Source organism: Engystomops pustulosus, chromosome 4 (assembly GCF_040894005.1).
Source record: "Engystomops pustulosus chromosome 4, aEngPut4.maternal, whole genome shotgun sequence".
Classification (NCBI taxonomy): Eukaryota; Metazoa; Chordata; class Amphibia; order Anura; family Leptodactylidae; genus Engystomops; species Engystomops pustulosus.
Window position 1 is genome coordinate 64,183,170 of NC_092414.1, and position 144,179 is coordinate 64,327,348.

Below are 144,179 nucleotides of genomic sequence, written 5' to 3' on the forward strand. Positions count from 1 at the left end.
CCCAGGAAGGAGGTATCTTCCGTTTCCCAGAAATAAACATGATTTGATCCGAAATGTGCATACCAACCCGAAAGCAATAGCAAAAGACTTAGTTCATCCTGGCTGAAGGTGGTAAGAGTGTCCTTATCCACAGCAAAAAAAGTACTGCCTCAACGTGGGCCAAAAAGCAACTCTGCCAGGAAGAAGCCATTACTCAAAAGGAAACATAGAAAAGGCAGATTAATGTTTGCAATTGCACACAGGAAGACATGTTCTGTGGTCTGACAAAAATAAAATTAAACTGTTGAAAGTTGCAAGCCTGACAACACCATCCCTTCCCAACTGTGAAAAACAGGGCCTCAGCATTATATTATGGGCTTCTTTGCTGCTGGAGAGACTGATGCACTTCATAAAATAGATGGCACCATGATGACAGAACATTATGTGGCAATACTGAATCAACTTCTCAAGACATCAGCCAGGAAGTAAAAGTGTGGGTGCAAATGGGTCTTCCAAATGGACGATGAAGAGATGCTCCTGCCAAACTATTTCAAAAGTGGCTTAAGCCGATGGGAAAGATTCACTATGCCATCTCCACCAGTTTTCTGGTGGAGAAAGCACTTGTATCTTCCCCTCTCCAACAGTCTTTGGATTTCTCCAACCCAAATGATGCTGTGTCATGTGGAAAAGCAGGCTGGGAGCAGGGTGGGCGAAGAGTGGGGTGTAAGCGTCCAAACCACAGATTTAGTATTGGTCTTGGTAGAGACTAAAGCAAAAAACTCAGTTCATACCTGGTCTAATGGTTTCAATGAGTCAGTACAATTACATAGATACCTCACTTTTCTAATTTGATGTAACTCTAAGTCAAGGTGTGGGACCTGCCGCCATCCTATGACGTACAGTTACGTCAGAGTGCAGGAAGGGGTTAAAACCCTCTGTTAGCATTTGAGAGCACTGAAAATGTTTTTTATATTTTATATTGTGATGCTTTGTAGCCAAAAACTTGACAGTCTGGTCCCATGGCTACTGAACTTTCAGTTTACTCCAAGAATAAGCTTTCTCATGTTTGATATTTTATGATAATTCAGTTCTCAAGAGTTACAGTTTTTAAAAATAAGACATAAGGAAGTGAAATATTAAATGCTATTAAGAAAAACGAAAGATTATACATTTTTATTTTAGGAACCATTTTCTCCTGAGACCCAGCTGAGATATTTTGTTATTCTTAAAATACTTGAAATATAAATTTGTAATGATTACTTAATTTCTTCTTAAATAGATTACCGTATATACTCGAGTATAAGTCAAGTATTTCAGCAAAAAAAATGTGCTGAAAAGCCCTTACTCGGCTTGTATTCTAGTCAAGAAAAAAAACAAAGTGCACTCACCTTCCGACGCCCCCCTGGCAGGTCCATCACTGGCATCGTCACATCAGCCGCATGCTGACACACACTATGATGGCAGTGAATGGCTGATGTCATGGTGCCTGTAATGGACTGTGCAGGGACACAAAGCGGATGCCGGAGCCACGATGGATAGAAGAGGAACTGCCGGGGGGCGTCAAAAAGTGGGTACACCTTTTGTTTTTTTCTTACAGGCATTATATATTATATTGGGGGCAGGCTATATACTACAGGGGGTAGGCAGGCTATACACTAGAGGAGGCTGGCAGGCTATATACTACAGGGGGCAGGCAGGCTATATACTAGAGGGGCAGGCAGGCTATATACTAGAGGGGCAGGCAGGCTATATACTAGAGCGGGCTGGCAGGCTATATACTACAGGGGGCTGGCAGGTTATATACTACAGGGGGCTGTCAGGATATATACTACAGGGGGCTGGCAGGCTATATACTAAAGGGGACTTGCAGGCTATATACTACAGAAGCTGGCAGGCTATATACTACAGGGGCCTGCTGGCTATATACTACAGGGGCTGGCAGGCGATTTACTACAGGGGGCTAGCAAGCTATATAATGGGGGCTTGTGGGCTATATACTGGGACTGTGACAAATGCATTTCCCACCCTCGGCTTATACTTGAGTCAATAGGTTTTTCCAGTTTGTGTTAAAATTAGGGGTCTCGGCTTATACTCGGGTTGGCTTATACTCAAGTATATACGGTAGCTTTTATATTGAAATTAGGAGCTATTGAACACTTATTGCCTTAAACCATTTTGTTTATCCCTAAAGGCCTACACTACATGTTAAATCCACACAAACAGAATACGGGATTAAACAAAGGGTATGTAACGTGAATCTCCATGTTATTAACATTGGCTAATTAGTCAGCAATCCTACAGTCTAGCACAGTGATGGCGAACCTTTTAGAGACCGAGTGCCCAAACTGCAACCCAGATCCGCCTATTTATTGGAAAGTGCCAACACAGCAATTCTAGCAGTATCTTATTGCAATCTTCTTGTTCTGTGGTATGCCACAGCTTTTGGTACCACACGGTCCTGAGGAAACCAATATCATTGACAGAAAGAGGGAAAATTCAGATTTCCATTGGAGCTTCCCTTGAACAACCCCCTGAAAAGGAAGAATTTTGGGGCCAAGAACAGGAGCATCAATGGCTCCAATGATAATCTGACCCTGTCCACACCTTCTCCACTTGCAGTCTTTGGTAGACCCAGATGCTTCACTTTAAAATAATGCTGAGTTATGTAGGAGGATCCCTCCTGTCTGGGGAATTTTGTGCTGGGGCAACAGCCTGAGTGCCCACTGAGAGGGCTCAGAGTGCCACCTCTGGCACCCGTGCCATAGGTTTGCCACTACTGGTCTAGCATCTTTATAATATAACATCACACCAGTCTAACCCCTTTAAACCTGACAAGATAATACTAAACCAACTACAGGCCCTGGTGGAGCTGCAGTTTAAGCCTATTCCCCACGAGTGGAGTCAATGAAAATTTCTTTGTGTGCTGAAGGCATCTTCCGACCTGAACCTCTGATCATTGGAATTAAATCAGTTCATTTAATCAGTTCATTCCAGTGATCAAAGGTTTGAGCCGGGTGATCCCTTTAGCCTACGGAACAATTTTTGCTGACTGCACTCGTTTGTGGGCAAAAGGTATTAATGTCCCTAATCATCCTATACCATCTCAATCCCTGGTTGCTATTAAGAAAACAATCATACTTACCTAGAAATTAGTCATCTAATACACATAGGAGTGTGATCTCTGGTGTTCCCGATACATGTGCAGTAAAGCTGTCTTCACTAAATGACAGCACTGCTTGATTTTTTTTTATTGCTAGCCCAGACACAGACACTGTAGGGCAATTTGGAACATTAGACCATTTCTCCTCCTGAAATAGGGGCCCCCCAGGATTGACTAATCTGGGGGACACATGGCCCCACAGCCCTCCCGGTTTATGTTAAAATTTATTAATTATTTATTTAGGTTGAACTTACATTAGTTGTGTTTTTGGGGTTTTTGGTTTAATCTGACCCACCTCTGTTTGCTCGTGAGTTGGTTTATCCGTTCTGGAACGTTCGGGGTCTCCGGGCAGATAAATGTCGGCATCTTCATGATTGGCTGCTGCGCTGGGGAGGAAAGTACTTAAACGGCTGTTGCCGGGCGGCGATTGCCAGAAGACGTCGTTTGTGAAGAAGAGAAGAGATGGAGAAGCTTATCCAGGAGCTGATGCGGAAGGCAGGAGCTAGCGGCGGCGAAGAAATCCTCCGGAGCTGTCTGAAGACATTGGAGCAGAGGCGCCGGGATGAAGAAACGCCTTCAGGAAGTCGAGTGGCGCCGCGCGAATGGAGTGAAGAAGCACCGGAAGAGGAAAGGCTCAGTTGTACCATCATCGAGGAGGCGTGCCTTTCAGCTGACGAAGACCTTGTCGCGACAGAAGAGGAACTGCCGCTGCCCGCCGGGGAAAGTGTCGCTGCGCCGCCATGCAAAAGAGCTTCTATTCCCCGCTCTGCGGGGAAGGCGGTCGCGGCTGCGCTTGTTCCCGGTGGTGAGCGGTTCTGTCGCAGCCAGACGCGGAACCCGGTAGAGGAGCAAGCTGGAAGAGGTCGTGTTGCCGGCGTTGAAGAGGGTGAGCTGCCACTGAAGAGGACAAGGAAGTCTCGGGTCCCATATTCCCCGCCAGTGCTGCCGAACCCAGGTGGGAATAAAAAGAATTCTGCCCGTGGTGAGCGGGCGGGGGAGCGTAGGGAGTCCGTGGTTCCTGTGTCAGCCAGTGAAGCTAGAAGTGAGTCGGTTCAAGGAATTCCCAGTGGAGGAAGTTCAGCATCTCAGCGGACCGGTGAGAAAACTACAAATGTGATTGATAATTTTAATCCTAGGCTATTTAATGATTTTATGAAGCAATGGTTCAATTACATGAGTAAATCAGGGGTAGTTTCTTCACCTGCTGATGCATGGTTACCCGTTAATTCTGAGGTCAATTCTGCAAATATGGATAATGTTATTAATGTTGATAATGATATTGTCCTTCCTGAAATTGATAAAGGTATTGGTGTTATGCAAGTCTATGCAAAAGAAGCTTTGCCATGTGAATTGTCACCATTAGGCTTTCATTTGCCTATGGTAGTTAAAGATAAGATTTGGCGTGAAGAATATGTTGATGTTTTTACTTTGCTGCCTTCTTTTAAGGAGCCGTTAGTGAAAGTTGAGTCAAAAAATGAAAAAGCTGATGATGACAAAAAACGCTCTCCTTCAAAATCTATATTTAATTGGTTACAAGCATTTTTTATTTATGCTTCCGTTCTAAATGAACGTCACCCGAATGTAGGAGGTTTGATACGCCATATGGACATTATATTGGATGCCTATCGTAATTTTGGTGGCATGTCCTGGTGTTCTTATGATGAGTCTTTTCGTCAGAAATTGGCGGTTTATCCTAAGTCTTTGAAATGGGGAGTGAAGGATGTAGGTTTATGGTTGAATTTAATAACTCAGAAATCATTTCTTAGTAGACAGACACCCAATACACAGAATTCAGTTTTTAGAAAAGGTGTATGTTTCGCATTCAATGACGCCCAGTGTAAGTGGGGATCGAACTGTAGATATCGCCATGAGTGTTCCTTCTGTAGTGGGACACACGCAATGTCACGATGTTTTAAAAAGGCAAACCAAGCTCAACTCCCGAACGCCAGGGAGCAGCTTTCAAAAAGCATGGACGCCAGTGATTCTGGAAAGAATGCTCCCATGGCTAAGGGTATATCCAGACAAACAGAAAGCTAATTTATTGATTAACGGATTTACAGATGGTTTTGAAGTGCCTCCATTTACAGGTTCAGGCTGTGTTTGGGTTGAGAATGCTAGTTCTGTTAATGCGAATTTTGATGTTGTATTTGGTAAGTTAGAAAAGGAGTTAAAAGATGGTCGTATCGCTGGGCCATTTTCCTCACCTCCATTTATTAATTTCCGGTTGTCACCTTTAGGTCTGGTTCCTAAAAAGGAACCTAATTCATTTAGGTTGATTCACAACTTGTCATTCCCTTTGAAACAATCTTTGAATGATTTTACGGATAAGACACATGCTAGTGTTAGTTATTCTACTTTTGATCAGGCGGTTGTGCTATTGAGACAGTTCGGGCGGGATGCGCTAATTGCAAAAGCTGATATTAAATCTGCTTTTAGACTTTTGCCAGTTAATCCAGTAGGTTTCAACTCACTAGGTTTTCAATTCAATAACCATTATTATTTTGATAAAATGCTACCTATGGGTTTTACTTTGTCATGTTATTATTTTGAGTCTTTCTCATCATTTCTGGAATGGGTCCTATATCAATTGGCTAAGGAGGGGGGAATTCTGCATTATTTAGATGATTTTCTCTTTGTTGGCCCGGCTAGGTCTAATGTTTGCTTAGACTTATTGAATTTATTTGGTGTTCTTACAGAGGTATTCGGTATTCCATTAGCAAGGGAAAAAACAGTGGTCCCTTGTAATAGGCTTGATTTCCTGGGGATTACCATCGATACTAATAGGATGGAGTTCTCTTTACCTGAAGATAAGATTGACAAAATAAAGTGCTTACTGGCTAGATTGTTGACTAAGCGTAAGTGTATTCTTAGGGATATGCAATCAGTTCTGGGTTCTTTGAATTTCGCGACTAGGATTATACCTATGGGTAGAGTTTTTTGTAAAGCACTTTATATGTCTACACGTGGGTTGCGGTCCCCATCTTCACATATTCGGTTGACTAGGGAAATTAAGGATGATATGTCCCTATGGCTGCAATTTTTGGACAAGTTTAATGGTCATACTTGTTGGCAATCGGAATTTGTTGATTCTGATGCATTATCGTTATTTACCGATGCAGCAGGCAGTTTAGGGTATGGGGCGTACTTTGATAGGAGGTGGTCTGCTGAACCTTGGCCTGAATCTTGGCATACTAGCAAGGTTACAAAAAACATAGTTGTATTGGAATTATTCCCGGTGGTAGTTTCTGTAGTTATTTGGGGTAAGTATTTTGTTAATAAGAGAATTTTATTATTTTCTGATAACAAAGGGGTGGTCTTTGCTATTAATTCTTTATCATCTAAGTGTGACATGGTGGTTCGATTACTCAGGCATTTATTGCTTATTTGTTTGGAACGTAATATTTGGTTAAAAGCTAAGTATGTAGAAGGTAGATCTAATATTATCGCTGATGCTTTATCTCGTTGCCAGATGGAGAAGTTCAAGAGCCTAGTTCCAGAGGCGGAAGAATTTGGGATACCTTGCCCTGGTCATCTGTGGAATCTGATATGGGTGTAATCTTTGAGTGCTTAAGGAAGTCTTTATCAGATAATACATGGGCCTGTTATGAGGCTGCATGGCAACGTTGGTTTTATTTTTGCCAAGAAAATAAGGTGGATTGTTTTTCGGATGATTTAAATGTATGTTTGAGTTTTGTTTGTTCTTTAATGACCTTGAAGTTGTCTTCTTCATATATATCTAAGACTTTAGCTGGTATTTCATTTTTCTTTAAGGTAAGGGGTTTATCTCCTTTGTCTTCTCATTTCTTGGTAAAACAATTAGTTAAGGGATATAAAAAATCCGAGCCTATGAGGGTTAGGAGACGGCCTATTTCTTTTGCGTTATTGAATAAAATTTGGAAAGTTTTGCCAGTTGTTTGTTCTGATACCTTTGAGGTAATTCTTTTTCGTGCTGCTTTTATTTTCGCTTTTTTTGGGGCTTTTAGAATTAGTGAATTGGTTTCTATCAGTAAGTATAAGCCTTCTGGGTTACTGTTACAGGATGTTTTTTGTTGCCCCCTATTTGTGCGGATTTTGCTTCGTCGCTCTAAAACGGACCAGAGCGGTCGTGGAGCGGTCATTAAGCTAGCTAGATTAGTTGATTCACCTTTGTGTCCTGTGGCTAATATAAAATCCTGGTTGAATATTAGGCCTGCGGTAGGTAGTTACCTCTTTATTCATTTTGATGGATCCTTGTTAACTGGTTTTCAGTTTAATGCAGTACTAAAAAAGTGTATTTTACAGTTGGGTATTGTCGAAGAGAATTTTTCCGCACATTCGTTTCGTATTGGAGCTGCAACTGAAGCGGCATCTTTGGGGCTCGGGGAGGGCATTATTAAAAATATTGGTAGATGGTCATCCAATAGATTTAGACTTTATGTTAGACCTGAGTTAATCATAGGTTCTCGTTAATTTTGTCTTTACAGATCGTCGTATTATTATTTGGATAGTGGGACACTCTTTTGTATATTGGGCCCAGAAGCGGGCTGAAGCTAGGCCGTATTCTACTAACTTATCTTTAAATGAGAAGCAATTTTTTGTTTCCTGGATAGGAAAAAGGGGTTTAAAGTGGAAGGATTTGCTGGGGGTATTGCGCGAATCTGCAGTGTCATTGCCTTCCCCAGATCTTTTAATTCTACACCTTGGAGGTAACGATTTAGGTAAACTAAAGACTATGGATCTGCTGTGGGCCATGAAGAGAGATTTCGTGTTGATCAAAGGTATGTTTCCTGACACTTTTATTGTCTTTTCGGAAATAGTACCTAGGCTCATTTATGCTTTCGGGCAATGCACGTTTATTGAGAAAATTCGGAAAAGGATAAATAGGGCAGTGGCTAAATACCTTCCCAATTTAGGTGGTTTCAGTTATAGGCATGTGGAGTTAGAGGGTTTCGAGTACGGTTTGTACATATCGGACTTTGTTCATTTGTCCGATATTGGGAATGATATTTTAAATTCTAGTTTTGAAAACATATTAGATCTATGGCTGCGGTGTTTTGGGGGGGCCTCGCGCTTATAGCGCGTGGCTTGTGGGCATTGTCACCCAGCAATGCTGGGTGGACTGGGTTTTTATTAATAAAATTGAAGTTATTTTGCTTTAGTAATATTTAATGATTTATTAGTAATGAATTTATTTATTTATTAAATTATTTAATGGATTCATTTTAAGTCACCCTTTAATAAACACCACGGCCATTATTTATCCAAAAAGAGCTTGGTTGTCTTTTCTTTATTTATTTATTGGGTAGGGCTTGTGCTGCCATGAAATAGGGGCCCCCCAGGATTGACTAATCTGGGGGACACATGGCCCCACAGCCCTCCCGGTTTATGTTAAAATTTATTAATTATTTATTTAGGTTGAACTTACATTAGTTGTGTTTTTGGGGTTTTTGGTTTAATCTGACCCACCTCTGTTTGCTCGTGAGTTGGTTTATCCGTTCTGGAACGTTCGGGGTCTCCGGGCAGATAAATGTCGGCATCTTCATGATTGGCTGCTGCGCTGGGGAGGAAAGTACTTAAACGGCTGTTGCCGGGCGGCGATTGCCAGAAGACGTCGTTTGTGAAGAAGAGAAGAGACCCACCCTCCCTCCCTATTTCTTGGCTTATGAACTGTCGTGGTGTTCGTTAGTAGGGCATTGTCACCCAGCAATGCTGGGTGGACTGGGTTTTTATTAATAAAATTGAAGTTATTTTGCTTTAGTAATATTTAATGATTTATTAGTAATGAATTTATTTATTTATTAAATTATTTAATGGATTCATTTTAAGTCACCCTTTAATAAACACCACGGCCATTATTTATCCAAAAAGAGCTTGGTTGTCTTTTCTTTATTTATTTATTGGGTAGGGCTTGTGCTGCCATGCTCCTTCCTTTTTAAAATAAACTTTTAAGATTAAGCTTATCAGCCTGGTCGGCTACACTAGCCATGTCACGGAGGGGCTAGGTTAAGCTTCATCATTTCCAAATACATGTTTGTAGCGCACCAGAGAGCAATTTATGTGGCTGGGCCTGGGGTGGCCCCCTGTACACAAGTGGTATTTTATATGTTTCATGAGGTAACATGTTCTTATGTAAACTGTCTTATTTATTCCTTGTACCATCGTAATTGGTAGGCAGAGAATGGGTTGCATCGAAGCTACACTATACTCACACACAGGTAGTGTTAGTACTTTCCTGTTTCCTGGAAGGTAGGTGGGGCATGCTAATATGGGTCAAATCCACAAACCCCACCTGTAACAGGATGGGAGGAGTGGTTGTTCAGTTGGTAGGTGGAAACTGGTTTTGGCCAGATAAGTCTGTCAGTTACATATAATGGGAAAGAAGAACAATAGGTAGAGGTGAAAGTGAGAGTGTGCTTTGCACAGAAACAAAAGGTACCTCTGCTGTAAGTGGGAAATCCTGAACGCAAGTGGACTTGAGTATATTGGGGCAGATTTACTTACCCGATCCATTCGTGATCCAGCAGCGCGTTCTCTGCGGTGGATTCGGGTCTTCCGGCGATTCCTCCGACGTCCACCAGGTGTCGCTGCTGCGCTGAAGTCCGCCGAGGTCCGCCGGAGTTCACGATCCTATTCCTGGTGAAGGTAAGTGCGTGTCCAGCGACACTTTCTTTTTTTTAAATGCGGCGGTTTCTCCGAATCCGTCTGGTTTTAGTTCGCCCACGCCCCCCGATTTCTGTCACGTGCACGCCGGTGCCGATGCACCACAATTCAATCGCGTGCGCCAAAAACCTGGGGCAATTCAGGGAAAATCGGCGCAAATCGGAAATATTCGGGTAACACGTCGGGAAAACGCGAATCGGGCCCTTAATAAATGACCCCCATTGTGTGGCAAAGTATACATATTTCTCTTTGCTGTATCTTTCTTGGATTCAAAGGGGAAGGTGAACATGGATATTTGGATTACTTTAGGAACAGCAAGTAGTAGCTTTTGGCTCAACCTAGAAAGTTCCCTAACATACAGGGAGGAAAAGGACTCAAGCACTATTGGGAAAGTCAGGATTATGTTATTACAGGGCCCAACTACCTCCCACTCATAGTGATAGATGGCTTTCAGAAACCACAGTTTATCTCTCCACCCACAAGCACAGTTATTCATTTAAGGCCGCCAGTATTATGATCTATATGTAACTGGACTGTACAAGTGCCTGTAAGTTATCAGTAAAAGAGTTATTGTTACATAGCCTCCTCCTCAGCAACTTTTTGTCTGGTTGGAAAGCAGTTTCATGGGTTGCATCTGTGGGAATTACTGGTCCACACCGCTGACCACCACAAACATTGGCATAGCCCTCCTAAAAACCTGTACAGCAGCGCCCAGAAGAAAGAAAGGTTACAGGCTAGAGCCAGAGAGTAGTCGGTTCCTGTGGAAGCCCTTGTGTCAACCTGAGACCATGACAAGTCAGTGAGTAAGGCTGCAGTGCACCACAAGGCCCAGCCATCCCACATTGTACAAAACCGCTCTAACACTGCAGCTCATTGTAATTCAGAGCGTAGCACATTAATAAACCTAAATACCTACAGACTTTGCTAATACTACCAGCATCATCCTCCCCTCTATCCTTCTCACACTCTTCCACACCCTGTCACGCAAATGTGGACGTTGATCTCCTCAAGGTGGACTTTTCATGGTGTCCACTTGTCTTTTCCATTCTACTGTTGAATGAAGAAGTTGGATCATAAAATAGTGAGGCTAATGCACCACAGATTAGAGTTCACTCCCATATCCAAGCAAACTCCACCACACTCACAAGTATAGGTAAAATTTTTAGGTAAAAATTACATATTTTTCTACTCCTATGAGAGCATCATTTTATTAAGAACACACTATCTATTTTAAAGGTCAGAATTTGATACAACATACTGTACTATGAATTAATAAATGTCCTTTATATTTTTACTTAAAGAAAAATATATTTCTCAAAGAAAGACCGATTATACTACATTTTTTTTGTTTCTTTTAGGGCTTTTTCACAGCAGGCGTAACATACTCTGAATTCATAGGATCTCCAGGATTTATTGGCAAACCTTCAAACACTGATCAGCATTGCGGTCATGACATGAACAGAAGTTAGGCTTTGTAAACAGAGCCTAAAAGAGAAAAAAAAAACCTTTGTAGGTTCCATGTTAATTTAACCTAACCAAGACAAAGATCTTTTGACATTTTTTCTTTAAAACTTCTAATAATATACGTCAACCAAAGTGACCAACATAATTAGGAAAAATTGTATTGCCTTTTCTTATTTAGAAAATTACATTGGAAATGTATAAAGTTGATGTAATTGTCTGTGGTTTATGCCTACTATTACTTAACCATGTCTTGTAATTATACAGCTTCTCATTTATTTATTTGTTTTAGAAGGTTATAACAATGTATTCATTTATTGGGTCTATAGAACTAAAAATTGTCAGTGTTAGGCTGCATTCACACACATGTATGGGGGACGTATATATGGACGACGTATGTACGGCCGATATACGTCCCCCATACACTTCTATGGGCTCACGGCCCTGCACGTGCGGCACCGTACCACTCCGTAGCCCGGGAAAAAATAGGACATGTCCTTTCTTTTCCCTGTGATACGGCGCCGTGTACTAAGGTACGGCGGGCATACATCGTGTGAATGTAGTCTTAGTTAGTTTTATATCAGTTAGTTTTATGAACAGAAGGATGAATCAGGGCTGTTATTTTAACTGCTCACGTGACTGACCCATTGAAGAGTGGAGCATGTCCTAATCAGAACCAATCTGCATAATGGTGCGAATTTGATGCAGATTTTTTCATCATTATTGTATTTTCTGCACAGAGCGGAAAATAAATGCATCGTCTACATTACTTCTTCCAAATCACATTCACTTTAATGCCACTGTATTATCCTGCAACAAAATCTGTGTGTAATCTGTAACGTGTGCTATTACATGAGTGTTCATAGCCACCTCTACTGCTTGTGGTTTCCTGTTAATTGCCAGTCTGCACCTGGACATGCAACCTGAAACAATAGCATAATCCAAGTGTAGATCAGCAAATAACTGTAATTGGCACTTGCACTGGTGAATGCGCATCTTTATATTTCTAGTTGCTACAAGGGACATGTTCTGAATATGCATTTCGCTAAATTTTCAAACAAAAGCTGGATAAGTTTTCATTGTATGATCTAGTGTCCATGTGTAAAACGTGACTGAAGTAGATGTAAGATCATTTTCATAAGAGAGCAATATAAAAATGTTGAGCTTATGCTATAAAACTGGAGAAACAAACATTAAAACAAGATCATACCACTGGTCAATGGCGGATCTTCATATAGGCGGTATGGGCGGGTGAACGCCTTTGTCTTGGGAGGGGCCCAAGCCCGCACATACCTGGGCCCTATATGAAGGTCTGCCATCAGTCTAAAAAAATTAAAAAATAACTGTGCTCACCTTCCGGCTCCACCTTGGCCCGCAGGTCCATCTTCTGCTCTTCCGGCCCGGCCGCATCACTATGACTATGATTAAAGGGGGCATCTGGAGTTGACATTTCATTAAAGGGGGTCATCTGGAGTGGAAAGGGGGGATCTGCTGGTGGACATTTCAGTAAAGGGGGACCCTGCTGGTGGACATTTCAGTAAAAAGGGACTCATTGGAAAGCCCGGGGCACATGGGAAACTTAATACGACACTGCCACTGGTAATAGCTGATAGATGCAGCTCTGCTTTTAACTCCCCCCCCTCCATTTACCTCCTGCTCCTTCCTCTATTGCTGAAGGAATTTGTTCCTTTTGGAATAGATATACTGGTTTTGTTTAAATCCTGCATCATGTCATTAGGCTTCCTGAAGGTCATGCTTGATATGTCAAGGAAATTGCATTACCAGGTAGCTAAAAGAAGTGTGGTTTCCCTTATGTCATCCTGGAAAACTTATTTACATATTTTACCAGAAACCCGTAGTGGAGCATAAATGGTTATAATTCTCCACATGCCTACAAGGCGTCCTTAATTAGCGGTCTACTCATGGAGAACTCTGGCTACTTGTCTTGAAGGTGAAGGTGGTAGGAGACATCAGGAGGCATTTACGAAGAACAGTGCAAACTGCACTGTTTGCAGTTTGTCTTTGTATAGTACAGAGGGTTCCAAATTTTTTTGTGCAGCTTTAGCATAGGGCGTGCAGCACATTACTGTCGGACCTTGTAGGTTAAATCTGGTGAACGGTCCAACTGAGCACTGGAATTTCCCTTCAGTGCAGAAATTTGTGTCATGTGCAGCTGCCACAGAATAGATTCGCTTGTAACACAAATGTGGTGCAAACCCTTTTTGAATACATGGGCAAGCAGTTTGCACAAGAAAGAATGTGCAAACTCTGACAGAAAACGAGCAAACAGCCCTTAGTAAATGTGCCCCATCATGTTTAGGATGGGTGGCTGTGGGGGGGGGGGGGGTTGTTTTGTATAGGTTCGCCAGGACAATGTATTCATAATTAGATTAGTATGGTTAAGAAGGGGACTAAATTGAGCATTCAGGATGAAATATAGATTTTGTGCTATCATGGAAAATTATTGTTTGGATGTGGCGTGGGGAAGGGGGGGTGTTGCATGGGGATTAATTGACCATGGGTACTAAGGGCTCTTTCACACTGATGTTGTTTTCCACATCATGAATTTCACTAATGCCTTACTGAACCATTGGGGCAGATGTATCTTTATTTTGCATTTTTTTTTACTTTTTAATTCTCTGAAGCCCGCGGTGCACTGGTTTTTGCCTAGGGCACCAAAATGTCTCATCCTGGCCCTTTACACATCAGAGCATCATAATGATAGAAGAAGGCACTCCTTGTATCATATATCACTATAATGCTTGGGGTTACTTCCATGGCAATGGGGTCAGTTTGTGAAATCTTATGACTGCACAATCCAGGATTTGTGTACCAACTATGTTTGTCTCAAACAGTTCAAACTAATAAAATTTTATAAAAGATTATCATATATCAGAGCACATTTGAATCATATTATATTTTAGGAAGTCCTATAGTAGGTAGAAAATACATTTTTTTGAAATTTTATTATCTAGTCAGACAGGTTACAAAAAGAAATTTGTGGGAAGGGCAGATCCTGTTCTCTGGAGAATAGTTTTATAACCGCTCTATAAAATGAACACAGGGGTTATGATTTATAACCTTAGCAAAGTTAGAGGGGTAATTGACATGCTGGATTTGATGCCCTCAGCAAATTGGGACACGTTTTACCATTGTGTGTAACTCTAGTGAGTTGAAAAGAAACAAGTATTAGATGCAGTTGATGAACTCAGAAAATAGCTCAGTCTTTCTTTTGTGTTGAACTAAAGGTTGCACCAATTCTGTCATAATGTAAAAGGTAATGTACAGCAAAACTACTGCAAGGAAAGTGATTTATGACTGTGCCAGTGCCAGGAAGGTTCAGATTTATGGCCTGTACTGGATTAATATAAACACATTCTGTGTAAGGGTCTTCAAGCATTTCACTAAAGCAGCATGAAGCCAAAAATGAATGGTCATGTCATGGCAGTGACCTGAGATGAACCAACAGCTATACAGTCATCAGTAGTCTGCGAGCAAGGGCAATGGAAAAGATTAATTATTTAACGCTACCAGGCAGATCACATACGTATATAAAAGAGCATCTGAAAGCAACTTGAATCTGTTACATTTTCATTTATGTTGCACATGAGAAAAATGTGTAAAAGCCGGAGGAAGCATTGAATATTTCCATTTGTGGAGTGTAATATATTCATTTTTACTTCACAGGTTTTACTCATCACTTCACATCATGTAGCCACTGGGTTATATATATATATATATATATTGCTGCTGTATTCATTTAAAAGATGTAATCGTACAATAAGGCATGATCACAGAGGCAGTGCCCCATAGCAGACTTCTGAATGGGGCCCGCTTCCCACTTAAAATATACATATTACACTCATATATACACAAGCATTTCTATACAGTTCTTCACTCATACACACACATGTGTACACTCTTACACAAACACGCACACACATGGAACATATACACATATACATACAGTGCCATATACAGTATATGCACACCGTACACTATATACATATACAGCATATACACATCACAGATAAACACACATATACAGCATATATACATAACATACATGTTATATGCATATTATGATGTGCAATGTGCAGTATTTTATATATATATATATATATATATCTATTTCATGCCGAACCGCGGGCATAGGCTTCCGCCGCTTGCCCGCACGCACGCAATGTCTCCCGCAGGTCTGTTCACCCGCACAGCGGCCAGTCCGCCAACAGAGCCACCCACAGAAAAATAAATGTGTGCATATGAGTGTATACATGTATGTGTGTAAGAGTATATAAAAGTGTGTGTTTAAGTGTAGAACTGTGTGGGGCACATTTACTACGAACAGTTTGCCTATGTATAATGCAGGGGGGCCCAGATTCCTGATTTCTGGAGAACGTTCTTCATGAAAATAGCGCTCCCTGCACTGAGTGCACCAGAGTGCACCACTAATTTTTTGGTGCACCTTTAACATGGGGAGGGCAACACAATTCTATCTGACTTTGCATGTTAAATTTGGTGCACAGTCTGACTGAGCACCGGAACGTCCCCATTTTGTGTCAAATGAAGAGCCGCTTTTAGGTGCAAGCCGTCTGCACCTAAAAGAACGCGCAAAGTCTGACAGAAAACTGCCGCACGGCCCTTAGTAAATGTGCCCCGCATGTGTGTATATAAGTATATAAATGTGTGTATAAACGTCGTATATGTATTAAAAAGGTATTGTGGCACATTCATCATTATGCAGGCATCCATCTACGGTTTTTAAGAATAAATTATGATCTCTTAGGATGTCTTGGCACATCAGATTTATTTTAGTGGCTTAGCCAGCTTGATGAACGTGGATACGATTGGATATGCAACTTTTTAGTTGAAAAGTTGTACAAAAGTCACACATTTGTCACAACTAGTACTTATGTTTTTTCACACCACTGAGGGGCCTGTAGTGCATACGCCCCTAAATTTGCAACTTTTGAAAAGTCACATTTCATAAATCTGCATACCACATCAGAATCCCCCAAGTGGAACATCCACAGGCCTATATGGTGGCCTTATTTGGCAGTCTCCGTAAAGATAACTCTTGCTTCCTGACCCTATTCACAAGCCTCTCACCCAGCCAAACCAGTTCCCTACACTGTACTGAGGAGACCCAATCAGGTTGAAACAGTGCTGTCTACAGTTGGGAGTCTGCTCCTTCTGGAATAGATATGACATGATGCGGGATTAAAACCAAACCAGTATAAGGCCTCTTTTAGGTCATGCTTGATGTCAAGTGAGCTGCCTTACAATGTATCTAAAAGAGCTTTCCTTATCCTATTCTGGAAAACTTTGCATATTGATTCACATGAGAAATCTGAAGCAAGTTGCATGACATGAAAAGTGGAATGGCCTAGAAAAAATGCAAATATAGTGCAATTAGACAAATTTGATATTGAGACATTTTGAAGACAGAAGACAAATACATAGTAGATTTGTAGTATGCTAGTAGGTTTTCTAGTATGATATTCATAACCAGAGTACATTATTATCTAAGGCTTTACATGTTAGTCAGTGTAGTGGGCTGTAGAAAGGAAGCAACATGACACTATGATGATACTATGCAACCAATGGTACTATTTTCTACAACGTAATTACTTACAGTGCTCTTCATGGAACAAATTAGGGATATAAAGTGCTAATATGATTTCCTCCATGTAACAGCCTTTGAATCTGCAGCACAGATAAACATGCTTGATTTTTATGGTAAATTTCCTTTAACCCCCCCGCAGGTACCATGACATGTTTGCAGAGACCCTGAGGTACCAGAAACCCATTCCCCCCGGGGAACGCTACCATTTTGTAAACTTTTTATCATAAGTATAGGGGGCATTTTAACTCTTTGCTGCCAAAGGACTTTTGACATTTTAGGTTTCTATTTTTCGGTCGCCATCTTCAAATAATCCATAACTTTTCTATTTTTCCATTTACTGTGCTGAAGGTTTCTGCATAACAAATTATACTTTCTAGTGGCAGTATATTTCATGCCGTGTACTGGTTAGTGGAAGGAAATTCCAAATTCAGTGAAATTGACAAGTAAAACATTTTTGTCTCATTCTTGTGGGCTTTTGTTTTTTCAGCTTTCATTGGTTTTGTATGATCACTGGGATTTATATATGTTTTAATATGTTTTGATAGATTTTAAAAAAATTAAAACCTTTTGAACTAAATTCTTCATTTCATCATATTCTGACAGAGCTGTAAGGTGACATTCTTTTGAATGCTACAATTTTGGGGTCTGTGCGTCCTTTTGATTGCTTTTTATTAAAATTTTTATGTGGTGCAAAATGGCACTTGAGTTAATTTTGACTTATAGGGTTAAGTCAAAATTAATAACCATACAGGCGGTCACCTACTTAAGAACACCCGACTTACAGATGACCCCTAGTTACAAACAGACCTCTGGATTTTGGTAATTTACTGTACTTTAGCCATAGGCTACAATAAACAGCTATAACAGTTATCACAGGTGTCTGTAATTAAGATTTATTGTTCATCCTGGTTCTTATGACAACCCAACAGTTTTAAAATCCAATTGTCACAGAGACCAAAAAAATTTGGGCTGGGGTTACAATAATAAAGTATGCAGTTCCGACTTACATACAAATTCAACTTAAGAACAAACCTGCAGAACCTATCTTGTACGTAACCCAGGGACTGCCTGTATTTATATTTTTATGAAATGTGTATTTTGGGACACCGGAATACCTGACTTGTTACTTTTTTCCATTTTTCATTTTGGGGAATGTGAATTTTATTTTACTATTTATTTTTCACTTTTGTAAACTTGTACAGTAATGGGACATGAAGAAGTGATCATGTGATGACTTGTTCATACTAATGCACTGCAATAACCATGTATTGCAGTGCATTAGTAATGTCAGTCTACTCACTTGCCTAGGCTGGCAGGCATACTGTTCAGTCCTGACAGGGGCTGGATCAAGCAGGCACATGCCACGAACAGACCCAGGGACCTTCATTAGGTCTCTGGCTGTCCAGCAGATTGCAGGGTGCCGATAGGACAAGGGAGGGAGCCACCTCCCTCACAGGTATGTAAATCCAGAGGTCATCTAACGGGTTAAACAGTCAGGATTGGATGTAGCAGTCATAAGACAGCTGAGCAACTGCTCTCCCATGCTTGGGGAACCTGTGCAGAACTTAGGCTGAGCCGATGGAGAAGCTTATATGGGTGGTCACTATGGGGTTAATACACTTTGGTGTTTGCAGCCTTTGTTTTGCTGTGATATTTGTCAAGTTGAATTTATTTATATTTCTTAGTTAGGAAATAAGATTTACTGCAAGGCTCCTGCATGTTGCTGGAATGGTTAAAGAGTAAAACCTGCCATAAACGAACACTACGATGTCAGGTTGTAGGCTGTGTCACAGCGTAAAATCAGCGTAAATGTGATAATTATGAGCAATAATTAATTTTGTGCTCGGTTTATTCCTTGGAAACAACCATGGCTTTTTACGATTTGTAACATGCAAGAAAAATCTCAGCCATTAGCCTTGTCATATCCATAGTAACTGTAAGGCTTCTGTTTTCTCTGTACACAATACACAGATCCCTACGTAATGGCTAGAAATACGCTGATGACAAGGTTGTAGCTTTTGGAAGAGATTAATACAATAAATTAGATAGTAACATATTAAACATGCTTATATGTCATGCAATAAGATTGTGCTCACATACTATGCTGGAGATATATATAACCCAACTTTCATATACTGTACTCCCAGTATAACAAGGAGGGTTTTTTTTTGCCACACTTGGTTCTTGGACTTGTAATGGAACTCCATATGTAGCACGGACAATATAGAGCAGTGGTGGCGAACCCATGGCACGGGTGCCGGAGGTGGCACTTAGAGCCCTTTCTACAAATCTTCCTGCAGACCCAGGCAATTTAAGAGATGCTGCAATCAGCGCTATTTTAAAACGACACTTCATTGGCCGTTTGGAACTGCGGGAAAAGTGAGAAGGTGTTGATAGAACTGCATTATCTTTGAACGTCATCCTACTGACCCTACATTCTTACTGTACAAAGAGATCCTGGTGAGAAGCTACAATGATAGTCTGAATTTGCTTTCCTTCTTTCAACTGTATTAGTGGCCTCAAGGGGCCAATAGAATTGATAGATGTTGAAGAGCAGGTAGCAATAAGTTACTGCTTAAAATGCAATGTTGGCACTTTGTGGTAAATAATTGGCTTTTGGTTATAGTTTGGGCACTCGGTCTCTAAAAGGTTCACCATCACTGATATAGAGGGTTGTGGATCCACCGTGCCATTTAATCAGATTGTCTTTTGGCTAATGCCAAAAGCATTATCCAAGTGTCACCATTATCCAAGTGTCACCCTTTAACCCCTGTACAAGGATCTCAACCTCTAGGAGTAGTCTCAGTGTAGGAGACAGATGGCCAGTGCTGGATTAAGTTAGGTGGAGGCCCCGGACGCAAGTTCTGGTGGGGGCCCCATTTAATGCAGCTAAGAAAGTGCTAGACATTACTATTCTAAATTAATATGTGTCAGGGTTCAGGGGTAGTGGACCCACTGGACCACCATGGACAATGACATAAGCAGACACCTGGGACCGGAATCTAAGTGACACCCGGTTTTTACCAGAGCCCGCCGCAAAGTAGGTTGGACTTGCTGCTTGTGATACCACTAGGTCGTTCCACAGGTGCGACTTTGTCCGCGGTGGCAGCCAGGGTGAGATATACAGATGTTGAGCAGAGTCAGGACGGGGAGCATGGGATCAGAGTCGGGGACATATCAAAAGGTCAAGGCAGGCAGCAGAGGAGCACAGTCAGGAATTGAACTGGGGTCACAACGGGAAATCACAATAACAGCACAGGGCATGAGACAAGCTTTCTCTAAGGCACAAGGCCCAAGGCCCAAAGATCCGGTGGGGTGAGCAGGGAGATGTTGGGTAATAAAGGATTCTGGGAAGGGCGCGCAACTGAGATATGTGACAATATGCTGAACTGTGTCCTACTTACATGTTAGCCTAGCTGCTGTCCTAGCTGCCACAGTAGCAGTAGTACTGACTGCTAGTCCCAATCGCCACGCCAGTTCTACTGTTAGGGTAGGATTCAAGACATCCTCTTTTAGTGTGCGTTGGCTGCGTGTTTCTAATCAATAAGCATGCGTGCACATCATAAGAAATTAATTCAGACACATTTGCTGATTTAAATCTCACTCATGCGATCATGGCCATGGCACATCTGCACTGCTAGAACTTTATTTGGTTTCACAAAACTATATAGAAATTATGGAAGAAGCAGAAGGGGCGGAGAATTCCCAGCTCGTGTCGTCTCTTGATTGGAGAACTTCCTTGCTGTTGCTTATTGACGTCAGGATTGAAGTCTTGTTGACATTCTTTAGCTTTAATTGTTTTCGTTATGATCACGATGCTGGCGCCATCTTATAATGAAGTCTCTGTTACAATGATTTTAGGAATATAGAACAAGTAGAAATGACAGGATTTGATCTATCAGCAGGTTTACCTTAACACTACATGCCACTGCTTCCTTGAAAGTTCTTACCCCTATTCTTAGAGATCGGGCCGGGTGACCGGTGAGGAAGTAAACACTGACTGCCTAGGACTTGGCTGGCAACCAGTGGTAAGTACTAAAGGGGGGATCAGGTGTAATTCTGCATGTAACATGGCTCATGAAAAACATGCTGCATGCAGAATGTGATTGAGTACTGCTCTGTGTGCATTCTCTTAGTGACAGAGCCAGAGTCTCTGTCACAGCTTTGTGCATCACTGTCAGAGACATTCAGCTCATAGATGGTGGGAGCCGCATTTTGAGTAAAGTGGCAGGGGCCTTAGGGCACCCACCCTGTAATCCAGGCCTCCAGCTGACCCACGAAAGTACACAGGTGCAGGCAGAGAATGGTCTAAATTTTGATCAGGCGACTAGGTGTAATAGATCTGTGTAAAGACTGTATTAAAGGTGCAAATTTAGTTCTCTCACCGTCATCATCTATTATGCTGTAAGTTCAGTTCATTTGACCAGCTACGAGACTGGATTTGAACCAGTCTGTATGATGCAGATATATCATGACCATGTGAATCTGAATCCTAAGTATTAAACTACATCTGTAGACTAGAAGAATACTTTAAATTGCATACGAGTCAGTACACCTATATGGTTGCACCAATGAAACTGTCACACAGCAGTAAAATTGGAATGTCTTTATGTAGCCCTCAGCTAAAAACGTGAGTTGCCACACAGGTATATGCATATTTAGCAGAAACAGGTTGTTCAAGAAACTCTAGGATAGAATCACATATTGCATAAGGATATATCTGATGTCCCATTGTTCACTGTTCCACACAAATATGGCCAAGGTAAGACAGAACAGACCCGGATATGGCAGGCAGCTTGTAAAAAGGAGAATATACAATTGTTCATACTTTAATCAGGTAACCCAATTATGTTCATCCTATACAATCACACAAAGGAAGTTTTTGGAGGTTAAAGTCCCTATAACAAATAAGACATACAATAAAAATAAATCTATTGTTTAAAGATGGAGAGGAACTAAAATAAAACAAATGCTAATCTTGGCCTAATTTGAATAGTTCAGTCTTAAAGTAAGAATAAAAGTCTTTGGAATGAAAATATAACTCCCTAGTGGAATCTGTTTCATTAAAGGAATTGCCAACTGCAGAATGTACTAAGATAATTGCACGTTGTAGATCCTGCTTTTCTGTTTCGTAAATATCATTTTTTTTGGTCAATCACAGCAAAGTGCCTTATCTGGTCAATGTTTTCTGAAGACTTTCCATTAATGGCTATAGTAAATGTTGCTAGTATCTAAAGGTGTATTCCTACCAACAAGCATGCGTGATCAGCTATCAGTCTCAGGCTCCTGCACCCGCTGCTCGCCCAGGAGCGTAAGTTCATAAGGCCATACAGTGGGTTGAAAAAGTATTCAGACACTCATTTTCCTAATTTTTCAATGTATAGCCACAAACTTAAATGTTTTTTATTAATATTTTATGTGCTTGCACAACATAAAGTATGTTGTATGTTGACAGATACAAATATATTGAGGCATGTAATAAAAATAATAATAATAATAATTCCTTTATATGCAGCGCACACAGATTACGCAGCGCTGCACATGGCTTGGCAGATCAGTCTCTGTCCCCAGGGGGCTCACAATCTAATCAATTTACCAGAATGCTTTGGAGTGTGGGAGGACACTGGACGACCTGGAGGAAACCCATACAAACACGGAGAGAACATACAAACTCTTTGCAGATGTTGACCTGGATGGGACTTGAACCCAGAGCTCCAGCGTCTCTACCAGCTGCAAATTGCACATCTAGAGGCTGGGTTCCCCCCCTCCCCATTCTTCTTTGCAACATAACATTAGCCTCAGTCTGTTTGGATGGAGAGTGTTTATGTTCAACAATTTTCCTGTCAAGCCACAAATTGGCAATAGAATTTCAGTCTGGACTTTGACTGGGCCTTTATAAAACTTGAATACAGGCGGTCCCCTACTTAAGAACACTCAACTTACATACGACCCCTAGTTACAAACGGACCACTTGATATTGGTAATTTATTGTACTTTAGTCCTAGGCTACAATGATCAGCTGTAACAGTTATCACAGGTGTCTGTAATGAAGCTTCAGGGGACAACAATGATAAAATATACAGTTCCGACTTACATACAAATTCAACTTAAGAACAAACCTACAGACCCTATCTTGTATGTAACCCGGGGACTGCCTGTATGCTGTGTTTTAATCATTCAGTTACAGCCTTGGCTGTGGGGCAAAGCATATGCAATAAGGTGCCTAGTGTAAAGCAAAGCCAATACTTTGCCTCAAGCTTTAACAGGGATTAAGAAGCTGATCAGAGCTGATGGGAATAAGGATGGAGCTAAATACACTGCTATTATGTAGGAAAACCTATTAGAAGTACATGAGACTTGAGACTGGGGCATAGGTTCACTTTTCATCAGGACAACACCCTTAAACATACATCCAAAGCTACAATGGAATGGTTTAACAAAAGCATATTCATCTGTCAAAATGGCCCAGACACTGTTTAAAACCTGTTTAAGTCCCATTGAGAATCTGTGGCTTGACCGGAAAATTTTTGCTCATAAATGTTCTTCAACCAATCTAACAGAGGTAGGGATATTTTGCAAAGAAAAAATAACAATAATTCCAGCTTCTAGATGTTCAATGCTGGTAGATACATCTAGAACCTTAACAGATCAGCAGCTGTTACTGCACCCAGACGTGTTCTCACTTGGTAGTGATGGGTAGGATGAGTACATGGGCATGCCACACTTTTCAGTTTCTTGATTTGTACTGTTACTAATAATTGATACCTTTTGTTGCTCTATCACATAAAATATCAATACAATACATTTACATGTGTGACTGTTACAATGAACTCATAGGGGAAGATTTATTTACCTGTCTGAATGTTTGCAGGTTAACTGAAGTGCGCATGCACGGGCATGAATTTCCAGCCCACACCAGCAATGTCCGCGCCGGTTCATCTTCCATGCCAACATGGTGTGGAGATGGTGTCGTTGCAGTATTAATCACAATTTCTTGCGGTGTGCAGAGAATTGTGATTATTTTGTGATTTATTTGTGATAAATCTCGCCCATAGAATAATTAATCACCTTGATGGGATACAGTTAAGATGATCCATTGGATCTTAATGGATCCAAGCTAATGGCATGTTGCTATAATTGCAAATGTTTGGTTGGGGACAAAACTCATATTTACAGCTCAGCTCCATTGATATGAAGTGAACTGATTTATGTAAAGTCTCATTGAAATATTTATGGTATATGTAGCCCATAAGACAGGAGAGGAAGCTCAACCTGCTCTCATGTAAATATTTCATTTGTCAGTCCGGTATAACTGTTTCTATTATGCAGACTATAGTCAAGCTTCTGAGAAAAGATATAATCCCTGACCTCAGGTGCCCCTAGGCATAATGATGCACACAATGTTGTGTATTTGTAGTATACAGTACATGTATGCTTATTATACTTTAAAGGAAATCTACCACCACAATCCATCATGATAATCCCTGGACACTTACTCATAGATCCAGGCATGTGACTCTGGTAATCTTCTTATGTTTGTTATCCATGGCCTCCTTCCTTCTAAAATCAACTTTTAGAATTTTACTAGTATTTTGCTAGAATTTTGCTAGAACTTCTGGGGCATTACCTGAGCCCTTTCATGCTGCAGCGTTACAGGCTGTTACACTGTGCAGGAGCACTTCCCTCTTAAAATGTGTGAGATTACAGGAGGCAGACAGTGTACCTGTCTATGAAACTACAGCATGGAGGGTCTCTGTTTACGCCCCCAGAACCATTCAGGCTTATTAGCATAATGTGAAAAGTTGATTTTAGAAGTAAGGAGACCATGGATAACAAATATAAGAATATTATCACAGTCACTGTGCCTGAATCTATGAGTAAGTGTCCATGGTTTATCATGATGGATTTTGATGGTAGATTTCCTGTAAGGTAAGGTGAATCTCAAGCAACCATTAGACAGATATAAACCATTAGACATAAATCTTCAAATGTACAGTTCTTCTAAATATATACTAACATGAATAACTATACTTATTGTACTTCTAAATGAACAGAATTAGATTAATAAGAATAATAGGAAATATGTCTTAGTTAAGCATATTGACCCGCATTGTTTGCGCCAGTGTTTTTAAAAAAGTGTATTTAAAAAGTGTTTGCGCCAGTTTTGTGTCACACACATTGCAGACGCGTCACAAAATTGGCACTTTGGTGGCACTTTGGAGCCCATGCCGATATTGCGACTCGACAGAATTGTGTTCCACACTGTATCTTAAAGGTGCACCCAAAAAAAAGTTGCTGCACACTTCCCGAGCACTGTAGAGTGCGCCAGATTATGTCCACCAGTATTATATAATAATCTGGCCCACTATGCACATTACTGAGGCACACAGTGCAGTTTGTACTAAATTTAATAAATCTGTGCAATTGTCCCTTTATAATCTTTTTATGTTAAGATACACAGAACATCAGGGCTTGTGCTGACTGTGCTCCCCATTCAATAATTAAGTGCATTGTCCCATGTAACTTTTGTTATCTCTTATGCTCATGGTCTTATGCTTGTGGCTTCCCAGCTGTTATAAAACTACAACTTCCCAAATGTCGTCTATGCTTATGTCTTTATGAGATTTAAGAGCTGCCTTAGGCTATGGACAAATGTAAGGGTACACAGTGGCGTAACTAGGAGAGGCAGGGCCCCATAGCAGGCTTCTGCATGGGCCCCCCTTCCCAAAAATATACACTCACACATGTAAGTTACAATCACACATTTATACACTCATGCGCACACATATAGAGCATACATTCATATAGTGCCATACACAAACATACAGTATATATACACACGCACAGATACATACATACAGTATATACAGACACCATACACATACAGCATGTAAACACACACATACAGTACCATCCACAAACATACAGCCTATATACACACACACATACAGTATATACAGACACCATACACATACAGAATATACACATCACATATACACACACACATACAGTACCATTCACAAACATACAGCATATATAAACACACATATACAGTATCATACACAAACATACAGCATATATACACACATAGAGTATATACAGACACCATACATCGTATTCACATACAGCATATACACATAACAGATATGTTATATACATATTATGCTGTACAATATGCATCATAATATGTATATAATGGTGCACATCCTGCACTCTGTAGTGTGACACGTTGGATGACACCTTAGAGGCCCCCTGACACCTTAGTGGCTGTAGTTAAGCCTCTGAGGCTATAGTCACACAGCCGTTATTGTGGCCGTGATCTGGTCGCACCAAATGACAGCCACAATAGATGTCTATGGCACTTGGTTATGGTGCAGAGAGCACACTTTGTCTCACTGCACCAGGACCTGGCCAGACAGCCATGCTGAAAAAGATAGGACATGTCCTATCTTCTGCCAGATTGCAGCCGCTTGGCTTTCTATGCAGAGGGGAGGGGTTAGGCTCGCTCCCTCCTGCCCTCTTCTGCAACCAACCCGGGCGAGCACACTGTAGTGTGCAAGTAGCCTAATAGTAAAAGTCTTAAAAAAAACTGTGCATAGTATCTGCCAAACACTGACAGGATCTTCTTGAATTTTCTTCACATAAAGATGGAGATAAATAAATAAAATAACAAGTTACATTGAACTTCATTTTCTATATGACCACTGTCAGGATTTGAACCGGTGTCCTGTGGCTGTTCTTGTGGGTTCTCTACCCCTGTGCTATATAGCCTGATTGATTTTTTCAGTTTTGTTGTTGCTGGTGTTTCTACATTACCTGCTGGTGTTTTTTTCTAGTGTCTGCGTTGGTAATTTGTATTATTATATCAGGATTGACCGGACTACATTTAATGCTGGTTTTGTCATTCAGTATTTGTTCTGTTCAGGAGGAATATCTACGTTTAATAAGTAGCTTGTTTCTTTGACTGTGGTGAGAGATTCTGTAAAGTTTGTTTGTTCTCTTCTATTCTCTCACCACTTTCCTGTTGGTTCCCCTATGTCTGTGTTTATTTTGTAGTGAGTGTTTTGTGGACCTGCTCTGGTTGTTACCTGCTATTCCTGTTGTTCCCGCATTCAGTCTCAGTTGTGTGTTTGTGTTTAGGCAGGGATTGCTTGTTCGCCAAGTTTTTCTTGCAGCACTTGTTTTGTTAGGGGTGCCCAAATTTAGTACACCAGAACCTACTATCATTTAGTTCTTATCCCAACTATCTGGAAAGGTCTTCATATTCAGAGAGAGAAAAGTTGTCGGGTCCAGAACCACCCAGGTTATGGTGACCATCACCTACAGGCCTAACTTAGCCTTAGATTAAGGGAAAGTTTTCCCTTCCCTGTTTCCCTAGTTCTTACTGCTCCCTTTTTCCTTGAAAACCTTGACAATCGGGTCTTTATCTTTAAATGTAGAAAATTGCTTTCCTCTAACACATAGCTATGTAAACTGTATATTATGCTATATAAGTGATGATTCATAATATAAAATAAAACCTTGTAGCATGCAAATATTTTATCTTTTATTCATGCTAGAATAAAGAGACATGGCAATCCTGCTATTCATGTTCTGAAGGTTATGTTTATACTGTAAACTATTAAAATGGAAAAAAGACAATGTTTTAATATACAGTCAGAAAGCATAAGAATTGTTATAAACAAATAGAAACTTTTTGGAACTTATCAAAAGCTCTATACTATATATTTGTGATGGGGAATTTAACAATGAAGGCTATTGCTGGTCTATCAATGTCTATAGTGACTACAAGTTTGGTACAGAGGTAAACTCATTGAAGTCAACAGAGTGATCCTATTGTATTTGCCACAGCTACAGAACAGTGATGGGCGTCACCCTCCACTAAATATAACATTAATGTGACATTGTTTAGACAGACTATAAAAAGCATAAAAGATAAACTTTTAGTAAACTAAATGCAATAGTAAATTAACTAAACTTGTAAAGATGTATTTTGGTGATAAGCTATAAGATTGCTTTGTATACTTATTGGTCCAATGATAATTAAAGCAACCTTAGTGTAAATGGAACTGTTGGACTATGGAAGCCGAGGCAATGTGACATGGCTGGGGTCAGGGATAGTTGTTTACCTCTGTAATTAAGCTAAAACTTAGGGGAATATTCAGTTAATGCCATTTAAAGGTTACCTAAGACTTTTTTGATTTATCGCTTAGGTCAACCAAACTAATGTACAAATCTATGAAGAGCTCTGCGTCTCAGAGTGGAAACTGGTGAGTACATCTTTTTCCATTCCCTTCGTTGTTCTTATCCTACAGAAACCTATTAGCTTTTATATAATTAGACATTCTTGTCTCTGTGGACCTAGCACAATAAACATGTAGCAGGCTATTGTTACCATTGTTATTAATAAGAGCTTCACTAAATATTTCTAAAATGTGTTGTAGAGTGATGAATGCTTGGATATCAATGATTTTTCTATTCAAAAAGTACAAACATCCAACTGCAATTTTCTTCTACAATATCCACAGCACTAAGCTATATACAAACATTAGTTATCCAATAACAACTGTGTTTAATTTATTTACAAAAATTAAAGGACATCTACCGCCTGGGTGAAAGACTGTATGCAAACAAGCCTGAGGAGCTCCAGGCTCCATTAATGCCTTACTGCCAAGGCCCTTTTTCGTTTTTGTTTTTTAATTTTTCAATCCCCACCGTCAAAAACTTTTTTATTTTTTCATGTACAGAGCTGTGTGACGGCTTGTTTTCTGCATAAGAAATTGCACTTCATAGTGAAGATATTTGAAATTCTATGCCATGTACTGGCAAGTGGGAAAAAAAAATTCCAAATGCACTGAAAATGGTGAAGAAAATAGTTTGCTTCATATTCTTGTGGGCTTGGATTTTACGGCTATCACAATGCGCCCCAAATTACATGCCTACTTCATTCTTTGGGCCAGTGCGATCATGGGGATACCAAATTTGTATAATGAAGAAAAAATTCTTCATTTTGCCATGTTCTGGCACTAATAACATTTTTATACTTTGGTGTATGCAGCTGTGGGTGGTGTCATTTTTTGCAACCTTTGATGATGTTTTCAATGCTATGATTTGTGGGACTTTATGGCCTTTTGATCACTTTTTATTGAGTTTTTTATATTTTTCAAAATGGCAGAAAAGTGGTATGTTCAACTTTAGATGCTATTTTCCGCTATGGCGGTAAACGCCGGGAATAACCGTTATAATATTTTGATCTGACATTTTGGGATGCGACGATACCTAACATGTTTATGATTCTTACTGTTTATTTATATTTATATCAGGAAAGAGGAGTGATTTGAATTTTTAGGTTTTTTAATATCATTTTTTTGTTTTTACTTTTTTTTTTTTTTAAAAAACCCTAAACCCTAGATGGTCTGATTGTTCCTACCATATACTGAAATGCTACTGTATTGCAATGTAGGGCAGTTTTGCAAAGTATTCATTACAATGAGCCACTGGCTTATTGTAACAAATCTGCAGTATCCAGGCAGCCTTGGGTCTGCCAAAGACCCGAGGCTGTCATGGCAATCAATCCCCCTCCTCCGATGACGTCAAGGGGGGGCATGATCAGATCCAAGATGGCAGTGCCCTTGCGCCGCCAGGATTTAAATGCCTCCGGCAGCTTTGCTGGAGGCATTTACAGGGTAAAGATCCGCAACCAGTGCCAGTACTGACCGTGGATGTTACCAGTGTTACAACGCTCACCTTGTATGGAGAGGGCTCAGCCCGTAAGCCGTCTTCTACCCCCGCAGCTAGCATGTGACGTTATACTACGTCACATGTCGGTAAGGGGCCTGGAGCCCCTCAGGCTCGTTTGTATACAAACCTTCATCCTGGTGGTAGATGCCCTTTAAAGGCTGATAAGATATAAACTATGGATTGAATAAGATCCAACATATGACATTTAAAGTATAACTGCCATTTGAGATAATTTTTAATATTGTGTGGAGTGGGAGGTGCTCTGAACATTTTTCTAATATATTTTAGGAAATTCCGCTTAGTTTGAAAAAAATCATGCTCCAGAGCTCCCTTTAGTAGAGATCTGTATAGTGCATGTCTTTGTACACAGAAAATGATCTTACATCTAATCTCCCTGTGTTTGTTTACACAGATCTGGGCAGTAAGGATTAACCCTTCACTTTCAGGTTGATGTTTGAAAATAATTCTCATGGCATACTATAGCAAGGTACAGAGCAAAAAGGTTTACTCACTGCTCAGAGTTGTGTAAACAAACAGAAAGCAGAGGAGAGAGAGTCCTGTCTTCAGCCTTGTAGACTGATCTGCCATGACAACAGAAGTTATACTGTTACTAAGGGGCATGTTCAGCCTTTTTCTTTACAAAGTAAGCAAAACTTTTTATGGAACTATATTTGAAAAACGTTTACAACGCATCCCTCAAAACAATATTTGAAATGATCTGAAATGACAGTTAATATGGAAAACTATCCAATAAAGCTCTGCTGTTACCAGGGTTAATAAACAGCTCTCTATCCCCCATACTGTCTATTACCACCACCAAAAACAGCAAGTCTCATACCATAGTTAAGAATTGGCCAGAAACAGCCCTTGCCTCCTAGTATAAAGCCAGCCCCTGCCCCCTATCATATAGCCAGCTCTGCCCCCTATTATATAGCCATCCTCTGTCCCCAAGTATATAGCCAGCCCATGCCCCCTAGTATATAAGCAACCCCTGCCCCCTTTTATATAGCCAGCACCTGCCTCCTAGTATTTAGCTAGCACCAGCATCCTACAACTTCCGCCTCCTAGTATATAGCCAGCACAAGTACCCTAGTATATAGCCAGCCCCTGTGCCCTAGTATGTAGCAAGCACCTACCCCCTTGTATATAGCCAGTGCCAGCTCCCTAGTATATAGCCAGTGCCAGCCCCCTAGTATATAGCCAGCCCCTGCCCCCTTGCATATAGCTAGCGTCTGCCCCCTTGTATATAACCGGTGCCAGCCCCCTTGTATATAGCCAGAGCCTGCCCCCTTGTATTTAGCCAGTGCCAAGCCCTTTGTATATAGCCAGTGCCAACCCCTTTATATATAGCCAGTGCCAACCCCTTTGTTTTTATTTTACCACTATCCAAATAGGCCTCATGCAGGTCAGCAAAGCTGGGTATAGCCCTGGTAACAGGCTCTTAGGCTTTACCTTTATTTATTATCTATGTCCCTTAGGCACTATTCTCACCCTCAAATTAAAAAACTGTGTTTCCTACACATTTCCTGTGCCAGTCTTGCACATTCATCAGGAGAACCTAGCTGATCAATAGATTACTAGTGCTTACCTCGGGATCTGGCTACCATCTGGTTAAATGTGTGCTCCACAGCACTGATTATCAAGTTTAACACATGTTCTGGGACCTGCAGATTTTCTGAATGGCATTTCCTAAAAGTAAATCTACAGCGTAATACAGTAGCCTTGTACAATTGCTTTTAATCTATAGTAAATAAGTGGCACATCATTTAATGCTTCAGATCACAAAGCAGACATCAACTTTTGCAAAGCACTGAACACTGAAAAACACTGGTTTATCAAAAACCAGATGAGCCCAACAGCCATTCTGCAACATGTGCAGAGAAGTCAGCCTTGTTGTACTTTCATAACTAGTATAAAAGTACTTAAGGGAATATAGCTTAATAGTATTAACAAAAAAGTACAATTACTGTACAAGTACTTGCAGATTTAAATGCAGTGGATAGTCAGAGGCAACAGCTAGATGTATGTTTGGACAAATTTTTAGAATAGTTTTCTTAATTTTACAGTGTTTCCTACTTTAAGCCCTTAAGGACCTGGCCCTTTTTTGTTTTTTTCATTTTCATTTTTCACTCCAAACAATCACTCCCCTCTTTTTACACGTAAAGAGCTGTATATGGACTTGTTTTCCGCATAACAAATTATACTTCATAGTGCTGGTATTGAAAATTCCATGCCGTGTACTGGGAAGTGGAAAAAACATTCCAAATGCAGTGAAATTGGTGAAGAAACGCATATACAGCGTTTTCTTGTGGGCTCGGAATTTACAGCTTTCACTTTGTGCCCAAAATGTTTTCATACATTTACAAAAATTAAAAACTTGCGTAGAATTCTTTTTTTTAATTTTGTCATCTTCTGGCTCTTATAACTTTTTTATACTTTGGTGTACGGAGCTGAGGGTGGTATCTTTTTTTGCGACTTTTGATTAAGTTTTCTGCTATCATTTTTAGGATTGTATGACCTTTTGATCACTTTTTATTGATTTTTAAAATATTTTTCAAACTGGCTAAAAAGTGCCATTTTCGACTTTCGCTTTTTTTCCATTACGGGGTTAAATGCAGTGAAAAAAAGTTATATCAGTTTTAGGGAAAGGGGGTGATTTGAATTTTTAGTTTTTTTTTATTTATTCAACTATACAATATTACAATTTACTTTATCAATTTTTTTAACAGTTTCTACATCTCTGCTTTCTGTCATTCAACAGGAAGCTTTATTATCTCTGTAATTATTGACAGCCTTCGACAGTAGCAGTATAATATTCTTTTAAGCAAAAGTATAGCACATACGAGGGGATATAGAAATCCTGTACTAAGTGAATTTGCAGACAGTCTGGTATAGAATTGTTAGTGGAACCTCTCTGACTATTCGGGGTATGGATTACTGGGATCAATGCAGCTGCAGAAAATGTGAATTGAATTGTTTTTGTAGCTGTGTGTGATACTTTCTGTTAGCTCCTGTAAAGCCGCTTGCCTTAATTGTGCTTTCTAGAGGTTTTATAAAGATCCTTAAAAAGGATTAACTCCTTGTAGGCTAAAGCTGAACCAGCTTCCTTCAAACTGATATTTGTAATAGTGATGGGCCGTTCACAAATGAGCTGGCACAAAGAGCTGGCTCATTCGCGTCAACGATGTGAGCCGGCTAACCTCAAAGAGCTGGTGGCACTAAAACCTGGCCCCTAAATGGCTCGCCACGCCCCCATTAACACGATAAAATCAGGTTAAAAAAGGTGTGGAGTGGGGGACTGACTGGCCTGCGGCTCTCTATTATATGTTTAATAGGTAGCCATTCAGGAGCCAGAAGAGCCGGCTCCTCTTTGTGAGCGAGCCTTATGAGCCAGATCACTAAGAAGAGCCGGAATTCCCATCACTAATTTGTAAGCACTACAGTTAATTCTGGGAAATGTAGTTTTTTGTTTTACAGAACTCTGCAATGTGTGAGAAATAATCATCTTTTTTGTTAATTGAATCTTATTACAGTATATACTCGTGTATAAGCCGAGATTTTCAGCACAAAAAATGTGCTGAAAAACGTCCCCTCAGCTTATACACGAGTCAATAATTACTGGGGGAGTATAAAAAATACTTAAAAAATAATAAATTTACATACTCACCCTCCGGTGGCCCCGATGTGCAGCGCTGCTCCCCCGATGTTCAGCACTGCTCCCCCGTCTTCTGGCTTCCGCGCCCATCTTCTTTCTTCTCTTCTTCTCGTGCTGGGCGCCGCCATGCTTTTCTCCTGGGCGGCGCCTAGTATGACGTCATGCTAGGCGCCGGCCAGGAGAGAGCGATGGTGGCGCCCAGCACAATGTTAAAGAAGACAGAAGTGTATTTCTTTTTTTAATGCTGGGATGTATACTACTGGGGGCAGGCTGAGGTGGCTGTATACTACTGGGGGCAGGCTGAGGTGGCTGTATACTACTGGGGGCAGGCTGAGGTGGATGTACACTACTGGGGGCAGGCTGCATGCTACTAGGGGCAGGTTGTATACTACTGGGGGCAGGCTGTATACTACTGGGGGAAGGCTGTATATTACTGGGGACAGGCTGTATATTATAGGGGGCTGGCTGGCTATATACTGGAGAGGGGTCTGTGACCAATGCATTTCCCACCCTCGGCCCTCGAGTCAATAGGTTTTCCCAGTTTTTGGTGGTAAAATTAGGTGTCTCGGCTTATACTCGGGTCGGCTTATACTCGAGTATATACGGTAAGTCTCAGAATGGTACATCAGTGAATCTACCCATGGGCCCCTGAGCTGGTGGGCCCCCTATAGAGTTGTTAAAATGGTACATACTCACTGCTTAGTAATGTAAGCAATGGGGTACAACAAAGGTTAGTTTTGGGATCAGTCCTCTCTAATCACTCTATAAATGGTAGGACCAGGTGGGAGAGAGAAGAAAGAGTACAGACGGTCCCTGACTTAAAGACAATCAACTGACAACCCCTAGCCACAGATGGACCACTCTGCCTCTGGATGCTTTACTTTAGTTCCAGACTGTAATAATCAGCTGTAAGGTGTCTGTAATAAAGCTTTATTGATGATACTTGCTTCCATGACAGCAAAAAATGTTTAAAATCCAATTGTTACTGGAACAAATAAATCTTTATCTAGAGCTACATTTATAAAATATACTTGTTCCGACTAAAAATCACTCCTCAGCCTGCTTGACGAATTATTGAAACTGTCGGACAACCCCTTTAAAGACATTTGCTTTGGGTTTACCATGGGTCATATGGCCTGAACTGAGCAACTGAGAACTTTTACATGTAAAAACGAAAAAGTTATAGATTCTTGAAGGTAGGGAGTGAAAAATGGAAATGAAAAAACAAAAAAAAGGGCCAGGTTGTTAAGGGGTTAAAATAAAGAATCAGTTTTTTTCCGAGGACTACAGGGGGTTATATATGGTAAAATAGTAAAAGGATAAAGCCTGTAATGGGTCGCTGTCACTGGGGGATCTTTTCTTCTGTCCCTTGGTGACAGGGATTCATTGGCTATTAGTAAGCAGGTCACATGTCTGGGGTTTTATTTATATATTGACAATTTAGTGCTAAGGCTCACTTTTCAGTATTGAACCATGGACATCTGACCTTGTTGCCCGCCGTCCTGTATGATTGTATTGTAATATTTCTTGCCTTTGTTTTACGTACCAGGGAAAATTCCCTGTTAAAGGGCACCTACCACCCCGATTCTACCTATAAAGGTAGATCGGGTGGTAGGTGGATGAATGGGACGTGAGGATAGCCCTTTTTGGGCATATGCAAATTTATTTATGTGGCTACTGGGGTGTGGAGTTGCCGGACATGAGGCTACTAGTCGCGGCTACTCCACGCCCCAGTAGCCACGTTACTCCGCCTACCATTTAATCTTTGGCGCACAGCTCCTCGTAGCTCCTTGGGCTAATCCTCACGTCCCGGCTATCTTTTAGATAGCCCACCTACCACCCCTTCCACCTTTATAGGTAGAATCGGGGTGGTAGGTTCCCTTTAAGTTGAATTCAGTTTGGCTTATGGCAAATCTGATGTTTGTAAATAAGGTTGATACAAGTTATGGTGAATAAGTTTTAACTACCGTAAGTTGGTTTAGCAAATTTATGTAAGGTAGTAAATAAAGGCCATGGCCAAAATATTTTCCACTTAGCAAGTGTCAGTGTCATTTATTGTAAATGGGTTGTCGTTTCAATCTGTGTGCCCTTATAGATCCCATAATCTTGCAACTATAATTACTTATTTTGCAACATAATAGATTGATTTTAATGAGGGTTAGAATCAAGCAATTATTGTAAACACATTTATTGTTTCAATGGAATTTTCACTATATAAAAAGTACCTGATCTTTTCCTTCTTGCACCTGTTTTATCTAGGCCACAGAATACTCCAATAAACAGGGTCCACAAAGTGATGAGCATGTTTCACCCTGATGCTGTAGAATCCTGTAACATCCCATGCAATGTCCTAATATCCAGAGAAAAGCTAAAAATACTTGAAAATACTTGAATTCAAGGCTTCATAAAGCAACAGCTCTGGAGAAATTCTTGGAGGTAGGGCAGCCATCAGGAATTTCAGGGCCCCTTTAGAAAACTCTAAACCCTAAACTCTAAAATGTAACAATTACAAACAAATAAAAAAGCATTCAATACCAATTACTGGCAACATGAATAACTGACATCCTCCAACCTGGCATTATTCATAAATTCACAGGACAGGCTTTACTTATCAACACTCTATGAATACACTGTACATGCAGACAGGGCGAATTATGGGGTGGGCTCATGGAGCCATAACCACTTTTCCCTTAAAATGCCCACCACCAAGTGTGGGTGATCCGGGCGGTGGCATGGCAGAGCAAGGATACAATATGTTCCCTGCTTTGCCATAGACAGTGTAGTGCACTGGACATCAGGTATTGTAGTTGCATCACACACTGCGCCGCCTGTGCCAAGATGCTGCTGAGCTAAAAGAACATGAGGTTGCCAAGCACTTGTAGAACAGGAGAAGGGGAGTACAATTTTATTACTTTACTTTGTACTTTACTGGATATATATATATATATATATATATATATATATATATATATATATATGTGTTAAAGGGGTTTTCCCTGAAGGCAAGTTAGGCTCTATCCACGGTATATTGCCTAACTTGCTGATCAGTGGGAGTCTCAGTGCTTTCCTTAGGACCCCTCGTCGCTCCGTCAGAATAATGGAGCAGATGGCCGTGCATGACCATTCTGCTCCATTAATCTCTATGGAGTTGACGGAAATTCACCGATCTCTGTCAGCTCCATAGAGATTAATGGAGCAGAACAGTCATGCACGACCATTTGCTCCATTAGTCTGAAAGTGTCAAAAGATTTTCACAGATTTAATAAAGGTAAATCAAATGTTGCTAAAACTGTTGGAATAGTGAAAAAAAATAAACACAAAATCATTTCTGATTGTAGAATTTCACTCTGGTTGCTTGTTTACAGAATATTCTTTATGAAACAATTTAGCTAACAGGTCCTACTGGCTGAACGTGAATTGGCCTGAAGGGTTGTCAAAGTAAGTTACTCTACTCCTGTTGCTTAGATGTGTCAAGATCAGGCATGTACATTCCATAAGGTCTATAGTTTTCTGGCCCTAACTGGTTGGATGTGATAAAATCAAACCACAATAAAGAGCAAAGTCAAGTTATATCATGTGACTTAGTGCGTCTTCATACTGGTAAGTGACTGGCTATGTCCTATTGTCTTTAATAAGATACTGTACTGTGAATGTGTGCTATGGAAAAAAATGTGATCATATAATATTACATGAGAATATGAGAGGATGCAAATTATTTTAATTGAGTTAATTGTTTTTAATATAGACTCACCTCACACGAAAGAATACATATGATATGAATCACCCTAATATGAGATGCAAAGATATTTTATATAATAAACACATACACAATTCTGGGAAAACTTTGGTTTAATTATGCAAGATGAAGAATGACTCATATTCTTGATTCTCTTTAGCATTTTTTCTTCTTGTAAAGTTCAATGCTCATTGAATAGCAGAGCAATGTACATTAGATAACACATGTAAAGTACATTAGTCTGATCTCCTCCAATGTGTTATAAATTTCAAAAACTTAAGCTCTAATAATTAGTATGCTAAACCACAAAGGGCATTTTCTCACAAAACTATATATCAATCAGGCCAGCCCCTATTTCTCTTAAAGGGAACATGTCATCAGGAGCCCTTTTTCTGGCTCCCCTATGTCCCTATAGTGTACACATTGCCAAGAGTTTTTATAGTAAATCTGACCTTTTCTGAAAAAAGAAAGTTAGAAAAAAAAAAATCTAAGTTTACCTGTCTGTATGCAGAGCTGTGTCCCCAGTCCCATGGGAGTGGCCAGTGAGGAGCGTTTCCCCACCACCATTGAGAAACCATCATCCATCAATTTCAAACATATCCCCCCCCCCGCAGGACCTCATGCATGTGTGCCCCACACCTTACTGGCCGCTCCCATAGAAATAGGGACACTGCATAAAAAAGGTTTCAAACTTTGATCTAACATTTGTTTTTTTATTTCAGAAAAAGCATGTTTTGCTATAAAAACTGTTTTGCAAGATGTACACTATTCTCTATGGGGACTTGGGGGAGCCAGAAAAAGGGCTTCTGATGACAGGTTCCCTTTAACAAGCTGTCTTTACATCCATTGGCGTTACCAATGCGGATCATTGTTTGGAAGTAGAAAGTACTGTATATACAGGAGATACAGGAGATGTGTTAGCACATGAAATACAGTAAAGGAAACAAGAGCGGCGCTTAGTAATAATGTTATTTTTACCACCCAGATTACATCTCATGCCAAGCGGCATTATTCATACACAGTAATTACTGCCCTACCTCTCTAATTGCATTATTGTTTTGTATTTGGGCAATTCAACCTTTAAAAAATACAAATGTTGGGCTCATCCATGTAGTGTTCTACATGTACAAACATTTGCTTAAGACATGCATCAGATTCCATGAATAACAATACCACAAGACAAAATAGACACCGTATTTGTTATCTACAGTATACATAGATTACAGTGGCACTAAATCTTAAGCATGTAATTAACCAGGAGGTTCACTGAGTTTTTGGCTTGGGCTAGACCAGGGTGTGGCATCTCATGGATTTCAGCTTCTCATAAAGTTATGGATTTTCCCAGAGGGATTCCATAAAGAGGACCTGTCACCCTCAAAAATGGAACTAGGAGCTGCTTACTAAAGTAGGCAGCTCCTAGTGCCAAAACAAACGCAGCAGTGTTACACTGCTAGCATTATTCGAAACCTACGATAACACTAACAAACACTGCTGTGCTGTACACTACACCAAATGTAGCACAGTGTAAATATATTTGTATATATCATACACTTATAAAAGTTTATTAATTAACTTATTTATTTGATTATAAAAGAATTCTGTCATAATTTTTTACTAAAAAAACTGTCTATGACATATTTGTAAAGGGTTTGATATAGTTTTCAGGCACTTCTTTGACTAGTAAGACAAAAGAAGCATGGCCTATGAAAAGAGAAGTGGCCTATAAAAAGGGGCATGGCCTATGAAAAGAGACGTGGCCTATAAAAAGGGGCATGGCCTATGAAAAGAGATGTGGCCTATAAAAAGGGGCATGGCCTATGAAAAGGGTCATGGCTTTGCAGCAAAAATACTGTGCACCAAAAATAATGATGACCTGACAGAATTTTCTCAAAATTGTTTTGCCGAACATAAGTCAACGAATAGGAGGTGCAAAGTATGTGTCACGTCTGCGCCTGTTGTCTAGTGCTGGTAGGATTAGGAGACTCTGAGTTTTTCGTCATCCTTTAGTCTGAACTAGGTTCTAATGGCTGTCTGACCTGATATCTGCCACTCCTCTCACTGATTCTGTCTTGCAAGAGTTAACACTGTGGATCTGTAATTGCTTGCTCCTTCCACTGGTGGCAGGACAGAGTTTCCCTATAAGTATCCAGTTAAGCCTTGACTCATTGCTGGTCAAACTGCTATCTTGCTGTGATACTAGCTTCTCTTGTGTTCTCTAGTTTCTGGTTTCTGATCTCTTGCCTGTGTCTTGACTTCTCTATTTTGATTGTGATTTGGTTATTATTATTCCCCGCTGTTGCTGTATCGGATTATTGTGTTTGTCTATATTGTGACGTGTTTACACCTTTACCAGGGAGGGAATGTCGCCCAGTTATTGGCCTCCGTTTAGGAGGTACCCAATAAGTAGGTAGGGACAGATTGGAGTTCTTAGTGTCAGGGCTCATTGTCCTTGTTTGTGTCCTGCCATTACAGAATGACTGGACCATCTACTATGACAAATTTATTATCCAGCATCAGACTCTTAAATGAATCTTATGTAACAAGACTCACTAGTCTAACTCTAGAATATCTTACCTTAAGACACTTTAGATAAATCTGCCCCTATCTCTCTATGTCTGTGGTAACGAATATTTACACAGTGTGAAACATTTCCCAGTAGAAATAACTTTAATATTAAATCTTATCATCTCTAATGTGTGGATTACTACAAGCCTATCTTTTCAATTTCTTGTCACTTGAAGCATGACTATCAGATAGTGTAGATTGATCCTACTTTCTCGGCAAACCATACATCAGTAATAACTGTAGAAAATGCCTGAAATTGCTCTAGCTATACAATTGAAACCATTGAAGAAAATTGTAAATAGACTTAAAAAAAATGAATGCTGTTGAAGAACGCAACCAAGTCCGGAGGCAGCAGCTTCATGTAGAAGGTATAAATATTTCATAGCTAAGACTTGGTTGTAGAAAGGACAATAGGGCAATGAAACATACAGTTTGTACATTGAAGTCTGTGCTTTATAAACTAAAACTTGAAGAAAGGTTTTTTTATTTTCCTTGAATTTTCCATTACTTGATCAAACACTTAAGCTCAGAAAATGGCCCCAGGGTACCCCGTGTCTACATATGTTAACTACTGTATGTAAAAAAGCCATCTATCTTCTCTTACCTTTGTATTAGTGGAATATATACTAGTGTCAAGGTGCTTGTTGTAATGAGTGAGTCTCAAAAATAAATCTTACAAAAAAAATGAAGTGCCATGAAGACAGAAAAGATTTGAAAGCAACATAAACATTGCTACAGGTTTCAGCCATTAAAGGCGGTCCCCTACTTAAGGACACCCGACTTACAGACAACCCATAGTTACAGACGGACCCCTCTGCCCACTGTGACCTCTGGTGAAGCTCTCTGGATGTTTTAATATAGTCCCAGACTGCAATGATCAGCTGTAAGATGTCTGCAATGAAGCTTTATTGATAATTCTTGGTCCAATTACACCAAAAATTTTGAAACTCCAATTGTCACTGGGGCAAAAGAAAAAAAATTGTCTAGAACTTCCATTATAAAATATACAGTTTCGACTTACATACAAATTCAACTTAAGAACAAACCTCCAGACCCTATCTTGTATGTAACCCGGGGACTGCCTGTATATATTTATACAAACTAACAATTAAATAATATTTAAGGAAGACAGTTATTGTTACATGTGCTACTATTGCTCTATCTGGGTATCCAAAAGAGTGTAACAGGGTGGTAAGGGCAAGAAATAAATAAGTTTACCCCCAGTTAAACTAATAATGATAACCAAAAGTTTGTAAGTCAGAAAAAAAATTTACACCAAAAGGCATAATTCAACTTTAAATATTTATTTAGTTCACAAAACATGATTAAAATGTAGCCATTGGCAAAGAAAGCCAACAAAATTAAAAAGGTGTGTGTTATAATCCATATCACTAATTAACCCAAAGTATAAATATGGTACAAAGCATATTCCAACAGAACAGACCTAATCACTCTAAATTTAATTGTATTATACTAATAACAACAGAATTCATACATAGAAAACAATGGGATAAATCATACCAGTAAATAGGACACCACACCAGCCAGCCCCGACAGGTGTTTCGCAATAAGCTTCCTCTGGGGGGAGCCAAATTTTGTTGGCTTTCTTTGCCAATGGCTACATTTTAATCATGTTTTGTGAACTAAATAAAGATTTAAAGTTGAATTATGCCTTTTGGTGTAAATATTTTTTCTGACTTACAAACTTTTGGTTATCATTATTGCTCTATCTGGGTCCAGGCCATGTCAAAACTTTGATCTTTTTTATGTCTGGCAGTAGTGTAGACTTGATGTCTTGATGTCTGGCAGCCTATATAATTCATCATAATGGGCTGTGTGTAGTCAAGGGAGCATGTGGGGAAAAATGGAGCTGCAATGGTTACAGTATTCTGTATGTCTGTTTAAAAGTGACTGCCATATTGTACTGGATATTACTCTTAATTTACAACCCACTACTATGAATAAAGACAAAGTCAAGTGATGTAACTACACTGAAATCACTGCTTTCTGTGTGCAACATGCATCTAAACACAAGAGACAAGATGTATCCAATGCATAGGACTGAGCCACTGTACTCTGTACTTTAGGAGCGCCCCAAAAAAAATGGAGCCACAGAATTTAACCTCTTCCCATTGCAGCCTTTTTCAGATGTTTTGTTTTCTCTTCCTAAAAGCAAAAGTTTTTTTTGATTTTTTTTTCTTCACAAGATTGGCTTGTTTTCTGCCTGGCAATTAGTACTTTCTAGTAACAGAATTTAATATTTAATGAAATGTACTGGGAAGCTGGAAAAAAATTTCAAATGCAGTGAAATTAGTGAAGAAATGCATTAGCGCTATTTTCTTATGGGCTCCGTTTTTAAGGCTTTTACTGTAAGGTACAAATTACCTATTTATTAGCCTGTTTATTCTTTGGTCCAGTATGAGACCACATTTAAATAGATATTATTGTTTTTAATACAAATTTTAAACAAAATGTATATTCCCTCTACAAAAAAAAATTGGTACATCATCATATGCTGAAGCCGTAACTTTTTCATACTTTGTTGTAAATATATGTGTAAGATGCAATTTTGTGTGTGACAAGTCGATGTTTTTAATAATTACATTTTATCAGCTTTTGATTAACATATATACTCGTGTATAAGCCGAGTTTTTCAGCACAAAATATGTGCTGAAAAATCTTACCTCGGTTTATACACAAGTCAATAAAAAAATAAACTTACATACTCACCCTCCAGCATCCCCGATGCTCGTTGGGGCTTCCAAATGCTTGTCACGGGTCCTCTTCTGTATTCTTTTTGTTGTACTAGCCGGCAGAACTGCGGCCATGCGATCTACTGGACACTGCACAGTATGTTGCGGCCACTGGTGACCTCATTTTATGAGCCGACTGGCAGATCGCACGGCTGCGTCTCTGCTGGCAGTTACAGGGAAGAGAAGACAGAAGAGGTGCTGTGATGAGCATTGGGAAACCGCGCCGAGCATCGGGGACGCTGGAAGGTAAGTATGTAAGTTTATTTTTTATGTGGGCTGCCTATATACTAAAGGGAGCTGGCTGGCTGGCTATATACTTAAGGGGACTGGCTGGCTGTATACTTAAGGGGGATGGCTGGCAGGCTATATACTACAGGGTACTTGCTGGCTATATACTGGGAGGCTGTGACCAATGGATTTCCCACCCTCAGCTTATACACGAGTCAATAGGTTTTCCCAGTTTTTGGTGGTAAACTTAGGGGCCTCGGCTTATACTCGGGTCGGCTTATACTCAGGTATGCACAGTAGTTTTATTCCAATTTTAGAATGCTTGGATTACTCAAAATAGCCAAATCCCTCTGGCACTATGCACTAAATCTGTCTGGACCACAGTGACATATATATACAAGCATCGGACTTGGTCATTTGAAACTTAACTTTTACTTAGTCACTTTAAAAGAAAAAAAACACTAAATGCAATAAATAAACATTAAAAATGGAGCAATCTTACCAGGTGGAGTATCGGGCTGCAGGATGGGTATCCTTGAGAGACCTAAGGGGGGAATGGTTTCTCTCCCTATATGCTTAGTTGTCCCTATTGCCCTAATTGCTCCCGTCCTGACAAGGACAGTACCCAAGTCGTCCCTAGACCGGTGTACTGTTATGCCCTAAAGGTATAGCCAAAAAAGTGTGCTCCCCGTCCCTCCCTACCCTACGCGTTTCATCACCGTTCACGGTGAATCATCAGGGGATTAGTGAGGACTGACCAAAAGTCCAGGAGGGGGAGAAAATAACAGTCAAATCTGGGATTCCAGGAATCCTGGATACAGGTCACACGCAGGCCTTCCTGGAAACTTCCCCAGAAGAGGGGTCGGGTCCACCTTTGTTAAGTGGTATACCTTGGCTAGTGAGCATTAGCCTAGTAAAATCACTTCATTTATATGTATTAAGTCCCACCCATCCGTCAATGTCTGGGTAGTGGTAGTAGTAGCCTCTTGCCTCGTTGGGGTTACTCACCGCCATGTTTCCGGGTGTGTCTAGGAAGTATGACAGTTTGGTCCACGGGGTATGTTTCGGAGACGCGCGCTATTTTCCATGTGTTGCGCGTCATCCACTGAACCGGAAGTTCACCCCGTGCGCCAAAAGTCAAACTGAGTGGCGCATGCGTTCTGAGGTGCCTTGTGGTTCAAAACATGGAACGCACCATGCTCGTCTATTATGCGCATGCGCGCCACTAACGTATTTTATAGTGCTTACTCAAGGTATGTTGTATATCACCTTAGTGAGAAGACCACAGTGATGGGAATTGATGGTTATTTACAAAGGAAGGAATCATTCTCGTTTGAATAACTAACATACTATAGGCCAATTTGTAATTAAAGTGATTAACAAACCGATGTATCCCTTATTCTTCCATGAGTTAAATGGTATATCAATTAATACCACTGGAAGATAGTATATCTTTTGAGGAATACATCTATACAGAACCTATCTACTTAGGGTATATGTATATAATGTCAACTTTAATGAAAGATGGCATTTTGTTGTACTTCGTATGTCCAAGTTTTTAGCCCTTAATGACAACAAAGATTATTATTGATTGATCCAATTGTTGTTATATTTTTGGGCATGAAAGAGAGAGATCCTATGGATTACTTCGGCTGGTCCATCTGAATGGAGTCCCAAAAAGGGAGCCTTCTAATGTGTTTTACAGAAAGCATTTAAAATTCAGTTGTTCATTAAGCCCAGTAGGGCTCATTGTTTTTAGTTCAAATATCCAGAATGTCTCTTTTTGCAGAGTCATTTGTTCCCAATTTCCCCCTCTCAGTGGTTGCTTCACTATGTCGATGCCTGTAAACAAGACCATCGAGAGGTCGCCCGCATGTTCTTGGTTTATATGTCTTGCTATGGAAGTGTCATTGTTCTTCTCAATGTCCAATAGGTGTTCCCCTATACGTCTCCTCAATTCCCTGTTTGTTTTTCCAATATATTCCGAACCGCATCCACATTTTGTAAATAACCCCTTTGGTTCTACAATTAATGAAATGTTTGATGTGGTAGTTGCGTCCTGTGTTGCTAGAGGTGAAATCTTTACTGGTTTGCATATATGGACACGCAATACACCCACTACATCTAAAGTTGCCAGTGGGTGTGTTTTTGTTCAACCATGTTGTCCTTTGGGGGTGTGGAAATGACTTTGGACTAAACGGTCCTTTAATGATCTACCTTTTCTAAAAGTGATTTGTGGGGTCTCACTCAATACGTCTTGTATATCTGGGTCCATAAGTAGGATGTTCCAGTGTTTTTGGATGATTTGAGAAAGATGAATGATGAAAGATGAATATAGACAGGACAATACGGTCAGATTGATCACAACCTTTGACAATGGGGCAAAAGAAGCCTCTCAAATCATCCAAAAACATTCTGGATATTTGAACTAAAAACAATGAGCCCTACTGGGCTTAATGAACAACTGAATTTTAAATGCTTTCTGTAAAACACAGTAGAAGGCTCCCTTTTTGGGACTCCATTCAGATGGACCAGCCGAAGTAATCCATAGGATCTCTCTCTTTCATGCCCAAAGATATAACAACAATTGGATCAATCAATAATAATCTTTGTTGTCATTAAGGGCTAAAAACTTGGACATACGAAGTCCAACAAAATGCCATCTTTCATTAAAGTTGACATTATATAAATATATACCCTAAATAGATAGGTTCTGTATAGATGTATTCCTCAAAAGATATACTATCTTTCAGTGGTATTATAACTCATGGAAGAATAAGGGTTACATCGGTTTGTTAATCACTTTAATTACAAATTGGCCTATAGTATGTTTGTTATTCAAACGAGAATGATTCCTTCCTTTGTAAATAACCATCAATTCCCATCACTTTGGTCTTCTCACTAAGGTGACATACAACATACCTTGAGTAAGCGCTATAAATTACGTTAGTGGCGCGCATGCGCATAATAGACGAGCATGGTGCGTTCCATGTTTTGAACCGCAAGGCACCTCAGAACGCATGCGCCACTCAGTTTGACTTTTGGCGCACGGGGTGAACTTCCGGTTCAGTGGATGACGCGCGACACATGGAAAATAGCGCGCGTCTCCGAAACATACCCCGTGGACCAAACTGTCATACTTCCTAGACACACCCGGAAACATGGCGGTGAGTAACCCCAACAAGGCAGGAGACTACCACCCCAGACATTGACGGATGGGTGGGACTTAATACATATAAAGGAAGTGATTTTACTAGGCCAATGCTCACTAGCCAAGGTATACCACTTAACAAAGGTGGACCTGACCCCTCTTCTGGGGAAGTTTCCAGGAAGGCCTGCGTGTGACCTGTATCCAGGATTCCTGGAATCCCAGATTTGACTGTTATTTTCTCCCCCTCCTGGACTTTTGGTCAGTCCTCACTAATCCCCTGATGATTCACCGTGAACGGTGATGAAACGCGTAGGGTAGGGAGGGACGGGGAGCACACTTTTTTGGCTATATCTTTAGGGCATAACAGTACACCGGTCTAGGGACGACTTGGGTACTGTCCTTGTCAGGACGGGAGCAATTGGGGCAATAGGGACAACTAAGCATATAGGGAGAGAAACCATTCCCCCCTTAGGTCTCTCAAGGATACCCATCCTGCAGCCCGATACTCCACCTGGTAAGATTGCTCCATTTTTAATGTTTATTTATTGCATTTAGTGTTTTTTCTTCTTTTAAAGTGACTAAGTAAAAGTTAAGTTTCAAATGACCAAGTCCGATGCTTGGATATAAATGCTTGGATTACTAACATGTCTATGATTCTGTTTGCTCATTTGTATTTCCATTCTAGGCAATGGGGGTAATTTGAAGATATTATGTTTCATAAATCTGAGAAGCTAAGTTTTTACATTTGCTAATTTTTTAGGCCCCTAGTCTACTTGTACCTTAGTGGGTCCAATTCAGATTGTTTTCTAATAGATGCCATAGGATCCTCGGGCCAATGGGTGAGTGCATATCACCCTTAGACAAGTGATAACAAAATCTTTCACTACAAATGCTACTCCATTGTCTGGAATGTATTAGACAAGGGTCTGGCACCAGAACAAAGCTTTATGCAGAAACTGCAGCAGAACTATGGTTTCTATATGAATACAACACCAGAACCAAAATTCGTACAGAAATACAGTACAAGAACCAAGCTTCATCCAAAGAATACACAACCAGAACCAAGTTCTATAGATAAATACAGCACCAGAACATATATATTTTATATATTCCAAATGGTCTTGCATACATATTTATAATGTCCTATAATATCTTTACAAATCTACTTTGCCCCTTAATTTTTTTTACCTATATATTGCCCCTATTAATTTTTGATACATACAGAGCCCCTGAATTTACATATACATTTCTAATTTATTCACATATAATTTGTACCACCTATAATAATTTTTCTTAAAGACACAGGTGCAATTGATTCTAGGGTATGATGAGAATGGAGGGCTTAGGAAGCCCCAGGCAGTGGCACTCCACATCCACTGGTAAAAAAGGGCACTGCTGCTGGCATATATCTGCCTGATCTACTCCTGGCGCTAGGAGTGAAGCCACCAAGGACTGGGTATCTGTAAGGCTATAATCACACGATGTATGCCCGCCGTAGGGTACCGTAGTATAGCGGGCATACATTGGCGCTGCGGAATGGAGCAGGGGATGAGCGAAGCTCACCCCGCCCCTCTCCATAGGAATATACACTCACCAGCCACTTTATTAGGTACACCTGTGCAACTGCTCGTTAACACTTAATTTCCAATCAGCCAATCACATGGCGGCAACTCAGTGCATTTAGGCATGTAGACATGGTCAAGACAATCTCCTACAGTTCAAACCGAGCATCAGTATGGGGAAGAAAGGTGATTTGAGTGCCTTTGAACGTGGCATGGTTGTTGGTGCCAGAAGGGCTGGTCTGAGTATTTCAGAAACTGCTGATCTACTGGGATTTTCACGCACAATCATCTCTAGGGTTTACAGAGAATGGTCCGAAAAAGAAAAAACATCCAGTGAGCGGCAGTTCTGTGGGCGGAAATGCCTTGTTGATGCCAGAGGTCAGAGGAGAATGGGCAGACTGGTTTGAGCTGATAGAAAGGCAACAGTGACTCAAATCGCCACCCGTTACAACCAAGGTAGGCAGAAGAGCATCTCTGAATGCACAGTACGTCGAACTTTGAGGCAGATGGGCTACAGCAGCAGAAGACCACACCGGGTGCCACTCCTTTCAGCTAAGAACAGGAAACTGAGGCTACAATTTGCACAAGCTCATCGAAATTGGACAGTAGAAGATTGGAAAAACGTTGCTTGGTCTGATGAGTCTCGATTTCTGCTGCGACATTCGGATGGTAGGGTCAGAATTTGGCGTCAACAACATAAAAGCATGGATCCATCCTGCCTTGTATCAACGGTTCAGGCTGGTGGTGGTGGTGTCATGGTTTGGGGAATATTTTCTTGGCACTCTTTGGGCCCCTTGGTACCAATTGAGCATTGTTGCAATGCCACAGCCTACCTGAGTATTGTTGCTGACCATGTCCATCCCTTTATGACCACAATGTACCCAACATCTGATGGCTACTTTCAGCAGGATAATGCGCCATGTCATAAAGCTGGAATCATCTCAGACTGGTTTCTTGAACATGACATTGAGTTCACTGTACTCAAATGGCCTCCACAGTCACCAGATCTCAATCCAATAGAGCATCTTTGGGATGTGGTGGAACGGGAGATTCGCATCATGGATGTGCAGCCGGCAACTGTGTGATGCCATCATGTCAATATGGACCAAAATCTCTGAGGAATGCTTCCAGCACCTTGTTGAATCTATGCCACGAAGAATTGAGGCAGTTCTGAAGGCAAAAGGGGCTCCAACCCGTTACTAGCATGGTGTACCTAATAAAGTGGCCGGTGAGTGTACAGCGCCATCAGGCTGCAATGCTTCATGACTTCATGAAATCTTTCCCTAGCCTTTCTAAAAGTGTTCAATGTATTTGTGTATCTAACTGTATTGCTGGACCAACATCATGGGGAACTACAAACTTAGCACTTAAAATACTTTACTTAACTTACCATACTATTTGAATTTTTTTAACCTACGCATCATATAATGCCTTAATGAATGCTTAGATTTGCAAATTATTCACCAATTAAAGCAAAGCTTTTGTTAACCTAATACTGTCCAAAAGTTCTTGACTCAGGTTCCGGAAGTAAGATGAACTAGAGATCAAACACATAGAGATCAAACATCATTTACTAAGGGCCCGATTCGCGTTTTCCCGACGTGTTACCCGAATATTTCCGATTTGCGCCGATTGTACCTGAATTGCCCCGGGATTTTGGCGCACGCGATCGGATTGTGGCGCATCGGCGCCGGCATGCGCGCGACGGAAATCGGGGGGCGTGGCCGAGCGAAAACCTGACGTATTCGGAAAAACCGCCGCATTTAAGAACCGAAAATGTGTCGCTCGGGACCCGCTTACCTTCACTCAGACGGCCTCGGTGAATTCCGGCGCGTTAAAATGCTTTTCAGCGCAGCAGCGCCACCTGGTGGACGGCGGAGGAACTACCTTATTAAATCCCGGCCGGACCCGAATCCAGTGCAGAGAACGCGCCGCTGGATCGCGACTGGACCGGGTAAGTAAATGTGCCCCATAGTTTACACTATCCATTTACATCTATAGGGTTTTCCTCCAAATATTTGTACACAGTATATTTAGTTTACTCCTGTATAATCTCATTTTCTAAAAAGAATATTCAGGTTGTAATAGAATGAAATTGGTTTGTCACAATGCCTTCATTCAAATATGTTAGATGTTAAACAATATTATTAAGCCAATACTCCAATAATTTATCAATACTATACTAATAAGACTAATAATACTATTATATAGTGAATTGGGAACTTCATGACATCTCACGACTTTTACCTTGATACAACTACAATAAAACCTCGTTGTGGTGTCAAATTAGAGGTTGAATATCTTAATATCTTACTTTCATGAGTTCCTCGAAAGATCAATTTAGTAATATTTCTACGTGGACAAAAGCAACAGCGCCTAGTTGTGACATTCAACAATTTTTGATTATCTGCTCTATACTTCAGATCATGAAATTCAACACCCATCTGCTTTGCAGATTTAGCTATTTTATAACATAAAATTAGATAAACATGTTCAGCATCTGTAATGTTTCTCCTCTGTAGTTGATCTGCAGTTAACTAGTTTAACTAATGTTTTATTGTAATTGAAGATCAGACTAAGGGCTCTTTCATATTAGCAATGTTTAGCTTCAGTTGCGCATCCGGCGCATTTTGTCTCCGTTGTGTCTCTGTTTTCCTTCCATTTTGCCTCTGTTTTGCATCAGTTTTCTCTCTGTGTCCACAAAGCAAAACTGAAGGTTTAACATTGCTTTTAATACAGCCTCATCAGTGTAAAAAAATGTATGTTTCATGTTTTTTTTGTGGACCCATAGACTTCTATTGCCTTCTATGATCCACATCAGTGAAAATACAAGCCAATGTGAAAACACCCACAGAAATCAATGGCTTTGTGAGGCAGCTGTGGAAATCACTGAACCATGGTCGTGAAAAAACAACCTCAATGTGAAAGAGCCCTAATGGGTGGTTTCACATTGGCGGTTTTTTCACATCAGTGTTTTTCACTTGATCCATTTTGGCCTACGGACACACACAGATTGTTTTTTCCCTTCCTTTTTCAGTGATTTCTTTTCAATGGGCTTTTTCACACTTCAGTTTTTTTCCATTGGAGGTAACAGTACCCCCACACAGAAGCCAATAAAGTAATAGCAGCCCCACAGTAGCCAATATTGTAACAGTACCCCCACACAGAAGCCAATATAGTAATAGCAGCCACACGGTAGCCAATATTGTGACAGTGCCCCCACACAGAAGCCATTATGGTAACAGAGCCCCCGCACAGTAGCCAATATAGTAACAGCAGCCACACAACAGCCAATATGGTAATAGTGCCCCCACACAGAAGCCAATGCTCAAAGGCATCCACAGTAGCCAATAGTCACACCAGCAGCCCCCAGCAGCCATTAGTCAAAGTGCCAATCCGATGTACCCACCATAATGCCACCAGCAGCCACGATAATGCCACTAGTAGTCACAGTAATGCCCCTAGTAGTTATTAGTCACAGTGATGCCCACTGAAGCCACAATAATGCTCCCAGTAGTTTCAGCGATGCCCCCAGTAGCCAGTAGTTGCAGGGATGCCACAAGTAGACAGTAGTTGTATTGATGCCCCCAGTAGTTGTAGTGATGCCCCCAGTAGTTAATGGTATATACAAATTTAAAAAAACCCTGTATACACCCTACACTGTGCAAGGAGCATTTCTAGATCCCACTGTGTGCTGAAACTTCCTGTGCTGCAGTGAGATTATATCAGTCAGAGGGAGGGGGAAGTACTGAGAGGGCAGCCTAACAGCCTGTGAAGCCGCAGCAAGGAGTGGCACTGGTAGTGCCCCCATATCCCTTCAGGCTCATAGCATAATTATAAAAGTTGATTTTAAAAGGAAGTAGGCCATGTTAAAAAAAAAAAATTATAACAAGATTACTGCAGTCATAGTGCCTGGAACTATGAGTAGGTTTCCTTGCTTTATCATGCTTGATTTTGATGTTGGATTTCCTTTTAATCACTAAATTTGGCTACTCAAACTTTACCTGAGGTTGCTGAGGTTTTTTAAGGGAAAGACTTCATTTTGGGGAATTGAAGCAGTTCTATACTCCCCTTCTGCAGTTAAGTTCTTAACACCAAAATGTGCTACCGTTTTCTACAGAGAGAGTTTTCTTTCTTGCATCTTCTGGTATCACATGTTTGTCTGTGGAATATAAAAACAAGACATAAAATAAGAGCACAGGAAATTCCAGAAAAGTTCGATTTGTAAACTTTATGGGAAACAGTCAGGCACGTAACACTGGGAAGTTCTTCAGTAATCTTCAAGTAAAGGAATTAAAAAAACATACTTAAAGGAGTTGTCCAGAATTGTTATATGTGGCTGTGGTGGGGGGCTGCTATAAAACAATAAACTGCTTATACTCGCCTATCTACACACTCCCGTTTAGCTGCGGTGCCACTTATCATTGCCAGGTCTCTGCTTGTTTAAGAAGGCAGGCAGTGTCCTCCCAACCACTACTGGCTATAGCCTGAAACTCATGCTGCAGCAGAAGCGTGGCTGTGATCGAGACTACAACCAGGCATCTGTATACAGAAACCCAGGAGTGACAAATGGCAGCGCAGGTGAATGGGAGCTCCAGAGGACGTTACGTAGTATAATTTGTTTATTGTTTTTTAAAGCTGGACAACCCATTTAAAGAAGATTACTATAGAGATAGACTATTTTAACTGCCACCAGTGTGGCCCAAAAAAATGAGATAAGCTCAGAGATAATGGAAAAAATTAATGAATTGATCATAAATGCAAAAGAACTCTGTCTCTGCTCACTGGCGCTGTCTCAATTTATCTTTTCTGATTGTTTCTGCAAATTACAAAGTACAGGCGGTCCCCTACTTAAGGACACCCGACTTACAGACAACCCATAGTTACAGACAGACCCCTCTGACTTCTGGTGAAGCTTTCTGAATGCTTTACTATAGTCCCAGATTGAAATAATCAGCTGTAAAGTGTCTGTAATGAAGCTATATTGATAATTATTGGTCCCATTGCAGCAAAAATTGTTTAAACTCCAATTGTCAATGGGGCCAAAATTTTTTTGTCTGGATCTACAATGATAAAATATACAGTTTCGACTTACATACAAATTCAACTTAAGAACAAACCTCCAGACCCTATCTTGTACGTAACTGCCTGTACCCCCTATCTGGGTAGTAAAAAATAAAAAATCATAAACAATAGAATATGTAATTGCTCTCTGTATCTATAGGTGGATGGAATTATAGGTAATTCTTGGTGTATTCTAGCTTTGAAAATGTCTTTCTTGTTGCTTAAGTTGCCCCGACATTAGTTCGGCTGATCTGTTGAATCCAAATGGGAGTTAATTTCACAGTATGCCTCCAAAATGGCTTTTGCAGGATCAAAAATGCAACAAAAAAAAAGCAACACAACTCAACAGGTCATGTGAACATGGCCTTATGGTCAGCAACCTAAAGTTGCCAGGCACCTTGGTAATTTGTATCTGCCCTCATACCTTGTGCCTTGTCACAATATGCATAAATTATAGCAACTATAGCACCCCCAATTTATTATATATACTGCAACCCCTGAACTGATTACATACAGCACCCCAATTTCAATTCATTTATTAAGGATGCCACCATATATCATAAAGAGCAAAATTCCAGTGTAAAATGAAAACCTCTTTAAGTATTCAATTATTTAATTAAATTTATTATTAAATGACTTTGTTAATTCTCAATTTTTTCAAGGTGTAAAAAATAGCCCCTCAAATGTATAAAACCAAGTTAAAAAAAGAATGTTCACCTACTAAGAGTCTTTATAGTCTAATGGTCCAGACAAAGCTGCAAGCCATCAAGTTGAAGTGTCAGGGGATCAATCACTGACCACAGTTTTCATTAATGCGGAGGTGCCTGCTAGTGCTAAAGTTTGGATCCTATGGTGAAATGAACATGAAATAATTGGCCAGGGCCAGAAGTGTCAGGAGCCGGCAGACATTAGGTAGTTGACTATTTGTCCTTTTATTTTTTTTACAGGGGTAAAAACCTGATTACTTGATATAGAGGTAAAAATGTGCTGAAAAACCTCGCCTCGGCTTATACACGAGTCAATGCTAAAAAAAAAAAAATTAATACTCACCCTTCGGTGTCCGCGATGTTCGCCGCAGCTCCCGGCGGCTCCCGATCCCTGTCGCAGCTCCCGGCGGCTCCCCGTGTCTCCTCTTCTGTCTTCTATCTTCTGTAGCCGGCAGAGTCGCGTCCATGTGATCTGCCTGCCGTCGCACACTGTGATGCAGCGCTGTCGCTGCTGATGACATCATCAGCGGCGACAGCGTCGCACCACAGTGTGCGACAGGCTTATACTCGAGTCAATATGTTTTCCCAGTTTTCTGTGGTAAAATTAGGGGTCTCGGCTTGTACTCGGGTAGGCTTATACTCGAGTATATGTGGTGCATACAATTTGATATACATTTCATTTAAGTAATTTTAATTTGTTGTTTTACACTTTAATCTGTGCCTCAGATAGACTGTCAGATAGATTTGATATTTGTATGCATGCTGGCACTAGCTGACTCCGAAATTTACACATAAATAATACTATTTAAATATAAATAAGAATAGCCAGCAGGTAGCTGGTCGATGAAATGTCGGTCATTTATTAGTAAGTTTGATGATATATATACATAGATTTTTACAATGGAATTCTTCATTTTATTAAACTTTAATATATTACAAACAAATACAATAACAATACCATTAAATAACAAATGTTCTACAGTATTGTGAAGAAATTACATAAAAATACATCAGTGCAAAAACCTTTTTTAAACCAACCCCTCCCTCCCCTTAAGCAGAGCTGACTGACAGATACCATTCTAAAAGAGGTAAAATGGAAAAAATAAATATTAATAAAAATATTACTAACATTTAAAAAAACATCCACCATTTTCATTCCCCTGGGCTATTCTAATTCACATTTTTTCCAAATTTTTTACTCAGTAATCCCACTTCCCTATATCTTGATATAGGGCTATACTCTATTAACCAGTTCTAACCAATTCTTAAAAGATAAAGGGTCTGCACTACCCCATTTCCTTATTATCAATAACCGTGCAAAAAAATAGTAGCCTATTAATTGGGATCCTTTCCTCCCGGGGGAATCCTGTAGAGTCAACTATACCAAGTAGCACATCTTTTGCTGTGATATTAACTTTAGGGATCCTCAAAACTTGAATAAAATTAAAAATTTTACCCCAATTCTTACTTATTTTGGACAATGCCAGATTATATACAGATAATCTGCATCAATCCTAAAACACCTAATACATTCTGTGTTATCCCTAAGTTTTCACTTGGGCAACTTTATTGGTGTATAATGCAATCTTTGCAAAATATTAAACTGAACCATCCTGTGATTCTCATGCAGTGAAATCATTTTTGTAAATTCTATTCCAAGATTCCTCAACTACAATTCCCAGATCCCCTTCCTACTCTTTTTTTGCAGGATAGAGATTATGTTCCTTTATTATGAGAAGTCTTATATATATATATTAGATGTTAGTTTTTTTTACCTTGCCCCAATCTAAAAAAATATGGATTTCCAAACCAAATCTTTCTTTACCCACCTTGTGTTTCGCATAATATAACTGATAAATCCTCAAACCCGCTGTACCCTGTAACTGTGGAATGTGTTTCAGGAACTCTAAAGAGGCATCTGATAAATATATCTAATCCCTAATTTTACCCAATAGTGTCTATCAGGTATAGTGTTAAAGTCTATATAATTTCTATTGTTCCAAATTGGAGTAAACCGCAGTATCCCTTTTATTTTAAACCATTGTTTTTAAGTGATCCAACTTCTATTCATCAATATACAACTGTGTAAACTTGTGTGATACTCCTTACTTAATAAACCACTTTCTAATAACTCCCATATTGATTTAAAGTTCCCGCCTGTGAGAAACAACAGTTTCTTATAAGATGAACACTCCCCTTAGTAGCAAAATAAGACAGTTGTGCAGATATAAAATATAAGAAAAACTCTGGAATCCCCAATCCACCTTTTTTTCCCACAGAGTTTGTTAAATAATATACTAATCTTTAAAATACTAATCATATAGATTAAGTGAAAAATCAGGACCATATATGGCCAGCACTCGAGTTGTATGTACATTCTTGATATATACTTAAAATTCAATGGAAGGAAACAACCTTCCCCCAACTACATCCATATGGCAAGTTAGCCTTTACCATATAAGGGTCCCTTTAGGTCCACTGGTCTTAGAGTAAGGGTCCTAGGAATGTTACCATATATGGTTGTAAACAAGGCCAATGGATGAATTTGACTTACAATGCAAGTCTATTGGAGTTTAGGGTTTAAAAAGGGGTCCTATTCAAGGGGTCTGGGGGAGCTTTACCTTGCACACACTGAGCTCTCTTCACACATCACACATACATTTTTGTATTTTGGGAACTTTATTTTATTTCGCTTTTGAATTTCTTATTGTCTCTTATTTTTTATCTCTTTAAATGCTTTGTAATATTTTTCTCTTTTGGTGGTAATTAAACCATTTTTATTCAACTAAAACCCTTACATTTTATCTGAGCTCACTCTCCACATTTCTTGTCAAATCAAGAAGTGCTAAGGACATTCTACAGAGTTATACATGTAAGACAGTTTTAATCTAGCACCCTCATCTCCCCAAATCAGATCTCTCAAAATCCCTCCTATGCTTTTAAATATTTTAAGAGAGAGCCACACTGGACACACACTAAATGGGCACAGTAAATGAGGCAAAATAATAATTTTAATTAAACTCACCCTATCTGCCCTAGGAAAGGGCATATTAGTCCAACTCCTCACTCTTTGTCTTATTTTACACAATAAAGGAATAATGTTCAGGTCCACAAACCTACCAACATCTACAGCCACTTGGATTCCAACATAAGTAAAATATTCACCCCTTTTAACAAGTTTAAGGGTGCCCCCTATCTGCGCCGTTTCCTCAGACAGAGGCAAACAGATTGATTTCTCAAAATTTATAGCTAATCCTGAATAAACCCTGAACTCCCTTACCATTTCCATAAATCTTGGCACCGTAACTGGAGAATTCCTTATGAGAGATAGGATGTCGTCCATCTACAGGGATATCTTATTCCCTTCCCTGCCGCTCCTACCGCCATTAATCCCCCTCAAGAGTGTTAGGATGAAGACTGCAAAGAGCATCAGGGAAAGGGGAAACACTTGAAGAGTTTCTCTTGAAAATGGAAATGCCATTCCCCATCTATACCCACCCGAGCAATATGTTCTTGACACAGTGCCTTAACTAAGCAAATAAACTTATGGCCAAAGCCAAATCTTAGCATTACTGACCATAAGAATCTCCATTCCACCCTGTCAAAAGCTTTAAAAACATCCAATCCAGATTACTTTCTTCAAATGATTTGATGAAATCTTGGCAAAGATCTTAACATCTGTATTAAGTAGAGATATTGGTCTGTAAGAACCAATATCCCAAAGATCTTTGTCTTTCTTTGGAATGACAATAATGATTCCTCTTCCATTGATTTGGGTATATAACCCACTTTCTCCATTTCGCTCATCACCCAAGACAGAATCGGCACCAGAACTTCAGTACACTCTTTATAAGTTTTATATGTAAGGCCGTCTGGGCCAGGTGCTGTATCCCTACAAGAATGTAGCACCTCCAAAATTTCTCTTTGTGATGGGGGAACCTCCAAAGTTTTTCCCTCCTCACTAGACAGGCTAGGGAATACTATTCTGTCCATATATAAATCTAGTTATTCTTGAGAACAGTTCATCTCAAATTGGTACAAGGCAGAATAAAAGTTCTTAAATTGTTCCAAAATTGCTCCTTGATTGGTATAGATTTCTCCTAATTACGTTCTGATTCCCTCTATCCTGATTTTGCGTTGAGAAGGATTGTTGATAGTAGACCACAATATACCAGGTTTGCCCTTCTCCAAAAAGATATTTCTGTCCAGAAAAAATGCTGAGCCTTTTCTTTCATATAATTCTGATATGAATCTTGTGCTGCAATCAACTTTTTCCCATTTACTTTCAAAGGGTCGCTAGAGAAATCCAGCTGTCTCCTCCACATTTGCTAAGAGACTTTTCTTCTGATGTCTAAACTCTGCCTTCTTAGTATTATATTCTTTAAATAGTATCCCGCTAATAAAAGACTTTACAGAGTCCCATGTTAAAGAAAATTGGAGTTCTTTCCACGTTACTTAAAGGGGTATTCTCGTCTGGGCATTCACATCCAGATTAATTAATCTGCCATATACAAACATTTCTTCAATTAGATGTCATTAAAAAATTGTTCCTGTGAGAAGATAATTTCTCATAAATGTAGTGATATGGTCCCTTAGAAACAAGACTGTGTCCCTAGATACGGCCACCTCTGCTGGAGGGATTGCACAAAGAAACAAAACATTTTTTGTATATGAAATGTCCAGGAGTTACTGCATATCCTACAGCCGTCCTGTGGTTATGACCGCTGAATCCAAGTGGTCAGGCAGGGGTCAATAGCGCATGTCTGGCCGCTGCTGCCAAAATGCAAGGTGGTCATATCCGGAGAAGCTATCCCGTTTCTAAGGGACAACATGGCGACATTTATGGGAAATTATCTTCACACAGGAATATATTTTTTAATAACATCCAATTGAAGAAATGTATATATATGGCAAATGAATTAAATTAAATGTAAATGCCCAGATGGGAATACCCCTTTAACCAGGATGCCAGAATCAAATCCTGAATATTACTTCCCCCCCCCCCAAAACATATAACCAACGGGAATTAAGTCTAAACACTCTAGCCCTGTTTCTTTGAGCTAACTGTTTCATACGCAATTTTACTATCATTGGGGGGGTGATCTGTTATTGAAATAGGTCCGTAGGACATTTTAGTCACATGCTTCCGGGCAGGATCATTTAGCAAGGAAAGATCTATTCTAGACAGAGTCTCATGAGTGTGACTTAAAAAAGAAAAGGCCTTCTTATCCCGATATAAACACCGCCACAGATCTTGGAAACACGTTTCTGGACAAAATGCAATCAAACCTGGAGTACCAATAGCTTGGGATATTATATCCCTCCTAAATTGAATTCTGTCCTTACTATTATCTAAGGTGGCATTAAAATCCCCAAATATCATAGTTGGACAAGGATTTACACCTTCCATAAAGCAATTGTCTCAAGACCCAAAATGAAAATGGTGCTAGGATATGAACAAACGCAAAAACATAGATAATACCGCTTAAATGTCCATATAAAAAAACATAACTACCTCCCCTGTCTACTTCATCTGTTCATGTACCAAAACTGAGACTCCCTTTGAATAAATAGTCCCAAACGAGTGAAAAGTTGCCACTGATAATTTTTTTTATCAAGCCAGCGGCAACTCTCCAATGTTAAATGTGTCTCAGTTAAACCAATAATGGCTGGAGGATGTCTTTTAACCAAATCATCCACCATACATCTTTTTAACATGGACCCCAAGTCCTCTTAAATTCCAGGAAAAAAATCGGATCCTCCATTACCTAGTCTTCACAGAATCAAAAAAGGGAAGAGAAGCATATCTAAGAACATGTTTATTGTAAATTGTGACTTTGACACATCAGGAGGTTATTATCCAGAGCTGTGTTAGCAGCTTGAATTATTACCATTCTCATGATTAACTCAAGATGAAGACATCAATTGGATTAGCAAAACATGTTCTTACAAAAATATTCCCATCTAGTCCTGCGAAAATATAATTTCTCAGTGTAATTCTATGAGAAAAAAAATGAAGCTCTGTTGCGGAATCTGTGGAGCTAGAGATTGTTGCCTGCTTCTGCCGTATAATCACTTTAGTTGCAAATAAATTATAAGCCATGAATGCTTGTGAGAAAGTCTGGAGTATAAATTTACAGAGAGAAGCAAATCTTGTCTTATTTGTATACAACTTCATACATCATGGTGTCAACTTATGTAGATTACCTGGTTAATAGGCATATACATACTAAAAAGAATGAACAATATAGAGTATATATTGTTATAGAGTATAACATTAGTGTATATAGAGTATAGAGAGTCTTCTTCCTACAGCACACATGCACTGGGTAATTGTTCTTTCTTAATTCCAAGGAAAATTATTTAGTGTTAAATAATGACCAGATTTTTAATGGAAAAAAATAAAACTGAAAAACAGTACTCTCACCCAATGGGGGTTATTTATAATTATGTAGCAAAGACTTACCAGCTATGGAGAGGGCTCAGCCCGTGAGCCCTCTCCATGCCCCCCCACCCACCCGGCATGTCGGTAAGGGTTAAACAGTTAAAAGTTAGAAGTCTCAAAACCCCTCAATGTGACTACTTTGAGACTTTTTAATGATAAATAACCCCCATTGACTCTATGGTCCTGTTCCAATGCTGCTCGGTTCCCCACTCTTCTCTGCTTTCTTACCACTGCTAACTGTCCTTTTCTGTGCACTCAAAGATGTAAAAAACAGAAATATGTGGGGCAGAGGAACCATTGAAACAGAACCAGCAGAGGATTATAGGGTGATTATAATTTTTTTCCCCTAAAAACTTTTAACCCCCTAAAACTTTTAACCCCCTAAAGGACCAGACCATTTCCATTTTTTTCATTAAGATTTTTCACTCTCTGTCTTTAAAAACCCATTTTTTTTTATTTTTCAGTGTACAGAGCTGTATGAGGGAAAATTGTCCTTCCTAGTGACTGTATTTCATTTTCCATGCTATGTACTGGCAAGTTGGGAGAAAATTCCAAATGCGATGAAATTGTAGAAAAAATGTTTATTTTTCCATTTTCTTGTCAACATTTTTTTTCTTACAGATTTCACTGTGCACTCCATATGACACCTCTCTTTTATTATTTAGGTTTTATTTGGTTTTAATAGATTATAAGAAGTAAAACCTTTTGTGCAAATTTTTCTTTCATTTTGCCCTATTCTGAGAACTTTTTTTATACTTTGGTGTACAGAGCTGTGTTACTTCTGACATTTTTGTAGGACTAGCTGACCTTTTCATTGCTACAATTTTGGGGACTGTACAACCTTTTGACTCTTTATTCTAAATTTTATTTATTGTAAAATAAGTTTTTTAATTCTTAATTTCACTTTTTTTTAGGTCACCTAGTGTGTTTGAACACGAGGGGTCTGATTGCTTATAAAATATACTGCAATACAACTGTGATGGAGTATATTATAAATATATAGCTCTTATATTACAGACTTCCTCTGCCTCTGTGAAGCTGTTGTTTACATGAAATGTTCAGCTTTGACCATGGCAACCATGGCAACAGGTTAACTGCCATAACTGTTGCCAGCAATAATTGTGGCAGTTAGTCAGTCACTGGTTCCTGCTGTATAATACAGCAGACACCTGTCCTGTATGGAGAGGGCTCAACCTGTGAATCTTCTTTGTACAGCCTTAACCTCTTGAGGACGTACATGGACTATGGGCAGTCCTTAAGAAGTTAAAGGGAAACTGTGTAAATATACATAGTTTGAAAAGTTTCCTTGTAGGAGAGGTCAATAGATCTATAGGAAAAGACGTCTGAATTACAGTGCAAATAATAATCTATTAGGTTATTCACATCTCCTGTTTTTTTTCTGAACATATCCAAAATATTCAATGGAAGATACAACCCCTTCCTGCACCTTGATATAACTGTACGTCATAAGGTACACATAAGGTTACATCATGGTAATCACTGTGGGATAACTTGTTCATGTCCCACACTGGGACAAAAAATTAAAAAAATAAAAGTTTAAACAAAGTGCAAATGAAAAAAAAATATTAAAAAGAATAAAAGTCCTCTAAAGCTCCATCCGATGTAAAAAATTACATGCAATTTAAAAAAGAGATAATCCGCACAAAACACTACATATGGAGTATCAATGCATCTGTGACAACCCATAGAATAAAATAAAATTGTTACTGAAACCATACAGTGAATTCTGTAATAAAAATGTTAAAAAAAGCACACAAGAATTACAATATTTTCACATCCAATCACATAAAAACAGGATGGAAAGTGATAGAAAGGAGACATTTACTGTATAATACAAATAAAAAGCTGGTTAATAAAAAATTAAAATGTTTTACCTCTTAGAACAGTGATGGCGAACCTTTTGGAGACCGAGTGCCCAAACTACAACCAAAATCCACTTATTTACCATGAAGTGCCAACATGGCATTTTAAGCAATAACACATTGCTACCTGTTCTTCCACATCTTTCAATCGTATTGACCCCCTGAGGCCACCAATACAGTTTAAATAAGGAGGGGCAAATTCAGACTCTCGTTGTAGCTTATCTCCATGGTTTCTCTGTAGGGGAAGAATGAGCGCCAAAGATAATACAGTTTTGTCAACACCTTCTCACTTTCCCAAACAGCCAATGAAGTGTCGCTTAAGTTGCCTGGGACTGCAGGAAGATTTGGTCTTATTTGGTGAACTCTGTCCTGGGGCGATGGTCTGAGTGCCCACAGAAATGGCTCTGAGTGCCACCTCTGGCACCCGTGGCATAGGTTCGCCACCACTGTCTTAGAACATGACGATGCAAAAGCAAGCATATTTTGCACCAAATAAGTTCTGTATTATGCAAAACAAGTAAAACATAAAAAGCTGTATAAATAGAGTACCACCATTTTCATGGAGACCCATTGATTAAAGATAACATATTATTTTTAGGAAACAGTGAGCACACAAAAAAAGCTAAAAGCTTAAAATTACAATTAATGATTTTCTTATCCACCACCAAGAAAGATTTAAATCTCATCAATTAGCTAATCAATCTTATCCCGTTAAATGATGTATCTGAAAAGTGGATCTCATCCTGCAAAAAAATAAGACCCCATATGTTCACATTACACAACAATTAAACATTTTATGAGGATATCTGCTCTAAATTAAACTAATCAAACTCTATGGAGCTTTTTGTCATTTAATCTATTGTGAATGTGTAATTTTTGGGCCAAAGTTAATGTAATGTCTAGAAAAATTCCAATTTGTAGATTGCACTTTAATTTTGGTTTGACCCCTGTGAGACACCTAAAGGGTTAAAAAACTTCTTAAAGTTGTTATTTCATATACTGAGGGGTGTAGTTTCTATAATGAGGTAATTTATGGGGTTTTACTATTATTTAGGCCTTTTAAAATCACCTGAAAGCTGAGCAGGTCCCTCTAAATACGGGTTTGGATGATTTTCATAAAAATGTGAAAAATTTCACCCAAATTCTAAAATTCCTAAAATCCTAGAAAATTTAGAAGATGCATAAAATACCATGACAATATAAAGCAGACATTTTTGCCAAATTTCCATAACAAAATGCAAAAAATATCATCCAAAGTACAAAGTGTCTCAAGAAAACAAATCTCTTAATCCCCTGGATATATTAAAGCATTCGAAGGTTATAACCACTAAATACTCAAGTATACCATCAATGGCTTATAAGTATTTTATCACTATGTACATTTATTGATATCGTTTTTATTGGTCCAAAAAGCTGATCCAAAAAGGTACTTTCAGAACTGATATCTGATGTCTCACCACTATAAGGACAAGTGGAAATAAATACGGTAATTGGGTCTTTGATTTAACAGGCGACATTTGCAGCAGCTATGGCATTAATGTGGCATCACCAATTGTCACTATGTACAACCTATAAAGAAAAGTAGTACAAACTCTTTCACTTGTACCATACTTCGACCCTGATGTCCTAGATATTTGCTGGTGATACGTGCTCTCTGGAGCTGCAGTATACAATATTTACTGGACAGTCTCTCAGATCCCATTGAGAGCTATTGAAATCAATAACTTCCCTACATAATCCTCTTCATCCCTTATTCTATCTGCTGAAAGTTCCCCCTAGGCCTCACTAGCTACTGAAGAAGGAGCAACTGAAGATCACTAGTTGTCTAAAGACTTTATTTTACATGAACGGTCCTATAATATTGGAAGCCGACTGTCACACTGCCGCACATAGAGCCTAGGAACCTTGTGAAAATCCAAGGTTCACAAAGTTATATATCACCAGTCATACTGTTATCTTACAATATCTTATGGTAATCTTACATATTTTATCATACCGTTAGAGCAGTGGACTAGCCATGCGAGATTCAGGACGGCAGCATGCATGTACATTGCTGACTTTGAGACACAAAGTGTTTAAGAAGACTCTATTACTGCAACACTACCTGACCAATTATACTGTAGATTGAAACCTGACCAACTCTGAACAGTGACTAACCAAAACTATTACTCTATCACATTCTTTCAATGTATTTCCAAAAACACCGTTGGGGCAGATTTATCAAGGTGTCTAAAAGTCAGAATATTCTTAGTTGCCCATTGGCAACCAATTACAGCTCAGCTTTCATTTTACCAGTGTTCATGAATATTTTAAAGGGGAGCTGTGATTGCTCGCAATGGGCAACTAAGAATATTCTGACTTGATGTGCATCTATCAATAAATTAGTCCCTTGCTGGATTTTGTAACTTTGGTCTGAGAGAGTGCCTCGAGCGCTGGTCCTATATGTACTTATTATTTGTTGGAATTTATGTTTGAAACCATCCGGCAGTTGCCCTGGAACACGGAAGAAAGCCCAGTACCTGAGCAGCTGCTAGGCTATATATGATATACTACACAAATTGGTTTACAACAAGACCAGGTAAGAGTCTTTTTTTATAAATGCATATAAGAGATAACCTGGTCATCATTTAATGCACAAGGAAAGCGCTTCCCTTTTTGTCTTTTTTCTATACCTATCTGTATCTATATACTCTTTGAGAATATGTACTGATGGTACATATCTATCCTCTTCCCAGGTTTAAGCTACTACATTCTTTGTACACACACATTGCAAGATTACAGTACTGTAACAATGTTTCTTAATACAAAACTTACCTTTAGATTGGGCCTTCACATTGTGAAAATGTGACACATGGCTCCTCCAGACAGAAGGACAGAATTGACCAAAGTATGTCCAATTTGGGTGACCCTTTTAGTGATTGTATGCACCTTGGTTATGAAAGGCCCTTTCACATTATCATTGACTTTCAAATTTGGTGTATTTTTGGACCCTCGAGCTATATGACAGGAAAGCCATACTGTAGAATTTCCACGTAGTATTAATATTTCTAGTGAAAAGTAGCAATACAAATTAAACCCATACGTTTTTTTTTAACATGATATCCAACTTCTAATACAAATGAATAATGGATGAAAGGTCATGGTGGAATTCTTCACATTTTTGTATAAAATGCGGACAATTACCATAAACAGCTATTCATATGTTAAACAACTCATCTCAAAAGATGTAATTTAATGACTCACCGACACAATTACTAATGCATTTACCTAGGCAGTATTGTTTTGTTTGATTGAACAAGGAGCAAAGTTTTCACCCCAGATGTTGTGTGAATGTTTTCATTTCGTATTTCCTTTTTTTTCTTTTGTGCTCTATGTATGGTTAGCAAAATGAAGCAAGTGTAAATGAACACTAGTGGTTAATAGGTTTACTAGACCACTGGATAGAACAGTCACTGGTGGGGAATATACTGTCAGTGACTTTTTAATTTTTTTTGAGAACTTCAGTAGGCTACTGGTATTTATCAAAAAGGTGTTTTGATAAAAGTGCAGAGAGGCTTGTTGGTTTCTATTATGTGACATATGTCATGATATCAAAAAGATGCATAGGGCTCTGCCCTTACATTTCACCCATACCTTTGTTCTTATTGTCCAGCTGCTTCTTCCATGCCAAAACTGCACTTTAGAAATAAGCAAATTAGCAGCGAATATGCAAAAACATTTAGCCAAAATGTTTCTGAGCCTGTGTGTGGCAGCCAAGGGTCTGATAGCAAGAGTCTGAAAACAGACAACTCCCCTTTCCGAATCAGACTTGGATAAAAGAAAAAAAGTTTGGGAGCCATTCTTTCCAATCTTGCTGTGGTTTCAGACCCAAAAACTGACTGTGTGTTCATCCTCAGCAACTGTGGTAGAAACCCATATGGCTTTCTTTTACATGTGCCTAAATACAACTTTATTGATAAATCTGTGCTATAAAACTCTGAAAAGGAGCTGTACTGAACTAAAAAGTTTTACATATTAGGGGAAAAAACTAGACTGGGACTTTGTGTTCATCCGCCTAGTCACAGTGATCAGGCCTGCAGTTAACTAGTGGCGTATTCTAGTGATATGCCATCTTTTTTAGATGGGGGAAGCCTTTTAACAATTTGTGTTGAAGTTTTATTTTGAGTAAAATAACGTAATTCCTTTAAAATAATAAAACATTTATAAAATGGTTACCCAGACAACTAAAGGGTAGTACAAGCTAAGTGAAACAAAGTATATTTGCTTCATTTACAGTAGATATTTAGGCACTTGAATATCCTAAATACTGGCTTTTCTTTAACTCATTAACTAAAAACAACAGCAGAAGGGATTGATTTATTACAAAGGAAATTGAAGGGCAATTAACAAATGGAAGTTGGCTAAATATTGGAGCTCATGGTCATAATTCTCTAGTAGAGGTTAAAAAAGCCAATAGTTTCCTCAGGTAACCTTGCTCTTTCATCACTTTCATCTTTTCCATGCACAGCTGGTCTCACATTCACGGTCGCATAAAACATAAAAGTTTTGGCCTGTGTACAAAGAATTCAAGTTAATGGTTATGCTGTCTCTAGACTGAACATCACTCTGAGTTTTTATATTAGTACAAGACGCGGTAAATAGACAGCCTTATATCAGAAAAGGGAAGCTGTAAGCAAGTAGTATTCAAATGTGCAATTTTGAGGTAATTTTAGATTATCGCCTGTCACAGCGGTTGGACAGCCTAAATGACCGTGAGGTCTCGATGGGGTCTGCTAGACTCACAGACCTGTCATTCAGCCTGATCTCTAAGGGTGAGATCACTAGTAATATTGCAGTACATGGCAGAAGAGATCAGACTACCAAGGGTTAAAGTACCCTTGGGGGGCTAAAAAAAATAGGATATAAAAACATAATTAAAATCTAAATGTTCAAATCACCCCCATTTCCGAAGAACAGATATAAAAATAAACAAGTAAAATTATAAACATGTTACAAAATGGTTATTCCCAGCAGTAAAAACGCCACTATTACACAACTCATAAAAGTTTGAATAAAAAGCGAACAAAAGGTAAGCAAAATGGCAGCAATGAAAATTTCATCTCATCCCGCAATAAATTAGGCTGTACACAGGTCTGTAGGCTGTGGTATAAAAAAGTTATTGGGTTAAAATGTTTAAAATTTATTAAATCATATCAATACCTATATAAATGTGGTATACCCATGATCACCCCAACCCAAGGAATTAATGGGAGGTGTTTTTTAGAATTAACAAAAAAATCATGCAAATTTCACCACAGTTGAATTTTTTTCGGACTTCTCAGTAAACGGCATTGAGTATTAAATGTATTAAAGGGAACCTGTCACCAAACAAGCTTTTTGAGCTCCCCCATGTCCCCACAGACAATAAATAGCATATCCCCAAACAGTTTTTATAGCTTGTGTGCGAGGTGGCGCATGCACAGATAGCAGTGCAGTCCTGCTGGCTGCCTCCATTGTGTCTGTGCATGTCCTCAAGTAGGTGCAGACCCTGCAAGTGCAAGAATCACTTGTAGCGGTCCTGAGAGGAAACATCAGAGGCGGGGGTAAGGAGTGAGTCAGAGAAGGGAGGGTTTTTTTTGTCAAACTCGTGGAGGACTGGGTTTTTCCGGAGACAGCATAGGGACTTAGCTCTGTACTGAACACACCCAGGAGACCCAGGACACGAGTTGGCATAGAGCCAGGTAAACTTTACTATAACGTATTGTTTTTACCACAAATGGCAGAAGTTTTATTAAAACTGGTTAGGGGTAAGCAATTTATTGTCTGTGGGAACATGGGGAAGGCTCACAAAATCTTGTCTGGTGACAGGTTCCCTTTAACAGGAAGAAGTGCAGAGTTTAGCACAAATGTATGCTCTGTGATAGCACACATACAGTTTATTTGACAGTAGATATCATCCCAATAAACTTTAGGAATGAAATGCAAATCTTAATAAATCTCCTTTATTAGCTTATCGGGTATAGAGAGAGGCTCACTTTATAATAGAAGTTATACATTCAATTTTACAAAATGTAAGAAAATCATCAATAAATGTATATTTCTGGTAGCAGTGCTGCATCGGCTTTTCTAGGTGTAACATGTAATTTCACATAGCTGGGACTGAATAGCCCTTTTCACCTTTTGCTTTATGTGTCCAAAAATAAATCTCTACTTATTAAAAGATTAGTTGTCTTGACAAAAGCAAGAAAACTTAATTTCTAAGTGGCAAGGTAGGAGTTCTAGCTGTGATGTACGCTGTCCCCGGCATGTTCAGCCTCGAGGTGGAGAGCTCACATTGAGCTCCCTCTCATTATATTCAGACATTTGTACAGTAGTCACTAGGTGTCTGCAGGGAACAATCAGGATCCAGTGTAATGCGCAGCAGCTGACAATTTGTGTATCGTTTTCTCCTTTTCTTCTGTGTTCAGTCTCTTTGCTAAGTGAAATAGTGTGTTACAAATTAATTTCATTTCCACATTCAGTCTGTCAGTTTCCTATCTGCTGAGTAATTCGACACACAATGCTAGGAATTAGACACCGTAGTGAGTCATAAGGATATCATTTAATGTCTCACCAAAGAGCCTAGGGATGTGCGGCTTGGCCCAGATCTATACCAGATCACCAGGGACAAACAATTGCTAGTACAATTGCCACTTTTTCATTATGAGTGGGTCCACATGTTCTAACAATGCCAGCAATTATGTATCCCTTCCTTTTACCTTCACCAATTACTGTCTTTTGCATATGTTATTGCAGCAATCATGACAGTCAACTGCGCCAACCTATCAGCTCTGGTCATGGGATCCTCCATCGTTAAATGCCCGTCTACGCATGACTTCGTTAGAAGGTTGCGATTGTTTGCCATAACAACTGTAATACAGAAGCATTATATTCACAATATACTTTAATGTTGTATTGCAGTATATTTTATGAGTTATCAGACCCACTAGGTTTAAAGTACCCTAGGGGGTCTTAAATAATTGTAAAAAAAATATAAAAATTCAAATACCCCCCTTTCACTTGAACACATATAAAAATAAATAAACAAGTAAAATCATAAACATGTTAGGTATCTCTGTGTCCCAAAATGTCTATCAAATGATAGAAAAAATTATTCTCGGCAGTGAACTCTAACTGTAAATAGCGTCCCAAATGTTGGAATCACCACTTTTTAGCCACTCAAACATTTTTCATAAAAAGTTATCAAAAGGTTGTGAAGTTCCCCAAATGGGTTTTTTGTCCCTTACTGCACACTGAAGTATGAAAAGGGTATTGGCATCAGAATATGGCAAAACTAAAAAATTTTTTAGCATTTAAGCATAATAAATTTCACAAAGTTGGTATCTGCATGATTGTACCAACCCTATGACTGAAGGGGAAGTGTCATTTAGTCCACACAGGAAAATGTATAAAAACAAAGCCCATAGGAAAATGGTAAGGAAAGGGTTAAGATTTGTGGTTGCCCTTGCATACCGGTGCTTCATGGGCCACTTGGAGGGCTGGACCCTCAGCAAGCAGACACATTCCCTTGTACATAGGATATAATGGTAATAACGGTGGATTGCAATAAGAAACAGCTTGGAGAAGACATGGAGGAGCTATTTCAGCAGAGTCTGTAAAATCCCCAGGACGCACCGCATGCAGCTATTGCGCCATGTAAACTTCAGCAAGTGCACCATGCACTACTTTTGTACTCCCCAAACTTGCATGTGCTATGCTACCTATCTTAAACCCAGCTTCAAGCCATAACCTGTGCCAGGCTTACATTGGCATTTCAATGCACAACAGATCAAATGGTGCCGTTAGGAACTACATTTTTCCCTAAAAAGAAGCCTCCAACCAACAATGTGAATGGAAAAATAAAAAGCCATATATAAAAAAATAATCTGCATAATATCAAAAGGGGTGCAGCTGCAAAGGGTCAATATTACTTTTCTAGATAGACATATGTGGTCTACAGCTTCATGATATACACACATAAGCACATTTATTTTATCATCTGGTAATATATAGTAGGGCTACCGGTGCAGTGTAATGGGCCCCAAACAACTGCATTTTCACTGACGGCTGAGTGCATCTCACATACTGATAACAATAATAAAAGAATGCCATGCGCATGACTCCATAGAAGTTAATGGGGACATTTGGAGAGATGGACTTGGTCCCTACTCCGCTCAGCCACTCCAGGTGATTGAGGTAAAAATCAGTCACATCCGATATATTTTAAGTATATGCAACTTTCTTTTTGAGACTTCTTTTTAACAAAAAGACAGCAGTGCAGAAATACACTACTGACAGATTGATTATTAGAGTGCAAAATAACTCTGACGGCCAATGGAGCTACAAAGACAGTCAGAAGTCTTTTGCACAGAGACTGCCAAATGATAAATGACCCCCTATTAGAGATGAGCGGACCCTAACTTTCTATATGAGTTCAAGTGTGTGTGTGAGCTTGTCCTGGAATGCAAGGGTGGGGGCTAGAGGAAGAGAGCAGCTCAGCTCAGCGCAGCCTCAGACAGAAGAACAAGGGTCGGGTCCAGGGGCAGCCAAAATCGCGTACAGCAGGACTGATAGAGACAGGTTGGAATTATATCTGTGAAATGCTGTATTTTTGTTAATAACAGTGAATGTGAGAATGTGTTATTTTGTTATCCTGAGTACATTTAAGAATCTTGTCTTTATGGGAATATCCCTTCAAACATAAAAAATAAATATTTATACACACATGTATATACAGGTATACATACATTTACATACATTTTAAAACACGTTCAGTATGTACACATCTTATATAGGAACATAGAATATAGTAGAATAGAGTATGTACACTCATATATAGTATAGATACCATATACATACATATTGTTGAGTAACATTAAATACAAATCCACAGAATATGCACATCATGCACACACACAAAGTATATAAACATCATGTACCTATACGTACAGCATATACACATTGGGGCAGATTTATCAAGTGTCTGAAAGTCAGAATATTTCTAGTTGCCCATGGTAACCAATCACAGTTCCCCTTTAAAATATTCATGAGCACAGGTAAAATGAAAGCTGAGCTGTGATTGGTTTCCATGGGCAACTAGAAATATTCTGACTTTCAGACACTTGATAAATCTGCCCCATTGTGTATACACACATACAGTAACCATATACACCTCATGTACATTCACATACAGTATATATATCATATACACATCATAAACAGTATACACACATCATACACACATCATTTACAGTATACACATGCACATACAGTACAGTAACCCAATAAACAGCATGTACATACACACACACAGTATATACACACCATTTACATGCATGTATATTATAGACATCATATGTACACATACATATAGTATATATACATCATACACGCATATAGCACATATAAATAGAATATAGTTCAATGTCATATTCTTTGCAGTGTGTGGCTTGGCCAGACCCCCTGACACTCCGGACCTCATAGGAACTGCTAGGGCTGCTACCCATGTTGGTACGCCACTGATGCAAACATCCAGTATATGTAGTAAAACAAAATAGATGGGTTTCACACTGAAGCAATATGTGATTTTTTTTTTTAGAAAATGCTGCAAAACTATGGTGTGTTGCCACAATTGCTTGTCTATTGCTTTGCATACTGTGAAAATGGATGTAACCCTACTTTTAGACTTAAACCATGATGCCAGGGACCTGACCATTGGTAATCCCAAACTAAAACCCAGGGAGTCCCTGCATGAGAGTTGATTGTAGAAGGACGGAGGCCATCAATAACAAATATAAGAATATTACCACAGTCATGGTGCCTGGATCTATGAGTAAGTGTCACTGGTTTATGTGGCTTGATTTACATGGTAGATTTCCTTTCTTTTTGAAGTGATTTATATATTGGGGTGCTTGGTTTTAGTGAGCTAAATATACTGGTAACATATCCATAAGCACCCAGCACCCCATAGATCAGCCGTTCTCTGGCGCTTATTCACAGATAATGGAACAGAGAGCAGACAGCAACGTTCTCTTTGTAGTGGTCAAACCTGTAGTTTACTATTTGAATTGAAATTTTGAGAACAGAATCGTCTGCTTTTTGGTCAATTCTCTGTTCAGTAGATGCAGAGAACAGATGAGATTGCAGGATCTTGCAGCCCCATTAATAGTTACCCAGAATTGGTCACCTGTAAAACCAATTTAAGATTGTGTCATTTTCAACTAAGTATACAGATTCTGTGACCAGAGTAGTCAGTTACAGGAAGTCTTACTTTATTTCCATTTCATATGTCATTGTACAAAGTTGTGCTCTAATCTAAATCTAAAGCCACATATAGATATTCTTCCTTGTTTGATGATCTGCAAAAATCTAGATGAATGTAAATGACTCCCCGCCTATCAATAAAAAGAACTGTTACAATGGACTTATTTTAATGACTTTGTAGATATATTAAGTACTAATTTCTATCTTACATTATTGCTAATTAGTTACTTTTTATATAGTGTGAATAGTTCACGTAAGAATGTTAATAGGAAACTTTGGTTGAGATATGTATTGATATCAAGGAGCAATGACTCAGTCTTGGGAATTTTCCTTAATAGACACTGTACACATGAACTGCATTCCATTGTCTGAGCTCAACCTCTGTAAAAGCAATTTAAGCTGTTGTCCTACAGCTCCTTCTATTGCTCCCTTCCAATATTGCTCTGCTTCTGCAGGCTTTACTGTACTTTAAGTCAGCATATTAGGCAATGCTCACACCCTGAGTGCATGATGTCCTGATAAGTAATATGAAAAATTACACCATTCCACAATAAATGTTCTAGCTATTTTCAAGAATGAATGAAAAGCTGAAGTAGTACGTCAGCAGCCTGACCTAAACGTGCACTTTATCTGACCACAGCCTGTTTATCAGATGCATTTCCTCCAGCAATACCGTAATGCTGCAAAATATATTGTTCTGGTGAGTCATACCCATCGCTGTCAATACCGGTAAATTAACCGTTCTTTATGCTTTTTGTTATTAACAATGCATTTATATACTTTTATAGCCAGGAGCAGATAGCTTTTATCTTTTTGTATCATATATATCTATAGCACTTTATACATCTACTCTGAGATCTTCTTAAACATTTAGAATGCACTCCCATTCAATGGTTTCGTATCACTACGGTGTATACTTATCCAATTTATATTGACTGATATAATACTGAATTATATTTGTTACCATTGTGTGCCCAACTAAAATGGGAAAAAATATGACATAGACATATACATTATAGAACTATGTCAATGCAAGTGTTTGAAACCTTTGTCTTTTTTGTTAATGTATGTTGTGGGTTTCTCCATTATGCTGCTTTCAATATCCCATAATGACAAAGAGAAATCGAAATGATAGAAAACTTTACTATTAACTATTCAGACTTTCTAGCCAGTTTTTAATTGGAGCAACATTGGCAGTAATTACAGGCTCTAGTCATCTTAGGTCAAAAGGTTTCACACCTGGATTTAGGGATTTCTTGGTTTTACTTTCTGCACCTACTGTCAAACTCAGTAAGACTGTTGGTCTGTTAGTGTACAGCCATTTTCAGCTCTCTTCAGAGTGGTTTCATAGGATTTAGGCTTGGGCCACTGAAAGACCTTCGCAGGGCTGACCTTAAATCACTTCTATGTTGTCTTTACTTCGTGTTTAACCCCTCAGTGACCAAGCTCATTTGCGCCTTGATGACCAAGGCCTATTTTTCAAAACCAGCATGTGTCACTTTATCCGGTTATAACTTTAGAAGGTTTTAACTTGCCCAAGTGTTTTTGAGTTTGTTTTTCCGTGACATTTTGTACTTCAAAACAGTGGGAAATTTTGGTTGATATACTTAACATTCATTAATGAAAAAGGGGAATTTGGTAAACGTTTTGAAAAAAATAGCTATTATCAAACTTCAAAATGTTCTAAATGTTTTGGTATTCAAACTTATAGTCTTACTACCCAAATTAGTTACTAACTAACATTTACCGTATCTCAGCTTTATGTTGGTGTCATTTTAGAAGTGTCCTTTTATTTAATTATGACACTAGAAAGATCACAAATTGAACAGCATTCTATCAAAGAAAATTTTATTTCTATTCAAAGAAAATTAAGGTTTGATTTGAAATTCACATACTAGTGAATTCCAAATCAAACCTTCGTTTTCTTAGAATTTCTGTAAAATACATAATTTAGCTGCAAAATTATCATTAATACATTCATTTAGCTGCAAAATTTACCCACATTAACTGAATAAAAGTAGAAATGCATCTAAGGGCTCATTCACACTAACGTTTGCCCATTGTGCCATAGTCCAGTAGGCACACATCGGCACGGGGGAGAGGAGGATGTGGTGGTATAGCCTTCTATGGGGGACATATATACGGCCTGACGGTCGTGTGCATTAGCCCTAAGAATATATTGTGCAGGTTTTTTTTCAAGTCAGAGGACTGCTCATATGTAGATGCAATCTACTGTCAGGGCACATGGTGGGGCACGGAAGGGAATGAGCCATTGAGCTTTTGTAGGGCAGGATAGTTTTCAGGTGCCATGATGTGTTTGTAGAGCCCCTGGAAACAACATTCAAAAGTGTCATTTTGGTTGCGTTTTGAAACACAATCCAAAGGCTCCACCTACGATCACATGTTGAGGTAAGATTGCATTTACTTTGCATTTAGTTAATGTGTTGGAGACACAATGTTACCAAAATATTTGATCACAAGTGGAGCCTTTGGATTGTGTTTCCAAATGCAAACAAAATGCCACGCATGAACGTGGCCTCAAGTACCACAAACCTTTATCCCAGAAAATTTGTAGACTTTATATCATGTGGTAGAGGGCATATTAACCCATTGTCGCTGATGGGCTTTTTCCATTTTACTTTCTGTTTATCGCTCCCTTTCAAAAATCAATAACTTTTTTATTTTTTCCATGCACAGAGCTATATGAGAGCTTATTTTCTGTGTAACAAATTGCTCTTCCTAGTGGCACTATTTAATATTCTATCCCTTGTCCCGGGAAGTGGAAATATAATTCAAAATGCCGTGAAATTGAAAGGAAACTGCATTTGCGCCATTTTCTTGTGGGCTCTGTTTTTACATCTTTCATTGTACATTCCAAATGGCATCTCTAATATATTCTTTGGTTTGGTACGATCACAGGGATACCAAATTTATATAGTTTTATTAGGTGTTAATAGATTTTCATAGATTTTAATAGAAATATTTCTGCATCATTTTGTGAACCACTACAGTTAATACACCCCAGAACCTTAGCTTCTATCAAGGACCTTTTTGGCCTATTATACAGCTTCTTTTTGTTTTTTTAAACATAATTTTTATTTGAGCCATACAAGCATGTACAGCAGTAAAAGTACACATTCCTAGGTACACACACATATATCAGAGACAGACTCCATTTTTACAATAATGTTAGAAATGTTGTCAATATCAGCAACATATTAACATACAAACAATCTACAACCATGTATCAGGAAATTAACATATGTAAATTAATCAGCACAATCAGTAATACGTAGTAGAAAGTGATAAGCTTGGTAAAATATACTGCAACAAATTATACATTCCGAAATCCCTCTAGATATGCTAGTGAGGCAGGGCTGGCACCAGCACTGTGCATACCTGGGCAAGTGCCAGGGCCCAGAACTGCTGGAGGAGGGGTCCACATAAAGCTGTATCTAATGAATTCATAGTGGGTGATCAGGGCTTTTTGGGAATGATAAACAAGGGAACAGGAGACAGTTTTAGTTTCTAAATTTTTAATGCTGCCAAAGGGGTTGACTGCAAAGGGGCCGACTGAGGCTCTGTCGCGCAGAGGCCTACTGAAACCTAGAGCCGACCCTGTGGTGAGGCCTTATAGGAAGTGTCCATCCATAATTCCCAGTTTTTATGTTATTTGTTTTGATATCTATCATTGTATGCAACAGATCTCTCCAAGATACAATTGTTATTCACTCTTCTAGTCAACTCAACAAAGGACAGAATTTTATCTGATTTTCATAAAGATGCAATAAGAGTAGCTGCCGTGACAGTAATATGAAATACCACTATCCTTTCATTAGGGAGAAGGTCTGCCAGTCCCACCCCCAACAAGCCCCTAGCAGTGGATAAAGTGATGGGGAAATGATTATACCCTTTATCAGTATTTCTAGTTTGCTCCATAAACCTGTTAGAATTGGGCACTCCCTGAATATATGCAGTAATGTGCCTCTAGCCCTTAAAGGAAACCTACCATCTCGGATCTACCTGTTAAGGTAGTTTGGGTAGCAGGTTCCTCTAATAAAGGCCACTGGAGCCCTTTTTAGGGCTAATCCTTAAGTGCCTGATAAGTTTGTAAATCATTTATTGCCATAATATTTGTGAAAGAGGCTACTGCGGTGTGGAGTAGCTGGAGCTTAAGCTACACGGCGCATCTACTCCACACCCCGGTATCCTCTTTCGATCCTCCTACCCTGAGATCTTCAGCACGCAGCTCCTGGAAGCTGCACACACTCATCCGCACCAGCTTGTCAAAGTAATTTAGAGGTCTCTCACTGAATTAACAGAAAATATAGAAAAAGTTTACACTTCAATCTAAGGTACTAAATGCATAAAAATATGGTAGATGGATTAATTTGGTAGGGTCAGTTTTTCAGCAATTAAATGGCAAAATATTTAGTAACAAATGAAAAAAAAAATTAAGTTTGCAAGACTTGCTTTTCAAACCATTGGGTTTTACAGCTTTCGGAAACTCCTCATGATAAAGATCCTAGCCTTCACTGACCTATTGGGGCACATGTATCATAAGTCTGGCTTTGTCATTCTGATTTTGTTCCTTGGTTTTTCTGCTGGTCAGATGCATCTTAGCAGTTTTTACTTATATTTTTCTTTGGTCTTCAGTGAATTTGCAACTTTTTAAAACAAAAGTCACAATGTCACCAAAAGGCACAATCAGCTATAAGGTAATTTCTATGTGTGGAATAATCTTTATTTATATAGTGCCATCAAATTCTGCAGGACTGTTAGTGTCCTTTTTACCGACCTATTAAAAAAGTTGCAACTTTCATATCTGGATTCAAGTGATAACTCATGGACACTGCAGAAACCTAGACAAAGGTGAACTTTAAAGTGAGATTCGCCAGAAAAAATTGCAAATGACCGCAAAAATTTATGAAAAAAGGAAAACCAAAAAGTTTGAAACATGTGCCCAATTGACTGTTAAAATAACGGCTGTGGGCATTGATCATTCATAGTATTGCATTTACTGCAGCTGGATGCTGTCTGGATGGAACCATCATCCATTTTTCACTGTTGTGGACATTATCAAATTACTGGTTTCAGCGATCATGTCTAAATGAATAGCACATGATCACCAAGGCTATTGATTAGCCCAACAGCTACATGAAGGAGTGATAACTTCAGCCAAACAGGACTGAAAATCCCAAAGAGCTGCTGATGAGGAGACCTTCCAGCGAGTTACATGCTCTATATAACTGCAATGTCCACACAACACAAATTATTAGTCATGTTCATTTACCATTCTCCTATTACAGAATCTACAATTAGCAAAATTACTAAAACCAACACTCATATAATTTTCTTGTTTGCATCTTCTCTTATACAACTGTGAACAATAAAATCATTGATGCTCTTCTCTTTACAAAATTCTTTTCTTTTGGTAATTTTTCTCCAATTATCAAATAATCTCTCAATCTTTTCTTATAATGTTTTTTTGCTGACCTATATTTTTTCAAATCTAGGGAAGAAAACAAAATCTAAATTGGTTTGTTTGGACGTTGTCTGGAAAGGATCATCTACCTGCTTAAAAGCTGTAATTTGTTCTCATTTGCTTTGTTAAAAGTTTTTTTTTTTGGCCCACTTTCAGATAGCTGTGAAATTTGTGCCATTTGCACCTGTTTTAAAACCATGCAACAAACAAACTTTCATCAGTTCATCAGAGTTAGGCCTTACCAGAGATTGGCTACCTGAACATGAAAGTTTGTTTCCTCTGCCCACAAATCAAAGATCCCAAAACCACCTTCTTTGGCAACAAGAGGGCAAGTCTAGTGTGTATGTTTCAAAGTAGGACATGGCAGGATTTTTGCTGCACACTATTATTGTGGGTAAAAAACTGACATGTGAATATACCTATTCAGTTTTATTGGTCAGTGTACAAACTGTACTTCCTAGTCACAGTTTTTAATATTCTGTGCCATGTACTGGGAAGCTGGAAAAAAAATTCAAATGGGAGGAAATTGATGAAAAAAGTAATTTTCATTGTGGGCTCTGTTTTTACGGCTTTCACTGTCTCCTTCATTGTTTGGATTAATGTAATCCCTGAGATATTTGTATTCTGACTATTATTACTATATTGCTGTATAGAGGGATTTTGCTAGAGATCTGTGGCTGGCAGATCCTTACAGATCTTACCAAAAGACAGGCCATGGAGTCTCACAGAAACTCCCAGTTTTCATGGTGATGCATTGTCAACGGATCTTATCCAAGATTTTATCCAACATCATTCAGATACCCAGTTACTCTGGGTCCATTAGCCCTTTATATACATTCATTAGGCATCTTAAAGGATTCAGTGCATGGAAAGGAAAAAAAAATAATGCTACATAAAACAATAATTTTTTTTTATTATTATTGAACTGATGGAAAACCTCTATTTTGAGTTACACATTGAATACATGAAGATGGATATATACAGAAACACTTGTTTGATTCTGGAAATGGAAACTTATATTTTCATTAATTTGAGCATCTGATGAATCAGAACAATGGCCATTCCCCAGCAGTATGAACTAACAGAATAATTCCTTCTACATTGAAGTAAGATTGTTTTTTAATTTTTGCACAAAGAAAAAAAATTGAATTCTCTGACTTGTTAGCAAGCATTCTTAGTATTGATACTGAACCATATTGCTCAGCTTAGTGCACAGTGTACTTCTTATATTCCAGCAAATAAATAGCAGCGAGACAGATGTGCATGTAAATCTAATTAATCTGAGCACATTCAATGAGGTCGTATACTGGGGGCAACAGAGGCCGTGGTGTTTGTAGGCAAACATTGTGCAAGATCTTAAACAATTCTCCTTACTCTCAGTTTTAATGATTGTGGGTTACCATAGGAAATTGTAAGGGTCCCAAAGGTCCATCTAATCATGCAAGAAAGCTGTTTCCACGGCAATGATAGATTGTGCTTTAGCAGTACATATGTTTTCTAAGATTATAGAAAATAGCTGGAAGAAATCTTCTGCATTTACCAATACATTTCACATAGCTGGCTCTGGCTTAGATTCACTGAAAATAGTTACAGCAACAAAGTACTTGTAGGAAATGACTATTACTGCAAATAGAATCCATGACTTGGTGCTCCGGAGGTCACGCATGCTATCAGCAGTAACACAAATGAGTCTATGTTTACTGACATTTTTTTTTTAACGTTAAAGAAAAATAAAAGCCAGAAGAACTCAGTTCTACCCAAAGAAACACATAAGCACATTTCGTATACCCTTTGTCACACTTGTGAGGACAAGTGTAGGGAAAAGTCTCTATAGGTAGAGTCTGTGGACCATCTGGACCAACACAGGGGTTGGTATCAGAGCTGTGGTGGCAGCCACGGTAACTGATGCAGGAAACAGTCTGAGCCTGGAATGATAGCAGGAATGATGGAAAGGGCTGAAGACTCCACTAGGAAGAAACGGACCACAAGAACGGACCACAAGAACGGACCACAGGGCACACAGGGATGGCAGGACCTCAGGAAGGCAGGACCTCAGGAAGGCAGGACCTCAGGAAGGCATGACCTCAGGAAGGCAGGACCTTAGGAAGGCAGGACCTCAGGAAGGCAGGCCCTCAGGATGGCAGGACCTCAGGATTGCAGGACCTCAGGATGGCAGGACCTCAGGATGGCCACTGGAATGCAGGACAGCCACAGGAATACAGGAAACCCAGGAACATGGAGGAACACTGGAGTACAGACACCCAGAGGAATCCTGGAAATGCTGGAACACGAGGGAACACTAGGAAACACAGGAGGGCTTTCACTTCAGGTATAATGACTTGAAGATCGTGCAGTGAGTGAAGGGAGGTGCCAGATCATAAGGGTGAGCTGGATTAGCCAGCGTCAATCAGGGGCACACTGGCCCTTTAAATCCTAAAGAGCCGGCGTGCACACGCCCTAGTTAGCGGGGACCCGCGGCCTAGTCAGGCAGCGGGATCGCGGCCTAGACGGGACCGGAGCAGAGTCAGGAGCCAGGAGAGGTATGTCCAGGCCGGGGGTAACCGCGCCACAGGGAAGGGAATTGGTGTACCTGCGATCCGTAACGAGGATCGCGAGTATGGCCGTGACACCCTTTCATACAGTTTGCAGATTGACAAAACAATGTTTTAAAAAGAAGAAGGCCGTTGTATCACTGCTCTACCCCGACATCAACATTGATCAGAGGAACAGTGGGTGTGCTAATGGTGACATACAGGTGCTTAACTGTATAAACAAAGTATGACCAAAGTAGTAAAATAGCACCAAGAACCAAACTCCACTGTGACTCTGAATACAAATACAAATAAAATACATTTTTACCAGTACACTTCAGAGTCACAGTGGGGTTTGGTGCTTGGTGCTATTTTTCTACTTTGGTCAGCTTGACAAAACAGTACAAATACAGACAAGAAATATACCATTACTCTGCCAACAAACCCACCTTACAGCTTACTATACCCATTTGACATTCTGTTGTGGTCTACATGGATGAAAGGTTTTACCAGGGTTGATTTTTTTATTGTTTTATCAATGTGAAATATATATATATATATATATATATATATATATATATACGGTATATATATATATATATATATATATGGAATTGTTTAGTTCTGTCATTTAACTGCTTTTCTGGCATCTGTAAAGTCTATTTTTATTTGAACACCCTATATTTTAAGATGGATTCACATGTTCTGTTTATTGTCTATATAGTTTTACTGATGGTTGACCATGCTAAGCCCCACCTTCCCTTACACCATTTGCATGCTTAGTACTTCCATGGATAGTCAGTCACAGATATCAGTTCTGAAAGCACCATCAGCTAGAAATGGTGTATAATAACCACTAAGGTTTCTTCATTGCCCAGTCAATAATGGAGGAGAAGACTGATGAGCTCTGCATCTAAGTTGATCCTTTGACCTAGGCCACAAGACATATCTTGAGATGGACGGAACTATCTTAGGACGTAGTGGCCAGGACTCCCTAGGACAGTGGTGGCGAACCTATGGCACGGGTGCCAGAGGTGGCACTCAGAGCCCTCTCTATGGGCACCCGCACCGTCACCCCACTGCCGACTTCGCCAGGCAAGACTCAAGGCCTCTAGCAGTCCCAGGCAGCTTAGGACCCTAGAATGATAACCAAATCTTTTTCTCCTTCTTTCTACTGTATTGGTGTCCTCAGGTGCCTATACAATTCAAACCTGTGACAGAGCAGCGAGTAATAAGCTACTGTTTAAAATTGTCGCATTGGCACTTTTCGAAAAATATGTGGGTTTTGGAAGTAGTTTGGGCACTCGGCGTCGAAAAGGTTCGCCATCACTACCCTAGGACTTTGATCTGATTATACCCAGATCCACTTCTCATGGATCACTCATTAGACCATACTTCATGGGGATCAGTTAAAAATCTGATGCTATGCTGATGCAAACTGGTCCTGAAAAAATGGATGTTAATGTCTGTTTTTCGAGTTCGATTTATAATAGCTGTGAAGGTAGCCATGATGTATCAATCCTATATCTTTATTTTGGCAAAAAAGGTATATGAACAACCGTTGTGTGACATTAGCCATAATTTTTCGATCCTATATCTTTTCCTTTCCATTTATACCAAGTATAAATAAACATTTCTTTTTCTATTTTTTTACTAATTGTGTTAACTCTTTCATTAATATTAATATTATTATTATTATATAAGCAGTTTCCATAAGTAACTATCTTGGTTCGAAAGGTTAAATGGGTTGGCTACTTTTCCTCATGTTTTTTGTAAAGTGTATAAGTGTGTGTGTGTGGTGGGAAATATTACGTTATTTTCCTAATATACATCTATTAAAGGTCCGCACTGCATTCTTGATTTGTAAAGTGAATCCTCCTGTCTTTTAACTCATCAGCCAAACATTCATGACTATAAAATGCCTGCAGATGGAGGGTCATGTGATCATTTGCTGTCCATGAGCAATCGCCCTGCCAGGACCTTCTTAGTCATAAGGTCCTGGCAGGGCCACTGTTCATGGACAGATGGAGATCACATGGACCTCCATCTGCAGCCATTTTATGGACAGCAATGTCTGGCTGATGAGGTAAAAGACAGGAAGCTTCACTTTAAATGTCAAGAAAGCAGAACTATTTATAGATGTATATTGGTAAATCACCTAATATCCTGCCCCCTTCACTTACACACACATTGAAAAAACATGAGGAAAAGTGGCCAACCCTGTAAATATTTGAACTTCTTTCCAAATAACCTGTTCATATCTCATGAACTGTACCAGTACACAATGACATTCATCTGCTAGAATTGTTGCCACCCTATTTCATGTTAGACATCAAAGCTAACAAACCCTATCGCAAAATTGTAAGGCGTTCTAATATAATAATGGTTCTGGCATCCCAACAGCAGAATATTATGTGTTATAATTGATAAATGCAATAAAATAATTTGGTTTCAAGACAGAAAATTATGTAATATTAAAGAACCACTCCATGTAGTTTTTCTCTCATTAGGTCCCTATTTTTTTAGCAAATATTACATTATATTGTTTTTCCTTTAGATCTAAAAATGATTGGCATCCCTATATTACAGTTAGGTCATGTGAGCTTGCTCTGATTCCAAATTTCTAAGAACTGTCAACCACTCACATCCTGTATAGACTGCTCCACATGATTAATGCAGGGTGAATACTAAATTTATTAACTACTGCTGGAGAACCGCAACTCATATTACACAATTATGATGAAAAGGCTGAAATCTCCCTGTTTGAATGGGAAGGATATTCTGCGCCACCCATTGGACCCAGCATGTGTAAAAAAACTGCCCATGTGATGTTGGGTTGATGGGCCTGATAGAAAAACACAGAAAATGAAAAATCTAAAATCCTATATGATCAGGAATGAGGAGAAACTCTACTCTTACAGCAAATATTTAATATTGCTTGTATAATGAAAATCTATTACATTTTCCAAATTACTTTCTATAACAATTCCTCATGGTGTTGGAGATCTCTGCTGGCAGTCTTTTTATAGGAATCTTCTATATTTACATCCTGTAGATAAACTCCAGTCCGTAGTTATGTGATGTCACACAGGTGCACACAAGTATACGATGAGGCTTCCTGTTGCATGACAAAAGCTGAGATCTTGGAAACTGTGAGGAATTGATACAGAAAGTGTATAGGAAAATTTTATAACTTTTCATTACACAATATTAATTATTTGCTGGAATGTGCTTAAAGTGGGCAGCCCCTTTAAGCGATATACTGTAAGTCAAGAGCACCTAATGGAATTCTTTAGTGTGGCAATGAGGTAAGGGATGGAGGAAACTAAGTAAAAGTTTTTCCTGGAGTGCATTTTCATTTACCTTTTATGGCAAAAATGATATCGGATTGATACCTTATGGCTAACTTCACACAAGTTATTAAAGTTGGACCCGAAAAACAGTTTGCATCAGCCTAGCATCCATTTTTTAACTGATCCTCATGAAGTATGGTCTAAAGAGCGATCCATGAGAAATGGATCTCACTAGGATGTGCTAAATTTTTCACCAGAATTGACACATGTCCCCCCATCCTTTGAATAGTATTGCATGTCCAGCTGCTCTTTTTGGCTATCCAAAAAAAATATATTTTCAAGCTTTCGTAGCACAAATGCCCCTTTATCAGACACATTTTAAAAAGTAAAATTTTAATTTTTATAAACTTTTTTTGCTTGCTCAAAAGGGCCTTATTCAATTAAAGTATCGTCCTAAAATACTATGTGTTTTTGATGCATAGTTACTACATAAAATAATTCATATACATAATAATAATTCATATACAACTAAACCTTCTACACAAACATATTTATATTGGTTGTTACATTACATGATGTAAATATTAATAGATGACATTGAAAGCAGTGGCAGTGTTTTTTTTAAATAGAAGATAGCTATTGCTCTGTTAAGTGAAACTATGACAACAAGAGATTACTCATCATGCATTCACTGATTTCTTATTGGGATCTATATACCGTGATATAACATCTAGGATTTTTGTTGTTATATCGTGTACATGTGTTTTCTTAAAGGGGTTAATCCGGGTTTAAAATTTTTTTTATGGCCGGGCTGGGGAGGGCTATTTAAACATAATAAACATGTACTTACCTCCTCCGGTGCTGCCGATGTCCCGCGCCGCAGCCCGTCTTCAGTACAAGGACGCACATGGAGCTTCCGGCCGGCCGGAAGCTCCCATGCGCACCATCTCCCAGCGCTTACAACGCTGAGAGATAGGGACGGATGGGAGGAGCCGTCCACAACGCGGACCGGAAGCTCCCTGTGCGCGGCTTCCGTGACCCTGTTTGTTTACAGGGGCACAGATCGAAGTGACCGCGGCGCGGGACATTGGTGGCGCCGGAGGAGGTAAGTCCATGTTTATTATGTTTAACTATCCCTCCCCAGCCCGGCCATAAAAAAAATTTTAAACCCGGATAACCCCTTTAACATACAGCATCCATAATATAAAAAAACAAGGCTAAAAATTAAAGAATGTTTCGCTTAAGCGAAAGTACAATAAAAGTACAATATAGTCATTTATACAAACTTACAGTGAATCAATATTAGAAATTCTCAGACCAAATTGAAGAATGACTGGTCCATAACTGCCCATGTACTTGCCAGAATATGCAGCAATCAGTAATAGTTCTAACAAATATAATTTATGCTAGCTTGACATGATGTTTTCTTCATTCGCTCAGCATATATGACAGAAATAGACAAATACTGGCAGATGTACATAGAAATATACTAGATAGAGCCCTCCATCTGCACAATATATTTCATATACTGGAGAAAACACAGAATGGAAAGATTCAGCAAGGTACGTCTTTCTATGTGCATAACATATTGCATACTTCCCCTGTCCTCCACTGAGGGTATGCCCGGTGATTTCACTGTCTATGTAAGGTTGTATTGGAATGTAGAAGGGATTGTATTGTTTGGCAAATAAATATAGAAGAAGCCTGGGGGTAGTGGAGTGAGGCTGATCAGATAGGGTTGTGCTGCAATTAGGCACAACTCTATTTTAAGCAATAGTTGAGTACCATTAGGTGCTGCCTTCAAAAAATAGATCATCATGTCAAGGACCCATTGGCAATTTAAGCACAGTAACATCTCTAGGAGAAACACCCTGAACATTGGCAGCAGCCAAGTGACATCTCTAGGAGAAACACCCTGAACATCAGCAGCGGCCAAGTGACATCTTTAGGAGAAACACCCTGCACATTGACAGCAGCCAAATGACACCCCTAGAAGAAACATCCTGAACATCATCAGCAGCTGATAGTCTGCTCAGTGAGGACCCATTGTCCATATAAGAACAGTAACTTCTCTTGGAGAACCCCCATGAACATTGACAGCAGCCAAATTATACCTCTAGAACAGTGGTTCTCAACCTGTGGGTCGGGACCCCAGCGGGGGTCGAACAAGCAAAACCGGGGGTCGCCTAAAGCCATCGGAGCCGCAATTTTATTGTGTTTTTACTGCGAGTTGCATGGTTTGGGGTCACCACAGCATGAGGAACTGTATTGCGGGGTCACAGCATTAGAAAGGTTGAGAACCACTGCTCTAGAAGAAGCATCCTGGACATCGGTCTGCTCAGTGAGGACCCATTGTCCATATAAGGACAGTAACTTCTCTTGGAGAAACACCCTGAACATTGGCAGCAGCCAAATTATACCTCTAGGAGAAATGTCCTGAGGATTGCATTGTCTGTACCCGTTAAGGATTGTTACAGATTTTTGCTATGACTCAAACCTTGCTTGTCCTAAATATCAGACCCCCATCAATGAACATTCATAAACAGTTTGAAGAACAGGACATAAGTTTTTTGAAAACTTCAACACAGGTGCATTGCAGTGAATAGAACCAGTATGTGACATAGACCCTGTCGTAGGGTACCTCCATTCGTAAGGTAATCCGTAAGTGTGATTCCTATAGGCTTGACATCCAACAATCTGATGTTCATCAAGTCAGCAGGATACAATCATTATGAAACATAACTTTTAATTAATTCTACATTTAAACATTAGCCCCTTAAATGTACTAAATGAAGTGGCTAAAAATAAACAGACCACACTAGTTGAGTGTTCAGACACAATGCATTGTTTGTGCCAAACACTTATTTCCTACCAGAGTACAAATCAGAGAATTTGCTGTATGCTCCACTAAAGCAAATGCCCAAGGTTTAATTTCACAGTGCAGTGAGGGTGTATAAAAAGGGTTGATCTCACCAAGTTGCTGGTCAGGATTTTTCTTAATCCACCCCAGTGTAGGCGACCTCTTTTACTCCCTACTTATCAACCTACTACAACCACTTGTTCAACAAAGTTTACCTTTTATTTTGAAATTGGAACCATGGAGTGCTGCCCGCTTTTTACTTTATCTATGGGAGGATCGGGCAGCGACCTTTGGGGGTGCTGCACCCCTCCTTATTAGGGGACTTTAAGATTGTGCTGACTTGGACTTTACTATATATATATATATATATATATATATATATATATATATATATATACTAGATAATTATTCATCCCTGTTCATATCCCTCATTCTGGCCCTAACCACTGAGCTCAACAGCTGTTTACTGTAAAAGGCGGAAATCTGATATATTTTCCTAGCTATGATTAAGTGAGAGAACCTAAAATATAAGATTAACAGCTGAATGCATGACCATTGCCATAATATTACATTGGTCTATGGGGAAATGGTTACTGAGTGTGATATACTATAGCACATTCAGTTTCCAAACAGTCAGATAGGGAAATATACAGTAGGAATATAGCACAAACAAGATACTGTATTACGGCTTTTCCAAACAATGTTGTACAATTAAAAACCTTCCAGATCATGTTCCTTTTAGTTGGCTACATAACACTAATAATTTGACCAAAAAGTGATGTAACACTTACAAAGAATAAATGTAAAAAATTACCATCTTTATTAGTAGCATACAAATAATCAAGACACACAATGGGTGAACTACAATGGGTTAAAAGCCATGTGTGGTACAATAAATAATTATATCCATATATATAGGTAGGTAATAAATTTGTCATATAGCATAGCCCCAAGTAAACATGCATAAGACAATGGGGTTAAAATAGATGCACAGATAATCCTGCAGAAAAGAATGACAAAAAGAAAGTGAAAAACAAATACCATACCAAATCAGAACACACATGGGAAGTTGCCCCGACACGTGTTTCGCTATGAGCGCTTTATCAAGGGGAGTGTAGGAGAAGAGGGACTCATGGGTATAAAAAGGGAAAGCGGACCAATGGAATAGTTTGTACACACCTGAATTATGAAAGTGTCTGAGTGCAGTGAATGTCCGGACCGGAAAGGAGCCGCACATACAAGTAGAACGGTCCGGCTAGCTACATTGCACGATTACCCAGTGCGCATGCGCAGGATTTCCACAGTGTCGCGAGATTTCGGTCTCGCTGGAAAAGTGGCGCACGCGCCAAAAAAGTGGCGCACGTGCCGAAAAAGTGGCGCACACGCAGAAAAGTGGCGCAGATCGTACAACTATGTTGGGAATACCAGGTAAGTATGAAACCAGACGCATGATTATAAAGAGAGGACCAAAACGGCCACTAAGGGTAGAATAGATCGAGGAGTGATATAAACATGGACCAAAAGATATATCAGTAAGATAAAATGGCCGGTGGTCAAACCATGCCTATATGAAAAAAAGTGCAAAAAACATGAAAATGGTCCAATGTAATTTGGATATGTGGAACATAATAAAGTGCAGGTGCTATAAAAATACATCAACAGTAAAAATGACACAAGAATGTGGCAGTTTATAATACACAATAGGCATAAAGTTTGAGAGCTGAGAATATAAAAAATAAAGTGCTGCAATGAATAAAGCTACAATACTATAAGGTGCAAGACGGTATAGAGATGAGGTAAAAAAGTAGAATATACCTATGACATTGCAAAGAAGACTGATATAGTTCATACAAAAGTGTATCTATATACAGTAATATACAACAAGAACCACATAGAAGGAACACATTCCAATAAATTGCGTAGGTTGTGATAGATCAAGCCGGCATATGCATGTCGGAAAAGAGTACTCCTTATGGTAAACGACGAGTGAAGTGAACACACAGTGAAGTGCCATACAGTGAAACACACGTGATGGTGATGATAAAGGTAGTGGGAAGGGCAGTATGGTAAATGGGGCCAAGGTCAAACTCCTAAAATATGCAGAACGGGAGGTCCAAAATTATTCCTGAAAGAATAAAGAAAACATGTGAAAGACCCACGAGTCTAAAGACAACAGACAAAGTAATAATGCAGAAGAGAATTTAAAAATTACATTAAAAGAAAACCTACACTTAAAAGGGGACCCAGTAAGGAAAGTATGATTACAAGAATGGCGCAAAGCTCAAGTTCTCGTTGAGACCCCATGGGGTGACGGTGTTCAGAAGGTAAATCCATTTTGTTTCTCTTTGTGCCAACACCTTTCTCCAGTTCCCACCCCTGGTATCAATCAAAACCCTATCTATGCCTCTCACCTTCAGTTTTGATCCATCGCACTGATGCCGTTCTTTAAAATGGCGGGGGATGGTCTTCAACTTGTTCAGGTCTGCCTCTTCTCTAGCGGCTTCAATGCCCAGTACGTGTTCCCGAATTCTACGCCGTAGTTCTCTTGATGTGAGACCTACATATATCAGGCCACAAGGGCATGTGGCAAAATAAATCACCCCGATGGTCGTGCAGGTAATCGTGTGCGTGATCGTGTATTGTCTTTGCCTAGTGGAATCAAAAAAAGAGGTGGTAGTCTCAACATTCACACAGGCCACACAGTCACCACAAGGTCGACACCCCCATTTGGGACCCCGAGAGCCAAATATATTGCCACACGTGGGGCTATTATAGGTGCTCCGAACCAGAGAATCTTTAAGGTTTTTGGATCGGCGGTACGTAATGGACGGATTGGTTTGGATATACTGTTGGAGAGTCTGGTCAATCCTTAGTACCTGCCAATGTTTCATCAAAATACCTCGTATTGTTTCCCACTGTGAGTTGAAAGTAGTGATAAATCTCACCTTGTTATCCTGTTTTTTGGGTTTACATTTTGGAGCTAGAAGATCCTCTCGTTTTATCCTCTTTGCCCGTTGGTATCCGCTTTCAATTGAACGATTCGAGTAGCCCCGTTCTCTGAACCTCTGTCTTAAATCATTTGCTTGAATCTCAAAGTTCGTCTCACAGGAGCACAGTCTCCGTATTCTGAGGAACTGACCGATTGGGATACTGTCTATGAGTTTAGGAGGGTGTGAGGAGCTTGCGTGGAGTAGTGTATTACTTGAGGTCTCTTTCCTAAAGACATCAGACACGATGTTGCCATGGTCATCTACATCAAATAGAATATCCAAAAATTCAACTCGTTTCCTTCCCACCTTGTATGTCAATTTTATATTCTTCTCGTTGTTATTCAGCTCCTGTATAAACTCGTGAAGTTCGTATTCAGATCCTTGCCATATCATGATGATGTCGTCAATATACCTAGCGTACAAAAGTACATTGTTAACCAAATTGGAGGGATTAGTGATGAAAACTTCTCTTTCCCACAGCCCCAGGAAAAGGTTGGCATATGAGGGGGCACAAGCCGCCCCCATAGCCGTTCCCTGGAGCTGTAGGTAGAGTAGGTCACGAAAAAGAAAAAAATTATGTGACAGTGCAAACTCCAATAATGACACCAGTAAGTTCGCAAAGTTTGGGTCAATGTTTGAGGTTTCCAGAAAAAATCTGGTTGCCGCTATACCGTCAGAATGGCGAATAGACGTGTATAACGACTCAACATCACAAGTAACGATAGTCATGGTTGGATCTAAATGGATACCTTGAAATTTCCTCAAGGCATCCGTGGTGTCCTTCAAATAGGATGGTAAGGTTTTAACCAAAGGGCGCAGGTGGTAATCGATCAATTTGCATATAGGTTCACAGAGACTATCGGTGCCGGAGACGATCGGACGTCCTGGAGGACTGTTGAGGCGCTTATGGACCTTTGGAAGTAAATAAAAGGAGGAAACCTTAGGGAATTTGGGAACAAGTACATCCATTTGTTTTTCAAGTATAACATTGTTCGTTACTGCTTCCCTAAGGATTCCCACCAGTTCGTCCCTAAATTTGGCCAAAGGATTAAAGGTAAGTCTTCTGTAACAGGTATTGTCCCTCAGCTGGCGAAACGCCTCTTTTTCGTAGTCCTTGGTTGGCCACACTACCACATTTCCCCCTTTATCTGAGGGTTTGATAACCACTTCTGTCAGCTTACCTAACTCGGATATGGCTTTGCGTTGTACATTAGTGCAATTGCTGAAACCGCCAAACCTCGGTATCCGTTTAAATTCCTGTGTGACTAATTTAACAAAAAGGTCAATGTTAGGAAAGTGACAGAAGAGGGGGAAGTTCCTAGAACGAGGTGATAGGGAGGGTGGAATTATACCTTTCTTTGGGGGACCCTCCTGTTCCTCCAAAAGGTCCTCCAGCGCCTGTAAGGCCAGATGTTCATGGTCCTCTGGGGATCTTGCAGCATCTTTTTCATGGAAGATTTTTTTGAAAGCGAGTTTTCGGGCAAAGAGGTGTAGGTCTTTTATTGCTGTAAAGCAATCGAAGCTTTCAGTTGGAGAAAAGGACAGACCCAAAGACAAAACTTCCATTTGAGACTTAGTGAGTTCTATATCAGACAGGTTAATTACCTTTAATGTAGATTTTCTGCCATCCGGATCTCGATCTCCTCGAGCCCATCTCTTCGGCTGTTGTCTTTGGTACGGCTCAAATCTCCTTTTGTTACCTCTTCTGGGTCTCCCTTCCGACCCCTCCGAGGATAACTGAGAGGTAGCACCTAAGGAAGACAAGGAGGAAATAGAGGGACTCCGATTCTGAAGTCCAGATTTCGGGTTTTTCCACTTGTATATTTTGCCTAAGGTGAAGTCTTGTAAGTCACGTTGGAACTTCCTCGTTTTTTGGGTCTTGATCTGTTTTTCCCATGATTTAAATAGTTCGTCAAGTTCCAAGGAAAAAGCATCGAGCTCAGTATTCGGCAACAATTGCTTAACTGATATCTCAATTTCATTGATCTCTTTATCCAGTTTCTCAAGTTGCTTAGTGTTTTGATCAATAATGAGCTGTATAAGTGTATGTGAGCTTTGATTACAAGCTTCCTCCCACTTGGTGCAGAACACCTGGTCGTCCAAACCGAAGGATGGAAAAATTTGGACCCTAAGTCCTCTTGGGATCAAATTTTTCAAGTTATAATTCTCCAAAGACAAACGGTTCCACCATAGTTTAGTGCGGCGATGTAGTAAATTTTTAAGGGTTTGTTTCAATTCCTTACTTTTTTTAGCGTTTGGGTCCTCATTGTGTTCATCCAGAGTGCCAAAGACAGCATCTGCTTGAAGACGCCACTGAGATTCTCGGGCTCGAAAATCCATTGTTACAAAACAAAAAACATCTGTAAAAATACAGGAATTTAGAACACCAACAGAATTTGATAGACCTGATATATGTGGACAATACTGTCGGCCACACTCGGGTCCCAATACAAAACACTAATAATTTGACCAAAAAGTGATGTAACACTTACAAAGAATAAATGTAAAAAATTACCATCTTTATTAGTAGCATACAAATAATCAAGACACACAATGGGTGAACTACAATGGGTTAAAAGCCATGTGTGGTACAATAAATAATTATATCCATATATATAGGTAGGTAATAAATTTGTCATATAGCATAGCCCCAAGTAAACATGCATAAGACAATGGGGTTAAAATAGATGCACAGATAATCCTGCAGAAAAGAATGACAAAAAGAAAGTGAAAAACAAATACCATACCAAATCAGAACACACATGGGAAGTTGCCCCGACACGTGTTTCGCTATGAGCGCTTTATCAAGGGGAGTGTAGGAGAAGAGGGACTCATGGGTATAAAAAGGGAAAGCGGACCAATGGAATAGTTTGTACACACCTGAATTATGAAAGTGTCTGAGTGCAGTGAATGTCCGGACCGGAAAGGAGCCGCACATACAAGTAGAACGGTCCGGCTAGCTACATTGCACGATTACCCAGTGCGCATGCGCAGGATTTCCACAGTGTCGCGAGATTTCGGTCTCGCTGGAAAAGTGGCGCACGCGCCAAAAAAGTGGCGCACGCGCCGAAAAAGTGGCGCACACGCAGAAAAGTGGCGCAGATCGTACAACTATGTTGGGAATACCAGGTAAGTATGAAACCAGACGCATGATTATAAAGAGAGGACCAAAACGGCCACTAAGGGTAGAATAGATCGAGGAGTGATATAAACATGGACCAAAAGATATATCAGTAAGATAAAATGGCCGGTGGTCAAACCATGCCTATATGAAAAAAAGTGCAAAAAACATGAAAATGGTCCAATGTAATTTGGATATGTGGAACATAATAAAGTGCAGGTGCTATAAAAATACATCAACAGTAAAAATGACACAAGAATGTGGCAGTTTATAATACACAATAGGCATAAAGTTTGAGAGCTGAGAATATAAAAAATAAAGTGCTGCAATGAATAAAGCTACAATACTATAAGGTGCAAGACGGTATAGAGATGAGGTAAAAAAGTAGAATATACCTATGACATTGCAAAGAAGACTGATATAGTTCATACAAAAGTGTATCTATATACAGTAATATACAACAAGAACCACATAGAAGGAACACATTCCAATAAATTGCGTAGGTTGTGATAGATCAAGCCGGCATATGCATGTCGGAAAAGAGTACTCCTTATGGTAAACGACGAGTGAAGTGAACACACAGTGAAGTGCCATACAGTGAAACACACGTGATGGTGATGATAAAGGTAGTGGGAAGGGCAGTATGGTAAATGGGGCCAAGGTCAAACTCCTAAAATATGCAGAACGGGAGGTCCAAAATTATTCCTGAAAGAATAAAGAAAACATGTGAAAGACCCACGAGTCTAAAGACAACAAACAAAGTAATAATGCAGAAGAGAATTTAAAAATTACATTAAAAGAAAACCTACACTTAAAAGGGGACCCAGTAAGGAAAGTATGATTACAAGAATGGCGCAAAGCTCAAGTTCTCGTTGAGACCCCATGGGGTGACGGTGTTCAGAAGGTAAATCCATTTTGTTTCTCTTTGTGCCAACACCTTTCTCCAGTTCCCACCCCTGGTATCAATCAAAACCCTATCTATGCCTCTCACCTTCAGTTTTGATCCATCGCACTGATGCCGTTCTTTAAAATGGCGGGGGATGGTCTTCAACTTGTTCAGGTCTGCCTCTTCTCTAGCGGCTTCAATGCCCAGTACGTGTTCCCGAATTCTACGCCGTAGTTCTCTTGATGTGAGACCTACATATATCAGGCCACAAGGGCATGTGGCAAAATAAATCACCCCGATGGTCGTGCAGGTAATCGTGTGCGTGATCGTGTATTGTCTTTGCCTAGTGGAATCAAAAAAAGAGGTGGTAGTCTCAACATTCACACAGGCCACACAGTCACCACAAGGTCGACACCCCCATTTGGGACCCCGAGAGCCAAATATATTGCCGCACGTGGGGCTATTATAGGTGCTCCGAACCAGAGAATCTTTAAGGTTTTTGGATCGGCGGTACGTAATGGACGGATTGGTTTGGATATACTGTTGGAGAGTCTGGTCAATCCTTAGTACCTACAACCTTAGTAGTTGGCTACATAGTATCATCCAGAACTTTGAAGTACCGTAAGTTGTAAATTGGCTGCATAAAGTCGAGGAGGCAGAAAATTTTGCACTGAAGTCAAGCTCTCTCTTCCTTATAATGCCTACTTCACTGTAATTGACACTCCTGCATCCAGGAACATCAGTATCCAGTTTCGCCAAGCTGGGCTATAAAACAAACATGATCTGGAAGGTGTTATTTTGCTTGACAACATACTGGTAATGGTTTATTAGGTCAATTTCTGTGATGGGTTCCCTCAATGGGGTATTTCAGGAATAAGAATACTTCATAAACAAATGGGTCCTTAAAATATAAGCTAATATGTAATTAATTGTTATTTAAAATTTTGATCCCCTTAGCAGGAAAATGCTATGACATACATAATGAAGAACTAAAATGTGAATTGCCCTTTAATCAGTCTATTGATTTTCTCTGCGAAAAGCAGATCCAGAACAGAAAATGGTGGCTGGCCACATGTACACATCACATATCCTGCACCTCCCTGGACAGGTCATGTAATCACCACTAAGTTTGTCTGTCGTTGCAGTGCATCCAGTATGGCCGGTGTTGTGGTGAAACACCATCTCAGTGAGATGATGTGCAATGTGATTCAATGATGGCATTTACACATCATTACTATGGTAACCAACCAAGAAAGTTTATTAGATCATCACTGGGAGCATCGCATAAGAGGGAGGGGGAGTAATTGAGAACTGAAGAATCATGGGACTTGTAGTTTCCAGTGGTGGCCATCTTGGAGATAACTCCACCTATTTTAGAAAGCCCATAACATTTTCTGAATCATAAAATCAAACTTTGTAAGCTCCATTTTGTAACTAATAACATTGACATTTGTTATATTCATTTATTTTATTGCATTATGGGGTTTTGTATCAAATGTTCATATTCCTGGAATACCCCCCTACGCATTTAATTGAAAATATAGTAGAGGAGAAGCAGTGTAACAAAATTTTTAGTTATAACAAGATTATTTAGATAACTAGTGAGGTGAAGGCCCCATTTGCCATTTTAAAGTCTCCCATCCTGGAGAAAATATTTACATAAAATTTTTATTTCTAGTACAATAATTTGAGTTTATATTTACTGATAAAATAAAGAATAATTCATCTTTGTTATTGCTCTGTTATGTCTTATTTTATTTGTATATGTAATCTGCAGAATATGTTAGAACTAGAGATGAGCGAACATGCTCGTCCGAGCTTGATGCTCGGTCGAGCATTAGGGTACTCGAAACTGCTCGTTGCTCGGACGAATACTTTGCCCGCTCGAGAAAATGGCAGCTCCCGCCGTTTTGCTTTTTGGCGGCCAGAAACAGAGCCAATCACAAGCCAGGAGACTCTGCACTCCACCCAGCATGACGTGGTACCCTTACACGTCGATAGCAGTGGTTGGCTGGCCAGATCAGGTGACCCTGGGATAGACTAGCCGCTGGCCGCGCTGCTCGGATCATTCTGTCTCTGGATGCCGCTAGGGAGAGAGCTGCTGCTGGTCAGGGAAAGCGTTAGGGTGTTCTATTAGCTTACTGTTAGGCAGGAGTGATTCTCAAAGAACCCAACAGCCCTTCTTAGGGCTACAATAACGTTCTACTTTTTTTATTTTAATTTGCATCTTTTACCATTTTGTGAGGAATTAGCAGGGGGACTTGCTACCGTTGTGTTTAGCTCTTAGTGGCACACATATCCATAGCAAAGGCTGAAGTGGCAAAATTCAGTAGGGGTTGGATTTCTATTAGGCAATAACTCAGTGTCATCTCATCTGGCATAGTAGTGTGCTTCCTTTGATACTTGGCTAGAAAATAGCCATAGGAGAATACAAATAGCTTCTTGAAGCCTACAGTAGCGTTCTATATATTTGATTTCTGGTTGATCTGCTGGTGGCTGTAGTTTCTGCAGTGCATGTACTTGCCAATTCTGAGCAATTTGTAGTGAGACTTGCGACCGCTGTGTTCTGCGCTTAGTGGCGCACATATCCATAGCAAAGGCTGAAGTGGCAAAATTCAGTAGGGGTTGGATTTCTATTAGGCAATAACTCAGTGTCATGTCATCTGGCATAGTAGTGTGCTTCCTTTGATACTTGGCTAGAAAATAGCCATAGGAGAATACAAATAGCTTCTTGAAGCCTACAGTAGCGTTCTATATATTTGATTTCTGGTTGATCTGCTGGTGGCTGTAGTTTCTGCAGTGCATGTACTTGCCAATTCTGAGCAATTTGTAGTGAGACTTGCGACCGCTGTGTTCTGCGCTTAGTGGCGCACATATCCATAGCAAAGGCTGAAGTGGGAAAATTCAGTAGGGGTTGGATTTCTATTAGGCAATAACTCAGTGTCATCTCATCTGGCATAGTAGTGTGCTTCCTTTGATACTTGGCTAGAAAATAGCCATAGGAGAATACAAATAGCTTCTTGAAGCCTACAGTAGCGTTCTATATATTTGATTTCTGGTTGATCTGCTGGTGGCTGTAGTTTCTGCAGTGCATGTACTTGCCAATTCTGAGCAATTTGTAGTGAGACTTGCGACCGCTGTGTTCTGCGCTTAGTGGCGCACATATCCATAGCAAAGGCTGAAGTGGCAAAATTCAGTAGGGGTTGGATTTCTATTAGGCAATAACTCAGTGTCATCTCATCTGGCATAGTAGTGTGCTTCCTTTGATACTTGGCTAGAAAATAGCCATAGGAGAATACAAATAGCTTCTTGAAGCCTACAGTAGCGTTCTATATATTTGATTTCTGGTTGATCTGCTGGTGGCTGTAGTTTCTGCAGTGCATGTACTTGCCAATTCTGAGCAATTTGTAGTGAGACTTGCGACCGCTGTGTTCTGCGCTTAGTGGCGCACATATCCATAGCAAAGGCTGAAGTGGCTAAATTCAGTAGGGGTTGGATTTCTATTAGGCAATAACTCAGTGTCATCTCATCTGGCATAGTAGTGTGCTTCCTTTGATACTTGGCTAGAAAATAGCCATAGGAGAATACAAATAGCTTCTTGAAGCCTACAGTAGCGTTCTATATATTTGATTTCTGGTTGATCTGCTGGTGGCTGTAGTTTCTGCAGTGCATGTACTTGCCAATTCTGAGCAATTTGTAGTGAGACTTGCGACCGCTGTGTTCTGCGCTTAGTGGCGCACATATCCATAGCAAAGGCTGAAGTGGGAAAATTCAGTAGGGGTTGGATTTCTATTAGGCAATAACTCAGTGTCATCTCATCTGGCATAGTAGTGTGCTTCCTTTGATACTTGGCTAGAAAATAGCCATAGGAGAATACAAATAGCTTCTTGAAGCCTACAGTAGCGTTCTATATATTTGATTTCTGGTTGATCTGCTGGTGGCTGTAGTTTCTGCAGTGCATGTACTTGCCAATTCTGAGCAATTTGTAGTGAGACTTGCGACCGCTGTGTTCTGCGCTTAGTGGCGCACATATCCATAGCAAAGGCTGAAGTGGGAAAATTCAGTAGGGGTTGGATTTCTATTAGGCAATAACTCAGTGTCATCTCATCTGGCATAGTAGTGTGCTTCCTTTGATACTTGGCTAGAAAATAGCCATAGGAGAATACAAATAGCTTCTTGAAGCCTACAGTAGCGTTCTATATATTTGATTTCTGGTTGATCTGCTGGTGGCTGTAGTTTCTGCAGTGCATGTACTTGCCAATTCTGAGCAATTTGTAGTGAGACTTGCGACCGCTGTGTTCTGCGCTTAGTGGCGCACATATCCATAGCAAAGGCTGAAGTGGGAAAATTCAGTAGGGGTTGGATTTCTATTAGGCAATAACTCAGTGTCATCTCATCTGGCATAGTAGTGTGCTTCCTTTGATACTTGGCTAGAAAATAGCCATAGGAGAATACAAATAGCTTCTTGAAGCCTACAGTAGCGTTCTATATATTTGATTTCTGGTTGATCTGCTGGTGGCTGTAGTTTCTGCAGTGCATGTACTTGCCAATTCTGAGCAATTTGTAGTGAGACTTGCGACCGCTGTGTTCTGCGCTTAGTGGCGCACATATCCATAGCAAAGGCTGAAGTGGCAAAATTCAGTAGGGGTTGGATTTCTATTAGGCAATAACTCAGTGTCATCTCATCTGGCATAGTAGTGTGCTTCCTTTGATACTTGGCTAGAAAATAGCCATAGGAGAATACAAATAGCTTCTTGAAGCCTACAGTAGCGTTCTATATATTTGATTTCTGGTTGATCTGCTGGTGGCTGTAGTTTCTGCAGTGCATGTACTTGCCAATTCTGAGCAATTTGTAGTGAGACTTGCGACCGCTGTGTTCTGCGCTTAGTGGCGCACATATCCATAGCAAAGGCTGAAGTGGCAAAATTCAGTAGGGGTTGGATTTCTATTAGGCAATAACTCAGTGTCATCTCATCTGGCATAGTAGTGTGCTTCCTTTGATACTTGGCTAGAAAATAGCCATAGCAATAGGGTAGGATTGTTTGGTTCTAAAAACTCAAAAAAAAACACAAAACACAAAAAAAAACAAAAAACACAAAAAAACACACAAAAAAAAAAAAAAAAAGTAAAAAAAAAAAAAAAGTTATAACTCTCATTTTAAAAATGTTTAACCCCAGGGCTAGGGGTAGAGGACGAGGGCGGGGACGTGGGCGTCCAACTACTGCAGGGGTCAGAGGCCGTGGTCCTGGGCGGGGTGAGACACCACCTGCTGATGAGGGAGCAGGGGAACGCCGCAGAGCTACACTCCCTAGGTTCATGTCTGAAGTTACTGGGACTCGTGGTAGAGCACTGTTGAGGCCAGAACAGTGCGAACAGGTGATGTCGTGGATTGCTGACAATGCTTCGAGCAATTTGTCCACCACCAGTCAGTCTTCCACGCAGTCCACCCATGTCACCGAAATCCCCACTCCTCCAGCTCCTGCACCTCAGCCTCCTCCCCCCCAGTCTGCCCCCTCCCAGGAAAATTTGGCATTTGAACCGGCATACTCTGAGGAACTGTTTTCTGGACCCTTCCCACAGTCACAAACCACTTGTCCGGTTGCTGCTGAGCAATTTTCCGATGCCCAGGTTTTCCACCAGTCACAGTCTGTGGGTGATGATGACCTTCTTGACGTAGTGGAAGTGTGTAAAGAGGTGTCCGACGATGAGGAGACACGGTTGTCAGACAGTGGGGAAGTTGTTGTCAGGGCAGGAAGTCCGAGGGGGGAGCAGACTGAGGGATCGGAGGATGATGAGGTGACAGACCCAAGCTGGGTTGAGAGGCCGGGTGAACACAGTGCTTCTGAGACGGAGGAGAGTCCTCGACCTGAACAGGTTGGAAGAGGCAGTGGTGGGGCCAGACGGAGAGGCAGGGCCAGAGCTGGTGCATCAGCGCCACTGTCAACTAGTGAAGCTCCCGTGGTGAGGGCTCTTGCGGCGAGGGCTAGATCTTCAGAAGTGTGGAGGTTCTTTAAGGAAACACCGGATGACCGACGGACTGTGGTGTGCAACATTTGCCAAACCAGGCTCAGCAGGGGTTCCACCACTACTAGCTTAACTACCACCAGTATGCGCAGGCATATGAATGCTAAGCACCCCACTCAGTGGCAACAAGCCCGTTCACCTCCGGCCGTGCACACCACTGCTCCTTCCCCTGTGTCAGCTGCTAGTCAGCCCCCTGCCCAGGACCCTGGCCCAAAAACCCCATCGTCGCCTCCACGATCCTCCACAGCATCCACCAGCGTTCAGCTCTCCATACCCCAGACGCTGGAGCGGAAACGCAAATATAGTGCAACCCACCCGCACGCCCAAGCCCTTAATGTGCACATCTCCAGATTGCTTAGCCTGGAGATGCTGCCCTATAGGCTAGTAGAGACCGAGGCCTTTCGCAACCTCATGGCGGCGGCCGCCCCTCGGTATTCGGTCCCCAGCCGCCACTACTTTTCCCGATGTGCCGTCCCAGCCCTGCACCAGCACGTGTCAGACAACATCATCCGTGCCCTGACCAACGCCGTTTCTGACAAGGTCCACCTGACCACGGACACGTGGACGAGTGCTGCCGGGCAGGGCCACTATATATCGCTGACGGCACATTGGGTTAACTTGGTGGAGGCTGGGACCGAGACTGACCCTGGGGCTGCTCATATACTGCCGACGCCGAGGATTGCGGGGCCTACCTCGGTCCAGGTGTTTCAGGCCTACTATGCCTCCTCCTCCTCCCACCCCTCCTCCACCTCCTCCTCCGAACTACCATCCGTGGGCACGGCGCCATCAGTCGGTAGCTCTAGGCACAGCAGCAGTGCCGTCGCTAAGCGACAGCAGGCGGTGCTCAAACTGCTGAGCCTAGGCGACAAAAGGCACACCGCCCAAGAGCTATTACAGGGCATCACGGCGCAGACTGATCTGTGGCTGGCACCGCTGAACCTCAAGCCGGGAATGGTTGTGTGTGACAACGGCCGTAACCTGGTGGCGGCTCTGCAACTCGGCAGACTGACACATGTGCCATGCCTGGCCCATGTGTTAAATCTGATAGTGCAGCGTTTCCTCAAGACATACCCCAATCTGTCTGATTTGCTCACGAAGGTGCGCCGCATCTGTGCGCATTTCAGGAAGTCCAGCCCAGATGCTGCCACTCTCAGGGCAGCGCAGCGCCGCCTCCAACTGCCCGCTCACCGACTGTTGTGCGACGTGCCCACGAGGTGGAATTCAACACTGACCATGTTATCCAGAGTTTACCAGCAGCGCAGAGCGATTGTAGACTGCCAGATGTCAACTTCCACCAGAACTGGTAGTCAGGTCAGTCAGCTTCCTCAAGTCTACAATGAGGAGTGGACGTGGATGTCTGATATCTGTCAGGTGCTGAGTAACTTTGAGGAGTCAACACAGATGGTCAGTGGCGATGCCGCCATCATCAGCCTCACCATCCCGCTGCTTGGCCTGTTGAAAAACTCTCTGGTCAGCATGAAGTCGGAAGCTTTGCGCTCGTCACAAGAGACGGGGGAAGAATATTCCATTGTTGATAGCCAAAGCACCCTGAGGTCTGTTTCTCAGCGCATATCGGAGGAGGTGGAGGTGGAGGAGGATGAGGAGGAAGAGGAGGAGAATGTTGGCGAGACACAAGAGGGGACCATTGTTGAGTCCTTCACTGTTCAGCGTGTATGGGCAGAAGAAGAGGAGTTGGAGGAGTTGGAGGAGGAGGAAATGGACAGTCAGGCCAGTGAGGGGAGTGAATTCTTACGCGTTGGTACTCTGGCGCATATGGCAGATTTCATGCTAGGCTGCCTATCCCGTGACCCTCGCGTTCAAAGAATTTATTCCAGCACCGATTACTGGGTGTTCACTCTCCTGGACCCACGGTACAAGCAAAATCTTGCCACTCTCATCCCTGCAGAGGAAAGGAGTGTGAGAATGCATGAATACCAGCAGGCCCTGGTGCACAAGCTGAAACAGTATTTCCCTTCTGACAGCGCTAGCGGCAGAGTGCGTAGTTCTGCGGGACAAGTAGCGAGGGAGAGTAGGCGAGCAGGCAGCTTGTCCAGCACTGGCAAGGGTACGCTTTACAAGGCTTTTGCCAGCTTTATGTCACCCCAGCAAGACACTGTCACCTGTCCCCAGTCTCGGCAGAGTAGGGCTGATCTTTACAGAAAGATGGTGAGGGAGTACGTAGCTGACCATACCATCGTCCTAAATGATCACACAGCTCCCTACAACTACTGGGTTTCAAAGCTGGACATGTGGCACGAACTGGCGCTGTACGCCTTGGAGGTTCTTGCCTGCCCTGCCGCTAGCGTCTTGTCCGAGCGGGTTTTCAGTGCAGCTGGTGGCATCATCACCGATAAGCGTACACGCCTGTCGACTGACAGCGCTGACAGGCTGACGCTTATTAAAATGAATAAAGGCTGGATTTCTCAGAATTTCCAATCTCCACCAGGTGAAGGAAGCTCAACCTGAATAATTGATCCACTCCTCCTCCTCCTCCTCATTTTCCTCCTTCTCCTCCTCTTTGTACAGTAAAGCAGAGGAAAATGGCTATTTTTTGACAGGGCCCACTGGCTCTTGCTATACTTCATGCATTTAATTTTTCTGGAGGGCCACCTACCCGGTCCTCTGTTTGAAACAATTTTTGTGAGTGCCACATACAGGCACTCAATCTATTCCATTTTTCTGGAGGGCCACCTACCCGGTCCTCTGGTTTGAACAATTTTTGGGACTGCCACATACAGGCACTCAATCTATTCCATTTTACTGGAGGGCCACCTACCTGCTCCTCTGGTTTGAAGAATTTTTGGGACTGCCACATACAGGCACTCAATCTATTCCATTTTACTGGAGGGCCACCTACCTGCTCCTCTGGTTTGAAACATTTTTGGGACTGCCACATACAGGCACTCAATCTATTCCATTTTACTGCAGGGCCACCTACCTGCTCCTCTGGTTTGAAGAATTTTTGGGACTGCCACATACAGGCACTCAATCTATTCCATTTTACTGGAGGGCCACCTACCTGCTCCTCTGGTTTGAAGAATTTTTGGGACTGCCACATACAGGCACTCAATCTATTCCATTTTACTGCAGGGCCACCTACCTGCTCCTCTGGTTTGAAGAATTTTTGGGACTGCCACATACAGGCACTCAATCTATTCCATTTTACTGGAGGGCCACCTACCTGCTCCTCTGGTTTGAAGAATTTTTGGGACTGCCACATACAGGCACTCAATCTATTCCATTTTACTGCAGGGCCACCTACCTGCTCCTCTGGTTTGAACAATTTTTGGGACTGCCACATACAGGCACTCAATCTATTCCATTTTACTGGAGGGCCACCTACCTGCTCCTCTGGTTTGAAACATTTTTGGGACTGCCACATACAGGCACTCAATCTATCCCATTTTACTGGAGGGCCACCTACCTGCTCCTCTGGTTTGAAACATTTTTGGGACTGCCACATACAGGCACTCAATCTATTCCATTTTACTGCAGGGCCACCTACCTGCTCCTCTGGTTTGAACAATTTTTGGGACTGCCACATACAGGCACTCAATCTATTCCATTTTACTGGAGGGCCACCTACCTGCTCCTCTGGTTTGAACAATTTTTGGGACTGCCACATACAGGCACTCAATCTATCCCATTTTACTGGAGGGCCACCTACCTGCTCCTCTGGTTTGAAAAATGTTTGGGACTGCCACATACAGGCACTATCCAAATTAAATTGTCTCCATAGCAGCCTCCACACGTTGTCTCCATTGCTACCTCCAAAAGTCGTCCATATAGCTGCCTCCATACATCGTCCCTTTATCAAACGAGGTGTGTCAGGCAGAAATTTGGGTTGTTTTCATGGATTCCACATCAAAGTTGTTAACTTTGTCGCCACCCTGCTGTGTAATCCACAAAATATACTTGCAAACTTTTACCATTTAGGGATATTATTTCAGCGCTTCTTGCGCATCTGTTTACATTCCCCTCACCCGCCATATCCTAAACTTATAAGAACGCTACTACACTTGATCTTATACAAAAGTGCTGTTTGGGGAGTAGCCTAGAGACAGGGGCTTGGATTTGCGAAAGCTCGCCTGGCAGCGGAGCGCCAGCTCCATGCGCATCATGCGCTTCTTGCGCATCTGTTTACATTCCCCTCACCCGGCATATCCTAAACTTATAAGAACGCTACTACACTTGATCTTATACAAAAGTGCTGTTTGGGGAGTAGCCTAGAGACAGGGGCTTGGATTTGCGAAAGCTCGCCTGGCAGCGGAGCGCCAGCTCCATGCGCATCATGCGCTTCTTGCGCATCTGTTTACATTCCCCTCACCCGGCATATCCTAAACTTATAAGAACGCTACTACACTTGATCTTATACAAAAGTGCTGTTTGGGGAGTAGCCTAGAGACAGGGGCTTGGATTGGCGAAAGCTCGCCTGGCAGCGGAGCGCCAGCTCCATGCCAAGATCCAACTAACATAGTTTTAACTGCAGCACCTTTAATCTACTACTAGTTCACTGCCTCCATACATGGTCCCCTTATCAAACGAGCTGTGTCAGGCAGAATTTTGGGTTGTTTTCATGGCTTCCATGTTAACTTTGTCGCCACCCTGCTGTGTAATCCACAAAATATACTGGCAAACTTTTATCATGTACCGATATTATTTGAGCACTTCTTGCTCACCTCCTTTGGTTCCTCTCTGCCACCCATTGGTTTGAAGCCTGAGTCCATTTAGGGTATGTCGCCATGACACTCTCTAGCCTGCTGCCGCTGCCTCTGCATGCCGTCCCCTATAGTGTCAGGGTCAATTATTGCATGTTTTAGATGCTATCTAGCTTCATTCTGTCACTCTGTCATGGCCATGCTGTTGCCCATAATTTTGGCATAATGGTGCGTTTAAGCAGCCTCAGAGGCATCCATGCATGCTGCCCCTGCTGTTTCCTGTCCATTTCCGTGATGTTTCCATCCTTTTCTGAGGTTCCCAGGTGTTTGGCCAAGCTTCCCTGTGCAGAGCCTTGGTCCCCTTGAAAAATGCTCGAGTCTCCCATTGACTTCAATGGGGTTCGTTATTCGAGACGAGCACTCGAGCATCGGGAAAAGTTCGTCTCGAATAACGAGTACCCGAGCATTTTAGTGTTCGCTCATCTCTAGTTAGAACTATAGAAATATTGTCAGATAAAACAATAGTTATGAGGGTTTTGTATGCACAAGCTTATCATCATTTTATAATTTTTACCATGATTTATTTTAGGTTATTTTACTGTGTTTACAGGAAACGTTTTGTGCTGAAATGTAAGTGTATATTTTATGTTTTTGTCGATTTTATGTAGTGTCAGTGAAGATATTTACTTATATTTGTAGCCTATTAAAATATCTGTCACTTCTACTGCTCCCATGTTTATGCATGTCTAAATCACATGTTATAAAAGATGAAGGAAGAAAAACACATAAAAATAAAAACATTTTTATGTAACACAATCAAAGATGTAATAAGACTTTATTCTGCAATAATACCAAGTATAATACCAAGTATTATAGTAGTAGTACTTAGCGTGTTCTTCAAACCTTTCATACAGAATACATATACTGTAATAGCTGATTATGTTAAAAAAATAAAATCAGGCAAGTAATAAGCAAGCAGGCTTGCTTATTACCTCTCTGACATTAGCTCCTTCCCTCTATTCTTTCATATAACCTCTGGAAAGTATCCCAACTGTAAGCTCAACTACCTCTTCTTATCTTCTTATTTTATCTTCTTACTAGACTAGCACCCATTGTCCAATACATCACTTTTACTGTAATTTGGAAAATCATGTATTGCAGGCAGCTGAAAATACTGTGATTTTATGTTTTTTTTTTGTTGTATATACACTGTATTATTTGGTAGCATACATGTACTTGTGTAATGCAGGGCCTGGGAACAGACGGAAGACAGACAGTAGAACCTGTGATTAAATCCCTTCACAGCTGCCCTGCCTGATTGCCTTGCCTACCCTAATCAGTAGGGGACAACTAGTTGACGTTCCATTCCTGCACCAAAGTGCAAAACATGGAGAGGAAGACAAGATAGTACAGAAAATAGTTGCGAAGTGTCAAGATACCAGAATGCAGAATATAGAATAAATTTATATGGAGCAAGCTCTCTAAGCACATATACGTACGATAGCAGGCAAAAAAACTAGGGCTGGCAGACCTCTTATGTGTTGTTAAGGCTCCATTCCAGGGGATGATTGGACCGGAACTCTGAAATCCAGGCAGGACAGAACACTCAAATGCCATCCCAATGAGGTCAGTTTTTCATGTATGTGTTGCTTGGCAATGCTAAGAAAAGAGAGGAAGTATCTCAGCCCAGAAATAAAATGGATGTGAAAATCTGTCACAAAATGGTTAGTTGGTTATAACTAGAATAGCAAGGAATGCTTCATTTTTTTCAATGATTTCTATGTCACTTGTGTACAACTGGCCTTAGGCTTAGGGTGTGCCACATTAGCATCCAGATAAAGATGGGAATTTCTCAGTAAGGATAATAAAACCCATTATTTTAAGTGTAATACTGTGTCCAATTCTAGTACATTTCTAGTACTATTTTATTTACCTAATTCTAAGTGCAATATATATATCATACAGAGTGGACATCTCCAAAAAATAGATCCTGGATATGTTTCTAAAACGTTGGTACCAACGGGTGGCCCTAGCCTCTTTATGACTTTACAGTGGAAAGCATTAGAGCCTTCCTTTGGACCTACTCCAGATGAATAAGTTTGAAGTAAGGTTAGGGTAAGGTTACAGAAGCTTAGGGTACATTCATACTGCCGTATGCCTGCCTAGCCGCAGCTAGGCGGGCATACCGCTGCGTGCTGGGGAGGAGGAAGAGGTGACCCCTTCCCCCTCTATAGAGAACAGCAGCACACGGGTGCACACACGGGGAAAGATAGAGCATGCTCTATCTTTTCCACGTGTACAGAGCAAAACATATGTGGCACCGTACTGCTGCCAACCGCAAATTGCCCGCTATGGGGACGCATAAGCTGACGCAAATATTCAGTTGCATTTACATCTTCCCAGACGGTTGTGTGAATGAACCCTTAGTCTGTTGAGGGTCTTTGCTTTGATAATGTAAACCAACGCAACTCTTCAAATAGAGTACTACAACAGTAGCAATAACACTGTTCATTTGAAGAATTTCTAGACTATGCAACAATTTTAAAATTCCAGCTTAATACAGTGGTATGTAATATTAATAACATTACCGAAATTAATATTATTATAAATAACATGCAGGATTTGTGAAGGACATTCATTTTGCAGCACAGAATGAAATACACAGAACACTTTATGATACTGTAATTTCCTTTTTTCCTTTTAAGTAAAACATTTGCATTTTGCTATTCATTCATTTCATGGAAGACATTTAATTTTCCTTTCTGCAAAACTGAAGTGCATTATTATGGCTATATAGCAGTTATTTTTCCTAAAAGCCTTCTATATGTTCAATGTAACTCCTACATAATTAATCTGAATCATAGCTTAACTGATCTGAATCATACATGTAGGAGGATTTCTGCCCTCTGCATAAGATGACTCATCTTCTATATGTATCTCTTACATTAAATGCTAAATGCTATGTTTCATGAATGCTAACACATCAGGGTTGCTCACTTGTGGTTCTCCTATTCACTGATTTGGTAGATAACCAACAGAACAAATATTTTTATAGATATTTTATTATCATATTTTTCCCGCTATACATTTTTCATGTAAATTCGAAAAATTATTATACTCATAGATAAAAGCTGACTTTATTCATACCACAGTATCTATGCAGTAAAGTTACCATAACATGCAGTTTCTAACATAACACTAATAATAATACTTTTTAACAAGCTTTGACTGCATTTTCAATAGGTCAGTATCACTTTAAGTCACAATTAGGTTGTATATGAAAGAAGCTTCCTGGGTTTTGTTTTTGCTCCCACCATGTGTTGTAATCTGAGTTTATGTAAGTTGTTTCTTTAATAAATTATGTCATGGCTTTCATTAACAAAGTAGCAGACCCGAAGTCCGGTGCGTGGTACTAATGGGTCAAGCAAGGTGGGTAGACAGTAACAGTCCATACTCAAGGCAAGCACCGTTCAATCAAAATTCAGGGACTGGTAGAGGGTTGTGGCAGGCAACACAGGTTCAAGAAACAAGCCGGGGTTGTATGCCATGGAGCGCAGATCAAATCAGAGTCGGGATCAAGCTGGGGGTCATACATGGGTAGCAGACAGAAATAGAATACCATGTAGCAGAGCAGGACTAGCAAACTCGTTACCTTCGCTCAGGAACGGAGAACAGGTCATGCTTGGCAATAAGGCTGGAGGTGCACCGAGATTGTCTTGGACATGCTATTGGAAAACGTCCTGTTGCTTCAAGAAGGATGAATATGCGCCGCCTGCACCCTAAGGGACCTGAAGCATGGCTGGGCATGGTGCCTGAAGGTAAGCATGCAACGGGAACCCGACCAGAGGCTGAACCTGTTGCCAGATGCTGCTGAGCATGCTATTGCCCATCTAAAAGGTTAATTTTTTGACGAGTTATCTCAAATCCCAGCAGCAGCTAAACAAGCTGATATATGCACTAGCCTGTTCTCCTATTCAACTGACATAATATGGGATTTAAATACAATTTCTTATTAAAGTCATCAATCATTTCTAGGATCCCATCTCTCTTACATCCTTCCCGTTTATCCATTGGACTCTTGATTATATTAAGAGACTGAATCCAAGTCATGAAACACTTAGGGCAGATGCATACGACAGTGAAGATCAGCCGTGTGCCATCTGTTTTTTAAAAGGACAGCAGAATGCTGCACTAAATGTAATCCAGTGACCATGGACATTATTTTACCAATCAATAAAAAGGTACAGCATGTCCTTGGTAGAGCAGTTTTTGATGGATCATTCATATACAAGAGTTTATTAGCATTTGTGAAAAACAGATGGCAGACTGGAGCAAATTGGCCATGAAAAACTGCCGTTAAAGTGGTTGACCAGAGCTTGTGCTGGTATTGCAACTGCATACAGATGAATGGAGCTGAGTTGTAATACCTACGTAAACCATGGTATAGTGTGGTGCAGTTTGTGAAAGAAAGCAGCCATGATTTCAACCTCTAGGCAACCCCTTTAAAGCGAGCCTGTCACAAGGAATGTTATTTTTAGCTGGTGACAGGTTCCAATAGACTTTTCTGTGCTAATTTTAAATATGCCTTTGTCAGAATTCTGAATAATTTCAATACTTTATATAAGTTTAATTCGTACTACCTGGTTCCCTGCCAGCAACATATGCTGGGTCCCAGGAGAGGGATAGCTGCAGCCTGTGTGTGCCTGCTTCTTTTTATGCATTCTTTCACTACTTCACATCATCCCCCTCCCTCCCCTGCCTGCTCAATGCACATGAGAGGGAGGAGATTGCTGGAAGAGTGTGAGGAGAGGAGACTGACACAGTCACACACAGGCTGCAGCTTCCCCCTTCCTGGAGACTCACCACTTGTTGCTGTCAGGGAGCCAGGTAATGTGAATTAAACTTATATAAAGTACTGAAATGATTCAGAGTGCTGACAAAGGTAGTTTTAAAATAAGCAAACCATACCATAGGTTATTGGAACCTGTCACCAGCTAAAAATAACATTCCTGGTGACAGATTCATTTTAACTTCCTTTTCTCTAGGCCAATGTTGGCCATCATCTTATTCAGGTAGCCTTAAAGTTTGTCCTAGATAAAAAAAAAATATATATATAAAATATCTGTCCATCTTCTAGAAACAGCATCAGACTTTTTAATATGACTTATCTGATATTGCAGCTTATTCAAGTACATAAGGCTAAAATATTGTTCCAGGCATGGCTCATTGAGAAGCATGCTATGGTTTCTTTACATTAAATTCATGTTTTTCTAATCCATAATTGAAAAAAAATGTTGTCCAATTTTACATGAATTAGGCACAAAAAAAAGTATTTGCCCTATCAGTGAACCATTAAATAAACATTTAAGCTCCTCTTTCTGTTATCTGAAAACATAATAGTAATACTTAAGCTGATGAAATTTTCCAGAGACTTTATTTAACCATGTCTATTATGTGCAGTATGAAAAATCTCTCTTTTGTAGTTTTAATTCCCTCTCTCTACATTTTAATATGACATTTGAAATGATCATTTCAACCCCAGCAATCGCTGCATAGGATTTAAAAGGCATTTCTCAATGTCCCTGCTGTCACTGTCTCCATTAACATATATTCCAGACACATACATTAGGTCTGCGAGAAGCCAAGTTAAAGACCACTGGGATATTTGAAGAGGAAGCTGATACTATCTATCTCCTTCCTTCACAGGACTCAGGAGCCATCTTCAATATGCACTGGGATGACCCGACTATGTCAAATAGTGCAAAGCAGAGCTGATTAGAGAGGAGAATGACACTCGGTATCACTGGGTGCAGAGTGCTCTGTAAAGGTTATGACTGGAATGGCAACTCGGCATCAATTCATCTAATTAATGAGAATGGCATGGCAATTAAACATAAAAACTATTTAAAATAATAAATTACTTTTGTAGACTGAATATTGATTGCTGCAAACTAAAATGATGTTGTTTGACATTTTATGGATGTTATGGATGCTGCACTGTGCTTGAATATGAATTAGTTCAGGGTAATGTATGCTGCAGATGTGGAAAGGCTGCGACTGTGCTGATGTAAAATATCAAGTGTCAATAAGTGTCTATAAAAGACCAGAATCCATAACTCACTAAGTCCAATAGAAGGGGACAGAGGATGATATTGACATTTTGAGTTATGTGATTTCGTCTAGAAGTAAATCACCTAAGCCCGGAAATTAGACTTTTATTTATCTCCGGAAGCGTCTTGGTTTTAACCTTCATGAAACATCAACCAAAAATCAACCAAAAATTCTGAACTTGGGGGTTTAGTTTTACAGTCCAGTTTTCCACCATCTTTTTTCATAATATATTATGTTACTTGTTCTAAATGTTTAAAGTCTAGCTTTAGAGATAATCATAATTAAAGGAAACCTGTCACCACATTTTCACAAATATAGTAACATATTCCCATAGAGCCCTATTATTTAACTAAAACCCTTCATTTAGCTAACAATTTTTCCTTTACATCCCCATAAATAAACCTTATTTTATATTAACTGGCATCAGAAGGCCGGCTTCTCCCACGTAACCAGGGTGATGGCATGAAAGGTCCTTTACCCCGTTATATTTGAAACATCTACCCCATGTATGCATCTGATCACATGAAATCACAGCATGCTTAAATGGACTTCAATTCCTCCCCAGCCTCCATGGAGGTTAATTTCCATCACATGGTCTCTCTAAAGGTAATTTGTAGGTAGGAAATATTATTTAAGTAACCAGTTCCTTACCTCCATACAATTTGATACATCATTATGTGGTTAAAGATTTATGTGAGGGCTTACGAGCTGTTTGCTATATTTTACCACAGTTACCTTCCGGATACACTGATCAAGGTAGTTAGCCTGTTAGATTTTGCATTAAAACATGATCCCAGCACCGAAACATTGCTGGCACATTTGTGCCACCAATTAATGCCCCTATAATGTCATTCGTGAGACAATCAGTTACCAAGACAGCTGGGTTACTCTTAAAGGCTACATAGCTGTCATTTAGCACTTCCTATCACAGCCCACTGGTGACAGGAGAGCAGCATATTCACAATATACTAGGTGGAAGAACTTATAAAGAAAAATGTAAATATCTGTGTAAATAATATATATATATATATATATATATATATATATATATATACAGGCGGTCCCCTACTTAAGGACACCCGACTTACAGACAACCCATAGTTACAGACGGACCCCTCTGCCCCATGTGACCTCTGGTGAAGCTCTCTGGATGCTTTACTATAGTCCCAGACTGCAATGATCAGCTGTAAGGTGTCTGTAATGAAGCTTTATTGATTATTCTTGGTCCAATTACACCAAAAATTTTGAAACTCCAATTGTCACTGGGGCAAAAGAAAAAAAATTGTCTAGAACTTCCATTATAAAATATACAGTTTCGACTTACATACAAATTCAACTTAAGAACAAACCTCCAGACCCTATCTTGTATGTAACCCGGGGACTGCCTGTATATATATATATATATATATATATATATATACACTCACCGGCCACTTTATTAGGTACACCTGTCCAACTGCTTGTTAACACTTAATTTCTAATCAGCCAATCACATGGCGGCAACTCAGTGCATTTAGGCATGTAGACATGGTCAAGACAATCTCCTGCTGTTCAAACCGAGCATCAGTATGGGGAAGAAAGGTGATTTGAGTGCCTTTGAACGTGGCATGGTTGTTGGTGCCAAAAGGGCTGGTCTGAGTATTTCAGAAACTGCTGATCTACTGGGATTTTCACGCACAACCATCTCTAGGGTTTACAGAGAATGGTTCGAAAAAGAAAAAACATCCAGTGAGCGGCAGTTCTGTGGGCGGAAATGCCTTGTTGATGCCAGAGGTAAGAGGAAAATGGGCAGACTGGTTCGAGCTGATAGAAAGGCAACAGTGACAACCAAGGTAGGCAGAAGAGCATCTCTGAACGCACAGTACGTCGAACTTTGGGGCAGATGGGCTACAGTAGCAGAAGATCACACCGGTTGCCACTCCTTTCAGCTAAGAACAGGAAACTGAGGCTACAATTTGCACAAGCTCATCGAAATTGGACAGTAGAAGATTGGAAAAACGTTGCCTGGTCTGATGAGTCTCGATTTCTGCTGCGACATTCGGATGGTAGGGTCAGAATTTGGCGTCAACAACATGAAAGCATGGATCCATCCTGCCTTGTATCAACGGTTCAGGCTGGTGGTGGTGGTGTCATGGTGTGGGGAATATTTTCTTGGCACTCTTTGGGCCCCTTGGTACCAATTGAGCATCACTGCAACGCCACAGCCTACCTGAGTATTGTTGCTGACCATGTCCATCCCTTTATGACCACAATGTACCCAACATCTGATGGCTACTTTCAGCAGGATAATGCGCCATGTCATAAAGCTGGAATCATCTCAGACTGGTTTCTTGAACATGACAATGAGTTCACTGTACTCAAATGGCCTCCACAGTCACCAGATCTCAATCCAATAGAGCATCTTTGGGATGTGGTGGAACGGGAGATTCGCATCATGGATGTGCAGCCGACAAATCTGCGGCAACTGTGTGATGCCATCATGTCAATATGGACCAAAATCTCTGAGGAATGCTTCCAGCACCTTGTTGAATCTATGCCACGAAGAATTGAGGCAGTTCTGAAGGCAAAAGCGGGTCCAACCCGTTACTAGCATGGTGTACCTAATAAAGTGGCCGGTGAGTGTATATATATATATATATATATACCGTATATATATATAAAATTCACCCCTTTGCCCTATAATACATATATTGTTTATTTATATAAACAAATAAAATCACAAACATATTAGATATCTCCGCCTCCTAAAAAGCCTTATCTATCACAGTATAAAAATGAATCATCCCATTATGTGAAAGCAATAACAAAAAAAATGTGCAAAAATACACCTTTTACCATGTTGCAGCCAAAATGTGTCTAAAAAGTAAATAAAAGGTGGTACAGTTCTGCATATAGTACCACCATATATTATGAAAATGTCTTGCAGTAAAGGACATCATAAGCAGAAGTATAAAAAAAAGTTGTGGGTGTCAGAATGTATCAATGCTAAGTTTTTTTTTTGCAAAGTCAAACATTTTTTTTTAAAGGTAATTAGATAAAACATAGCTAAATTGGTATTTCTGTGATTGCACTGGATGGCATGGATAACAAATATAAGATTACCAGCGTTACACTGCCTGAAACTATGAATGAGGGCCCCTCATTTACCATTATGGTAGATTTACCTTAAAGAATAAAGGGGATGTGTCATTTGGATCACACGGTGAAAGTTGAAAAAACAAGCCCACCATATTTGGAATTTTTTCAAGTTTCCAGTAGATTTTAAAAGATATTAAATTGTTCCCTAAGCCTGGGCTCACATCAAATTTTTGGCATCTGTTACATGTATGCTGCAATGTATATGTCATAAAATTGACAAAAATTGATGCATTTTTTCATACGTCTACATATTTTCGACGTATGTGGTAACCATTGCATAAGTTGGCATTTATTTTACACTTAAAAACGTATACCTTTATTTTTAAGAAGAGAATTTTAAGATCCTTATTTGGGCATAAAAATGGATGTGACGGATGCATACGCTGTAACACTATATGCATATGTCGTCCATAGAGACCAATGTTAAAAAAAGTATTTGTTTTGCATATTTTTTACAAAAGGACATGAAAAACAACAAACATACACTGTTTGCGCATCCGCCGTGTCCATAGACTTGAATGGATATGCCATAGCATGCGTTTTGATATGTTTTTTTCAGTGTGAGGAAGCGGTATGCAAAAAAAGAGATGTGAACCCAGCCTAAGAAGTACAGTGCACTTTGTCCTACATATAACAAGCCCTCATATAGCACTTTTAATAGAAAAAGAAAACAAGATATGGCATTTGGAATGGGGCATGTGAGAAAAGGAAACAAAACCTTAAAAAGGCTTGGTAAACAAGTGGTTAAATAGAAAGCTAAACCTAACCAATGATGGATGCAGCCCACTGATTTCTTCCAAAATGGAAATATAACCACTGCATCTTCTCACATTTCAGAATTTAAGAGTTCAGTGAGGTATTTGAGAGGTTACTACCTACACTCCTGATTGTCTGGGTAATACAGAGGTTTCTACCTTGTGTCCAGGGTTGGCTCCAGGTTTCAGTAGGCCCCTGGGCAACAGAGCCTCAGTAGGCCCCTTTGCAGTAAACTGTGGCGGCATTAAAAATTTAAAAACCAAAACTCCTCCTGTCTCCTGTTCCCTAAAATATTCCCTTGTTTATCATCCCAAACAGCCCCTCATGGTTATTTTATATAAAGCCCCCCCCATCACCCCCTACGGATCCCTTATGTACAGCCTTATGAAGTTCCCCCTTAGCAGCCCTGGGCCCCGGCATTAGCCTGGGTTTGCCCAGTGCTGGTACCAACCCTGCTTGTGTCCAATGGTTTATTGACATCTGATGGCCATTACGTTCATCTTTTTCCCTGAGCAGAAAGTACAGAGATTATTTTGCAGCTGAAATTTAACAATGTAACCAAGACTGGGCCAAAAAACTTCAATCACCATCGGTGAAGTGAGATTTTTGCACCACCAAATAGTAAAAATTACATTCTGATATGTCAAAATCAATATAAACCCCAAAAGACAGCCCTATATTGGTTGGAGATTTCTCTTTCTGGAAATATAATAGCTCTCCAAGCTAAGTCCAGCGGACATGAATGGCAGTTTTCTTAAAATGTTGTGTCAGGCTTCCAGTTAAAGACATATCTGGAAATGGCAGGAAGCTGGTCAGGTAGGAAAACAGATTTGTATGTACAGAATCTCATTCCTGCCGTTTAGTTTGACAGAAAATCACATTTAAACGTCATCAATTAACTCAGCATCTCAGAAGACGTGGCATCTTTACAACTTCCTTCCCACACACTAAACTGCACTCATGGAGCTTAGGAGGACAATACATTTCTATTTACAATGATATTCTAAAGTATGAATAGTTATTACAAATATGTGAAGTGTGAATGACAACAGGGGCGGACTGGGAATTTAAAATGGCCCTGGAAAAAACTATAAAAGTGGCCCCATTTTATGGGCGGAGTCAAAATAAGTGGGTGTGGTCAGATAATGTGGGTGGGGTTATAACAGACAAATTGTTGGTAGATGGTCTTAATGCAAAACAAGAACATGTTTTGCTAGTAAGTGAATCTAATGTGCAAAGAATGTGACCTGTCGATCAGTAAATGATGCAAACACACGACCCGGTAAGCCTTATATACCTTTCCCCTGCGCCATACATGTACAATTCAGAGAAAGAATATATTGATACTGCCTCCTATGTACAAGAATAATGCTACAATAACACATTCAATCCTGCCTTCTATATACAAAATAAAACTACTACAATACCTTCTCCCATATACAAGCCAACTACTTTAATACTGTCCCCATGTACAAGAATATAACTACTATAATACTGCCCCCTATGTACAGGAATATAACTACTACAATACTTCCCCCTATGTACAGGAATATAACTACTATAATACTACCCCCTATGTACAAGAATATACCTACTATAATACTGCCCCCTATGTACAAGAATATACCTACTATAATACTGCCCCTATGTACAAGAATATAACTACTATAATACTGCTCCTATGTACAGGAATATAACTACTACAATACTGCCCCCTATGTACAGGAATATAACTACTATAATACTGCCCCCTATGTACAAGAATATAACTACTATAATACTGCCCCCTATGTACAGGAATATAACTACTATAATACTACCCCCTATGTACAAGAATATAACTACTATAATACTACCCCCTATGTACAAGAATATAACTACTATAATACTGCCCCCTATGTACAGGGATATAACTACTATAATACTGCCCCCTATGTACAAGAATATAACTACTATAATACTGCCCCCTATGTACAGGAATATAACTACTACAATACTTCCCCCTATGTACAGGAATATAACTACTATAATACTACCCCCTATGTACAAGAATATACCTACTATAATACTGCCCCCTATGTACAAGAATATACCTACTATAATACTGCCCCTATGTACAAGAATATAACTACTATAATACTGCTCCTATGTACAGGAATATAACTACTACAATACTGCCCCCTATGTACAGGAATATAACTACTATAATACTGCCCCCTATGTACAAGAATATAACTACTATAATACTGCCCCCTATGTACAGGAATATAACTACTATAATACTACCCCCTATGTACAAGAATATAACTACTATAATACTACCCCCTATGTACAAGAATATAACTACTATAATACTGCCCCCTATGTACAGGGATATAACTACTATAATACTGCCCCCTATGTACAAGAATATAACTACTATAATACTGCCCACTATGTACAAGAATATAACTACTATAATACTACCCCCTATGTACAAGAATATAACTACTATAATACTGCCCCCTATGTACAGGGATATAACTACTATAATACTGCCCCCTATGTACAAGAATATAACTACTATAATACTGCCCCCCTATGTACAAGAATATAACTACTATAATACTGCCCCCTATGTATAAGAATATAGCAATTATAATACTGCACCCTATGTACAAGAATATAACTACTATAATACTGTCCCCTATGTACAAGAATATAACTACTATAATACTGCCCCCTATGTACAAGAATATAACTACTATAATACTGCTCCTATATACAAGAATATAACTACTATAATACTGCCCCCTATGTACAAGAATATAACTACTATAATACTGCCCCCTATGTACAGGAATACAACTACTATAATACTGCCCCCTATGTACAGGAATATAACTACTATAATACTGCCCCCTATGTACAGGAATATAACTACTATAATACTGCCCCCTATGTACAGGAATATAACTACTATAATACTGTCCACTATGTACAAGAATATAACTACTATAATACTGTCCCCTATGTACAGGAATATAACTACTATAATACTACATATTTACACAGAAGCGAACATGCAAAAAATCAGTATTTATCATATACAGCTACAGAAAACACATGAGATCCTCACCTATTGCATCCAGTGACATCAGGTGACGTATTCTCGGATTGTACTCGTTCCTCTTCTCCATTAGTTTCACCATCTCCTTGTCTCTTCCTCCAGGTACACAGCTTTCCTGCAGAGTTTACCACACAGACGTCTTATGTTCTGCACTTTCCCATTGTCCCTTCTTCTGCTACTTCTGTGCCCCAAATACTGTAATAGAGCCCCCTAAAATATTAGCACTACACAAATAGTGCCCCAAAATGTAAGGATAATGTATTTCTTCTTTCTCTCCTTTAACCTCCTTAACCCCCCACCCCAGTATTGATAGAGCTCCGACTATGACCCAGGTGTAATAATAATGGCCCTGGCCTAGCCCAGTCATAAAATTAATGGCTCCCAGCCTACCCCAGACATAGAATTAATGGCCCCAGCCTACTCCAGACATAGAATTAATGGCCCCAGCCTACCCCAGACATAGAATTAATGGCCTCAGCCTACCCCAGACATAGAATTAATGGCCCCAGCCTACCCCAGACATAGAATTAATGGCCCCAGCCTACCCCAGACATAGAATTAATGGCCCCTGCCTACCCCAGACATAGAATTAATGGTCCCAGTCTGCCCCAGACATAGAATTAATGGCCCCAGCCTACCCCCAGACATAGAATTAATGTCCCCAACCTACCCCAGACATAGAATTTATACCCCCAGCCTACCCCAGACATAGAATAATTCCCCCTGCCTGCCCCAGATATATAATTAATGCCCCCGCCAGCCCAAGATATAGAATAATGCCCCCCCAGACATCTAATTAATGCCCCCTGCTAGCTCCAGATATACAGTAATGTCCCCGCCATATAATTTATGCCCCTTGCCAGCCCCAGATATAGAATAATGCCCCCCCCCCGCCCAGACATATCATTAATGCCCCCTGCCAGCCCCAGATATACAATAATGCCCCCACCATATAATTAATGCCCCCTGCCAGCCCTAGATATAGAATAATGTCCCCTGCCCGCCCCAGACATATAATTAATTCCCCCTGCCAGTCCTAGATATACAATAATGCCCCCCCCCAGACATATAATTTATGCCCCCTGCCAACCCTAATGCCCCCCCAGACATATAATTTATGCCCCCTACCAGCCCCAGATATATATTAATGCCCCCTGCCAGCCCCAGATATAGAATAATGCCCCCCGCCCCAGACATATAATTTATGCCCCCTGCCCCAGACATATAATTTATGCCCCTTGCCAGCCCTAATGCCCCCTGCCAGCCCTAATGCCCCCTGCCATCCCTAATGCCCCCCCCCCCGCCCCAGACATATAATTAATACCCCCTGCCCCAGACATATAATTTATGCCCCTTGCCAGCCCTAATGCCCCCTGCCAGCCATAATGCGACCCCCCGCCCCAGACTTAATTATTGTCCCCATTCTTGGAAAACAAAACAAAACAAAACATAATACTCACCTCTTGGAGCAGGTTTCTTCCTTTCCCTCGGTCTTCGGTGGCTTGGTGTAAGAGGCGTGGGATAGTGACGTCAACACTCCGCGCCTCTTACACCAAGCCGCGGAGCTGCAGGGAGGGCCGGACATCTGACAGCTGGTAGGTGCCAGCCTCCTCCACACTACACAGGTCGCGCAATGACGTCAATTGCGTGACCTTTGTAGCTGCGGGTATACACAGACGCAGAAGCAGCGGTGCTGCGCTGCGTCTGTGTACTAATCAATAGTAACTGCATCGTACGATGCAGGTACTATAGATTAGATGAAAAGTTGTAGGGAGGGAGTGCGGACCGGCCCCGCACCAGCTCCGGACCGGCCCCACACCGGCCCAGGACCGACCGGCCCACCGGGAAAATTCCCGGTGGGTACAATGGCCAGTCCGCCCCTGAATGACAATGTTTTACACAACAGGGACCCATTCCCGTTTTATCTTGTGGTCCCTATGTATCACCCTATATGAGCCCTGTCCATGAGAACCATAAAAAAAACACATTTATACTTATCTAGTTAGGAGTCTGATTTGGATCTCTCACCAACACCTCTTCTTATGATGTTTCAATCAAGGTGGCATAATACTCTGATTTCATTGTACATGTGCCGTACTTACAGGGACTGTACAGTCAACCTGGGATGTACTATACAGTACAGACGGTCCCCTACTTAAGAACACTCGACTTACATATGACCCCTAGTTACAAACGGACCTCAGGATGTTGGTAATTTATTGTACTTTACTCCTAGGCTACAATGATCAGCTATAACAGTTATCACAGGTGTCTGTAATGAAGCTTTATTGTTAATCCTGATTCTTATGACAACCCAACATTTTTAAAATCCAATTGTCACAGAGACCAAAAAAGTTCTGGCTGCGATTACAATGATAGAATATACAGTTCCGACTTACATACAAACTCAACTTAAGAACAAACCTACAGACCCTATCTTGTATGTAACCCGGGAACTGCCTGTAATGGCTTCACTAACAGTATTGCGCAGGCGATGACAGCACCAGACGGAGGGATAGTATAAATGTTTGCTTTCTTAATGCTTCGTCTTGAGTAGTTCATTGGCCACATTTTCCTTATAGGTTTCCTTTGAAGCATACCTGAACTGTCAACAACCTAGTCCAAAGTGTGTAATAGGAGAGTAACTCTGTTTCTGGACAATATGTGTGAAATTGTGTTAGTTACATGAATAAACATAGAGAATGTAATGCTGCTGTAAGGTAACAGACACAGGTGGGAAGATATGACAGATATGTACAGTATGCCAACTGGTCGACGTCCCCCTCTTGTGCCAATGTGAAAACACAGAGACACAAACAGGACAAAACAAACACACAACAATAGTTGTACAGTTACATGTCAAAACTAAGAGGAGGATGCCATATAGAATCCCAAGGCATGCAGATCGTAAGATAATAAGCAGGGGAATAGATAATAAATCATGGGCCCCATAGCAAAAGTTAGGTTTGTCCCATTCCCAACCAAGAAAAATTGTAATTCATTGGCCCAGATTTATTAAAGCTGCTGCTCCAGTTTTCTGTCTGACTGAGAATTTTATTTTTGTCTGTAAAGTTTTTGCCACTACAGGCAGTCCCCGGGTTACGTAGGGTCTGTAAGATAGGGTCTGTAGGTTTGTTCTTAAGTTGAATTTGTATGTAAATCGAAACCATATAGTTTATCATTGTAACTCCAGACAAATTTTTTTGGCCTCTGTGACAATTGGATTTTAAAAATGTTGGATTGTCATAAGAACCAGGATTAACAATAAAGCTTAATTACAGATGCCGGTGATAACTGTTACATCTGTTTATTGTAGTCTAGGGCTAAAGTACAGAAAATTAACAATTACCAGAGGTCCGTCTGTAAGTCGGGTGTTCTTAAGTAGGGGATCGCCTGTATTCTGTTGAACTTTGCACATTTTCAGTGCAATCTCTTTACACAGGTATTTAAGAAGTGTCCAAGACACATTTGTGTCGCCGGGACACATTTGTGTTGTAGCTGCACTATTCTTCACTGAAATTTCGGACAGTCGGACCATGTACCACATTTATAATGCAAAGTCCAACAGAAGTGTGTTGCACACCCCATGTTGAAGGTATACCCTGTCTGAACCATGCAGGGGGCAACAGATTCATGTAAAAATCCTGAATCTGGCGCCCCCTGCGCACTACACAGGTGAACTGCAGATAGTACACACTGCTCTGTTTTTGATAGATGTGGGCCTCTGACTTTGTGAGACCAGATACACTATTTTGTGTCACATAGGACTTATTGCTCTCTAAATTTATTTCCATATTCTACCACTATATACTACCACTTTTAGTATATATTTAAAAACAGATAATGAACACTATTTCTAAGTAAAAATACACAGCAATGCAAAGAAATATAATACGGAGGTAACAGAACCAAACCTCACAACACCATAACCACTACCATTACCTCTACATTATGACTGAATAACACCAAACCATGATCACTACCATTACCATTACATAATGACTGAATAATCATTCATAGAGAGAACTTTATAACGGCTCCTCCAGCTGCAACATCTCCTCCAGATGCCTTTGGATTTTGAAGTACAAACACCTTACAAAATTCTGTAGTTTCTTCCAGTATGTCGTCTCCTGGATATACAGGGTGGGCCATATATATGGATACACCTAAATAAATGGGCACATTAGTATATGGGAGGGGGAAAACTTTTCAAGATGGGCGTTGATCATTTTGAAGATGGACATTTTGAATCCATCTTTTCCACTGGGAAGAGGGTCATGTAACACATCAAACTTATTGAGAATTTCACATCTAAAACAATTACGTTGGTTTTAATGTAACTTTATTCTTTGACGAGTTATTTACAAATGTTATGACCACTTATAAAATTTAACACATTGATAGCAACACAGCAGAAGAAATGCTAGCAAAGTCTTCCACTAACCGGTGTTTCAGATGCTGCACATCTCGTATCTTCACAGCATAGACAATTGTCTTCAGATGACCCCAAAGGTCCGAGAATTCCTACATAAACAGTTCCCTGAAAAGTGGATTGGTCATTGTGGGCCACCAAGGTCTCCCGATCTGACCCCCTTAATTTTTCTCTTTGGGGTCATCTGTATTAAGATAAATATATCTTTCTAAGTACTGAGCGGCTAATAACTTTATCATCATCATCAATTCTGCAGGGACCTCCCTGGAAAGCAGTGCTGCACTGTAAAGTATTTATTGAAAAGCTAGACCAGAAGTATGCACAAACCCTACATTATGTAACCTGTCAATTCTCTATTTTAATTTTCTATAAACTAGCATTTCTTCCTGAAAACTACTATTGCTGAATTTGTCTATTCAGTTGCTTTTTCAGTAACCTAGACACAATAGATACCTGTAGACAGATAAAAGAAAGGAACATTTAATTGGGTGAAGGATTGTAGCACACATCTGTGTTGTATTTCTCCTGTGGCAAATTGAACTTTATAAGTGTAAAAAGAAGCGGCTGAGGTTACTGGAGACTAAGAAGACACAGTTACTGTGTGCTGTGCACTGTGGACGTGTTGTGGAGGCACTTGACCTTGATGGAGCTAACAGAGTGTTATCTGCCTCAGTAGGGTGCCAAGCTTCAAAGAATTTTCCCAGCCACATCATCTCTGAAGTCTGGAGCTGAATTTCTCTCCAATTTTCAAACAGGCAAAGAGCCATAAAACTCATAAGACCAATACATTGATTGGGGAAAGTTATGAAGTTATGGTCCATCTCAGCCCAATGGCAACTACACTTTTGGATTCCTTATTGTCAGGAAATCACAGTGGTCCAATTCCTGGGGCTCTAACATCCTTGGGTCCAGAGATATAAACATCCATAGCAAATGGATCAGGATTGGTATGAATGCGATCCAGGGATTCACCTAGATCCAATGATACCAGAACCATGACCCTACGACCGAGGTGTGCCTGCACCTGATAATCACCTGGGGGAAATCTTACCATCACCAAAGTGTGGATCTTAAAGTGTGGACTATCCATCCCCATTAGGCCCACACACAAGGTAACTAACTCACTGAACTGCTGATACTTGTAGTGCTACCTGGGTATTTTGTACTCGGCTTACTGTATATATCTATTGTGTGTACTGTATTGTCTAATGTGCCCTTAAGGCAATTAAATATAAAGTTTAACCTGTGTTGCTCTTTTATCTTGATTCACAAATCTGACGTCCGGGTTTCTCGGTTATATATATGCTACCGGATTGGTTCCTCACCCTATATAGATCTGTTATGGACCGTGCTTATATTAAAGGAGAACGGGTGCCAGCTTCATTAGTTTGATAAGATTCTGTTTCACCGAGGCTAGTGAAAGGGATCTTATAGCCATTCAGGGTTGTGATTTATTGTTGTGCTATATCCGGAGGTTGTGTGGACAACTTTAAATCAGGTGCATATCACAGAACCCGTTCATTCTGGGAGTGTCTAGAAAAGGATAACTAAGTGACCTTGCGTACCCTTTAGGGGTCTAAAACATCACAGTTTCCTTCACACTAAGTAATTAAAGGGGTTGTACCTACTATTTAAGTTATACCAACTGGTGGGACCTCCACTGATTATGAGAATGGCAGCCCCAGCAATCAGGAGAATAAGGAAGCTGTTGGTTGGAGAGGCAGGACCAACAGTACTTGGCTGTTATTGACGATTTAATGGAGTGGCAGTAAGCAATCTTGTCTTGCCACTCCAGCCGTTAATGAGAACAGGACCCCCATTCACTGGAATGCTCGAGGTCTGTACAACACCACTGCCATAGATATCACTTACTGTTTAAATTAAGTCCAAACAATAGTGATCTATGATCACATGCTACAGACCTGCTCTACTCCCGGTGCGTGAACCTCCAGGGACGCCTCTTTTCTCTCTCATAAGCAAAGGTGAATGGATAAAAGATGAGGATCGCACTCTAGCTTGCTTGTATCCAAAATGTGAAAAGACTTTATTTGTGCATGGAAACAGCGGTTACAAAAAATTGGAATAAAATCTGACGCGTTTCTGACCTTTACGGTCCTTAGTCGTAGATAACAATGTGAGGGGCACGAGAGACATTTATAATCCGAGAACCGGAAATGATTGATTAATTATCAGGTGAGTGTGTCTTTGACGTGTCTCACAACATTAACACTTTAGTGTATATTTACAATAAAAACATCATAATTAGAGATGAGCGAGCACTAAAATGCTCGGGTACTCGTTATTCGAGACGAACTTTTCCCGATGCTCGAGTGCTCGTCTCGAATAACGAGCCCCATTGAAGTCAATGGGAGACTCGAGCATTTTTCAAGGGGACCAAGGCTCTGCACAGGGAAGCTTGGCCAAACACCTGGGAACCTCAGAAAAGGATGGAAACACCACGGAAATGGACAGGAAACAGCAGGGGCAGCATGCATGGATGCCTCTGAGGCTGCTTAATCGCACCATTATGCCAAAATTATGGGCAACAGCATGGCCATGACAGAGTGACAGAATGAAGCTAGATAGCATCTAAAACATCCAATAATTGACCCTGACACTATAGGGGACGGCATGCAGAGGCAGCGGCAGCAGGCTAGAGAGTGTCATGGCGACATACCCTAAATGGACTAAATGGGTGGCAGAGAGGAACCAAAGGAGGTGAGCAAGAAGCGCTCAAATAATATCGGTACATGATAAAAGTTTGCCAGTATATTTTGTGGATTACACAGCAGGGTGGCGACAAAGTTAACATGGAAGCCATGAAAACAACCCAAAATTCTGCCTGACACAGCTCGTTTGATAAGGGGACCATGTATGGAGGCAGTGAACTAGTAGTAGATTAAAGGTGCTGCAGTTAAAACTATGTTAGTTGGATCTTGGCATGGAGCTGGCGCTCCGCTGCCAGGCGAGCTTTCGCCAATCCAAGCCCCTGTCTCTAGGCTACTCCCCAAACAGCACTTCTAAGAACCTTTTGTATAAGATCAATTGTAGTAGCGTTCTTATAAGTTTAGGATATGGCGGGTGAGGGGAATGTAAACAGATGCGCAAGAAGCGCTGAAATAATATCGGTAAATGATAAAAGTTTGCCAGTATTTTTTGTGGATTACACAGCAGGGTGGCGACAAAGTTAACAAGTTTGTTGTGGAAGCCATGAAAACAACCCAAAATTCTGCCTGACACAGCTCGTTTGATAAGGGGACCATGTATGCTTACAGTTCATGCCAGTCGCTGCACTGGCTGCCAGTCTCCTTTCGAATAGTTTAAAATAATAACCCTCATCCATAAAGCTCTGTATAATGCTGCACCCCCCTACCTCTCCTCTCTTATCTCAGTCTATCGCCCAACCCGTGCTCTTAGATCCGCCAGTGATCTTAGATTAACCTCTACCCTAGTGCGGACCTCCCACTCGCGTCTCCAAGACTTCTCTAGAGCTGCACCAATTCTATGGAATGCTCTGCCCTGGACTATCAGACTAATACCTAACCTCCAAAGTTTCAAACGTGCTCTTAAAACCCATTTCTTTAGGCAAGCCTATAACACTCATTAACTGCATGAAGTTTTAACTCTTCTACTAACCCGTCCTGTGTCGTCCTCCCATCTGTTATCCAGCAACCAACAGGCACCAGACTTCTCTACAGTCCCATTCACCCTGGACCTGGTATATAAGATGACGGCTGAGTGGTTCAAGCGACAGCAATTCCATTTATTATATTTTGTTCTATTCCCTAAGAAGAATGGCTTGACCATTAAATATTCTTTTACCTCGTGTTACCCCATCATCTTCATAAACCGTAAGCTCTGGCGAGCAGGGACCTCACTCCTGTTGTTCCATACAAATGTTGTGCTCTGTTACATTACATTTGTATTTGTTTCCTATGATTTGTAAAGCGCTACGGAATATGATGGCGCTATATAAATAAAGATTATTATTATTATTATGGAGGCAGTGAACTAGTAGTAGATTAAAGGTGCTGCAGTTAAAACTATGTTAGTTGGATCTTGGGATGGAGCTGGCGCTCCGCAGCCAGGCGAGCTTTCGCCAATCCAAGCCCCTGTCTCTAGGCTACTCCCCAAACAGCACTTCTAAGAACCTTTTGTATAAGATCAAGTGTAGTAGCGTTCTTATAAGTTTGGGATATGGCGGGTGAGGGGAATGTAAACAGATGCGCAAGAAGCGCTGAAATAAAATCGGTAAATGATAAAAGTTTATTAGTATATTTTTGTGGATAACACAGCTGGGTGGCGACAAAGTTAACAACTTTGATGTGGAATCATTGAAAACAACCCAAATTTCTGCCTGACACACCTCGTTTGATAAAGGGACGATGTATGGAGGCAGCTATATGGACGACTTTTGGAGGTAGCAATGGAGACAACGTGTGGAGGCTGCTATGGAGACAATTTAATTTGGATAGTGCCTGTATGTGGCAGTCCCAACATTTTTTCAAACCAGAGGAGCAGGTAGGTGGCCCTCCAGAAAAATTGAATAGATTGAGTGCCTGTATGTGGCAGTCCCAAAAAGTTTTCAAACCGGAGGAGCAGGTAGGTGGCCCTCCAGAAAAATAGAATAGATTGAGTGCCTGTATGTGGCAGTCCCAAAAAGTTTTCAAACCGGAGGAGCAGGTAGGTGGCCCTCCAGAAAAATAGAATAGATTGAGTGCCTGTATGTGGCAGTCCCAAAAAGTTTTCAAACCAGAGGAGCAGGTAGGTGGCCCTCCAGAAAAATGGAATCGATTGAGTGCCTGTATGTGGCAGTCCCAAAAAGTTTTCAAACCAGAGGAGCAGGTAGGTGGCCCTCCAGAAAAATAGAATAGATTGAGTGCCTGTATGTGGCAGTCCCAAAAAGTTTTCAAACCAGAGGAGCAGGTAGGTGGCCCTACAGAAAAATGGAATCGATTGAGTGCCTGTATGTGGCAGTCCCAAAAAGTTTTCAAACCAGAGGAGCAGGTAGGTGGCCCTCCAGAAAAATTGAATAGATTGAGTGCCTGTATGTGGCAGTCCCAAAAAGTTTTCAAACCAGAGGAGCAGGTAGGTGGCCCTCCAGAAAAATAGAATAGATTGAGTGCCTGTATGTGGCAGTCCCAAAAAGTTTTCAAACCAGAGGAGCAGGTAGGTGGCCCTCCAGAAAAATGGAATCGATTGAGTGCCTGTATGTGGCAGTCCCAAAAAGTTTTCAAACCAGAGGAGCAGGTAGGTGGCCCTCCAGAAAAATAGAATAGATTGAGTGCCTGTATGTGGCAGTCCCAAAAAGTTTTCAAACCAGAGGAGCAGGTAGGTGGCCCTACAGAAAAATGGAATCGATTGAGTGCCTGTATGTGGCAGTCCCAAAAAGTTTTCAAACCAGAGGAGCAGGTAGGTGGCCCTCCAGAAAAATTGAATAGATTGAGTGCCTGTATGTGGCAGTCCCAAAAAGTTTTCAAACCAGAGGAGCAGGTAGGTGGCCCTCCAGAAAAATTGAATAGATTGAGTGCCTGTATGTGGCACTCCCAAAAATTGTTTAAAACAGAGGAACGGGTCGGTGGCCCTCCAGAAAAATTGAATAGATTGAGTGCCTGTATGTGGCACTCCCAAAAATTGTTTAAAACAAAGGACCGGGTCGGTGGCCCTCCAGAAAAATTAAATGCATAAAGTACTATAGCTAGAGCCAGTGGGCCCTGTCAAAAAATAGCCAGTTTCCTCTGCTTTACTGTACAAAGAGGAGGAGAAGGAGGAAAATGAGGAGGAGGAGGAGTGGATCAATTATTCAGGTTGAGCTTCCTTCACCTGGTGGAGATTGGAAATTATGAGAAATCCAGGCTTTATTCATCTTAATAAGCGTCAGCCTGTCAGCGCTGTCAGTCGACAGGCGTGTACGCTTATCGGTGAAGATGCCACCAGCTGCACTGAAAACCCGCTCGGACAAGACGCTAGCGGCAGGGCAGGCAAGAACCTCCAAGGCGTACAGCGCCAGTTCGTGCCACATGTCCAGCTTTGAAACCCAATAGTTGTAGGGAGCTGTGTGATCATTTAGGACGATGGTATGGTCAGCTACGTACTCCCTCACCATCTTTCTGTAAAGATCAGCCCTACTCTGCCGAGACTGGGGACAGGTGACAGTGTCTTGCTGGGGTGACATAAAGCTGGCAAAAGCCTTGTAAAGCGTACCCTTGCCAGTGCTGGACAAGCTGCCTGCTCGCCTACTCTCCCTCGCTACTTGTCCCGCAGAACTACGCACTCTGCCGCTAGCGCTGTCAGAAGGGAAATACTGTTTCAGCTTGTGCACCAGGGCCTGCTGGTATTCATGCATTCTCACACTCCTTTCCTCTGCAGGGATGAGAGTGGAAAGATTTTGCTTGTACCGTGGGTCCAGGAGAGTGAACACCCAGTAATCGGTGCTGGAATAAATTCTTTGAACGCGAGGGTCACGGGATAGGCAGCCTAGCATGAAATCTGCCATATGCGCCAGAGTACCAACGCGTAAGAATTCACTCCCCTCACTGGCCTGACTGTCCATTTCCTCCTCCTCCAACTCCTCCAACTCCTCTTCTTCTGCCTATACACGCTGAACAGTGAAGGACTCAACAATGGTCCCCTCTTGTGTCTCGCCAACATTCTCCTCCTCTTCCTCCTCATCCTCCTCCACCTCCACCTCCTCCGATATGCCCTGAAAAACAGACCTAAGGGTGCTTTGGCTATCAACAAGGGAATCTTCTTCCCCCGTCTCTTGTGACGAGCGCAAAGCTTCCGACTTCATGCTGATCAGAGAGTTTTTCAACAGGCCAAGCAGCAGGATGGTGAGGCTGATGATGGCGGCATCGCCACTGACCATCTGTGTTGACTCCTCAAAGTTACTCAGCACCTGACAGATATCAGACATCCACGTCCACTCCTCATTGTAGACTTGAGGAAGCTGACTGACCTGACTACCAGTTCTGGTGGAAGTTGACATCTGGCAGTCTACAATGGCTCGGCGCTGCTGGTAAACTCTGGATAACATGGTCAGTGTTGAATTCCACCTCGTGGGCACGTCGCACAACAGTCGGTGAGCGTGCAGTTGGAGGCGGCGCTGCGCTGCCCTGAGAGTGGCAGCATCTGTGCTGGACTTCCTGAAATGCGCACAGATGCGGCGCACCTTCGTGAGCAAATCTGACAGATTGGGGTATGTCTTGAGGAAACGCTGAACTATCAGATTTAACACATGGGCCAGGCATGGCACATGTGTCAGTCTGCCGAGTTGCAGAGCCGCCACCAGGTTACGGCCGTTGTCACACACAACCATGCCTGGCTTCAGGTTCAGCGGTGCCAGCCACAGATCAGTCTGCGCCGTGATGCCCTGTAATAGCTCTTGGGCGGTGTGCCTTTTATCGCCTAGGCTCAGCAGTTTGAGCACCGCCTGCTGTCGCTTAGCGACGGCACTGCTGCTGTGCCTAGAGCTACCGACTGATGGCGCCGTGCCCTTGGATGGTAGTTCGGAGGAGGAGGTGGGGGAGGGGTGGGAGGAGGAGGAGGCATAGTAGGCCTGAAACACCTGGACCGAGGTAGGCCCCGCAATCCTCGGCGTCGGCAGTATATGACCAGCCCCAGGGTCAGACTCGGTCCCAGCCTCCACCAAGTTAACCCAATGTGCCGTCAGCGATATATAGTGGCCCTGCCCGGCAGCACTCGTCCACGTATCCGTGGTCAGGTGGACCTTGTCATAAACGGCGTTGGTCAGGGCACGGGTGATGTTGTCTGACACGTGCTGGTGCAGGGCTGGGACGGCACACCGGGAAAAGTAGTGGCGGCTGGGGACCAAATACCGAGGGGCGGCCGCCGCCATGAGGTTGCGAAAGGCCTCGGTCTCTACTAGCCTATAGGGCAGCATCTCCAGGCTAAGCAATCTGGAGATGTGGACATTAAGGGCTTGGGCGTGCGGGTGGGTTGCACTATATTTGCGTTTCCGCTCCAGCGTCTGGGGTATGGAGAGCTGAACGCTGGTGGATGCTGTGGAGGATCGTGGAGGCGACGATGGGGTTTTTGTGGCAGGGTCCTGGGCAGGGGGCTGACTATCAGCTGACACAGGGGAAGGAGCAGTGGTGTGCACGGCCGGAGGTGAACGGGCTTGTTGCCACTGATTGGGGTGTTTAGCATTCATATGCCTGCGCATACTGGTGGTAGTTAAGCTAGTAGTGGTGGAACCCCTGCTGATCCTGGTTTGGCAAATGTTGCACACCACAGTCCGTCGGTCATCCGGTGTTTCCTTAAAGAACCTCCAGACTTCTGAAAATCTAGCCCTCGCCGCAAGAGCCCTCGCCACGGGAGCTTCACTAGTTGACACATTTGGCGCTGATGCACCAGCTCTGGCCCTGCCTCTCCGTCTGGCCCCACCACTGCCTCTTCCAACCTGTTCTGCTATAGGACTCTCCTCCGTCTCAGAAGCACTGTGTTCACCCGGCCTATCAACCCAGCTTGGGTCTGTCACCTCATCATCCTCCGATCCCTCAGTCTGCTCCCCCCTCGGACTTCCTGCCCTGACAACAACTTCCCCACTGTCTGACAACCGTGTCTCCTCATCGTCGGACACCTCTTTACACACTTCCACTACGTCAAGAAGGTCATCATCACCCACAGACTGTGACTGGTGGAAAACCTGGGCATCGGAAAATTGCTCAGCAGCAACCGGACAAGTGGTTTGTGACTGTGGGAAGGGTCCAGAAAACAGTTCCTCAGAGTATGCCGGTTCAAATGCCAAATTTTCCTGGGAGGGGGCAGACTGGGGGGGAGGAGGCTGAGGTGCAGGAGCTGGAGGAGTGGCGATTTCGGTGACATGGGTGGACTGCGTCGAAGACTGACTGGTGGACAAATTGCTCGAAGCATTGTCGGCAATCCACGACATCACCTGTTCGCACTGTTCTGGCCTCAACAGTGCTCTACCACGAGTCCCAGTAACTTCAGACATGAACCTAGGGAGTGTAGCTCTGCGGCGTTCCCCTGCTCCCTCATAAGCAGGTGGTGTCTAACCCCGGCCAGGACCACGGCCTCTGACCCCTGCAGTAGTTGGACGCCCACGTCCCCGCCCTCGTCCTCTACCCCTAGCCCTCGGGTTAAACATTTTTAAAATGAGAGTTATAACTTTAATTTTTTTTTAACTTTTTTTTGTGTTTTTTGTTTTTTTTTGTGTTTTTGAGTTTTTAAAACCAAACGATGCTATCCTATTGCTATGGCTATTTTCTAGCCAAGTATGAAAGCACACTACTATGCCAGATGAGATGACGCAGAGTTATGAAACAAAATAAACGTAAAATAAAAAAGGAAAAATGGCAGACTGTGCCTAATTGAAATCCAACCCCTACTAAATTTTCCCACTTCGGTCTTTGCAATGGATATGTGCGTCACTAAGCGCAAAACACAGCGGTCGCAAGTCTCACTACAAATTGCTCACAATTTGCTAGTAGATGCACTGCAGCAAGTACAGCCACCAGCAGATCAACCAGAAATCAAATATATATAACGCTACTGAAGGCCTAAGTAAGCCGTTTAGATTCTCCTATGGCTATTTTCTAGCCAAGTATGAAAGCACACTACTATGCCAGATGAGATGACGCAGAGTTATGAAACAAAATAAACGTAAAATAAAAAAGGAAAAATGGCAGACTGTGCCTAATTGAAATCCAACCCCTACTAAATTTTCCCACTTCGGTCTTTGCAATGGATATGTGCGTCACTAAGCGCAAAACACAGCGGTCGCAAGTCTCACTACAAATTGCTCACAATTTGCTAGTAGATGCACTGCAGCAAGTACAGCCACCAGCAGATCAACCAGAAATCAAATATATATAACGCTACTGTAGGCGTAAGTAAGCCGTTTAGATTCTCCTATGGCTATTTTCTAGCCAAGTATGAAAGCACACTACTATGCCAGATGAGATGACGCAGAGTTATGAAACAAAATAAACGTAAAATAAAAAAGGAAACATGGCAGACTGTGCCTAATTGAAATCCAACCCCTACTAAATTTTCCCACTTCGGTCTTTGCAATGGATATGTGCGTCACTAAGCGCAAAACACAGCGGTCGCAAGTCTCACTACATATTGCTCACAATTTGCTAGTAGATGCACTGCAGCAAGTACAGCCACCAGCAGATCAACCAGAAATCAAATATATATAACGCTACTGTAGGCGTAAGTAAGCCGTTTAGATTCTCCTATGGCTATTTTCTAGCCAAGTATGAAAGCACACTACTATGCCAGATGAGATGACACTGAGTTATTAAAAAAATAAACGTAAAATAAAAAGTAAATGGCAGACTGTGCCTAATTGAAATCAAACCCCTAATAAATTTTCCCACTTTGGTGTTTGAGGTGGAGATGTGTGTCACTAAGAGCTAAACACAACGGTAGCAAGTCCCCCTGCAAATTCCTCACAATATGGTACTAGCTGCAAATAAAAAAAAAAAAGTAGAACGTTATTGTAGCCCTAAGAAGGGCTGTTGGGTTCTTGGAGAATCACTCCTTCCTAACAGTAAGCTAATAGAACACCCTAACGCTTTCCCTGACCAGCAGCAGCTCTCTCCCTAGCGGCATCCAGACACAGAATGATCCGAGCAGCGCGGGCAGCGGCTAGTCTATCCCAGGGTCACCTGATCTGGCCAGCCAACCACTGCTATCGACGTGTAAGGGTACCACGTCATGCTGGGTGGAGTGCAGAGTCTCCTGGCTTGTGATTGGCTCTGTTTCTGGCCGCCAAAAAGCAAAACGGCGGGAGCTGCCATTTTCTCGAGCGGGCGAAGTATTCGTCCGAGCAACGAGCAGTTTCGAGTACGCTAATGCTCGACCGAGCATCAAGCTCGGACGAGCATGTTCGCTCATCTCTAATCATAATACATAATAAACATCTTAATATACAAAGAAACATATGCAACTAGTGCATTAGGACAAAGGGCTGAAAACTGACTAATAGTTAACCAAAAGGTCATTACGTACATTAAATCCTCTAGGGTATATGCAGTCTTTGGTAAGGATCCAAAATCCCTCCCGATTCAGAAGCTTTCTTCTGAGATCGCCACCCCTACGATTCATTTTAACCCTTTCTAGACCACAGAAAATAAAACTGGATAGGTTTCTGTCATGGTATTGTATGAAGTGTCTGGCAGCATTAGAGGGATTATTATTATACTCAATATTGGTGATACCATTGAGATGTTCTCTAATACGTTCTTTTAGTGCTCTGCTAGTGCAGCCTATATAATCTTTATTACAAATTGTGCAAGTGATGCAATATATAACATTCCTCGAATTACAGTTAATAAAGTCACGTATGGTTATTTCTGTGTTTTTATTTTTGTCTAAAGTTGTCTTGCAATTCTGTGCATATTTGCAGCTCTTACAAATTTTGGCACCACATTTAAAGAAACCTTTGGTATGGAGCCAAGGTTTGGTGCTGGGGTTTTTATTAATGTCACTAGGGGACAAAATACTGCCTATTGTAGGGGCTTTTCTGGTGGAATAGGAGACACCCCCCTGTAAAAGTTGTCGCAACACGTCATCCTGATATAACATAGGAATATAGGTATTAATAATGTTTTTTATGGCTATGTTCTCTACACTGTAGGTAGTAACAAAAGTGGGTTTAATATTCCGTGTTGGGGAAATGGGAGGTCTACGACTATCAGAAAGTAAATTTTCCCTAGATCGATTCATGCCAATACTTTTGGCTCTTTCTAGATTCCACTTAGTGTAACCTCTCTTTTTCAATCTTTGTTCTATCATGCTGACTTCTGTTTGAAATGCTGAATCTGTGGAGCAATTTCTTTTAGCTCTAAGTATTTCTCCTACCGGGATGCTTCTTATAGTGTGTACAGGGTGACATGAGGAACTGTGAAGTATTGTGTTGCGGGCTGTGTTCTTTCGATAAGTGGATGTAAAAATATGATCTGAATTGTGCAATGTATCCAGTTTTAAGTCCAAGAAGGTGATGCTATTTTTGTGCCACTGGTAAGTAAAAAATAAATTTAATGGATTATTATTAAGGTATTCGATGAAGTCAGACACGGCTTTAGGTATCCTTACACCTAAACTAGCAGAATATCTATATGTGCAAAATCCCACGACACCGATATTCCACTGTGTACCCAAGATACATAAGGAAAAGTTCCCTCCACCCATGCGTCCGATTGTTGCCGGTATCGGCTCCTTAAATGAACGTATGGGAGCATAGGTGGACTCATTATTACAGCCACTTGTCACACGCTGCCATGGGTATTTGAAGGACAGTAAAAATATATTACAAGTTATACAGAAAACTAATTGGCAACCTCATTACTCATGGCTAGCCTGTGACATAGAGGCTCTATATACAAGCATCCCTCATCCTTTGGCCATTATAGCTCTGTCATATCACCTGGATAAATATTCAAATTATTCCATAGATCTTAAATTGTATATTTTGGAAATTGTACATTACTTACTTAGAAGCAATTTCTTCCAATATGGTGATGCTTTCTTTTTACAAAAATCAGGGGCGGCGATGGGGGCGAAATTTTCCCCATCGCTGGCTAACCTGTACGTTGCGTGGTGGGAGGACATGTATATTTTTTCTGATTGCAACCCATTTGGTGCCCAGATGGTCAGATACGGCCGCTACATCGATGACGTCATCATCATATGGGACGTAGGTGTGGCGGCCGTGTCTGACTTCATCGAATACCTTAATAATAATCCATTAAATTTATTTTTTACTTACTAGTGGCACAAAAATAGCATCACCTTCTTGGACTTAAAACTGGATACATTGCACAATTCAGATCATATTTTTACATCCACTTATCGAAAGAACACAGCCCGTAACACCATACTTCACAGTTCCTCATGTCACCCTGTACACACTATAAGAAGCATCCCGGTAGGAGAAATACTTAGAGCTAAAAGAAATTGCTCCACAGATTCAGCATTTCAAACAGAAGTCAGCATGATAGAACAAAGATTGAAAAAGAGAGGTTACACTAAGTGGAATCTAGAAAGAGCCAAAAGTATTGGCATGAATCGATCTAGGGAAAATTTACTTTCTGATAGTCGTAGACCTTCCGTTTCCCCAACACGGAATATTAAACCCACTTTTGTTACTACCTACAGTGTAGAGAACATAGCCATAAAAAACATTATTAATACCTATATTCCTATGTTATCAGGATGGCGTGTTGCGACAACTTTTACAGGGGGGTGTCTCCTATTCCACCAGAAAAGCCCCTACAATAGGCAGTATTTTGTCCCCTAGTGACATTAATAAAAACCCCAGCACCAAACCTTGGCTCCATACCAAAGGTTTCTTTAAATGTGGTGCCAAAATTTGTAAGAGCTGCAAATATGCACAGAATTGCAAGACAACTTTAGACAAAAATAAAAACACAGAAATAACCATACGTGACTTTATTAACTGTAATTCGAGGAATGTTATATATTGCATCACTTGCACAATTTGTAATAAAGATTATATAGGCTGTACTAGCAGAGCACTAAAAGAACGTATTAGAGAACATCTCAATGGTATCACCAATATTGAGTATAATAATCCCTCTAACGCTGCCAGACACTTCATACAATACCATGACAGAAACCTATCCAGTTTTATTTTCTGTGGTCTAGAAAGGGTTAAAATGAATCGTAGGGATGGCGATCTCAGAAGAAAGCTTCTGAATCGGGAGGGATTTTGGATCCTTACCAAAGACTGCATATACCCTAGAGGATTTAATGTACGTAATGACCTTTTGGTTAACTATTAGTCAGTTTTCAGCCCTTTGTCCTAATGCACTAGTTGCATATGTTTCTTTGTATATTAAGATGTTTACTATGTATTATGATGTTTTTATTGCAAATATACACTAAAGTGTTAATGTTGTGAGACACGTCAGAGACACACTCACCTGATAATTAATCAATCATTTCCGGTTCTCGGATTATAAATGTCTCTCGTGCCCCACACATTGTTATCTACGACTAAGGACCGCAAAGGTCAGAAACGCGTCAGATTTTATTCCAATTTTTTGTAACCGCTGTTTCCATGCACAAATAAAGTCTTTTCACATTTTGGATACAAGCAAGCTAGAGTGCGATCCTCATCTTTTATCCATTCACCTTTACTGTTTAAATTAGTCACAGCTTCTACCTCTCTCTGTGCTAATCTGGTCTTTCCTGGTCTATCCTGGTGTTGACAGCAACACACTGTACTTGTAAATGATATTTAGCCCTTACACTACAACAGATCACACTGTGCCCCTGCATTCATCAAATAATATACCTTGACCACCTGATTATATAAAATATAGTCTAAATGGATAAATTATTATATAGTACTGACCGAATATACTGATTTTATACTGATACTATATTTTGTTCCCTAAATTATTGAAAGGATTATATAAATTTTTTTTTAAAAAATGTACTGTACTATAATTTTTTTAAATGCTCGGTAGTAACATAATAACTTGTACTTTCCTCGTCTTTGACCAGTGTACCAGCACTAAAAATCTCACACAACTTCCGGTATCTGTTGTGCTGTGGCCAGACCTTAACCCCTATAGTCAGTCAGGACTAAGTGGTGTCATAATGCACACAGGCTCAGTGGCTGTTTGCAGCCTAGTCAGAACATGGCACCTGAGCACTTAGTTGCTGCTTGGCTGGAGCAGTCACATGCACAAAAAAAGCCCCCGCCCAATAACGACATTTGTTTTAGCATAGCTGTACCCATTGTTCTTATAGAGTGCCCCCTCGGATGAAGGATGTTATTTCACAACCTGGGAGATGGAGAGTGTGCAGAGATATCTATGTGTACATTGCCATCCTAATCAAATGTATTAATATAATTGTTAATTTACAGTACCACAATACTCCCTGTGCACATCACAATACTCCCTGCCCTCTTCTTTAGGACGTGAATGTGCGCATGCGTGCTATCCCTTTCACGATCGATCACCGGCTACCTCCGATGCATGCGCCACTTATCCCAGGCGTGCGGTGAGATCGCTTACTGCGCAGCCACCGGCGTCACATACACAGAAGCCACCATGCGTCCTCTGTAAGTGTAAGTGTAAACTGCATGCATATATGTATATAAGTGTATGCATATACTGCATACTGTAGTATGGCAGTATATGATAAGATCAATCAGATAGCCTTGGGTTAAAGTAGCCTAAGGGGTCTGAAAATAGTGAAGTCAAAATAAAAAAAACATAATAAAAAACTGATATAAATATAAATAAACAGTAAAAATAATAAACACATTAGGTATTGCCGCTTCTGAATATGCCCGATCTATGAAAATATAATAATGTTCTTTCACTGCGTTTAACCCATTAACGGAAAATAGCGCTCAAAGTTGAAAATAACACATTTTTGCCATTTTGAAAAATATATAAAAATTCTATCAAAAGTGACCAAAAGGTCATACAGTCCTAAAAATGTACCATTGAAAACATCATCAAAATTCGAAAAAAATAGACACCACCCACAACTCCGTACACCAAAGTATGAAAAAGTTATTAGTGCCAGAAGATGGCAAAATAAAAAAAAAATTTTGTACAGTTGGTTTTAATTTTTGTAAATGTATGTAAACATTATAAGACCTATTCAAATTTGGTATCGCCATGATCTTACTAACCCAAAGAATAAAGTAGATATGTCACTTGGGGCACACAGTGAAAGCTGTAAAATCCAAGCCCACAAGAAAATGGCTCAAAAGCAGTTTTTCACCATTTTCACTGCATTTGGATTTTTTTTCCCGCTTCCCAGTACACGGCATGGATATTAAATACCATCACTATGAAGTGCAATTTGTTACACAGAAAAAAAGCCATCACTCAGCACTTTATGTGTAAAAATAAAAAAGTTATAGCTTTTTGAAGGTGGAAAATGGAAATTAAAAAACAAAAAGGGTTAATACAGGAGGTCCCCTACTTAAGAACACTCGACTTACATACGACCCCTAGTTACAAACGGACCTCTGGATATTGGTAATTTATTGTACTTTAGTCCCAGGCTACAATGATCAGCTGTAACAGTGATCACAGGTGCCTGTAATGAAGATTTATTGTTAATCCTGTTTCTTATGACAACCCAACATTTTTAAAATCCAATTGTCAGATAGACCAAAAAAGTTCTGTCTGGGATTACAATGATAAAATATACAGTTCCGACTTACATACAAATTCAACTTAAGAACAAACCCACAGACCCTATCTTGTATGTAACCCGGGGACTGCCTGTATATATTAAGGGGTTAATAAATGTGGACAAATTTAGTGCACCTATGGAGTGTAATGCTAAAGAAATCTTCTCCATAGATGGGGATAATTGTTGCGAGAAAGTCGCCCTTAAATAAAACGTTTCTATGTTAACCTTTTTTTTTAATCAAGAAGAGAAAAAATCAAAAAGAAAAAAAATGGAATTGCCTTGATTTGAACAATGAGCTATGACTTAAATGGATAATCACAGTTTTTGAGTCAGTCCTGACATAAAGCATAAATGATGGCATACGCTGCCGATGCCAGTCTTCTGTTGGCGCTTTAATAGGTTGCAGTCATTTGCAATCATTGGCTTCCATTTATGTCTGTCAGATCTAGTTACAAGTGATTCCTGCGCTGTTTATGTCATTCTGTCTACAAGATGGCCCTGAAGGGAGGTATAGGCAAGGAACATGTTTAGGAAACATTGTAGGTAATGCTTTAAAATGTAGTATAGCGGAAGTGCTGGTGCAAGTAAAACAAGAGAAATAATTTGTATTGGAATAACCCATTGTGCCGCTAGGTAGCCTGTGAGGAGAGGTATGGTTGAAAGTTGCATTTATTTTAATCAGGCACATATAAGTACTGTATGTATTCTACTTACAGTATACAAAATATTGAGAATAAGTAAAATAATATGTGGGAACAAAAGATGTACATAATCCAAGTATCTTTTGCATCTTAACTGTAGCACTGCACAGGATTTCGCTCTACCTATGGACCTGCATGTTAATGAGTTGGATGATTAATTCAATCACCTATACTGTACATAAGATGTCTACCATTGATGTCTACCAGGGTGTTTTTCTGATCACATTTTGGGGGTCGGGGAGGAATTTTTTGCCCCCTGGGGAAATTGGCATCAACCTTGTGGGGTATTTTTTTCGGCTGTAGGATTATAGGTTGATGGACTAGTGCTTTTTGTTATCATCCTCCCCTGTCTGCTTTTTACACTGAAGTCTCAAAATGTTCACAAGATCGACAGAAGCTGACTGTACAATTAGATTGGCACCAAGCGTGCGACTGTGCCCGCTTGACGTCACCAGCTCTCCGGCATTTCCTATGTAGGTGCCTGCACGGTCGTGCGCTTGGTGCTCCGAAGTTGCTTCAGATATAAAGATTAAAAAGTGTTTAAACTGCGATACAGCGGTTTAGGACAGCAACAAAAATAAGCTCCGGCACCAGCTCACCCTGAGCTGGTGTGCGGTATTTGTATCTTACACCTACCATTTCAAGTGGTAGGTTTCCTTTAAAGTGACATGGACTTAAAGAAAATGTACCAGTAAAATAAACTAAAATGAAACTACACATACACACCTATTGTACTCTTTCCAGGTCTTGTCTTGACATGTCAGATCGCTAAAAAAAGTTAGAAAAAGCATGGAAGAGGGAGACAACATCATACAGGAGGCATAAATAGCACCGGACATCTTTTCCCCGCTCTCTGGGCTGCTTTTTCTAAATCTTTTTGCAACATCCCCCACCGGGGCCTAGCCTTTTTCTTAGGGCCTGGAGACAGCCGGGGCCCGCAGTACCTGAGTGGCTGGCGGTTGCGGCCTAAGCACGCTTGTGTCACGGTGCTTGGTATGGGGAACCGGAGGGCTGTCCTACAGCCTGGCAGGTCTCCAGCAGGGTGGTGTTGGCAAGAAATGATGAGGGAGAGACTGCTATAGCGGATCTCCCTGGGGCAACCCTTTGGTGTCTAGAGTATGAGTCTCTGTGTGGTGGACAGGGTGCCCGTGATGGGGACAGCCGGAGTAGCAGGGACCAGACGGAGGCAGAGGTTGAACAGAAACACTTACAGTTCTTTATTGGAACCGACAGGAACTTCAGCAACGTGCCTTTAACAGAGTGATGGAGTGCTGAGATGCTTTTTGGAGGGAGCCTCAGGAGGTAGATCGCCAGCCTGGATGCAGAGGCCAGGCTGGGAGGTAGCTGTGTCCTAATAGGAAGCTTCAGCTTGTCCTGGAGTGCTTCAGGTATCACCCTTGAAGGTAGGATGATACCCCTTTCCTCACTAACTCTAATCTATTAGCTCCACTCTTCAGAGGCAGGGGCTAGGCTCTTCCTGCTCTTATCTGGTATGCTGGCTGAATAGAGTCTGGACTGGGGTAACCCAGTCTGCTTCTCTTCTCATCTGAGCTAGGCTAAACTAGTCTCTAGCTGTTCTGATCTTGTGCGCTGCAGACCCAGAGGGTCTGACTGGAACTGGTCTCTTCTCCCTCCTGGGAGAGACTGCTGTAGAACATTCCTGGCCAGGGGTTTTGTAACTCCCCTGGTCAGGTGGTGGCTGCTCCTCCAATTACATCTCAGCTTACATTGGATAGAATGCAATACAAGTGATTGGACGACAGAGCTTGCATCATACAAAACACTTAACTCCTGCCTTGCCATGTCCCCTGTGTGATGTGATGCTGTGGGACGTATTCGCAAGCACTCCTTCGCCATTGCGAGGATGTTGCATTTTTTTTCAGCGATCCCAGGTTGTCAAGGTTAAAGAAGACAAGCATCGGAATCCTGGAGAAGAGAATGATAGGTGAGTAGTTTAATTTTAGTTTAGTTTAAAGGTAGATTTCATTTAAGGAGAACTGACACAATAACATTACCTGTTTTTATAACTCCTCTATATCTCTTATAGCTTCCATACCTCTTTTTATCTGTATAGAAATTTTGGAAGCATAGCCACCTACAGTAAAATCTTTCATACCTACGTCACGTGTACCATTATGTAGCATATCAATTGTCACTGTAGGTTTCAATCGTGGAATTCAACCTTTACAGTTTTCACTCTACCACTTCCCCACTCCACCCATTAGCAGTGATACTCCAGGCACATGTCCGAAAATGGCGGCCGTGAGCTAACTGCAAAAATGGTGCATTTTGCACAGGAGGCAGGCATTTGCACCATGAAAGATAGAGCAAGTCCTATTCTTGATCTGCATTGCGGTGCAGCTGCTCAGCTTGCTATGGAGAGTGGAGGGGTGAGTGGCGCTAACACCCTCCTTCTCTGGACGGCTTGTGTGCTCATGTACACATGTGCATGAAGGCGAAGTCAAACCATGTAAATTTCCTCATATTAATCGATGTAGAAAAACTACTGGAACCTTGTAGCTGAGGTCAACCACTGAACATAAGGGTCTTAGATTCATATTTCCTAAACATGAGGGAGAGGGCACTATGACATTGTTTATTTACATATATGGGGGAAATAAAACCAATTAAAAAGGTTACTTAAAATATCAGCACATTATAAATAACAATGTGGCAAGTAGAAACCAATTTATTAGCCAACAGCATAACTATGATATGCAATACCATAAAGAAAAGGGAAATATAAGAGAAGCAACCCTTGAATAGACATTTATAGAAAAATGTTTTATTACTTTATAAAAATAATTACTTCACATAAAATAAAATATTTACATCTTATTCTTCCTCTGCCTAATTTCCTTAGACAATTTCAGACTTCTAGAGTTTTAATTAAAACCATTTATAATAAAACGTGTTCTACACTATATAAAATACATTCTTTGAGAAAAATATATATTTTTTTAATTAAAATAGTATTAGACACATTCTTCACAAAACATCCGTGAATCTATAACCCTCATTATTTAGCCATTCAAGTAGCTGTGCTTTGTTGAGCTGTGTTCTCAGTCTCTTCTTTGCTACTAGCTACATTAAGGAATTAGGTGCATTTGGTGTAGCTATAGAAATGTCCTAATGAGAAAATGAAATGGGAGGTAACCTAAAATATATACAGAAAAGAGACGTCTCTTCATGAAGTATGTGCAGCACATGCCTATATTTCTCAAAGGCTTTCCATTATTCAGTCAGAGAAATTAATTGCCACCTTGTCATATTGGAGAGACTTGACAGAAAAGATCTTAATAAGCTGCCAATTCTATTTCATTATATTAAGTGCGGCTGAGCCCACTAAATCAGAGAAACCTATTAAGAGCAAGTAAATTTGTATAATGAGATCTATTTCTGATATGAAGCCGATGTAGTGTAATATCATATTTATCTTTCATTTCATCTAACCTTGTTTCATTCTTCTCCATATTTAAAGAGAACTGGTCAGTAGAGATGAGCGAGCACTAAAATGCTCGGGTGCTCGTTATTCGAGACAAACTTTTCCCGATGCTCAAGTGCTCGTCTCGAATAATGAACCCAATTGAAGTCAATGGGAGACTCGAGCATTTTTCAAGGGGACCAAGGGTCTGCACAGGAAAGCTTGGCCAAACACCTGGAAACCTCAGAAAATGATGGAAACACCACGGAAATGGAGGCATAGTAGGCCTGAGAGACCTGGACCGAGGTAGGCCCCGCAATCCTCGGCATCAGCAGTATATGACCAGCCCCAGGGTCAGACTCGGTCCCAGCCTCCACCAAATTAACCCAATGTGCCGTCAGCGATACATAGTGGCCCTGCCCGGCAGCACCCGTCCACGTGTCTGTGTTCAGGTGGACCTTGTCAGAAATGGCCTTGGTCAGGGCACGGATGATGTTGTCTGACACGTGCTTTTGCAGGGCTGGGACGGCACATCGGGTAAAGTAGTGGCGGCTGGGGACCGAATACCGAGGGGCGGCCGCCGCCATGAGTATATGTACCTATATACAGGCCTTGTACAACAAAGTACAAAAAATATATGTATAAATACCATAATATGGAAAACACAGAATTTTATTGAACAAAATAATACACATATGATCAATGCAATAAAAACAACCCATAAAATCAATCCCTGGTGGACTAAAAGTACACCGCCAATCCTGTACAATCACATTGTAAACCACAGTCAGTCAATACATTACAAGTGTAAACATAAGGTTTCAATGTAACACACAAGTCAATCAATATAATATATTACAAGTGTAAACGAGAGGTTATAACGTAAACCTAATCTAAATAACATGGAACCTGGTAGGAGGTCATATAAACCAAACAAGACAAAATAAAGTGCATCGTGCAAAATAGCTATATATACCAACCAGGCTGCATATTGAACAGGAGATGTGGCGCTGTACCAGACAACCCCATGGGGTATGGAGAGCTGAACGCTGTGCATGGAGACATTGGTGGATGCTGTGGAGGATCTTGGAGGCGAAGGTGTGGTTTTTGCACGGGAGGTGTTTGGGCCGGGGTCCTGGGCAGGGGGCTGACTAGCAGCGGCAGCAGATGACACAGGGGAAGGAGCAGTGGTGTGCCCGGCCGGAGGTGAACGGCCTTGGTTCCATTGAGTGGGGTGTTTAGCATTCATATGCCTGCGCATACTGGTGGTGGTTAAGCTGGTAGTGGTGGAACCCCTGCTGATCCTGGTGTGGCACAGGTTGCACACCACAGTCCGTCGGTCATCCGGTGTTTCTTTAAAGAACCTCCAGACTTCTGAAAATCTAGCCCTCGCCACGGGAGCTTCACTACGTGAAACATTTGGCGCTGATGCACCAGCTCTGGCCCTGCCTCTCCGTCTCGCCCCACCACTGCCTCTTCCAACCTGTTCTGCTATAGGACTCGCCTCCGTCTCAGAAGCACTGTGTTCACCCGGCCTATCAACCCAGCTTGGGTCTGTCACCTAATCATCCTCCAATCTCTCAGTCTGCTCCCCCCTCGGACTTCCTGCCCTGACAACAACTTCACCACTGTCTGACAACCATGTCTCCTCATCGTCCGACACCTCTTTACACACTTCTTCCACTACGTCAACAATGTCATCATCACCCACAGACTGCGAAACCTGGGCATCGGGAAAGAGCTCAGCAGCAACCGGACAAGTGGTTTGTGACTCTGGGAAGGGTCCAGAAAACAGTTCCTCAGAGTATGCCGGTTCAAATGCCAAATTTTGCTGGGAGGGGGCAGACTGGGGGGAAGGAGGCTGAGGTGGAGGAGCTGGAGGAGTGCTGATTACGGTGACATGGGTTGACTGCGTGGAAGACTGACTGGTGGACAAATGGCTAGCAGCATTGTCCGCAATCCACGACATCACCTGTTCGCACTGTTCTGGCCTCAACAGTGCTCTACCACGAGTCCCAGTAACTTGAGACATGAACCTAGGGAGTGTAGGTCTGCGGCGTTCCCCTGCTCCCTCATCAGCAGGTGGTGTCTTACCCCGCCCAGGACCACGGCCTCTGACCCCTGCAGTAGTTGGACGCCCACGCCCTCGTCCTCTACCCCTACCCCTAGCCCTCGGGTTCAACATTTTCAAAATTAAAGTGTAAACTGTAAATTTTTTTTGTGTTTTTTTGTGTGTTTTTTGTTTTTTTTGTGTTTTTTTTTTTAACAAAACGATCAGAAGAAATCACACAGCAACCACAGAAGATGATGATGATTGCTGTGGCTAGTTTCTAACCTACACTGACAGCACACAACTGGATTTTGGGGTGTGCCTGTGATGACTTTCAGTTTTGAAAAAAAAAAAAAACGGCAGACTGTGCCTAATTCAATCAAACCCCTAATAAATTGTCCCACTTAGGTGTTTGAGATGGATATGCGTGTCACTTAGAGCTAAATAGAACGTTCGGAAGTCTCCCTGCAAATTCGTCACAATATGGTACTAGCTGCACTACTAGTGCCAGCAAGGCCAGCCACAAGCAAAGAAAAAAAAATTATTCTAGCCCCAACAAGGGCTTTTGGGTTCTTGTAGACTCACTCCTGCCTAACAGTAAGCTAATATAACACCCTAACGCTATCCCTGCAGCAGCAGCAGCTCTCTCCCTAACGGCGAATGATGCGAGCAGCGCGGGCAGGGGCTAGTCTATTCCAGGGTAACCTGATCAGGCCTGCGAACCACTGCTATCGACGTGTAAGTGTGCCACGTCATGCTGGGTGCAGTGCAGAGTCTCCTGGCTTGTGATTG

At 40.8% G+C, this 144,179-nt stretch overlaps 2 long non-coding RNA genes across 2 annotated transcripts; one reads left to right on the forward strand and one right to left on the reverse strand.

The window, feature by feature from the left end:
* Window positions 1-18,183: 18,183 nt before the first annotated feature.
* Window positions 18,184-109,382, forward strand: LOC140128983 (uncharacterized). The gene is made up of 3 exons (XR_011855227.1): window positions 18,184-18,321; window positions 28,079-28,135; window positions 109,191-109,382. It is a non-coding gene; the product is annotated as an uncharacterized lncRNA (long non-coding RNA).
* LOC140128982 (uncharacterized) lies at window positions 87,710-89,208 on the reverse strand. The gene is made up of 4 exons (XR_011855226.1): window positions 89,102-89,208; window positions 88,751-89,021; window positions 88,217-88,454; window positions 87,710-87,930 (listed from the first exon to the last, which is right to left on the reverse strand). It is a non-coding gene; the product is annotated as an uncharacterized lncRNA (long non-coding RNA).
* Window positions 109,383-144,179: the final 34,797 nt, after the last annotated feature.